Raw genomic sequence first — 121,577 nt, forward strand, 5'->3', positions numbered from 1 at the left:
ATACTTACTTTCAGCGTGCTACTAGTGAGAACTCCAGTTCAAACTTTCCACAACATACGCAAGACCTTTAGCAATTTCACCCTGGCTACCAAGTAGGCGGGAATTCCACACCAAATCAGGACACAATTATCTCTGGGTTGATTGAATATTAAACCTTATTATCTTTCTTACCACACAAGATACATTACAAAGTGCTTGATAAACATTCAGAGTAATTGTTGCTCACATTGGTTGAATAAGACCTTCCTGCTGGAAATTGCAAACGCTCTATTATTCCTTATTAACTATTCCATCCTAAACTTTACTTGATGCAAGTAACTTCCATTAAGACCCATTTTACATGTGATTTTTTTCTCATAGCCACAAGTTGACCCACAAGTTTTAGAAACACAGCAACAAACAATGCTGTTATAGAAGGGGTAGGCAACCTATGGCTCATGTGCCGAAGGCGGCACGTGAGCTGATTTTCAGTGGCACTCCCACTGCCTGGGTCCTGGCCACCGGTCTAGAGGGCTCTGCATTTTAATTTAATTTTAAATGAAGCTCCTTAAACATTTTAAAAAATGTTATTTACTTTACATAAAACTATAGTTTAGTTATATATTATAGACTTATAGAAAGAGACCTTCTAAAAACGTTAAAATGTATTACTGGCACGTGAAACCTTAAATGAGAGTGAATAAATGAAGACCGGGCACACCACTTCTGAAAGGTTGCCAACCCCTATGTCATAGGATGGAAGGGATGCAGCTGCCCCTGCCACCTAGTGGATGCAAGCAGCATTAACATGCAGAAATACAGACAATTTTAATGCTAGTGATTGTTACAAAAACATACTCAAACACAGAAAGGAGGGGGGCTCAGGGCACAGCATTTGCATTTTTATGGAGGCTTATTTAAAAGGTCCAAAAACAGTTCTTCAAATTAAAATTTTAATATTTACTGCTGATAAAAGAGTAAAAAGCTCACAAAACATGCCTGTATTTTCCTGGTGTAACTGAAAAGCTGAATTTGACCCACTTGGCCAGATTCTTCTCTGTGACACACCAGTGTAATATTTTATTTCATCAGTTACATTGATGTAAAGCTACTGTTACAGGGCAGAGAATCGGTCCTGCAGTATATAAAGTCTTGTTTGCTAAATAGGTAGGTTAGATAAATGTCTATTAGGGATGATCTAGACAGTATTTGGTCCTGCCATGAGGGCAGGGGACTGGACTCGATGACCTCTCGAGGTCTCTTCCAGTCCTAGAGTCTATGAGTGAGTCTATAAATGTGTATGAGGGTCCCTTTGTAGATCACTGTGCAATGCAATGAGATGATGTCATTAAAACAAATAATCACATGATGTTTGGCCTGACTAATATTTCAGAATGGGTAAAATGATCCTAGAAGCACTGCTTATAGAAAGTGGGATCACCTCAGTAAAACTGCTGAGATGCTGCAGAGTTGAGGATGAGTGGCAAATGGCAACCCTCAGTGAGCATGTGCACTGGAGAAAGTGCGTTTAAAGTCAGTCAAACTACCTTCTGAGGTGTTTAGAGTACTGCATGCATACCTCATTCAACAGTGTTTAAAACATCATCAAGGCAAATTAAATGGAATATTAAAAGCATCACTAGAAAGGGGGTTCCTATCAAAGGTAGAAAATGATTTGAACAGGAAACACCGTGAAAAAGTAGTGGCATTAGAACTTTTATTTATATTTTTCAAGTGAAGAGGATTAGTCTGAGGCAGATGTGCCAAGGGTGGTTTCTACCATCAAACAATCTTCAGGATATCACATAGAATGACGGAGAGACACACAATTAACATTCTTACGCGGGTGCATGAACACACACGAGACTACAGGAAAGCAATTATTTTTGTCTTGAATCCGTAAGGAAATTAGTTAATTAACATCTGAAGGCCGCTTTGGAGGCAGAGACAAAGCTCGGTGCAAATGTGAAGCATTAATACTAATTACTATTTCCTTATGTTGTAAGATATTAGCATAGATAGAGCGTGTCTTTAAAAGCCTGTTTAAAATTAACTGTAGAGAAAGGGAAGGTGGGTAGGGTAATATCTTTTATTGAACCAACTTCTGCTGATGGAAGAGAGAAGTTTTCAAGCTGAACAGAGCTCTTCTTCAGGTCTGGGAAAAGTACTCAGTGTCCCAGCTAAATACTAGGGGGAACAGATTGTTTAGCTTAAGTAGTTAACACATATTGTAACAAACTATTCAAGGTGAAGTGGTCTGTTAATACCTCTGAAATCATGAGACAAACAGGAATCTAGGAAAGTTATGAATTTAAGCTCCCAGGCTTGTCTTTTGAAGCTGTTATGCAGGTTTTGAGAGCATAGTGATTGTCTGGTTTCTCCCACGCAGTTGCTGTTGGGCTACGTCATCCAGTGCATCAAATGCCCCAACAACAACTACGTGGGAGAAACCAGACAATCACTATGCTCTCAAATTAACACTCAGAGAAAAATTATAAAAGACGAAAACACCATATTACCCATGAGTGCACACTTTTCACAAAACAGTCAATCTGTACTTGACCTGAGTCCTTGTCCTCAAAGATATTGCCTCAACCACCTGGTCTCTTTTATAGATCATTCAGATCATTCATCCAAATCATATAGAGTCAGATAGTGACACACTTACCTACATTCAGGGATTTAGATAACATGAGTAAAATATAGTCACCTTAGGCTGGAACTTGGTCTCTGAGACTCAGCGCCATGGGTCTTTTATTGCAGTGTAGATATACTCCAAAACAAGAAATTTTGGCTCAGCTGAATAGGGATTTGTTCCCGTCAAGCTTCCAATTTGCCCAAAACTCTCATGCAGGTTCACAGTTCAACACTAGCAAAATATCTGCATAGTAGTCACAAAAGTACAGCATACTGTAGAAAAGTATTAAGAGCTCATCTACACTGTACATAATACTGTACCAATGACAATATGTAATATATCAGATAATATGCAAGTCCCCAGACACAACTAAAACATACTTTCAGTCTTGCAGCGTACGAGAGACTGAACTGTATTTTAAACACATTGAGGGACTAGTGTTGAAAATGGCACTTAATACCCTCTAATTCTACACTATAGAAGGATTTACCTTTCACTTGGCAAAATCCATGAACCTAATAGTTTTCTGGTCTGAAATTTCATAATTGAGCTCATAAGCAGGAAGGATAAGGATTGAATACAGGAACATCAAATATGTACACATAAGAAGAGTGCTAGAGAAAAATCAGATTCATATACGATTCATATTCTGGCTCAAACACAAATGTGAATCCTCTGGGCTTGTCTTTACAGCAACAACTAGCTCAAGTTAGTACAAAACTCAAGTTCTTCCTCAAGCGCTGGTCCCTAGATGTATTCCACTGTGGGTGTGTGCAAGTGTTCCATGTGCCCAGAGTTGGAGAATTCTTGCAAGCAGTGTCTGTTGATCTGCACATATTCCATTGCCGCCTTCATACTTTCAACCAAAGGCATAAAGGGCAGAGCAGACCAACCACCTCTTCAGTTTCTTCTTACCGCTGCATGGCCTGGGTTGGAACTGCCAGTGTCTGGAGCTTTCCTTCCATTTCTTCAATCTGTAAATATTTCCAACTTTGCTTAGTGCCCTTTGTATACAGTTCTTTGTAGTTACTAAGTTTTTAGTAGTTGTATAGCTTTTAGTAGAATTTTCTAGTTTGATAGATTCCCCATCTCGGAGACTCCCTGCTCCTCGTACTCCATTATGAGTATTGGACTATGCTCAGAACTCTGGGCTTCAAAAACTGTGCATCCTGCCTCCATTCTCACTTGGTCAGTGACAACCTCCAGCACTGTTTGTACTGTCTCAGAGAGGCACACACTGCAGCTAGGTGTAATATCTGCTGTTCTTTCCCTAGCTGTTGCCATGAGGCAAGGGAACTCCAGTTTAGAAAACATCTCATGGAGAAGACATGAGAGTGTAGCTGGATCCAGGTTGATGGACTTCCCCATGCATCAGCTTGAACTGACACAAAGTCCAACTCCGTTTCAGAGAAATCCATAACTAGAGACCCTCCCATCAGTGTCTTGTCAGGAACACAGAGAATGCTCACACAGGCATGAGCAGGTCTTTCTCTAAGGCTGCTTCGAAGACGTTCAACACAACTCTGCATAAATTGAGCAAATCTGCATGTTCAACCCCTAAAGACTTAGGCCTGGTCTACACTGTGTGTGTGGGGGGGAATTGATCTAAGTTACGCAACTTCAGCTACATGAATAGCTGAAGTCAACATACTTAGAACTACTCACCATGGTGTCTTCACTGCCGTGAGTCAACTGCTGCTGCTCCCCCATCGACTCTGCCTGCGCCTCTCACGGAGGTGGAATACAGGAGTCGATGGGAGAGTGTTCAGGGGTCAATTTATTGTGTCTAGACTAGATGCGATAAATTGACCCCTGCTGGATCGATCGCTGCCTGCTGATCCGGCGGGTAGTATAGACATACTCTTAGTAAGTCTTAAGTCCCAGGGCCATGATTATAAAGCCCATAAACCTAGGACTCTGCCTGTTCCAGACCCTGTATCAGTGACATCCACTTCACTGGAACCATTCAAGTCACAAAGTCAGGATCCATTGGTTCTGGAATGATCAGAGTTTCTACAACTGACAGTACCATCACTGTCCCACACTCTGGCCACATGAAGCCTCCTTCCTCTGATCCCATCATCACAAATGAATTGGACCCCTTACATTCCAGGGAGGTGAGACTTATACTGCACCGAAGGACATTTTTGCTCTTCCTGAGCCTCAGTTTACCCTCTCATTGGGACCTTCTCTCACTAGGGAGACTGTGACTCCATCAGGGATGGTGTTGACAGAAACCTGTTCCTTATTTCATCTATGCCTTTCCTCCTTCAGAGCCATCAGTACTGCTGCTGGATCTGGATCCTTACTTCTCTTCCTTGGGAGAATCTGAACGTCCAGAGGAGCCATCACTTCCTCCTCCAAAAAATATAGACTGGCAATCTAGAGAATTCTGATACCAATCTCCACCTCAACATTTACCTCAGGAACACTGGTTATTCCTCATACATACTATACATATAAAACGATGGGTCTAAATTAGCTGTTGCCACTCAAGAAGGAGAGATCTTGGAGTCATTGTAGATAGTTCTATGAAAACATCTGCTCAATGTGCAGCAGCAGTTAAAAAAGCTAACAGAATGTTGGGAATCATTAGGGAAGGGATAGATAATAACGCAGAAAATATCATATTGCCTCTATATAAATCCATGGTACGCCCACAACTTGAATATGGTGTGCAGATCTAATTACCTCATCTCAAAAAAGATATATTGGAATTGGAAAAGGCACAGAGAAGACAATGAAAATGATTAGGGGTACGGAACAGCTTCCATATGAGGAGAGATATAAAACTGGGACTTTTCAGCTTAGAAAAGAGATGACTAAGGGGGATGATAGAGATCTATAAAATCATGACTGATGTGGAAAAAGTAAATAAGTAAGTGTTATTTACTCTTCATAATACAAGAACTAGGGGGAACCAAATGAAATTAATAGCCAGCAGGTTTAAAACAAACAAAAGGAAATATTTCTTCCCACACAGCACAGTAAACCTGTAGAACTCATTGCCAGAGGATGTTGTGAAGGCCAAGACTATAACAGGGTTAAAAAAAGAACTAGGTAAGTTCATGGAAGATAGGTCCAACTATTAGCCAGGATGGGCAGGGATGGTGTCCCTAGCCTCTGTTCATCAGAACCTGAGAATGGACAACAGGGGATGTATCACTTGATAACTTGTTCTGTTCATTCACTCTGAAGCACTGGACATGGTCCACTATTGGAAGACAGGATACTGGGCTAGATGAACCATTGGTCTTACCTGGTATGGCTGTTCTTATGTTCACTGGGATTTAAACCTCGTACTTTTTTCACTCACTAAGCCTTCCTTTGAACCATTAGCTACATATTCCATGCCTCACTTATCAACAAAAGTTGCATTCCTTGTGGCCATCACCTCAGCCAGAAGGGTGGGTGATCTGGGAGTCGTGATGGCGGATTCTCCAGACACTATATTGTGTAAGGACAAAGTCTCCTTACAACTATCTCTGAAATTCACCCCAAGTAGTTTTGGATTTTCACATAAATCAGTCAATTCACTTACCCGTGTTTTTCCTGAAACCTCATGCATATGAAGAGAAGAGCCGAGACTTCACTCCCTTGATGTATGATGTGCTCTGCAAAGGACAAACCCAATCAGAGAAAATCTCCTAGACTGTTTCTTTCTATAGTAGAATGAGCCCAAGGTCAAACTATATCCTCCAAGAGGATTTCTAACTGGATTTTGAGCTGTATCCTACTCTGTCACCAATGACTGCATCTTTCTCTCCCTTATGGGGTGAGAACTCATTTTTCAAGAGCACAAGCAACTTCAGTGGCATCGCTTCAAGAAATATCCTTACTTGACATTTACAGAGTAGCTATGTGGAATTTCATCCACACATTCGCTAGACATTATGCTCTAGTGCAGAACTCCCTTGCCGATACATCCTTTCGGACAGTGATTATCAAAAAGACTCTCACTGACTCATAGACTAAGACTAGAAGGGACCATTGTGATAATCTATTCTGACTTCCTGCACATTGCAGGCGACAGAACCTCACCCACCCTTTCCTGTAATAGGCCCATAACCTCTGGCTGATTTACTAAAATCCTCAAATCATGATTTAAAGACTTAAAGTTTCAGAAAATCCACCGTTTACTCTGATTTAAACCAGCAAGCGATCCATGCCCCAGGGTGCAGAGGAAGATGAAAAAATCCTAGGGCCTCTGCCAATCTGACCTGGAGAAAAATTCCTTCCCGATCTGAAATATGGCAGTCAGTTAGACCTTGAGCATGTCATTAAGATCCACCAGCCAGATATGTGAGAAAGAACACACTGTAGTAACTCAGGTCTTGTCTACACCGGCAAGTTTCTGTGCAGTAAAGCAGCTTTCTGTGTTGTAAGTTCTGAGGTGTACACACTCCCAAGCCACTTACTGTGCAGAAACTATGCAGTTGCAACGCTGTAAAAAAAACCCACCTCGATGAGAGGCATACAGCTTTCTGCGCTGGGGCTACAATGCCATGGTGCCAGTGCAGACACCCTGGTCGATTACAGCTCCGTGATTGACCTCCAGGAGGTGTTCTGCAATGCCTGTTCTTGCCTCTCTGGTCATTGGTTTGAACTCTACTGCCTGGGCCTCAGGTGACCAACCGTCATCCCCACTCTTTAAATTCCTCTGGAATTTTGAAAGCCCTCTTCCTATTTGCTCAGTGATGCATGCAGTGGTCTCAGTGCATCTTTACAGTTGGCCATACCTGCTCCATTCACCAGCAATCCCCCCTTGAAGCAATGCAGAGTTGCTGGACCTCATCTGCATTTGGGGAGAGGACGCTATCCAGTCCCAGCTGTGCTCCAGCTGTAGGAAATATGATAACTACGGGCAGATTTCATGATGCATGACAAAAAGGGGCCGTGACTGGCACACACTACAGTGCAGGGTCAAAGTGAAGGAGCTGTGGAATGCCTACCACAAGATGCTGGAGGCAAATCACCACTCCAGTGCTGCTGGTTCTATGAAGAGCTGGACATGATTCTCGGTGGCAACCCTACCTCCACTGTGAAGGCCACTGTGGATACTTCGGTGGCTCACATGCCAGTTGCAAGTGGACTGAGCCAAGAGGAGGAAATCTTGGATGAGGATGTGGAGGGGAACCCAGAGGCAAAGAATGTCTTGGAGGTTAGAGATGCATGCAGCCAGTAACTCTTCTCTACCCTCCAGGAGAGTAGCCAGTCATAGCTGTCAGATCTTGTCAAAGTGCAAACAGGAGAGGATTTGGTAAGTGGCTTTGATTTTGGGAACCGCTGGGGTGAGTTGTTGGGGGCAAGAGTGTTGCAGAAAGCAGGTTTGTGTCTGTATGATGCATATACCACCGCTTGCCTAGTCTGAGTGGCGGAACAGGCTGTTGATTGACTTCCTCACTTCACAGGAATCTACCTCAAAGATCTCCAGGAAACTCTCATGGAGATACCGGGCAATCCACTTCTGCAGGTTCTTTGGAAGAGCTGCTTTTTTTCTTGCCCCATTAAGGATGACTTTCCCAGGCCACTCTGCCATCAAAGGGGGCGGGGGGAACCATTGCCCCACACAGGAAAGATGCTTAAGGGCCAGGGTGGAAGTCGCAGTCTTGGAGAAGACCATCCCTTGATTCCATGCTCACCCTCAGCAACGAGGTATCTTCCATAATGAACACAGCCTGTGGAAAATGTGGGGACAGGAATGACTATCAGCTCCCTCCCGCCCTACATTGCTGACTCAATCCAAGAGCCAAGTGCCCAGTGTACACTAGGGTCTGGGAACACTGATTTACCCTGCCCTGCGGCTATTCACCATTTTGGGGGTCTTGTGGCTCATGTGTGCTTGCCTGGGGTCTGCCAGTTAGTGACAGGTATGTGAATAGTGGCTGTGTTTTAAATCACTGAATCAGTGTTCTCTGTGTTGCAAACAATACTGCTTCTGAAAAATACTGTGTTTTGGCTTCACAGAGATGACCTTGGGAGCCCAGCCTCCCTCTTTGTTATCGACGGCTGAATGGCTGCGCAGAATTAGAAAGCAGCCACGAAGAACTAAGGAGGACTTCCTGAGTGACCTTATGATGCACTCTGCGGACAAAAAACAGGAAACAAAGGAGTGGCGGGACAATGAGAAGAGGGACTGAAAGGAGAACATGGCACGCCAGAATGAAGCCACAGAGTGGCTCTTAAACGTTACGGAGCGCCAAGCGAACATCCTCCAGGCGATACTAGCACTGCAAACTGAGTAGCTCTGTGCCCGCCCTCCCCTGCAGCTGCTGTCGCAAAACTCTTTCCCATGCGCCCCACACACACCACCAACACACTTTTATCAACCTCCTGGCTCCACTCTGTACCCGCTGCATTCCACTCCTGCCCCATCACAGTCCAGCACTGCGAACTCCCAGTACTCACTGCACTCAACGCTTATCCCTCTGTAGTTTAGCCCTGCTGAAGTACAGTAACCACTGCACTGTACTCCAAAGGAGAAGGCTGGATATGATCCCTGGACATACACAAATCTTTAACTGTCTCGGGACCCCACCTCCTCCTGGGACCTTCCTTTCCCTCATCCCCCTCAGTGCTGATGGGGTTTTTTGTTTGACTCTCTCCAGTTGTTTAATAAAAGAATTGTGTTGGTTTGAAAGCAATCTTTATTCTATTAATTGAAAGTGAACAGAGCCCTGCAAAGCAACAATTATCTTAAACCTTCATATTGCATTGTCTACACCAATCACAATCACCTCCTAGCATTACAAGCACTGCATTCCAGGGCATAGCAACAAATATTAGTGGCTTTCAGCTTCAAATTGCTACCTCAAGGCATCCCTGATCCTTATGGCCCCATGCTGCACCCACTAATAGCCCTGGTCTCTGGCTGTTCAAATTCAGCCTCCAGCAGTCCAGCCCTGAGTGAAGCTTTCACCCTTCCCTTCACAAATATTATGGAACATACAGTACGTGGCTATAAGCATAGGAATATTGTCATTGGCCAGGTCCAGCTTTCCATATGGGCAGCACCAGGGGACCTTTAAATGGCCCAAAGCAAACTCAATAGTCATTCTGCACTTGCTCAACCTGTTGTTGAACTGCTCTGTGCTGCTGCCAAGGTGCCCTGTGTATGGCTTCATAAGCCATCGCATTAAGTGGTAGGCAGGGTCTCCCAGGATCACAATGGGCATTTTGACTTCCCCTACATTGATCTTCTGGTCGGGGAAGAAAGTCCCTATTTGCAGCTTCCTGAACAGGTCAGTGTTCCGAAAGATGTGTGCGTCATACACCTTTCCGGACCAGCCTGCGTTGTCTGTGAAATGCCCACAGTGATCCACAAGGGCCTGAGGAACCATTGAGAAATACCCCTTCCAATTAATGTACTCGGTGGCTAGGTGGTCAGTTACCAGAACTGGAATATGCATGCCATCTATCACCCTTCTGCAGTTAGGGAAGCCCATTTGTGCAAAGCCATCCACAATGTCACGCACATTGTCCAGAGTCATGGTCTTTTGGAGCAGGATGTGATTAATGGCCCTGCACACTTCCGTCAACATGAGTCCAACAGTCAACTTTCCCACTCAGAATTGGTTAGCAACCACTCAGTAGCAGTCTGGAGTAGCCAGCTTCCACAGTGCAATTGCTATGTACTTCTCCAATGACAAGGCAGCTCTCATTCTCATGTCGTTGCACTGCAGGGCTGGGGCAAACTCATCACACAGTCCCATGAATGTGGCTTTCCTCATCTGAAAGTTCTGCAGCTGCTGCTTGTCATCCCAGATGTGCATGATAATGTGATCCCACCACTCAGTGCTTGTTTCCCAAGGCCAAAAGCGGCGTTCCATTGTGATCAGGACCTCCATGAATGCCACAAGCAATCTCATGTCGTAGCTAGTATGCGTGGCGAGATCAATGTTGCACTTCTCTTGCCTTTGTAGTTTAAGGAATAACTCCACTGCCACTTGTGATGTGTTGGTCAGAACAAGCAGCATACTGGTCAACAGTTCAGGATGCATTCCTGCAGCCCGAAGAGGCAGAGCACACAGTATATATACCGTTGAAATATGGCACCAAATGCGGACAGAAGCACAGGGGTTTCTGGGATGCGAAGCAATGCATCACGGGGCATTGGGACAGCACCCAGGGTGCCCTGCGACCCCCTCCGCCTGCCCACAACTCTTAGCAGCAGAAGAGGAAGAGGTGCTCTGTGGGATAGCTGCCCAGAGTGCACTGCTCCAAATACTGCTGCAAGTGCCGCAAGTGTGAACATGCTATTGCGCAGGCAGCTGACAGTGTGAGCACACAACAGTGGTTTCCCTTCAGCGCTCTCTGAACAGCACTGTAACTGCCAGTGCAGTAACTCTGCCAGTGTAGACATACCCTTAGAGCCCTCCCCATCTAGTGTCTCACCTCCGGCTGTTGGGAATATTTGCTACTAGCAGTCACAGCTTGATCACATGCCATTGTAGGCGATCTCATCATACCATCTCCTCCATAAACATCTCAAGCTCAGTCTTGACACCACTTAGGTTTTTTGCCCCCACTGCTTCCCTTGAAGGCTGTTTTAGAAGATCATTCCTTTGATGGTTAGAAACATTCATCTAATTTCACACCTAAACCTGCTAATGACCAGTTTATATCCACCAACACTGGTGCTTAACTTAAATAATTCCTCTCCATCCCTAGTATTTATCCCTTTGGTATATTTACAGGGCACAATCTGCATCCTTGTATCCTCCTCCTACTTGCGTACTGCTTGCCAAACACCCACAATAGAATTCTTATTAGGACCAGCACTCGAAGAAGAAAGAGATAGTTACTTAGCTTAGAGTAACGGGAGGTTGCTATAAGGTAAAAAACTTCCTCTTACTGCACTCCAGCTAGCTTGAGGGAAAGCAATCACACTTCAAAGCAACATTGCAGTAACAGAATGATTGGGTTAGCAGCACAGAGTGATTGGAGAGTTTCAAAAATTTATCAGCAACTTAGAGTTGCTTCTATCACCATTAAATGGCTAGCTTGAGCATCAACAGCTCTTCAGCTTCAGTCCCCACTCTTCTCCCCCTGCAACTATAGGCCAGCTATCTTGAGTTTAAAGCACCAGTTAACTCAATCTAGAGATTGTCTGTGTGGACTGGAGTCAAGTTAGGGGGTAATAACTGAGTTATAACTCAAGATAACTGTTTCGTGAAGACACATCCATTGTGTCAGGTAGAATGTGAAATAGTGACATGTGAGTTGTCTAAAAGGATGCTCTCAATTACTGTATATCCTGCAGGGATTTTGCAAGTCTCCCAGTTCAGAGCCAGCCCTCTCTACATGGTATTGCCGAGAACTAGGGAGTATGTATGTGGACTACTGCTCTGTACTGGGTAGAATCAGACCTGTTTCTCACAGGCACTATGCTGCTAACAGAGATGTTCCTTAAGCTCAAGTGACAGGAACCTATGTTTTTGGAGCAAGAGAATTGGGATTTTATGCCTGCTGTTACAGTGAAATTTCAAGTGTCCTTGGTGGCCACTGCATTGTCACCACGTGCAACCTCCCCATCCCCTCACTGATTACACAGAAAAAGCCTTCTAGAACTATCCATATGGTACACTGTTCTCTGAAAGCAGTCTTTGTATTCTCTTCACAACCTTTGGGCAAAAGTGTCATTAAATCAACAAATAGAACAGAAAATTTTTTAAAAAGCACCGATCAGTTACCAGGTTCAGAAAACAAGAAAAATGGATTAAATACATAAAACATACCAGGTAAGTTCTCATTCTGTAATAATATATTACATGTAGGACAGGGTCAGTATTTTTTATTTCTACCACATGAACATGTTTGTTACCTTATAATGGTAGGCAGCCATCACGGGAAGGGGAAATCCTGCCCCCAAATTTGGTGTACTCTGCAATTTCTGAAGGTGCCTAGAGCTGCAGAGAGCCACTCAAATTATAAGTCAAAATAAAACTTAATGAAAACTAAATTTACATTTATATGCCACCTTTCATCATGGGAGCTCTCAACATACTTTACAAAGCATGTCCTCAGTCCTGCTATTGGATCCATACAGCCAGACCTTTGCGCCCCTGCAAAGCCCCACTGACTTTTGGACTGGGTGTTAAGGTCTAAACAGGCAGATCAGTTTGCAGGATTGGGGCCTAAATAACGGTAGCATCTCTGACATGCAGCCATTCCTAAGGTGGAGGATTGCAACCAAGTAATACAGAATGCAAAGGAGGAGAAATGTTGGTCGAGTACAATCAGGCATATTTTGTCTCATGAAAAAGTGTCATGGGATCTTTAATGTTCACGCAGAGCAATCTGGGTCTCAATTTGTAAAGTCTGACCCAAAAATCTGCATACAATGAGGCTAACCATGCACTTACTGAAATCAATTGAAAGATCCCCACTGGTTATAATGGGCACTGGACTGGGTCTAGTACACATATTCAGCTTCCAAAGCTGAAGAGCTGAGTCTAGTCTGCTTGGATATGAACACAGTTTCAGAGTCTGGATATTTCCAACCCAGTGCTTAGACCATTAAGCTATGAACTAACAAACCAGACTCTTCATTTAGCCTGCCAACGTTACACATGCGGAACTCTCATTTACTTCAGTGGGAATGCTTTGTATAGAACAATGGCAACTTGTGGTGCAGAGAACAAAGAGCTCTTTTCTAGTAAGGCATTAAATTGTATATTAAAGGGGTTCATTGTTGCCTGGATGAGAGTAAAAGCAGATAATACTAATAAACATAATACTTGTACATTGAGAGCACTAAAGAAAGAGAAATGGCCAAATTCTTCCCTTGTTTATACTCTGTTGACTTCAGTGGAGCTATGACAATTAACAGCAGCAGAGAATCTGCCCCAAGAATTTTTATTTAAAAACAAAACCCGTTTTTATTTTTTGCAGTTAATTTCACTATGTTATGGTGGAGATTTTAATTGCATGAATGGCTGAAAATTTGTTAAGTCTATGGATTTGAAATCTAACATTACCAGCAGTTTTCACACATTCCTAGAGGGCTGCTAATTCTAAGAAATGTACATTTAACGGAATGTAATTTTTAAACAGCAATTTCAGTGCATGGTTTGCCAGATATACTCACATCCATAATGGACTTGGGTGCATTGTTAAAACATTACTTATAAAATGACATGGTTATCTGTGAATTACATTGCCCTAATTGTATCATAGTCCTAGTTTTCACAGGGCAGTAGCATGGTTCTGTAACATGGGATAACACCACCACTATTTGGACCTTGCTACACAGATAAAAATCAAATTATGTTATAACACATTCCCCTGATGTAGTGAGTTTTTACTGGCCCTTTAAGTGGAAATCTGGGGTGAAATGTAAATGCTGAACTGATAAAAATCTAAATGTCCACAGAAATTATTAAAAAGGACAGTTTTTTTTTTTAAATTAACTAAGGAGATACCAGTCTGAGTTTACAGAAATTTTAAGACATTCATGTGGAGCCTCACTGAGTTTTGGGCTGGACAAAGTCTAAATGTGCAAAAGGTAAGCTTGTTTTACAGAAACTTCCTGGAAAAGGTGAGGTCAATTTGTCTTGGATGCACAAGGAGATGGGAAGAAGGAAAGAGCAGAGACTCTAGAAAGTAATGATATGGTTATATGAGCAAGAGAGGAAGAAGAGATTCACAGTAACACAATAACTAGGCTGGGGGGAGGTGAGGAGAAAAACAGGGAGGCTGGAATCAAGACTTTTAGACTATAAACCTCTGGAACAGGAATTCCCTCTTACCTATGACTGTACAAAGCCCAGCAATATGGGACCCCAAATATTTACTACTACTATCAATCAGAAGGCAACAGATGAAGAAGGCATGGACAAAGGAATAGGAAAAGGTGGAGAGACAGAATAGGATAGATTTAGGAGATTACAATAAGAACTGACAGGATTTAGTGACAAATCTCGATGTAAGAAATTAAGGGTAGAACAGTTGATCAACAGTCATCGTGAGTTTAAGGCCTGGAAAGGACAGGAGCAAGGAAGAGTTTAGTGGAAAATGGAGAAATCCAGTTTTTGGCAAGTTGAGCTTGGGCATGCAGTTGGACTTTAAGAATGAGAGATAGACAGTAAAGAAGTGATCAGTGAGTGAAGAGCAAAACCAGGAGAATATGGATGCCTGGAAGCCAAAAGGAGGAGAGATCATTCAGTATGTGATCAAATATATTGCAAGTGAGAGAAAGGCTGAGGAAGAGATTGGAAAGCAGGCCTCCAGACTTAGCCAGAAGGTCTTTAATGAGCTTACTCTAGTGCTTGCAGTAGTATAGCTGTAAGCCAGAGTGCACCACCCATGTAGAAAATGCACAGACAGGGATTCAATTTATGCAAGGGGAATTCCCAGGTAAACAGATAAGCAGGCTGACGGCTTTGCACTCTCTGCAACACCACAAGGGAGTCAGAGCAGGGACCAGAATCTCTATCACATAACATGATATATATGTATTTAAACCACCTACAATGGGTAGCACTGCAAAACCTTTGCTTCTCTCTGAAGAAATGTTGGCAACCAAGTTATTTTCAAGATTGAAAAGAGACAAATCCAAAAAATCAGAACACATCAAAGGTAAATCTAATAAATATTCTTCCATTTTATCCTGAAGCTCACTGCACTCTCACAGAACACTGAGGGAATAAAATAGGGGGGTGGAGGGAAAGAGGAGAAGGTCCTTAATTGTGAATGTCCACCAGCTACCAGATCATGAAGGTAAGTCTATGCTACCTTATGGTCATAAATTGCTGATATAGCTAATTAAATTAGTACAAACACCCTAGGAGAAGATCGGTGAATATTGATATGATCTCCATTTTACACTAATCACTAAAATGAGACTGGTATGCAAGAGTTAATTTTTGTATTTTTCAAAGGTATTGAAATTTATTACAAATTTGTTTTTTCAATTCTGTATTTTCTTAGACTGATCTATTTACACTGTATTCTCCTGTAATTTTTGCAACTCACACTTCAAAACCAATAAATCCTTAGTTGTCAAGTATGAAAAGCACCCCCATCATTCAAAGTAATGATCTAACCCACCCTAATATCCACATCAAAAAAAATAAATCCTGCTTCTCATAGTAGGTTGTTTTTCAAAAAGTTGTATGGTTTAGATTTTTCCTTAAGGTTTTTGATGGTTATGAGAAGTCTGCGTTTGTTGTTCTTCCTGACTCATCTTTTATTTTTCTTCTGTCTTAGTTGCTTGCTCTCTGTATTTATCATTTTGCTGTTCCAAGAAATCAAACTATATAAGAAGCCTTAAGAAATTTTGTTCTGCTCTTTTGTTCTCCAGAAAGGAATAAAAGAGCTGTTATGATACCCAAGTGAGGGAGAATCCCCAGTGGAAAATAAGTTCTTTGAAAGCTTGAATTATTCACCTATTCTTCACAACTATTGATAGTGAGAGCTGCATCCCTGTTGTTCTTTTCCCTTACGAGGGTTGTACACATTTGGCTTCGTACACCTTCTTTCTTAAAAGTTCCTTCGTAAAATATAGCTTCATTGCATTTGAATGCAGAATTAAAATATTTGCATCCCTCCTTTGCAATATGAAGCCCTCCTCACCCACTGGCTCCCCAAGGGGGTTTGGAGGACAACAGCTGTTGAGGCCTCCATGGAAGTATGGGTCTTGCAGGACTTGTGCTGCACAGGGGTTGGGAAGCAGTGCAGATGCATATGGCCTTCACAAAGATGTCCCAGGCCTCCAGTAGCTCTCTCAAGAGCCACCCATTTCTGCTCACAGGGAGTTGGGAGAAGGGCAGACCATGGTTCCTGACCAAAGATTCAAAACTTGTGGGCCTTTCAGTCCCCTGTATGGAAATAATATGAATGGTAGATGATTTGGGTTTAAAATATGATGTTTTACCGTAACTAGACAAGCAAATCCCTAGCAATATCTTTCTGTAGGCATGACATATTTGTAAAACTTTATACAGTTATCCACTCTGTACAAAGAGGATATATTTTTCCTGTTTTATCAATGTCCAAAATCTTTTATCTCCTTATTTTACATCTGTTCAGGGCCTGCCTTGCTGGTAGTTCTACAGTGGAAGTAGATTTAAAACATTTGGAAACCAGACACAAGTTAAACAAAATTACAGAGTTAAACATGATAGCATGTGTCTGAACTAAAAGAGTATGATGAAACACACTAGATCAGTTATAGAGACTTATTCATATTAAGTGAGAGATCAGAAAGCATTATGCCTCAAACATGCCAATTTTCTCGGCAGTCTAGCTTTTCAAGTTTTGATGTTTTAATAATAAATCACTGAACATTATGACTTTTTGTTTAAAAAGTGTTTTCATTTTAATGGATTTAGTTAATAACATCAAATGAATGGTACAAAATTGTGTCCTTATTCACATTTCCATACATTGTATTATGGACCACCTGAAAATCTGGACTAAAAATGCATAAGGTGTTTTAGTCCTAACGTAATTTTTGCTATATGTAGAGGAGATATACAGAAACATGCATTTGTTAACAATGACATGTTAACATTAACTTAAACAGTAAGATATGTTCAGGTGCGCATTGTATAATAATGCACAGGTATGTGACACGATGTGAAACCAAATGTCAAGTGCTACCAACAAAAATCAGAAGTGATTGCACACTGACATCTTGGGATGATATTTTTAGTTTGTTTTTTTAAAATTTGCTTTAAATATTTAATATTTAAAATATATTTTCCCTACAGAAAGCATTTATTGGAAGACAGACTGGAAGATTTTCCTTTTCTAAAAGTATATCATTTAAACAATATATTAAATATGACACAGGTGATAAGACTCTAGAGGCCCTAAAGCCATTAGAGGTTTTCAGAGACAATTTTTCAACCCAATGGTTTTACTGATTTTTACTAGCAAAACTTTGGAAGTAGCAGCTTGGAGAGCACCCTGCCTTTATTGAAATACTATGCTTTAATTAAAACAAAAACAAGAGAGAGAGGGATACCATACTGGTTGGGGGAGGAATGGGAACAATTAAAACCTGAATAATTTACCATGGATTTGATTTAATTAGTTTCTCTACTTGTTAATGAAATGTCTATATTGGAGTTTGTTCTTTCCTAGTGCATCTTCTCTTCCAATTTGTTCCTGCAGTCAAGTAAATGCTTGAATTTTCATTGGCAACAGAGCTTAAAGGACTTGGACCCTACTGCAGGATCAAGGAGGAAAGAACATTGGGGTGTGGGTGCAGAATTAACTCTTACCTACCAGTTATCTGAAATTGCAACACAACAAAACAAAGCGAGATATTTGTGCAAAAAAAGTAATTTGTACATTGACATTACTTCTAAATTTGCTTCAGTATAAAAATCCCTCTTCAATTTCCATTGACTAAGTTTTATTCCGCCTGAATGGTCCTTCACTTTCCTAAGATTCTCATATTTTTAAATTCATCTAGTTTAATGGCCTAAGTAACCCAACCACCATCTTTCTAGCCAAGGGCAGGATGACATGGAGTTCCTTTATATTGCTCTTTAACAGTTTGAAGTGGTTGCTTTTGAGCAAAGCAGGGTGCTTCCTATCTTCTATAGGCAGAGTGCTCTGTCTGCTGGCCTTGGGAATGCAACAGAGCTGGAATTGAAGCCAGGTCTCCCTCCATGGCAGTGCAGAGCACTGCGAATTACTGGCCATCCCTTTTTCTTTTCAATGTACCTGCTTTTATGAAAAGACCAGCTTCTCCATAAGCCACTGCTTAGTTTCCAATAGTCTGAGGGCTTAGTCTGGGGCTTGGGCTGAAATGACTGGTTTCTTAAAACTTCCATTCAGGCTCCTACAGGAAGCATAAAGTAGAAACATATAAAATTAAAAATGTAGAAACGTCTTCCATTTGTTTTTTTCATGGGTGTATTAGGAAGGCACCTGTGGCTAACAAGTTCTGACTTTGTTGTACAACCAAAGAGCCAACCATATTGTTTGCTCGATCATGTCATCATGCTTTTATTTTTAAATGAGAGATTAATGAATATTCTAGATAAACGTCTATATACTTTAGTGTTCATATTTAAATTAACAGATTTTAAATGAATACTATTAATGTTTGTAACATTGCTGATTGGTACCACCTCTTTAGTTTAATTACAAAATCAGGAGGGGAGAGGGGGGAGATGAAGCAGTTCATTCCAGATTCAGTACTGCATGAGAGAAATATAGCAGATCTCCTACCCCATCATACCTCAACTCCCTCCTTTTCACTGAAAGAGCAAATTACCTGCATGATGCTTCTTAACATTCTACACTTCCTAAGTCAAAATCCATACTGCTCCCCTTGATTACGGTACGCATAGCAGTAACACAACGGACCTCCTGTCATGGTAATAAACTGCCTTTTTAAAGCAGGTACAGCATGAAGAAGCTTTACAGTAAACAAGGGGCATTTACTAACTTCCATTGTTCAGTCTGTCTGTTCATAGTAATGTGGGTACAAATCTTAAAAGGAGAATTATTGCTTTTAACAAGATGAAAACCTTTGGAAACATGGCAAACATCCAACTTAACAAGGATCTAACTACCAGTTAAAATGACATACATTTTGATTTTCGAAACCCTAATTTGATTACTCAAGATGGTATCACTTCATTTTCACATCTCTTCATTATATTCTTTACAATTCTAAGGTCAAATGAATATATTAGCAGCTAAATAGGATCAAAACAGATAACTGGAAAACAAACCACACTGTATACAAGCATGTCCTATTTGGCCAATCAGTGGTGCACCCTGCTTTCCTGGTTGAAATTAAGGCACTGAGTGGCAGTTAAAGGATAAAAGAATTTAAAAAACCAAAACAAGACATTATCTGAGGAAAGAATGACATGTCTATTTCTTTTGGGCCCCAGCACGTACACAGTTTGAATGACTGAAAGTAAGGCATTTTGTTGGCAAACTTAAAGAACATGTTCTACTGTTTTGAGCCTATTACATTCGTTGTCTGAGTGGGACTAGTGGCACTATTAACTGTTAAGAAACTGGATGGGAGGGATGCTACAGAAGTATGTCTGAAGATCTAAAAGGCACCAAACAGAGAATAGCTCTGCCACTGCCAGTTCTAAAAATAACTATGTAAGCTGTGTTTAACACTGCATATAGTCTATTCACAATCATAAATCTTTGTTGACCAGAAGATAAAGTATAGTAGCTTTTCATTTAAACTCTCAGTTAATCAGGGGCCAGTTTAGTAAGAAATTTATTTTCACGTATGAGAAAATAACTGCAGTGTCTAACACAACTACACTTAAAGCAAAACTCGTCTATTATGCATTATTCTGGTTAACACTGAAGAAAACCTGTATAAACAAAAAGGGTTACCTCAAGATATATAGTTTACAATATGAAATCAACATATAAATGAATAAGATTTACTGAAAACAATGTAAAGTGTATTACAAAGATACATGAAACAACTTTAACCACAATATTTTCTCTGTGAAAAATACAACTATTAGTGAGATAAAATGTACAATTGAATTTTTTTTCCAAAAGAACAAACAAAAAACACAGTATAAAGGAAAATATTTTTCTTCAAAACAGGGAAAATAGTTAAGGTCATTGTCTTTCATTACAATATAATTTGACACAAAAAGCAGTCATCGGATTGCACCAACTCCATGTTCAGTCTCCTGAACATGATAATAGTAAAAGGAGTCCATAAAGCATAATTACATTTCTGAAATTTATGATGGCAATATTTGTATACAGAATTTGATGTCACACCAGCTCTGTTTACAAAATGCATAATACTCTAAATTTCATGGCCAGACAGAAATGCAAATATTAGTTTACTCCAGCCCTGACTCTTTTTGGTGTTCACCAGAGTCGGAAACAGCCATAGTATTTTAAGTGTTATCTCTATAGCAATAAAGAAAAAATTATACTTAGTGCATGCTTTATCATTTGTCAAAAACATTTCTGAAAATAAAACTAAGTTACCCAATAGTTTACAAAATACAAAAATCATTATTCAGGTTAAAATGTGGTGATGTTTATGTTTACTTCCATCTCTAAAAGACTCATTTCCTTGGCAGCATCACTTTTCCTTAGCAGGTGCCAAAGTACAAAGATCCATAAGAGAAATAAAATGCCTATGAATAAGAACATAGTCTGGTATTGTACGAGAATCAGAGTCTCTCTCTGAGCTTTCTTTTCCATCAGGTTAGTGCTGTAGAAAAATGTCAGATTCTGAAGAAAGTTTGTTATGAACACTTCTGCTGTACATGATTCAAAAGTTCACCAAACTTTTCAAAAAGATCCTCCACCCATTTTATATTTTTCATGCACAGCTGAACAATCTCCTCCTGTCCTAGATCTGCACTCTTTTTCTGAACAGAAGAAATCTATTTGAGAGAAAGAGAGAAAAAAACATATTAGCCTGCTCTGTTACTCATTTAAAATGTAGCATGAAGCTCATAAATACTTCCTTGATCCATATGCTAATATCTGCAAAGTGCTAGGAATTCTTAGCCAAGTTTTATTTGTCCAGGGCCGTTTCTTCTGCAGACATGGCTAGCTAAGGTCCAGGTCTATTATTCATTACTGAAGTGATCTAGTTAAAAAATATCAATCTAGGGTCTGATTTTCCAAGGTGCTAAACACCTTCAACTCCTGGTATCTTAAGAAATGTGTAGGAAAGGTCATAAGAAATGCCATAAATGTGAACAATGCCGTGTTAAAATATAAGATTCAATAATATAAATAAATGCTAAGATATTTTAAAATATATATATAAAAACATGCACAATTAAAAGGCAATACTATCTTATTTGCTAGAGTTTGATAACTAGTCTATAGTTTATGACAGAACTGTAACAATGCAATGCTGGCAGGAATAAAGACAGAACTTGTCAACTGATTTTCAGACTTGGCTTTAGGACACTTAAAGAGAAAGTATACAAATAATTAAAGATCTTAGTCTAAAAGAAAGTTCAAGCAATGAAGTACACTATTAAAAAACCTTGAATTTTTCTCCACAAACACAGCATGAAAAAATGTAAAAATAAAAAACAGTTGTGCCTTCTTTAGCAACATTAGGAAGAATGAACTTAAAAATGAATCATTATGAATACACAAATACGATTTTTTTAATATTAAGTCTAAACTATAATATATTCCCCCAGGAAAAATTTGTTAAAAACCATTTAAAAATGCTCTAGTGTACATAACATCAATACATCTATAAAAGAGGCAGGATATCAATAGTTAAGTCCTCACCAACCCTTGCAACCTTATTGTCCAGGGTTTCATGAACCATCAGAATTGAACTCCACTTCTCCTGCTGCAGATCCAATCTAGGGAAAACCCGACTTCCTTCCATGCTCCCTTCACACCATGTTTTTTCCCTCCCTCTCTCCCTTTTACCTTGTTACAAGATAGCCTAATGCTCATAGTATTTGTGCTACTCTCAGAGGTCCCCACAGTGCTGTGAACACTGGGCTTGCAGAACTGAGTGGTGATTTATTAGTCTGTTTGGAGGTGGAACCAAGGCTGTACATGGCCTAGGCATCTCTGAGAATGTGTGCATGTGTGTAAGGAACTCAATGCATTTGCATCCAGGCACTGGCACCAAAGGGATCTATTGGTAGTTGTGGCCTCTGTTCACCAAGGAAGATAAATCACAGGGAAACCTTGATATGCCATTGCCTTATGTAGAGGCAATGGGCTACCTCTTCTCTTATCCCTGACTCTCTGCACAGCCACAAACACCCCAATCTCAGGCTCTCCTTCCCCCACCTCAAAGCCACTTCCCTCCAGATCACCTACATGTCGGCTAAAATACCGCGTCTCCCAAAGTCCCATTCAGTCTATCCTTCAGCATCCCTATTCAAACCTTATGGGTCTCTGAAGGTGCCTCTAACCAACAGAGCACAATCGCATGCCTCTGGCTACCTAGCCTGCCTCACCAAGGGTTTGTGCAAAGCACAGGTGGTGAGACATGTCTTAAAACAGAAACAACTGCTGGTCTGAGCAGTTTTGTTAGTTCATCTTGATGGAACTCAATTAGGTCAATAAGCATATGTGTTTAATTAAAAAAAAAAAAGCCTTATGTCCAAAATGTTATCAGAATGTGTGTATGTGAGGATGCAATGTGTGTATGTTGGAGAGAAAGAGTGAGAGAGAAATTTGGAGTCTGTGGGGACTGTTTAGTCAGAGGAATTGAAGAACTGGTAGAAAAACAGAATATTTTTAAAAATTGGTGTTTTTACATGCTTCTTCTATTAAAGTTAATATTCTGCTAAAGAAGTTATATAGAAAATCCAGTTGTCCTAGGAAGAGTTACTGTCCCAAATATACAGATTAATTTCAATTACTAAAATACAAAGAGAAAATTTTAATCAAGTTATATGCTAATGCCAACACAGGCTTAACTGTGGAGTCACTTACAATACTTCCATAATATTCCCTTTTTTAACATATCACATTATGCAGAATAGAAAATCATCACCCACTAATGTCAGCTGTTGATCACCTTGACTTGGCTGTAATAGAATCATTACTTTGGTTGGGTTAAAAATCAGAAACACATTTAGCTGCCTCCTACTCATGTTTTGATAATGCTGTTATATAGAGATAATTTAACTTTCTGCACTACTTCTTAATTAATCTAAAAATAATGCCACATATAAGAAGCAGAACAAATACTCACCTCCTCTTTACATGTCAGATATATGTGGTATTTGTAATGATGGAGTGAGTGATACAAAGAGTACAACTGTATTTTTTCTGGATCTACAGTAAACTCCTGCAGAGAAAATAGTTATTTTTAAGCAAATTAATGATATTTGTTCTGAGATAGGCTTCTTATTACCAAATGTCAATTTTAGCAATTCAGAAACAAAAGGTAACTATCATCATGTCTGAAACTGCATCAAGAGATATGTGACACCAAAATTAGTATACCCTTACCCACTTTGTTTCTCATGTAAATTTAATGTCTTCTTTAAAGCTGGGTTTAATAGTTCTTTCAACCACTCTGAATACATGGAAGGTGTGTTAGCTTGCCATTTTTCAAGTATTACTGACATCTCTAAAAATAGCAAAAGATATAGCTATTTCTTGGTGTTCACTTAATCTACCAAATTCTGTATAGATTTTTGGAGAAGGGAAGATCTTTGTCTGAGGAACTGTGGAAAGAGCTTGCATATATTGCTGTGATAGTTTTTTCTTTCCAAAATTTACAAAAATATGTGGATATTCACTGGTTGGTGGCATCTCCTGATGTTAGCTAAAAGTGCTTTAGGTATGTCTTCCAGTATCCTGTCAAATCTAGTTCAGACTGTCCTGAAAAAGCCACAAAGATGAGTTATATGAATTTCTCTAATATTTCTTTTCAATATTCTTTTTAACAATAAGATATGAAACAACTTCTGTCACTGGAGATAAATGAGAAGCTACAACAAAGAATTAATTTATTTATATGCCTGGCCTATGACATGCCTTATGATCAAATTAAAGTTTCTCCAGTGGAAACATTTATTTTTCCATGTACTGTCTAGCAGCTATTGTACAGTTTACAGTAGAAATCTACATCAACTTTAAGTAAATGTTAATATTAAAGGCTAAACTGCCACCAGCTGCATGTAGGGGCAATATGGTGTTGTGCTCTGCCAGAAGCTGTCCTGTATTCCCCCTTGGCTCTGGTGGGAGAGTGATGGAGGGGGGAATGTACCCTGAACCAGACCTAGACCTGGTCTAACATTTTCCGGCTAGCACAGCTGTGCTGCCCGTTACACTACGGAGATGGGAGGGCCACCATCTAAGGCTGAGTCCATTCCCTCCTCTTGCCTGTGCAAGAGGGGGAGCAGCTGCTCCAAGGAGACTGTTTCATCCTGCTACCTGTGATGAGAGTAAATTGCACCGGGGAGTCAGAGGTTGCCTTATACCTCCTTAATTCTTTGCTTTGGCATACAGGACAGGCCATGATGGATATGTCTACATAGGAATAAAAGATCAGTGGCAACAGCTGTAGCTGGTCCAGGTCAGCTGACTTTGGCTTGTGGAACACAAGCTGTGGGGCTAAAAATTGCAGGCTCTCAGAGCTTGAGGTCCAGCCCAAGCTTGGAACATCTACATAGCCAACTTTTCAGCCCCAAAGCCAAGCCCTATTTCAGCTGACCTGGGCCAACTGTGGGTTTTTTTATCCCTGTGTAGATGTACTCAATGTGGCCCTACATACATTATTTACATATGCACATGATTGCCTTCAAGAATTGTGTGGAATATTATTTTAATACATGCACCATATTTTGCTTACCCATTTGGAATAAATTATGCAGAGTTGCCAAGTTTCTAGCTGCAGAAACTGAACATCCTTGCCCTGAGGCCCCACTCCTTCTCCAAGGCCCTGTCCCCACTCTCTCCGTCCCCCCTCTCTGTGTTGCTCACACTCCCTCACCCTCACTCACTCGCTCATTTTCACTGAGCTGGGGCAGGGGGTTCAGGAGCAGGAGGAGGTGATGGCTCTGGGCTGGGGCTGGGGATGAGGGGTTTGGGGTGTGGGAGGGGACTCCAGGCTGAGGCAAGGGATTGGACTGTGAGAGTACAGTCACTGGGCTGAGGGTGCAGGCTCCAGGGTGGAACCAGAAATGAGGGATTCAGGGTGTGTGAGGGGGCTCCAGGCTAGGGCAGGGGGGTTGGGTGCGGGAGGGGGTGAGGGCTCTGCCTGGGGATGTGGGCTTTGGGGTGGGGTGGGGCCGGGGATGAGGGATATGAGGTGCAGGAAGGGGGCTCGGGCTGGGGCAGGGGTGCAGGCTCTGGATGGTGCTTACCTCAGGTGGCTACCGGGAAGAGGCAACATGTCCGTCCAACTCCTAGGTGGAGGTGCGGCCTGGGGGCTCCGCACTGCTCCCACCCACAGGCACTGCCCCCGCAGCTCCCATTGGCTGGGAACTACAGCCAATGGAAGCTGCGGAGCCATTGCTTCGGGCGGGGGCAGTGTGCGGAACCCCTGTGGCCGCCCCTACGCCTAGGAGCTGGAGGGACATGCTGTCCGATTCCTGGGAGCCACCCAGAGTCGGGTAGGGAGCTTGTCAGCCCTGTGCCAACTGGACCTTTAATGGCCCTGTCAGCAGTGCTCACTGGAGCCGCCAGGGTCCCTTTTTGACCAGCTGTTCCAGTTGAAACTGGACATCCGGCAACCCAATATCTAATTTAATAATAAAAGGAATAATAATAAGGTTTAATAATAAAAGGAAACAGGTCACCAAGACAAGTGATTTAATATGCTGTAGATTTCAAACTAATCATTATTTTCAAAATTACTTAATTATTAAATATGTTTACAATTTTATCTTTTTTATACATTTGCAAAAAAAATAATTACCAACAAAATGCAATCCAATCTGTCATGCTAGAAATAAGATGGCAGCAGCGATGAATCTTCTAAACACTTACGTGTGCTAACTTAGTGGTTGATTTAGAAGTCCTCAGTGTTTTCTTGTTGTAAGCTTTACCATTCATTCTGATTTTAGAAAGAGCAGCTCCTCCACTTTTTGTTTTAGAATCGCGAGTGATTACTGTCAGTTCAGGAAAGTTTTCCAAAGCACTCTTAAACAGAGCATAAAAGCAAAAAGGATTCTGAATCATGCAAAAATTCCACCAAAAGAGAATTTCTCAATCAATCAGACTGCTGAAAACTTGACCATTATTTTCAGAGAAGTTAAAAAAGTGAAAGCAATCAATCATAAAATATTTTACATACAAATCTAAAAGCCTCACTCAGTCAATCAGCTATAAGACAGCAACATAAAAAATACAGACACACACACAAAAGTGACTTTTTTTGACTGGCTTTAAAAGTAATGTCTCAAGGGAATCAGGCCCTTTCTCATATCACAGTTGTCACCTTTGTGTTCATTCATTAAAAAAAACAAACTAGCAAGAAATCCAGCAGGCAATTTTGATTGCTTACAATTCTCTATTTGACTTTGCATTCTATCGCTCCTTCCATCCAAGAATCTGTAAGCGTTTTTAAAATATCAATAAATTAGGCCTCAATACACCTATGAAGTAGGGAAGCATTATCATCTTCATTTTACAGATGGGGAAATTGAGTCACAGAGAAGTTTTACAGCAATGCACCTCAGTGTCACACAGCCAGTCTATCAGATCCAAGAATAAAACCCAGACTTCTGACTGTTAGTCCTGTACTTAAGCTATCAGACTACTCACTATTTTCTCTACGCTGCTCAGAAAGGAAAACACACCCAATCTCATTAACAAATTTGTTATCCAACAATAGTTGGGAATATTTCAAAAATAAACTTTCCTGTTTTAGACAACAGTGTACACCATTGCAGGAGGATAAATTTGCATTGTAATTAAAGTTACTGTAATATAGGTCCTCTGAATTAACAGAGTTAAATTCTCAATTTGCCCCCAAAATGCGAGGTAGTCTTTTGACAGGACTTAATCTCACTGAAAGAACAGTTTGAATACTGCAAATGGTTTAAGATGTGGGAACTCTATTTATTTTAAATTGAAAACCTCATCAAGGGCTGTCTTTGTTTAACTCCCCTCCACATCTGCACACAAAAATCTGAACTTTGACATCAGTTCAAAAATTTAATACAATTTTGAGAACTGACAATTAAGAAAGTTTTAAATGAATACATTGGTTAGTCAGAGGGTGCACGTGAATGAAAAATAAGTCAGAGGGAGACAAACACAAAGCACTGTCTGTTACTAGAAAATTGGAATGGGGGAGGGGGAGGTCAGTAAAGAGCAAGCCCTTACAAACTTTAAGATTAAAGAAGGAAATAGTAGTAGCTAGATAGCCAAAGGGGTCTGAGATATCCTCTAAAGTGTCAAAAACAAAAACAAAAAAACACCCAATCCCTTCACATAGGTCCATTCCTTGACCTAAACTTCTTTAAATGAAAACAACCCCCCCCCCGAAAATCCTAATTAAGATTTAGAATGCCTTCTTCTTTCCCCTCCTTCCCAAGTCTATTAGCAGCATCTGAAGCCGCCCTAATTGCTGACACCCAACTAATTCCATATGTCCCACATTTTTTTCACATGGATTTTATTAATCATAACATTTGATTTCCAGGTGAAGCAGTGAGGTACATCCATCATAAAAAAACCCTGAACTCTCTACAGGGTATAGAAATAATGTATTGCTGTGGCATGCTATTTTGTTTTGATTCCCTTTTTAAATGAGGATCTGTCCATCCCATTTTATACAGGGGCACCAAAAAGCTGTAAAACAGTAGCGACTTTTGGGCACTCTTGATCTGAGTTAGTCAAACTACTGACTCAGAGGTGAATGGCAATTATATGTAGCAGTTCCCCACCCTTCAGTTCCCCTTTTTGTAACATGCTTTAGAAGGTCTCTGTATCCAATTCCCAAAACAAACAGTACAAAAGAGACAATTAATTAATTCCCTTGATAGTGGAATGCAAAGGACTGTATGAGTAGAGACACTCAACTGTCCTTTAAGTTCAGATAATGGGAGCTCTAGAACAAAACCTAAAGTGAAACACAGTAACTATCCTTAGCTGCACGTGTTCTCGTTAATTAAGAAAGCTTTTGAAAGTATCCTTCAGGCCCCTGTTGTAGTAGTACTGCCAATACCACATGTTCAAAAACCATGAGGCCCAAAAAAATATATGCAATTGGCATTAAATTCCACACCATTTAAAAAAATACCATTTAATTTTTTTTAGTTGCCTTCTGATATATTTTAGGATTCATGTTTTCAAACTTTTCTCTGCAAACACAAGGGTTAGAAACTTTTTTGAAGTGAAAGCTGAGATTCTCATGTAATCACATGAATCCAAGAGCTGGAGCTTTAAGAAAAGTATCAAATATTGCAAGACTTGCGATGAAATCATGACTGCTGGTAACACTGCAGCTGGCTCCAAAAAATGCAAGCTCCCTCCCCGAAATGTTGCTGCTGCTGCTTTACTTAGAGCATGTGACAGTGATACTTTGGATTCTTGAAACAACTACCCTAACACAGAATCTTCATCTAGAAGATGGAATCACTGCAGTGTTAAATTAACATTTAAGCCTTATCTATACCAGAAAATTATACCGATTTTAATAGTAAACTGGTTTATAATTAAATTGGTGCACCCCCTAATGCAGATATTCTTACTTGGTTTAAGAGAGCCTTAAGGTCAGTAAGGAGAGGTATTAATAGTCTCATTTTAAAGACAGAGAAACTAAGTTAAGAGAGGTTAAGTAACTTGGCCAAGGACATGCAGTTAAGTGAAGAGGCAGGATTAGAATTTAGAGGTCCCAGCTCCCAACCCAGTACTCGTTCCTCTGTATCACTTGCTGGTATAGCTATATGCTGGCAGAACCCCTTAGTGGAGACACAACATAAACCAACAAAAGGAGTTCAGCTGGCATATAGCTACATTACCTCCCTGAATGACATTAGCTATGCCAAAAGAAGCACTTTTCCGCTGGCACAGTTGCATCTACACTGGGAGTTTTGTCAGTATATCTATGTCTGCAAGAGTATGTAATTTTCTCACACCCCTAGCTGACATAGCTATGCTGGCAAAGCTTTGTAGAACAGGCTAAGCCTTAAGCCTTAGTTAATTTCATGGGGAAAGGGTACCTATAGTTCATCTTCAGAGAAGGGTTTGGATGTATAGAATTTCACATGAAAGATGTGTTGTCACTATATTTGCAACAAATGGCACTAGATGTCATCATTCTGCTATAGATACATCTATAGATCTCCAGCAAAGCATGAGAACATTTCTGAGACACACACTAACTAAATCGTGGTGTATTTTATTTTTACTAACTTCAGTTTTGCATTATGTGTTAAATGAATAACACCTTTTGCAAAAATGTATAATTATTTTAACAAATAATTTTTTAAAAAGTTCCATTGTATTATGTAATATCTTACTTTCATCCAGAGACAATATATTCATTTAACTGAATATGTTTCTTTACTTGCATAAATTACTACATTGCTCAGGGAAATGTGACTATAACAAATTACAGGAAAGAATCTGGCATACAGTTGGACTTACTGCTACCAGAAATTAAGGGGTTAAAATGTTCAAATTAAAACTAATGGTGCCTTATATAGTCTACAGATGATAAGATGAACTTTTTAATGAACAGTTACAGAATTCAAGGACTCTCCTATCAAGACTCCTACAGTTTCCAGGCACCTGGTACTGTGTCCCTGAAAACAAAATGTGCTTAATTAGTGTTTTAACAGATTAGTTACTTTTCCCTTAGTAACAATCTCAGGAGGAAACTAAAAATCCATGTGCAAAAGAGACAGTTGTATTCTGGTACTAGTCAGCTCAAGCGACCAAAATGTAGACTAGTCATAGCAGCAGCCTTCAAGTTAAGAAAAATGACTCCACCAGATTGTTTTTCCCTCCGTGAGTCTAATTTTCTACCTGTTATAGAATTCTCTGTAGAGTTTCATGGCATTCTCTGAATTTCAGTCTTATGCCAGGAAGCCCTGCCTCATCCGTCACTGGCTCAACGCTATTGTCTATTAATATGGAGTAGAACAGACTTCAAACAGGAGCACTGACCCAAAACAGGACTAGTTTTGAATTGGAAGGAGGAGGAGGAAAATACTAGTCATTTCCATGTTCTGGTGGGTCAAGAGGACAAGCTATAAATCGGACTTGCTCAGTGGAAAGAGCCAGATGACTTTGAATGGTGAGTATTTTATAGAAAATGAAACTTCCAAGAAATGAAGCACAATTGATGTTAACTAACAATGCTATTCTGAACAACATTTGTAATAAGTCTAATAAATTACCAAACACGTACATTGTTGAGTTGTATCTAAAAGACAGAGTTAACTTACAGAGATGAAACTAACAAAGAAAGTATAGTTTAATTTTGTTTACTGAAATAAGATAATAACCCGACAGAGTGGGATTTTATAGCTGTTAGAACTGTGAAGAAAAGTGTATAGACAAAGCTGCTGATTTGATTATTGATTGGTGATTTTACTGTATGATTTGGTTTGCAATTCTAAACTCAAATATCCCATATTGTCCATTTCCATTTTAATTAATATATAATTACTATACACAGTTATCAGTACAGAGTATTAAAAAGTATGCAGAAATGATGGTGCTCCTGAGTAACCAATGCATTTCCATCTTTTACTTGTTGTTTGCCTAGTCTGAATCTCCAACACTTGAACTACTCATTTTTATCAACATTATTATAAAAACAGGCTTTCTTGTTCTAAATAATGGATTAAACTGGATTTTAAAAGTATGTAACCTATGTGGTATCAAACCAATAGAGATGTTCATGGTAGGAAATTAGCCTTTCATTACTACAAAATTGCTAACACAGACGTGATACAGGCTTGTACTTCTGTACTAGAAATATAGACATACCAAACAAAATGAGCCATTTTACAAACATAAGCCCTGATCCTGCAATCTGATCCATGTGGGCAGATCCTTCCATACAGATCAAGCTGTAGGACTGGGCCTACATTATCTGATTTAAGAGACATAATTTATTTTCTTTTATTGGGTGAACAGAAAGCAAAAGCTTCTTTATACAGCTGGAATTTGTAACACGATCTAGGGAGTAAGTGGATATAATATTATATAACTGTGACAATCTTGTGCATGCTAAAGATGCTTTTCTTCTAACTGGGTGTAATGATTAGCTACAGAAGTATTAGCACAGTGGGAATCAAACTGGCATTATGTCCCTAACTCTCACTGTAAAAACAACAACAACAAAATAAAAATGGAGGCTCAGAGTCAGTTAAACAGACCATTTGTATTTATTATGAAAAGTATCAGAGAGATTTAGACACCCTCCAGGAGCTTTGCTGTTGCCATGAGGGAGCCACAGAGGGCTACTGGGAAGATAGGAGCAGGAACTACTGCTTCTGCAGGGAATAGCTTTTCAGTAGTGATGAGATGGGGAGGTAATTAACCCTCTTGTCCCAAAGTCCTAGATTAACAAAGAGAGGAAAACAGGACTGGTGCCTACAACAGGGTGGATAAAAATTAATTAAAAATACCTATTTTTAAAAATTTTTAATTAAATACATTTATCTTTTAAAATATAAACCTATTTAAATTAAATCTGAAAATTATTACAGCCCATGTTAAGGTTTAAATTTAGTAGAATCTATTAAAATAATCTAAATTAAACTAAAAACTATACTAAGCAGCATATGTTTGCTGCGAAAGTTTTGAAGAAAGTCAAACCACTGAACAGGCAGAAGTCACTGGCTAACACCTGGAAACGGAGTTTGATGATGGGGACAGGGAGAGCTCAGTGGTTTGCGCATTGGTTGCTAAACCCAGGGTCATGAGTTCAATCAGAGGGGGCCATTTAGGGATGGGGCAAAAATCTGTCTGGGGATTGGTCCTGCTTTGAGCAGGGGGTTGGACTAGATGACCTCCTGAGGTCCCTTCCAACCCTGACATTCTATGTTGAATCTATGATGCGCCGCTAAATCAGCGTTTGCCAGCAGTAGCCTCTTTTGCACATGCAGAGTGTATATTTACTTATTTTCACTTTAACTAGTTCAGTTTAATGACTGTTCTTCAAAGTTAAGAAACACATTGGGAGATGAAAAGGCTAAAAGCTTGTCTTCCTCTTCCAATTGATGAATAAAACTGTGTGAGAGAAGATGAGATCTCTTAGTTCTAAAGTCTTGATGGACACGTGACCAGAAACAATTAGTTCAATTCACTAATTACAGATAATAGTATTTTTGATAAATCAGTTTTAATTTTCTGCATGTTATAGGGATAGTTTGACAAGATCTTTTTTTCTTATGCAGCCAGCAAATTTATGTTAAAGTATTTTAACTAATAAAAGAACAATTTGAACTCTTGTGTTTGTACATTTGTAAAAATTCCAATTTCTCCAAATAAAACTTGACAAAAACCAAGAGTAAAAAACAACTCCAAACACTCCATCATCTAGTAAATAAGAAATGCGTCATTCTAACATAATAAAAAAGTGAAAAAGAAGAATCTAAATAAATGTATGTAAAGCTATATAACAGCTTAAATAAAGGTGTATAGATATCCTCTTGGTTAGCAAAAAGGACATACACAGATGTAAATCAACATGTTTTAATGGCTACCTACCAATGCAAATAAACCCTTCTTTAGGAAACTGACTGGAAAGTGAAACTACAAAACAAGATTAAAAGTGATGATTTAAATCAATCCACCCTAGTCAACAATGCCTTCATCCCTGGAACAGAAAGCCATGATGACACCCACAAAATAGGCAGGGAAAATGTTAGGAAATAAACATCCCTTATGAGGGCTGTCAAGTGATCAAAAAAATTAAGTGTGATTAATTGCACTGTTAAACAATTTACATAAATATTTGTGGATGTTTTCCGCATTTTCAAATATATTGATTTCAGTTACAACACAGAACACAAAGTGTACACTGCTCAGTTTATATTTATTTTTTATTACAAATATTTGCACTGTAAAAATAAAAATACTACTTCTTCAGCCACTCAGACAAACAAGTTTGTTTACATTTGCAGGAGATAACACTGCCCGCTTCTTGTTTACAACGTCACCTGAAAGCAAGAATAGGCATTCGCATGGCACAGTTGTAGCCAGCGTTGCACGGTATTTAAGTGCCAGATGCGCTAAAGATTCACATGTCCCTTCATGCTTCAACCACCATTCCAGAGAATGTGCTTCCATGCTGATGATGAGTTCTGCTAGATAACGATCCAAAGCAATGCAGACCAACTCATGTTCATTTTCATCATCTGAGTCAGACGCCACCAGCAGAAAGTTGATTTTCTTTTTGGGTGGTTTGGGTTCTGTCGTTTCTGCATGGGAGCGTTGCTCTTTGAAGACTTCTGAAAGCATGCTCCACACCTCATCCCTCTCAGATTTTGGAAGGCACTTCAGATTCTTAAAATCTTAGGTCGAGTGCTGTAGCTACCTTTAGAAATCTCACATTGGTACCTTCTTTGCGTTTTGTCAAATCTGCAGTGAAAGTGTTCTTAAAACGAACAACATGGTGGGGTCATCATCCGAGACTGCTATAACATGAAATATATGGCAGAATACGGGTAAAACACAGAGCAGGAGACATACAATTCTCCCCCAAGGAGTTCAGTCACAAGTTTAATTAATGCATTTTTTTTTAACGAGCATCATCAGCACGGAAGCATGTCCTCTGAAATGGTAGCCAAAGCATGAAGGGACATACAAATGTTTAGCATATCTGGCACGTAAATACACCTCTACCCTGATAAAACGCTGTCCTTGGGAGTCAAAAAACTTTACTGTGTTATAGGTGAAACGGCATTATATCGAACTTGCTTTGATCCACCAGAGCATGCAGCCCTGCCCCCAGAGCGCTGCTTTACCGTGTTATATCCGAATTCATGTTATATCGGGTCGTGTTATATCAGGGCAGAGGTGTATCTTGCAATATTGACTACAAATGTGCCACACAAATGTCTGTTCTCACTTTCAAGTGACATTATAAACAAAAAGCAGGCAGCATTATCTCCTGTAAATGTAAATATATTTGTTTGTCTTAGCAATTGGCTGAACAAGAAATAGGACTGAGTGGACCTATTGGCTCTAAAGTTCTAGGTTGCTTTGTTTCTGAGTGCAGTTATGTAACAACAACAAAAATCTACATTTGTAAGCTGCCCTTTCACAATAAAGCATTTTTACAGTGCAAATATTTGTAATAAAAAATAATATACAGTGACCACTGTACACTTTATATTCTGTGTTGTAACGGAAATCAATATATTTGAAAATGTAGAAAAATATCCAAAAATATTTAATAAATTTCAATTGGTATTCTATTGTTTAACAGTGTATTTAAAACGGAGATTAATCAACAGCCCTATCCCTTATTATTTTTAGCATAAGGGGGAAAAAATGACACTGATATTTACCCTTGCTCTCTTCCTCATACAGACACGTATGCACTCAGCCCCAGAGATAGGCAGGTGGTAGGGATGGAATAAAAAACTCTCCAAAAAAGTGCCCCAGTCCTGTGGGCAGGAGCAGATTCAAGAAGGTAGGGCAGGACAGCTGCAGCCAGTTTCACTGATGCTGGAAACTGCCTGCAGGATGCAGGAAACAGGATTTTATCTCCCGGACTTTGTCTGCTGTCTACAGATAGGGCTGATATAGTGCTTCTTTCTTCATAGATTTTGGGGCCAAAAGAGATCATTATGATCATCTAGTCTTAGCCCATCCATAACGCAGGTCACCGGATTTGACCCAGTGATGCTCTGTTCTGCTGAAGCACCAAGTGTAAGAAAAGAAGTGGGACTGTGTCTTACCAGCTCCATTTTAAACCCCTGTTGTGATTGAGCTGGGAAAGGAGAGAGAGAGGGGCAAGAGACAAACCTACATCCGATGCTTTACCCACAGTGTTTCAAGGAGCTGTTTTGGTAGAAAAGTGAAGCAGCATTGGGACAGTCCTGCTTATAAATAACCAGGAGATCAGAGCCTGGGTAGCCAGTTTCCAGAAGCAGTAAAATTAGCCTCTTTTCTCTTTGCCGCTCCTTCAAAACCTACTCCATCCCTCTTGTCTATTTTGGATGGGTTATGCATAGCTGTTTGGGATAGGGAGAAGAGTAGGTGGCACTATAGCCTGTCTTTCCCATCAATACACAAGTTGTGGGGTGGTAGTGCTGGTGCTTCTTGACCCTGACCAGCCCACAACAATTTATTGTCCACTGTTTCAAAGGATGAGACACACTGCGGTTGTCTGACCTATGGTGCTCCCACCCCTTAACTCGGGACTGTGGGTATGAAAGGGTGCTTGACTGTTTCATCTTCCTTGATCCCTCACCTCTGGCCTAGGGAGCCCTGGTGCCGCCCTCTGCACCTCACCACAGCTGAAGAGCTGGGATGCACGATGGGGCAGCATCATGGGGCAGAAATACAGGTATCCTTAAAAAAAAAAAAAAAAAAAAAAAAAAAAAAAAAGCAGCTCCAGAGGGACAAGAGTTTGATTTTCTGACAAGAAACTTGAGAAGCATAGAAGAGAAAAGGCTTTAAAATGAACATTAAAGCTTAGGAAGTTCAACTGAACTTTTAAGCTCTACAGCAGAAACATCTCTACCACAAAATGTTAATATATTCCACTTAGCAAACATTTAATTCAAAGTATCTTTCGAACCTCATATTCCATTCCCAGTACAAATTTTGCCATCTCAGTATACTTGTATATAATTAGTGATTTGTTTAGGACTTTGTTTTAAAATAATCTGAAATTTTAAAAGGAAATACCTTGAACGTATGCTCCAAACGTAATTTGGAAAGCAGTCTTTTCCTGTTGTCATTCAGCATGCCATCAATTTTTCTCATATGAGGCAAAAGAAGCTCATCTGAAAGACATGAACAAATACATAATAGTTAAGTATAGATGTAAGGCAATTATTTACATAAAACCCTTATGTCAGGTGGGCCACTTTACCATATTTATTAGCATAAAATAATCAAAGTCCAAAATAATACATTTTGCTCATATACCCTTGGTTTAAATAGGAAAGGGAAATTACATACTGAGATCTACATGTCAAGATACAGAACTCAGTACTTGACTCTAAAACTTGGCAAATATGCAAAGGCCACATACATTATAATATCCAGGCCAACAGCTAAATGTAAATCTAACTGTTATTCTGTTCTTTGATTTGTGATGAAAAGTTCAGAAAGGAGACGGACAGGGCAGTGCAGAGAATTAACCTTACAGACAACTTTAAATTGTTCTCTAAATCCCTCCCTGTTATGCAAGACAATTTTCAGTTCAGAGACAGGCTCCTCTCAGCTGAAGAGTTTGTGTGTGTTTCAAACTGCCTGTCATATATTACACATATACACGGCTTAGCTTGGATTTATTATAGGTAGGGGTAGTAGCACTGCCTATTAGTAAGGCTTCCCAACACTTACCATTATATATAGTTACACAATTGCATAAGAGATGTTAGAACTTAGGTAGCAAGGTAGGTGGCCACTGGTGCTTGAGAAGATTGTTCATTAGCTTTTAATTTGCGGCTCAATCCTGCAGTTTTTACTCACATCAGCAGTCCTATTGCCTTCATTGGGACTGCTGACATAACAGCTGCAGGACTGTGCCCTTTATGTATAGAGAGAGAGGGTAGAGTCTCAAACAGCAAATAGCTTTCGAAATATGGATAAACTGAAATTAGCAACACAGGGCCCCATGTTGTAGCAGCTGTATACTATGTGAAACCCACACTTTCTATCAGTGTCTCAAGTCTAATGCTTTCTGTGTTAAATTTCCAAGACACAGAACAGACATTTGTATGCTACAGTCCACTATAGTGCATAGTTCTAACAAGTTGAAATTCCAATGACACGCCCACCAAACAGCAGTTCTCTTGAAGACAACCTGGACATGTGTGTTCAAACATTAATCTTAAACCCAAACAGCTCAGAAATCAGAACTTCATAAAGTAATGAGTATGTCTCTGCATGAAAAACTAGGCACACAACTGAAATGGTTTTTAAATAAAATTAGCATTTGTAGATCTATTATTGGCAATGGTGATCTTGATTTAAAAAAAAAAAAAGTGAGGTTCATTAGTGATGCTAACAGGAGAGGGGCCCAATATAACCAGATGACAAGTCCCTCTGGAGTAGTTTAAAGCAATCGGAATAATACAGTAATATTTTAAACAAAACATAAAGTTAAAAAATTCCTCCATTAAATCCTGATCTGGATTTAAACAATACAGTAATTTTAGGGCAGTATGGTAAACTCATTCAGATATATTAGTATTTCACTCACTCATTTATATTGGTGTCCACTTCTCATGAAAGTCATGATGTGATGAAACTGAAATTTGGAGCTAAGTGGTCACAGACGCTATCACGGCAATACTACTACTCTGGTTGCTCTACTGGGGCAAAAAATACTGTTTGCTCTGAACATCTCCCTGTTTAGAACTTTTAGATACAGAGCAAGTACAAACTCAAAACAGTGTCTCATGTGTTTTCCCAGATTCCAGTATGTGGAATCTGGGAAAACAGGAATTTGCGGCAACCTGAAACCAATACAAATTACACATAGTACATTACTTGCATAAAAAAGTGTAGGTTAAGGTACAGCTGTGAAACAAGAAGAGTTTTCATATTTGCTTTATTAATAAAAAAAGGTACGTAAAATAAAAATAAATGAAAATCATGGGACAAAACAAAGCAGAGCACAAAGAAATTAATGTAAAACACACCGTACCATTGCTCTTTTCCAAGGCTTGCATTGTATCTGGATCTAAGGCAATGCTAACAAGCAGCTCCATATAACTCTTAAAGGTCTCCTTCATAGCTCTTGTGTTCAAAAAGCGGGTGAAAAAAGGAGATGGAGGGACAAGTTCTGAAAAGTAATTAGAATACAATTAATGTTTTCTTCCTCAGATATTCTGAAAACATTTGTATATTAGCATATGTTCCTATTTTGAAATAAAAGGCTTTAATTGTTAAACACAAGCAACCTCTAGTGGTATCCCAAGAGACTACAACACATGTATTTACAGAAATAATGTCAAACTTTACATTTGTCAAAACAAGGGAGGTTTATAATGTATCAGAGAAGCAGGACAATATTTCTCAGAAAGATGCAGAATTAGCTGCATTATCAGCATTTAGATACTCTGGTTGTAGGAGCCTTCTAAAACTGAGGCAGACAAATATCTGGAGAAAAGGGAGGACAAAATATTCCCATCAAGCAAACTAGACTAAACACCAATAGCCAGTGGCAACTTAGACATTCTCTGAGACCAACTGATGCAGCTGAGTCAATGGGTAAAACCTTCAAAAACACTGAAGTCACTAAGCATCATAAGTACCACTGAAAGTCAATGTCATGTTTTCATGAGCTCATGAAAATACATATAACCAATTATATTAGCAAACAGATATATGTATAGCTACTGTCACTTTCCAAGATGTTTCAAAAGTTTTGTAGTCAGCCATTTCAATCACGCATGTGTTATACGAAGTCATTAACGCTTCTAAACTGTTTGCTCAGCTTCTTGAGGCACTTTACTGATTCCAGCATGCAATGTTAGAATTTGCAACAAACTAGGTAGTGAGACTGTTCCATTCTGTCAGGTTTCCAAGTTGCCATAGGTGACTGTCCTCACCAGAATAGTCCTTACTCTAATAAACTGACAGCTGTATGTGTTAGAGAGATTGGTACCATGATAAATTAGATCAAAAATTAAAATTATTTTTAGTTGTGACCTTCAGCACGGGGGCTCTAGACCAGGGGTCGGCAACCTTTCAGAAGTGGTGTGCCTAGTCTTCATTTATTCACTCTCATTTAAGGTTTCACATGCCAGTAATACATTTTAACGTTTTTAGAAGGTCTCTTTCTATAAGTATATAATATATAACTAAACTATTGCTGTATGTAAAGTAAATAAGGTTTTTTAAATGTTTAAGAAGCTTTATTTAAAAATTAAATTAAAATGCAGAGCCCCCTGGGCCAGTGGCCAGGACTCGGGCAATGTGGCATAGGTCGGCACGCGTGGCATAGGTTGTTTACCCCTGCTCTAGATTATCTGCAGTAACTCATCTTTAGTCTAAGTCAGTGGTTCTCAAGCAGGGGTACGTAGAAGTAGGGGGTATGCAGAAGTCTTCCAGGGGGTACATCAACTCATCTAGATATTTGCCTAGTTTTACAACAGGCTACATAAAAAACACTAGCGAAGTCAGTACAAACTAAAATTTCATACAATGAGTTGTTTATACTGCTCTACATACTATACACTGAAACGTAAGTACAATATTTATATTACAATTGATTTATTTTATAACTATATGGTAAAAATGAGAACATAAGCCATTTTCAGTACTAGTGTGCTGTGACACTTTTGTATTTTTATGTCTGATTTTGTAAGCAAGTAGAGTTTAAATGAGATGTAACTTGGGGGTATGCAAGACAAATCAGACTGCTGAAAGAGGTACAGTAGTCTCAATTCCAGTGGCGAATGTGCCTTGGAAATCCAGCAGTACAGGGTCAGGGTGCGGCCAAGTTTATCTTCATATGCATGTGACATTTAAACAACAAACTGAGAAAAACAAAACTATGGAAACTCTCTCAAAGTAATATAAATATAGTACAAACAACCTTTGAAAGGGTTGGTCTACCCAGAAAAATGGCTGCAAAAATGGCATCTCAAGGTTCCATGATTATTGTGTGAATGACTCCAGATCAAATTTGGTTGATTTTTCTATCAAAAGATTTTTTTTTCTAACTGCCAGTTGTTCAAACTTAACATGAACCTGAAAATCAAGCTCCTTTTTGTTCTGGTTTATGCATCACCACCAGTAATAAAGATTCTGTGCCTCCAAATTCTGCCCACTTTTACATCCATGCAACATCAGTGCAAACAGTGGGTGTCACAGATGTGGTTGAGGACATAATAAGGAAATTGGTAAGCAATTCTGTTAAGGAGGCATGATCCAGAATTGAATCAATTTCTTCTGCAATAGATGTCCTGGCTCTGTGGGACTAAAAGGAGCTACGTATTAAAAATGTATTCCTCTCACTTAACTAAGCAAATATGACTCTGAATACACACAAAGAACAGATCTGGTAAGATTAAGATGTGTCATTCTTACATTATTGCTCTTTAAAGCAGAATTGCATTCTGAAGCAATCTTGTAAAATCTGCCCACTCTCAAAGGGAGAGTAAAATATTACATTTTTAATAATGTTAATCATTAAGGTAAAGGGCTGGAAGAACAAACTTTATGTGGAGGGTGTTAAATTTTCATGACAAATTCCCTGCCTTCTAAAGGAATTTTGCATATGACACAACATTTATAGACTATATGTTATAATGTACTTATGATTTCAGTTTAAATTCAGTTAAAAACAAATATAAAAACTGACAGAGCACCACTGACCATCCTCATCACTCTGGGCTTCAGGAGAAGAATCAGACTGGGAAGATGAAAACTCTTCTTTCCATTTTTTCCGTTTCTTTGGTGGTGGTTCAGCCTTTATCTTTGGCTGTTTAGCTTTGGGTTTCACAGAAGAGACTTTTGTTGTTGTAGTTTTTGGTGCTGGAGGATCAGGACCTTTGCTGGTGCTGTTACTTGGTTTGTAATGAATGGGCCTGCAATATTATAATGAATAGTTTTATAAGTCATCAAAATAAATTCACACATGATCTAATTTTAATAAAAAGAATCATGGTACTTTTTGTGAGTCATGTAAGTTTACTCCACTGCACTCTAGTATGATCATTTTCATTAACACTTAGCACTTAGTTTTACATCTTTGAAGTGCTGTTACACATTAATTAAGCCTCAAAGCTGGCGATTAAGTAGTAGTATTCCCATTTTGCACATGGTAAACTCTCTTGTGCAAGGTTACAGCGAGTCATGGAAGTATCTGGGAGCTACAGGTGTATTCCAATCACTGTTTTACTAAGATATTGGTGCTCTTACTAACTTTGAATATCTGATGGAAATTCTATAACCCCTTTTGGTAGACTATGAATCAAGAGTTTGTGGTTGAAATATAATACAGATGAACATATGAATAACCATACTGGGTTAGACCAAAGGTCCATCCAGCCCAGTATTCTGTCTACTGACAATGGCTAATGCCAGGTGCCCCAGAGGGAGTGAACCTAACAGGTAACGATCAAGTGATGTCTCTCTTGCTATCCATCCCCACCCTCGGACAAACAGAGGCTAGGGACATGATTCCTTACCCATCCTGGCTAGTAGCCATTAATGGACTTAACCTTCATGAATTTATCCAGTTCTCTTTTAAATGCTGTTATAGTCCTAGCCTTCACAACCTCCTCAGGCAAGGAGTTCCACGGGTTGACTGTGCTCTGTGTGAAGAAGAACTTCCTTTTATTTGTTTTAAACCTGCTGCCCATTAATTTCATTTGGTGGCCCCTAGTTCTTATATTATGGGAACAAGTAAATAACTTTTCCTTATTCACTTTCTCCACATCACTTATGATTTTATATACCTCTACCATATCCCCCCTTAGTCTCCTAGCCTCATCTCTCTCCTGAATAGTCCTAGCCTCTTTAATCTCTCCTCATATGGGACCCGTTCCAAACCCCTAATCATTTTAGTTTCCCTTCTCTGAACCTTTTCTAATGCCAGTATATCTTTTCTGAGGTGAACAGTCCACATCCGTAAGCAGTATTCAAGATGTGGGCATACCACGGATTTATATAAGGGCAAAAAGATACTCTCCGTCTTATTCTCTATCTCCTTTTTAATGATTCCTTACATCCTGTTTGCTTTTTTGACTGCCACTGCACACTGCGTGGACGTCTTCATAGAACTATCCACAATAACTCCAAACTCTTTCCTGATTAGCTAAATTAGCCCCCATCATATTGTATATATAATTGGGGTTATTTTTCCCAATGTGCATTACTTTACATTTATCCACATTAAATTTCATTTGCCAGTTTGTTGCCCAATCACTTAGTTTTGTGAGCTCTTTCTGAAGTTCTTCACAGTCTGCTTTGGTCTTAACTATCTTGAGCAGTTTAGCATCATTTGCAAAGTTTGTCACCTCACCGTTTACCGCTTTCTCCAGATCATTTATGAATAAGTTGATTAGGATTGGTCCTAGGACTGACCCTTGGGGAACACCACTAGTTATCCCTCTCCATTCTGAAAATTTATCATTTATTCCTATCCATTGTTCCCTGTCTTTTAACCAGTTCTCAATCTATGAAAGGATCTTCCCTCTTATCGAAGACAACTTAATTTACGTAAGAAATTACGTAAAAAAAAAAGACTTTCTGAAATCTAAGTACATTATGTCCACTGGATCCCCTTCGTCCACATATTTGTTGACCCCTTCAAAGAACTCTAATAGATTAGTAAGACATCATTTCCCTTTACAGAAACCATGTTGACTTTTGCCCAACAATTTATGTTCTTCTATGTGTCTGACAATTTTATTCTTTACGATTGTTTCAACTAATTTGCCCGGTACTGACTTTAGACTTCCCGGGCTGTAATTGTCATTATCACCTCTAGAGCCTTTTTTAAATATTGGCGTTACATTAGCTATCTTCCAGTCACTGGGTACAGAAGCCGATTTAAAGGACCGATTACAAACCATAGTTAGTAGTTCTGCAATTTCACATTTGAATTCTTTCAGAACTCCTGGGTGAATGCCATCTGGTCCCGGTGACTTGTTACTGGCATGTTACTGTTATCAATTAATTCCCAAACCTCCTCTAGTGACACCTCAATCTGTGACAACTCCTCAGATTTATCACCTACAAAAGCGGGCTCAGGTTTGAGAATCATCCCTTCATCCTCAGCCGTGAAGACTGAAGCAAAGAATTCATTTAGTTTCTCCGCAATGACTTTATCGTCTTTAAGTGCTCCTTTTGTATCTCGATCGTGCAGGAGCCCCATTGGTTGTTTAGCAGGCATCCTGCTTCTGATGTACTTAAAAAACATTTTGCTATTACCTTTTGAGTTTTTGGCTGGTTGTTCTTCAAAATCCTTTTTGGCTTTTCTTATTACATTTTTACACTTAATTTGGCAGTGTTTATCCTCCTTTTTATTTACCTCACTAGGATCTGACTTCCACTTTTTAAAAGATGCCTTTTTATCTCCCACTGCTTCCTTTACATGGTTGTTAAGCCACGGTGGCTCTTTTTTAGTTCTTTTATTGTGTTTTTTAATTTGGGGGTATACATTTAAATTGGACCTCTATTGTGGTGTCTTTGAAAAGTGCCCATGCAGCTTGCAGGGATTTCACTCTAATCACTGTGCCTTTTAATTTCTGTTTAACTAACCCCCTCATTTTTGCACAGTTCTCCTTTCTGAAATTAAATGCCACAGTGTTGGGCTGTTGAGGTGTTCTTCCCACCACAGGAATGTTAAAAGTTATTATATTATGGTCACTATTTCCAAGCAGTCCTGTTATAGTTACCTCTTGGACCAGATCCTGCGCTCCACTCAGGACTAAATCAAGAATTGCCTCTCCCCCTGTGGGTTCCTGTACCAGCTGCTCCAAGAAGCAGTCATTTAAAATATCGAGAAATTTTGTCTCTGCATTTCATCCTGAGGTGACGTGTTCCCAGTCAATGTGGGGATAATTGCAATCCCCCACTATTATTGAGTTCTTTATTCTGAGAGCCTCTCCAATCTCCCTTAGCATTTCATGGTCACTATCCCTGTCCTGGTCAGGTGGTCGATAATAGATCCCTAATGTTATATTCTTATTAGAGCATGAAATTACTATCCACAGAGATTCTGTGGAACATGTGGATTCACTCAAGATTTTTACTTCATTTGATTCTACATTTTCTTTTACATATAGTGCCACTCCTCTCCCTCCCCCCTCCCAGGACCTGTTCTGTCCTTCTGATATATTTTGTACCCCCGAATGATTGTGTCTCATTGATTGTCCTCACTCCACCAGGTTTCTGTGTTGCCTATTATATCAATATCCTCCTTTAACACGAGGCACTCTAGTTCACTCATCTTATTATTTAGACTTCTAGCATTTGTGTACAAGCACTTTAAAAACTTGTCCCTGTTTATTTGTCTGCCCTTTTCTGGTGTGTCAGATTCTTTTTTATGTGAATGTTTCTTGTCTGATCTGGCCCCTACTTTATCCTCTTCCATTCTCTCCTCCTGACTAAAAGCTAGAGAATCTCTATCAATAGACTCTCCCGTACTTTAATTTTCACAACCATATATGAATGTGTGACATTTCATATTCCTGCATAAATACTGGGTGAGGTTTAATGTAATGAATGAGAATTTTATTTTGTATCCTCTCATCGCTACCCCGGTGGCTCTGCAGAACAATTTATTGCAGTATTTAAAACTATTTAAATATAAAAAATAAAATAAAACAAAACCACATTTCTAAACACTATAAAACAAAAATAAGAGGAATTAAACTGAATACAAAGGAGAAAATATATAAATATAGTCATCATACTCCAACATTGGAGAGGGAAAGTTTTAGACTTAGAACTGTCCACAAAGGCACAGTCACCTGATGACCTAAAATGCAATGGTGTAATCCCTCAGGGGCAGATGAATCACAGTTAAAACTCCATCAGAAGAAAGTTCAAGAAGGAAATCTCAGATATAGAATGACAGAAATGTAGGGATGAAAAGGACCTCAGAAGGTCATCTAATCCAGCCCTCTGTGGTGAGGCAGGACCAAGTATAGCTAGACCATCCCTGACAGGTGTCTGTCCAACCTGTACTTAAAAATCTATAGTGATGATTATTCCACAACCTCCCTTGGAAGTCTGTTCCAGAGCCTAACTAACCTTATAGTTAGAAAGTGTATCCTAATAGCTAACCTACATTTCTATTGCTGCAGATAAAGTCCATTACTTCTTTTCCTACCTTCAGTGCACATGGACTATTGATCACCGTTCTCTTTGTACCAGCCCTTAACATATCAGGTCCTCACTCAGTCTTCTTTTCTCAAGACTAAACAAGCCCAGTTTAATTTTTTCCTCATTGGTCTTTTATGATTTTTGTTGCTGTCCACTGGACTCTCCAATTTGTCTACATCTTAAAAGTGTGGTGCGCAGACTTGGACACAGTATTCCAGCTGAGGCCTCACCAGTGCAGAGTAGAGTGGCACAATTATCTCCTGTGTCTTACATATGGCACTCCTGTTAATACATTCCAGAATGATATTCGCCTTTTTCACAACTGCATTGCATTGATGACTCCTATTCAATTCGTGATCCGCTATAACCCCCAGATCTTTTTCAGCGGTACTACTGCTGAGTAGGGTGACCAGATAGCAAGTATGAAAAATCATGATGGGGGTGGGTGGTGATAGGAGCCTATACAAGACAAAGCCCTGAATATCAGGACTGTCCCTATAAAAGCAGGACATCTGGTCACCCTACCGCGAAGTCAGTTATTCCCCATTATATAGTTGTGCATTTGATTTTTCCTTACTAAGCGTAGTACTTTGCACTTGTCTTTACTGAATTTCATCCTGTTGATTTCAGATTAATTCTCCAATTTGTCAAGGCCTCTTTGAAATCAAATTCTGTCTTCAAAGCACTTGTAATCCCTCTAAGATTGGTATCATCCATAAATTGTATAAGCATACTCTCTACCCCATTATCTAAGTCATTAATGAAAATATTGAATAGTGTTAGACCCAGGACAGACTCCTGTAGGACTCCACTAGATAAACAGCAAACCTTTGATAACTCTCTGAGTACAGTCTTTCAACCAGTTTTCCATCTACCTTATAGTAATTTCATCTAGATCACATTTGTCTAGTTTTCTTATCAGAATGTCACGTGGGACTCATGTCAAAAGCCTTACTAAAATCAAGATATGTCATGTCCACCACTTCCTCCCTATCCAGTAGGCTAGTAACCCTCTCAAAGAAGGAACTTAGATTGTTTTGGCATGATTTGTTCTCGGCAAATCCATGTTGGCTATTACTTATAACCCTATTATCTCCTAGGTGCTCACAAACTGATTAATAATTGGTTCCAGTATCTTTCTAGATATCAAAGTTAGGCTGACTGGTCTACAATTCCTCAGATCTTCTTTTTTCCTCTTTTAAAAAAAGTAATATATTTGCCTTTTTCCAGTTCTCTGCGACCTCAGCTGTCCTCTCTGAGTTTTTGAAGATAATCACTAATGATTCTGGGATTACTTCTGTTGTTTCCTTAGGTACCCTAAGGGGAATTTTGTCAGGCCCTGCCAACTTGAGTACAACTAACTTATCTAAATATTCTTTAACCTGTTCTTTCCTTATTTTGGCTTGTGTTCCTTCCCCTTTGTTGTTAATAAAAGGTGTGTAAAGTATCTAGCCACAATTATACTTTTTAGAGAATACTGAAGCAAAACAGGCATTAAATAACTCAGCATTCCTCTTGTCATCCATTATCAGCTCTCCTTCCCTGCTAAGGAGTGGACCTATACCTTACTTCATCTTTCTCTTGCTTCTAATGTATTTATGGAACCTCTTCTTTCCTTTTATGTCGCTTGCTATGTGTAACTCACTTTGTCCTGCAGCCTTTCTGATTTTGTCCCTACATATTTGTGCTATTCTTTTGTATTCATGATGGGAGCTATAACGGCCTCTTACTATTTTATGAGGATTGCTGTTGTGCCTTAAAACAAAGCCAAGGCCAACATGATAAAAGGCTTTACCAATAGGATGGTCGCTTTATGGACAGCCATTGTAAAGAATAATGTAAAGAGGAGGCATAATGTGACCATGATTACTCAAATCAGTAAGTAAACATACTGTCGTATTCATAACAAGTTATGAGCCAATGAGCAACACAGTGTAGTTCTACTAAGAGAGAAATACAATAACTGAACTTCTTGGCATTAGGAGATGTATTGCTGTTGCAAGGTTGGCATGCAATATATAAGGGAGCAGTCTGTGAAAATGTACAAATGAAATACTTTCAGACTAAGTATGATATATGGCTTTCTTTGGTAAGAACATGACTTACAGTGTTGACAAAATTATTTAGTTTGCTATTTACTGCCAAACAAGCCCCCTCTATGAGCAGTGATATAATAGAAGGAAGAACATCTTTCTGACAACAATCTCTACTACCCAAGAGCCAAACTTTTGTCTTCCCAGAGTTGAGAATAACGTATGCTACTTCTGAGGCATCCAGACAGCATTATCAGCCAAGCAATCTGGAAATACAGACTTAACTTGCAAAGTCCACAAGGGAAGAGATATGTAATTGTGTACCAACAGCATATGTATATATTACTAATTCTCTCACCTGGAGGCCTTCATTTATGTTGAGTAAGAAGTAAGGCAAGATAGACATTTGAGTCATGTGGCATTCCAAATTCTTCATAGCTGCAATGGAAAACTACACCTCTACCCCGATATAACGCGGTCCTCGGGAGCCAAAAAATCTCAGCGTGTTACAGGTGGGGCCGTGTTATATCAGAGTAGGGAGAGGAACCACTCCCCGCCCCAGCTCACCTCTGCTCTGTCTCTGCCTCCTCCCTAAGCGTGCCGCCGCCGCTCCGCTTCTCCCTCCCTCCCTCCATCCCTTTCAGGCTTGCCGCACCAATCAGCTGTTTGGCCTGGCAAGCCTGGAAGGGGGTGGGAGAAGTGGAGTGGTGGCAGTGCGCTCAGAGGAGGAGGCACAGATGAGATGGAGCAGGGAGCGAACTTCAGGAACAAACTTTTGTAACAAAGCCTTTTGTACTTTCCAGATTGCTGGAGGCTCTTTTCCTGTTTGTAAAGCCATCTATAAGAACGAAAAAATTATTAGCTAAAAATTGTGCTTATTTTCCTTCCAAAATTTATTCATTTTTTTCTTTAGAGATAAACTGGATATAAATTCTCCAGATTCCAACTACATCACTATTATGTGCTGATGGCACCAGGATATTAACTATGAGGTATATTCAGCACAGATCTACAGACTAAACCTCAAAATTTATTTCTTTAAGATCTTTGAAGCTGACCTAGCCAGCTACATCTATGCTGTGATGCCACAGCTACTGTACCATGCAATCAAACCATAAAAACCTGACAAATTTCATTTCAGCAATTTGTCACTTTTTTCAAAGTTTCATTTATCATCATGCCTTTGGTAGTATGAAAATAATTTTTAAAAACAAAACCACCAAATACCAGAAAAATGACTTCCCATAGTCCCTAGTGCTAGCTCTCTGAGACAGTAGAGTTCCCAGAGTACCTGACATTACAGCACGATACTTGCAGTTATGTGAAAACAAAAAGTTCAGTAGTAACTAGTGAACTGGACAAAGATTACATTTTCCCCTGACCTGCCCGTTACTTGCTGCGGCCTTACCTGGGGCCTCCCTGCTCCAGCTCACCTCCATTCCGCCTCCTCCCACGAGTGTGCCGCAGCTCCACTTCTCTCCCCTCCCTCCCAGGCTTGCTGCACCAATCAGCTGTTTGGTGTGGCCAGCCATGGAGGGGGCAGAAGTGGAGCTGAGCGGCGTGCTCGTGGGAGGAGGAGGCGGAGCAGAGGTGAGCTGGTGCAGGGACCGATTCCTTTGCACACACCCCCGCCCCTCACCTCTGCTCGTTTCCTCCCATGAGCATGTCGCTGCTCCGCTTCCCCCCCCCACCCCCCAGGCTTGCCACACCAAACAGCTGATTGGTGCAGCAAGCCTGGGAGGGAGGAGAAGTGGAGCTGCGGCATGCTCATGGGAGGAGGCGGAGCGGAGGTGAGCTGGGGTGTGGGGGCCCCAGGAAGGGCGGCAGCAAGTAACGGGCAGAAGCAGAAGAACTGCTTGCGGTAACACGAATTCGGATATAACGAGGTAAAGCAGCTCTGTTCCCTGGAGTGCTGCTTTACTGCGTTATAGCCGAATTCGTATTATATCCGGGTACAGGTGTACTGTAATCCATAGAAGCAAAGGGGAAGAGTTACTAGCTGCTGTAGAAACTTTAACTAATTGCTCAAAGCAAGTAATTCAAAGTTTCTACTTAATGCTGCATTAATGTCATTTTTGAGTAAGATATTCTGAAATATTAGCACGTGTGTATGGCTCATGCCAAACCAATACAATAAAATAAAAAGTGATCTGAAAATAAATACCTTGCAGACTGTACAGGTTTACTTTGTGGTTTTTTTGAACAGACTCTGACATACTCCTTTTTGTTTGCATTTTCAATGAACTTCACATACACCCGTTTGTATTTCATTTTTGCATCCCCAAAATATCCAAGATACTGTGAAAAGCAAAACAAAAACATATAAACACACAGATTTTCCAATTAAAGTTATTTTGCTAAGCAAAGGTATTCAATTTATCATGTACACATGTAAATACTAAGACCATCTATTTGGATACAAAAGAAATCTACTCTAAAACTGCTGTAATTTAGGAGGGAACTGCGTCTGGATTTTAAATATCCTTAAAATATAAATGAGTAAATAAGACAATATAGACACTGGTCTTGGTTTTCTCCTGCATCTGAGCTCTGCTAGGCACAGGGTGAGGGGCACCATCAGGGAGTGGGTTACTTTGCTGGTCTGCACTTACACTTGCATGGATGAGCAACGGGGGGGAAATCCTACTTTATACTGTCAATGTAGATCCATAAAGGGTCCTACACTAGCTGATCTTCAGAGTGGAGCTCCACTCCACCCTACCTCCTCTCTACCTCTTTGTCCCACAAACACTGCCAGGATGCAAGTATGGGGAAAGAGCACAGGACCCAGCTTTATCCCAGCTAAGAACTCCTCCTCACTAGGGGAATGCTAAACTGAGCAGTTGAGACCAGAATCTGGTTCTTTTGCATGATATGCATGGCACAAAGAAACCAGAATGAAAATGAGAACTGGCCCTGAACATATGACAGCAATTCTTATTGTTGTTCTGCTGAAAGTATCAGATGGACCCACTAACCATTCATTTCTAGCCCTAGAGTTAGGGAGATCTTTGCAGAAATGCTAGTGCAGAGAGTAAACAGAAATGTCATGTTCCTTTAATGCTCCAGGGTCAGACATTTTCTTCTGTGCGAGTAGGGGCCCAACCAAAAGTCACTGTGGTTTTACAAGGAATCTTCATACTTACACTATTAGTAGCAGCAAACTCTCTCTGTCCATCTCGAACTTCAGGAACAAACTTTTGTAACAAAGCCTTTTGTACTTTCCAGATTGCTGGAGGCTCTTTTCCCGTTTGTAAAGCCATCTATAAGAACAAAAAAATTATCAGCTAAAAAATGTGCTTATTTTCCTTCCAAAATGTATTCATTTTTTTCTTTAGAGATAAACTGGATATAAATTCTCCAGGTTCCAACTACACCACTATTATGTGCTGATGGCACCAGGATATTAACTATGAGGTATATTCAGCACAGATCTATAGACTAAACCTCAAAATTTATTTCTTCAAGATCTTTGAAGCTGACCTAGCCAGCTACATCTATGCTGTGATGCCACAGCTACTGTACCATGCAATCAAACCATAAAAACCTGACAAATTTCATTTCAGCAGTTTGTCACTTTTTTCAACGTTTCTTATATCGTCATGCCTTTGGTAGTATGAAAATAGTTTTTAAAAAACAAAACCACCAAATACCAGAAAAATGACTTCCCATAGTCCCTAGTGCTAGCTCTCTGTGACTGTAGAGTTCCCAGAGTACCTGACATTATAGCACGATATTTGCAGTTGTGTGAAAACAAAAAGTTCAGTAGTAACTAGTGAACTGGATGAAGATTACATTTACAGTTCAACTTTTAGTTCAATAACAATTAGCTCAAATAGATTATCTTCTTAAAACATTTGTGTCTTAAATATTTTAAACATATCTATAATTACCACTGCCCAGCCACTAGAAATCCATCATTTAAATATTAATCTATAAAGATTCTCATATTTTAAAGGGAATATTTTAAGTGTAGAAAAAACTTTAAAGTGTATTTTCAAATGGTTATAAAATGAGAAAAACCCTACAAGATTAGGATCCAACACTGCAAAGTGAGAATATTTTAAAACTAGTTATTCCTTAAACTTACCTGACAAACCTAGCAAATAATTAACACAACTTTTATTTTAAAAATTTCACTTCAACAGAGTCCATAGGAAGGCAAAGAAAACAGATATTTAGGAATGATTTTTAAAGTGACATGCAAAAGTAATAATCAAATCTGTGAGCTAGAACAATAGCAGAGGAGTGGACATGAGGAAGACAAAACAGAAGAAGAATCAGAAATGGAGAAAACAAATAAGGTTTCCTTAAACTCTGCAGACCTTATGAAGGGTTTTAGTGGATCCACATGGAAGCCATTCCTTGTTAGAGTAGCAAAGAAAGCCTCCACAAAAATAAAAAAATGAAAATCCTGAAACAAAAAGCTAAGGCACGTCTATACGAACAGTGCTGCAGCTGTAATAATGCAGCTGCGCTGCTGCAGCATGTCTGGTGAAGACACTCTATGCTGACGGAAGAGAGCTCTCCTGTTGGTATAATAAAACCACCTCTGTGAGCAGCAGAAACTATGTCGGTGGGAGAAGCTCTCCCACCAACATAGCGCTGCGCACACGAGTGGTTATGTCATTGTAACTTATGTAGCTCGGTGGGGTGGTTTATTCACACCCCTGAGCGACATAAATTATGCTGACATAGGCTATATCTACACTACAGCCTAAGACACATATTTCTTCACACCACACTCCTGAAAGCTTATCAAAGTCTTCAATAAGAATGTATTCTGGTGAGGTCAAGAATCCTTGAAAACTTAAGCTCTTTTGGAAAAAGTTAAAAGACATACACCAAATCTGGAAGACATCTATCAACTAACGTATGTATGTCTATTGACAATTTTGAGATCTAATTGAGATTATCTGCTACAGTTATTTACCTTTATCACTGAACTAGTATGAATGCTTGACACATAATTAAAGTGATGCATATTCCCTACCCAAAACTAGAACCACACCTGTATGCCATCTTGGCAGCATCACAAATATGTTGAGTTATGCAGTAGAATATTAGCCTCTGCCCTTTGGTAGTTTGATTGTTGATGTCTGCTTCAGGGTGTGTGTTGGTAATTACTCAGAACAAACATTTGGATTACCTTTAGCATATCTATATCTTCAATCTTCACTACAAATTCATCACGTTCTCTGTACATGCCCTCTCCTCCACTGTCCGTATTCTCCTCATCAGTACATCCTTCTATTGCAACAGCTGCCTGTATTTTTGCTAACTGGTCTGAAGTCACACCATCCTGGTCAGCTATCTTTAGGAGTTCTGCTGAACTTGTTTTCTCCTGAACATTTACCACAGGAGCAGTAGTGTTTGGAGATTCCTGCTTTACAAGAGCAGTGGTGTTGGCAGTAGTAGCAACTGCCATTTTTTCAGTTTCTGAAACAAAAAACAAGCAAGCATCGGTTATATGAATCATCAAGGATCAGCAACATAAAAAGGAAATTATGTTTATTTTATTTACTTTCCCAAACAATACATACAAAAAGCCTCCATTCTATAAGTTAAAATAGTAAAGTTAACTAGACCTAAGTTAAGCCTGTATCTAAAAAATTAAAATAATTAGTATTAACTCTGTATGTTTGCAGGAAACTGATTTTGTTATAGCTATAGCGCATAGACACTATGGTGATACGTGCCTTAGAACACATTGTTATTACACAGAGGACCAACAGGAAAACTCTGTGTTACTCTGTGGAACAAAGCAAATGGCAGACTCTAACCGATTACTATTTTGGATTTTGTTGGCTTCTGCTGATACGCAACTACATCTTCATCATTTTCATCAAATAAAGAAAAAGGAAAGTGGCTGTCATGTATAACACAAAACCTAAATCAAACATGAAAAAGTATTTTCTTGGTGGCACTTCTGGGTCACTCTCATTTTGCATCTTCCAATAAATTAACTGGTGGTTTCAGATTAGATTTTAACATTCTTAACAATCCTATAATACAATTTAGCACAAAGTAGTGCTTTGCAATGAGAATTAATGGTACAAAGTGAAGGAATGAAAAGCACTCCACTTCAGTATGCCACACTTAGTAGAAATTCCCAATTCCTCAAATGATTATTATTCCCTTTCCCCCTCAAGAAAGAAGACCTCTTTAGATATTGTATTACCATCTGCCCTCAAGACATACTTGCTTTAACTCCGTTTTGCTAATCTAACAAAACAATGCAAGCCACAATTTTATTGCTAATATCACACTTAGTGAACTAGCGTCAAAGGTTGGGACGTATCCTTTAAAAACACAAAAAATAAATGTATCATTTCCATGATAAATTTCAAACAATGAGGTACAGGAAAAAGAATATTCTATATAAATCATCATTATAAAATAATCCCAAAACAAGTTAACTGGATATTTAAATTATTGTATCTATATTACAAAAGTGCATATTTAGAAATAGGAGTCATTAAAATAATCACTATTGCCAAATTTGAATAATGTATATGAAAAGAGGTTACAGTGCATGCAGAATAAAATATTTCCTGTCACATGACTGCAAGCATAGTAAATGCACTGGTCCAGTGAAAGCTGCAACACTTATTTAATACAAAAGTTGGTATACAATTATTTTCCAAGTACATCTAGAACTTTTCCAAGAGCAGTAAAATATGAATGAGGTACACTAGTGTTACCATGGTAGAAAGGTATACATATTAATTGTGAATATTTTTACATTTTTATATTGTTGAGTCTAAAAATAAACACATGTACAATTGCACATATATAAGGGAATCAGTACTGACTCTGCATGACCAGCATGTTGCAGAATGTCAATTATTGTTATTTTGGATAAGGTACAAATACTTCTCCTTATAACAGAAGAGGAATTTGGTGGCATACATACGTATTATAATTTTATACAAAATAGTGAAAAGATAGTACAACTATATTTTTAAAACAAAGTATGAAGAAAAAAAGGTTAAAATAAAGCTTCACTTACTTTTCTCAGAACAATGTTCTGAATGTTCAACAAAAGGGAAACTCCTTTTCCACATATGCTCTGTAAAAAGTTCTTAAATGCAATTTTTGATTTAAAAAGATGTACACATTATCTTTGGCTAGAAGTACTAACTGGGAGACTGTCCACACTGCTTTAACATTCAGAAAAAATACTGGCTATTTAAACATTTTAAAAATTCAGTATTTTGCACTGAGAGAAATGAACAAAGCTTTATTTTAAGATGTTTCCTTCCTCTGCTCAAAAACTGAAGTTATAAACTAATCAGTTTAATTAAATATACCCACAAAAGCAAACAAGACAGTTATTCAATCAAAATTGTTTCCTTTGTACTAAATACACAGTACAATAAATCCTTTTGTATTAGGTTGTTATGCCAAATTATTATTTTCTAAATTAAAAATATACTTTTGGGTCACATTAGCTACAGCACATCAATTTACACTTATTTCATTTCAGTAAAAACATCCAGGAATTATTTATAGTGAAAGAATTAAAATAAAATCTTATTTATATTGGCCCTGGTCAGAGTTAATTCGAGCATATGTAAATTTGCACAGAGAAATGCTTTTACTAAGTACATATATTCATCTTCAACAAGATTACTTTTGATAAATACGAACTGTGGAGCAGACTGCTTTAAAATCGTTAAGTAATTTTTCCAATGGCTGGAAGAAGAAGATGGATGATATTTGTAACAGAGTCTCTCTGGAGTGCCAACTTTGCTGGGTGGGGGCTGCTTGCCACACAGAGTTACCACCACAAAGTTAGGCCAGTCCAGGCTCTAGCCCTTTAGGGTATGTCTACATAGCAAAGAACAATCTGTGGCTGGCCCGTGCCGGCTGACTTGGCCTCAAGAGGCTTGGGCTACAGGGCTGTTTCATTGCTGTGTACACTTCCAGGCTAGGACCCTGCAGGGTATTAGGGTCCCAGAGCACCCGAGCCCAGAAGCCTACCCAGCAATGAAACTGCCCCGCAGCCTGAGCCCTGCAAGACCAAGTAGGTTGGCACAGGCCAGTCACCGGTTTTTCTTTGCTGTGTAGACATACCCTTAGTCCTTGCAGTGGGCTGCATCCTTGTAGTCCTGCTTACTTTGTGATGGGCGCGGAAAAGCAAAAGTCCAAATTCAGGAAAGAACAAGCCCCTTCTGGGGTCAACAGAAAGTAAAAAGTTCAGCAGCACCACCTTACTTCAGGAGGGCCTAAGTAGCAACTTTACTGGAGTTCTTACGGCCAGATAGCTGCGTCAGTGTCTCTGTAGCAGGCTTGCCCCGGTGTTTGCTAGACTCCTTGCAGAGCTGGCAGGGTCTCTCTCATGGGGGGTTCCTCCCGCTGCTTCAGGACCACTCCAGACGTTACCTTCTCAGGGCTTCCCCCGGCCGACTGCAGTTTCCTCCTTTTAAAGCCCTCCTCCCTACCATGCATGATTGGCAGGGCTGAGGCTACCTTTGCACACACTGCCTCCCTAGTCCCTTTGCTGTCAGTGCAGGACTTACACACCCTATCATAGTATTACAGAGCAAAAGAGACAAATATTTCACAGCTAGCGAGAAGGAAAGAAGTACTGCTCAAAGTCTGGAGGATAGAGCTGAAATTCAGAGGGATCTTACTGGAGAACTGGGCTATAGGCAACAAAATGAAATTTAACAAAGACAAACGTAAGGTACACTTAGGGGAAAAAAACAAATGCACAAATATAGAATGGAGGATAACTGGTTTGGCAGTAGCACTGCTAAAAAGGATCTGGGAGTTGTGGTGGGTGACAACCTGAACATGCCTCAGCAACGTGATGCTGTTGCAAAAAAAAAAAAAAAAAAAAAAATGCAATTTTAGGTTGCATTAACAGAGGCATAGCCTGTAAGTCCCGGGAGGTGAAAGTATCGCTCCACTTGGTGTTGATTAGGCCTCAGCTGGAGTACTGTGTCCAATTTTGGTAACCAATGTGTAGGAAGGATGTAGAAACTGGAAAGGATCCAGAAGCAAGCAACAATGATCCAAAGGATGGAATGCAAGCCGTATAAGCAAAGGCTGAAGGAACTGGGTATGTTTAGTTTGGAAAAGAGAAGATTAAGCGGGGGGATACATGATAGTGGTCTTCAAATACCTGAAAGGCTGCCATAAAAAAGATGGAGAAAAGTTGTTCTCTCTTGCCTCAGAGGACAGGAAAGGAGGCAATGGGTTCAAACTACAGCATAGCAGATTTAGATTAAATCTCAGGAAAAACTTCCTAAGTGTAAGAACAGTAGGACAATGGAACCTAGGGAGGTTGTGGAAGCTCCTTCACTGGAGATTTTCAAAAGGAGGCTGGAGAGCCATCCATCTTGGATGGTCTAGACCCAACAAATCCTGCATCTTGGCAGAGGGTTAGATTTCATGGCCCTTACGGCCCCTTCCAACCTATGATTCTATGACTCCCAAGACTAGCTATAAGAGATTCTTCAGAGATGCCACATGCGGGCAGAGGTACATTCCAAACACACTGTATTTGAGATATGAAGGTAGCTTATGTGAACAGCAACAAAGAATTTACTGAACTTAACAGATATATGGAAACCCTGGCCCATATTCTTCTAGGAAGCATCCCGGTTAACACAGGGATCTTTATGGATATATTTTTAGCATGGAGCTCCAGGACAACACCCTATTCTAATTCTGTGCACTTAAAGTATCAATACCTTCTTATACAAAGTAATCATCAATATGCTCTAAGCATGTTCTATGTATAAAAAGTTGTTATAAGAGACAAAGTGGCACTGAACTCTAGGTGTCAAAATTCTTTCTGAGATGCATACATTTTTAGTGATAATTAGGTCTCCTAAGCGGTATCCAGTAATTTACAAACTTAATGGATCCACCATTTTCCCTAGTCCCCAAAGATTCATGGCTTGGACATTGTTTTGGGGAAGGTGGTCTGGATACAGTTCCTCTGTGAATAATAAATGCCTCTACTCTTGACTTGGCTAGAGACACTGCTGTTAGATTACTTGAGGCATTCCTTTTCCCAAGGGTCTGTGAGCCAGCTACAGAGAGTTGCCACCAAACTAATGGACGGGTCTGAAAGTTCTACAAATTTGTCTCTGGAGAGCCACAATTGTAGCTGACTGTAAAGTGTGTGGCAGCATTAAATCTCATTTAATATGCATGTAATATTAAAGGGCAGAAGAAACACAAACTGGACAAGCATTCAAAAAGATTGCTTACAGGAAATCAAAAGGAGCCAGAACCACTAAAGTAACTGGGTATTCTTTATGCTGTTATCCTTTAAAGCATTTGGGCAAATGATGATGAAGCGAAGCCTGCTGAGGCAGACCCTGACCTCTGTTAGTAGAATCTGCCCTTTTTGCTTTTTGGAGTCTGATGAGTTCTTCATTGTGAACTTCTGGCCAAGTGTTGCCTGGAAACCCTGTGACTGGCATTTGAAGGTGAAAGCGTGTTTCTCTCCAGATGTTGCAGAGACCCTGAGACCTGAAAGTGATCATGGTGTGCATTGTCTTGCCACTGAACAAATTATGCCCCTCAAAAGGGTAGATCTAGACTTCCGTTGGAAAGTGAGAGAAATCTAGTCACAAAGACCAGCAATATAGTGACTGCAGTCACTGTCTTTGCTAAAACATTAGCAGCATCACAGTCTGCAGGGCAGGTCCAGCACTTGTCAAATCCCAGTTACCACGGTTTTTGCCTCCTATTTATCAATTGCATCACGAAAACATCAAAGTATTTTAAAATGTAGATAAGAAAAGAAAACAGTTTGCTGAAAATACTTTCAGAGGAAGCACTAGTAATTAAAATGTATGATTGCTGACAAGAATTCTACGATATACAGAATAGACACATTAATATTAGCAGAAGAACTATATATAAAATATAAATAGTGCCATCACTGCCATCCCACGTTGCATTAGTTAGGACATTTACCTTTCAAAAATTCTATTTCTCTAAAGTCATCTACTTTGTGCTTAATAGTATAAAGTCTGAACTCCTCCTATTTAGAAAAATATAGATAAAACACATTCTCAGCTGGCGACTGTAAAAATAAATGTTTTTATAAATAACTCTCTTTTATGTAACTCAATCATCACTGAAAGAACATACTCAGTTCCACCAAGGTAAAAACAATATTTTCTGGAAGTAACTCAATTATGTAATCATGATGAAATTTCTTTAAAGACACTGTTGCATTTTTACACTCTTTACTGTCCATGTGATGAAACATTTGGTACTAGACTGTTGAGTTTTACAGGCAAAACCTTATCTACCATTTTGAGTTAGAAAATAATAGAGTTGACATCAGTTTACTAAAATACAAGTTTCTCCATTCCAAGCCAAAATCATCTTTTATACTGAAAAAGAAATATTTAAGGATATATTTTCAAAACATTGTACACGGATTTAGCCACATAACTTCCACTATTGTGGAAAACACTAACTTAGTTAAATCTCAGTTCAATAATTTTAATATTACTCCTAAATTTTAGTGTGACCTAACAAAGCTCTTTTGAAAGACATGTTTATCTAAAACTAAAGATATCTAAATTAAAAAGTAAAGTATATGCAAAATCTACAGAATTATGTCTTTAAAAGTAAACAACTATTTTACCTGATTTGTTTTTTTTGTCAGCAGTATCATCCAAAGCTGATAATGCTGTAGAAATGCTCTTCTGAAGATCGTGGTTACCCCCTACAGAATCATCTTCATCAGAAGAAAATGAAGGCAATGTTTCCAAATTTTTCTTAAGTTCATCATCAACTTTTTTGGTTGGACTTTCACAGGCACCCTCAACAGACAAAGGAGCTGCTGCTGGCTGTGGCTTTGAAGGTGGCTGGGGAACTGGGGCACGGACTATCTGGGTAACTGGCCGCCTAGTCCTGTTAGGCATTCGTACAGCAGGTGCTGAAAACTGTTGCCTGGGCCCAGATTTTAGAAAGTCTAAAAAAGATGCAAGGAATCCGGTTTTGACTTCTGGTTGCTTTTCTTCCACTTCTTTAATTTTTTGCCTCATTCTTTCTTGGTGTTGATAAATATCATAACTTTCAGAAACAGGAGAAGAATATGGTAAACATATGTCAGTTCCTCTTACATTCTGACGTTTGCATTGTCCACTTCGTTTCAGTTGTTTCTGGCTTGCATTGTCATCTTCTGTAGCATTTTTTATTTGGCTTTTTCCTTTACTTTTTTTCTTTTGAAAGTTCCCTTGACTTAAATCTTGGTTCTCTTCTTCAGCTTTGCTACCACTTCCATCTCCTGGTTGTAGCACAGATATTGGTTGCAATGGACCTTTAATCTTGTTACCTACTACAATGCCATCATCACAACCCATATTAAAATCATTATCTGATGTAACGCTCTCTTCACTTAGACTCCGACCACTTGAAACAAATTCTGAGTCTCTAGCATTCAGTGTATCATCAATGGGAACATCATTGTCTTCTTCAGATTCATGACTAATGCTAGGCTGTTTCTTAACTTTGCCAGAACCTTGTTCTTGCTCCTCCTGACTAGGTCCGAGGCCTGAAGAAGTCATTCTAGCTGATATGTTTTGATCAGAAGTTTCCATACGTTGATCAAGGATCACATGTTTTGATTGTATTGTAGACACTGTTGTAAGGTTTATAGTAACTTGGCTTCCATTTAGAGAAATATTATTTATGCTGTGTGGTTTTCCAACTACAGTGGGTGAGGAACTGAAACTAGGAGATATGTGACGTACACCTATTGACTGGAACTGAGATTTGGAATCATCACCATTTTCAACAGATTGAATTTCTTCTTCATGAGATGTGGATTTGGCAAATTCTGATGGTGTGACCCCACATGCTGCTGCTGTTGCTGCTAAGATGTCATCTACATTAGACAATATATTCCTCTCATCACTGAGAAGCATAGACTCTGGAAAACATATCGAACCAAGAGAAACAAACTGATTCTTTGATTCATGTTGATTTGGTTGAGTAAAATGGTCTTTTGATGTCATATGTTGCTGTAGTGGTTTTGAGGACTCAGAAATGTCCATTTTAATAACTTCTGCATTTTGAGGATGAAGCTGTTGCTGAGAATGACCCCCATTACTTTGAATAATGTGATTATCCATTTGAAGGAACTGATGTGCTACCTGCTGAGGACTCTGTATTCGTCGCACATGTGGAGATGCCTTTGCTTGTCCTAAGCCTGACTGCAGTATTGACTGCTGAAGAATTTGTAAGTCACAGGCAGATTCCAGAAGTACTTGTGCATTAGGCAAACATAGTTGATTGCCATGCCTCAAGGCATGAGCTTGAATCTGTGATGATGTGCTAATGACTTGGCCCTGCTGTTCTTGGGCCTTAGTTTCATGTACCTTATGCATAAGAGAATGCTGCTGGTTTAGTTCTTTAGCATTTACACTTACTTGTGTTGTCTGCATTAAATTAGCTGCCTTTTTAATATCATGGCTTATTACATTAGTGATATGGCCAATCTGCTGAGTAAGCTGTGCCATAGAACCAACCATCCTCTCGTCTTTTTTTGACCCTTGAAGAGTAAGCCCAACGACTTGATCTTCAAGACGAGAATTACTTCTGATTACACTTTGAGAATATCTGTCATCTGCCTTTGAGACCCTATAGGCAGCGTCCTGAGCATTAATTTCACTATCAGTTAGCCTTTGGGTAGAGGATTCAAGAGAAGCTTGCTGTTGTAATGCCTGTAAATCTTGCATTGACAATTCATCTTCCTGTTTTGATGAAGCATACAAGTTAGAGTCAGATTTCCTTTTAACATATGTTTTTGTATCTGAGGAAGATCTATTGTTCTGCAGTGTCTGTGAATGAGCTGGGGATGCAAAAGTAGGAGACTGAACAGCTGTCAAAAACTTTTGAGACTGTGGAGAAGATGATTCTTGTGTCTGAGAATTCTGAGAAGAACGTAAAGAAATATAGTTCTGGTTTGGGCTTGAGGCTGACAAATTTTGAATACGAGGGGAGGAAGAAAATGGAAGAGAAGGTGAAGTTAATGTTAAAGATTGCCCTGATGTATAACTTTCTGAAGGACTAACAGCTGACAAAACCTGTGATTGAGATGAATAACTAACCTGTGATTGGTTAACGGGAGATAAACCCTGAGAGTGATTAGAAGAATAACTCTGAGATTGGCTAACTGAAGAAAGATCCCTTGTCTGACCAGAGTAGTTCTCATTTGGAACTGAAGTTAATACCTGTTGATCTGCAGAGTAACTTAGTGTTGTCTGACTATCAGAAGTTATAGTTTGCGACTGCCCAGAAAAAGTCAGTGTTTTATATAATGAGGGCAGTTTCTCAACCTTGCTAGATGAGAAAACTTGTGAATGACTGACAGATGGCATATTCTGTGACTGTGTGGAAACATAGTTTTGGGATTGGCTGACTGACAACAGACTTGGCAGCTGTGCTGTAGAATAGATTTGTGCTTGGCCTGCTATTACTGAACTCTGGTTTTGTGCAGTTTTGGAATAGCTTTGTGTCTGCACAGGAGAGACTACATTTTGAGGTTTGGGTGTCTTTGTTGACCTTGATAGCTGCTTTGTAGAACAGTTTTTTGCTTTTGCTGTAGAAGTAGATGGGAAACCAGGTGATGGAATTGCAGATGTATAGGACTGAGCAAGTTCCACTGAGACTTGAGAGGTCTTCTGTTGTGATCCTCCATTGCTCACCTGAGTAGCATCTCCAACTGGACTGCAGGGCAGTGCTGACTGCCTGGATGTATCCTGAAAATTAACTCCACTTGTACTTGATAAATAACTGTGTAAGGAATGCTGTGAACCAGTCAGTTGTGCCTGAACAGACTGTGTACTTGAAGGCCGCTGATGGTGTTTAATAACACTACATTCTCGCTGAAGTGCTCTATCAATGGAGGCAGTAGAACCAGAAAAGACAGATGTGCTATATGCCTGAGAAGCCTGCTGAGCTCCTCCAAGTGTTGAAGGCAACAAACTAAACTGAGGTTGCAAGAGATGGGGTGCGGACTCTTGAGCAGAACGGTACGTTGATGACTGAGGTGGTATGCTGGTACTTAAAACAGAGCTGCCTAAGCGCTCAAATGTCAAAGCAGTTGGAACTGTGCCTTGTGATGTCTTGATTTGCAATAAAGGGTCATGAGCAGTTAAAAGACCATTTGATGTAGCACTGAATGTTGCATCTTGAAGTGTGAGAGATGGAGTAGTAGCAAAGTTTCTACTACTGAAAGAATTGGGATGCTGATAAGCTGATAATGCAGATGTTGGTGGAAATGTTCCAGAGGTTGGCAATGCTCCAGTAACAAATAGTTCTGTTGCTGCTGAGGAATGCATACCTGGGGAGGAAAAAAAAAGTGTAAAGAAACTTTATAAGTAATAATATTTTGAACTTCCATGGCTCATTTTATTGTACAATCTCAAAGCCCTTTACAAGTGTAAATACAGACTCAACACTGCTGTGAAGGAAATAAGTAGTGTTATTCTTCGATTTAAGCAAAAATACATCACAAAATGTTTACTTGCACACCTATGAATATAAAAGGACACATTTTTGGAGTCTGTTTTTCAAACTGGGCCTCCATTTTTGCAGGCATAATGAACTCTACACTGCAGTTAATTGCCAAGAATAAGCACAAACTGAAATTATGTATTGTTGGTGCAAAATGTGCCAAAAAAAAAATAGAAAAAAAAAAAAGAGAGCCCTGTTTGAAACCTCAGGCACCTTTATATTTATTTTTATCTATTTAGTTGCTTTGATTTTAATCTATATGAAACGTCACATATCCACAACTCTTAATATACATTAAAATACACCATAGGAGTTAAAAAACACGTATCAAAGCAGTAGCACTTTTCTTACTCTTTCTCTCCCCAGCCTAACACACCTCATATAATTATCAGACAACAGAACACAACGGCTTAAGGAAGCTATAGAACACTTCTTTCAGTAATGTACAGATTTCATTAAGTGATGGTCACTCATGAATGCCTGGGCTAAAAGGAAAAAAATGTCTGTTACTGTGAAAAAAATTTACATTGCACTCCTAAAAGATGCAATTTTATAAATCTATATCAAAACATTTATTGAATTGGAGTTCTGTCAACAGTTTTTACAACTTATTTTCTGAGAAACTGCATTTATTTTGCTGCATGTATACTTTTAAAAGGAGGTTTTGCTCTGAGGGGTGGAAAAGAAATGCATTTATATTACAATTGTATGTATAAAATGGAATAAAAGCATCCATGACATCCACACTATGAGTATCAGATCAAAATGTCTGACATTCACTACTTGCAGCCTTGCTTTGCTGCACCATCCTTAGCTGATAAAAAAAAAAAAAAAAAAAAATCAATGGAATATAAATTCTGTATTACTTGAATTATAATACAAGAATTATCTTATTAGATTTAAGCCTAGATACAATCATATTATTCAATGACTTCTTGCACTTCAATAGCATTTCCCATCCCAGCTCAAAGAGCTTTACCAACAGTGGATATTAAGATTCACAACGTCCCAGAGTAAGAAATTATTATGATCCCTATTTTAGAGATGGTAAACAGAAGCATTGAATAGTTAAGTGATTTGCCCAAAGTCTTACACGAAGCTAAGGAAAAGCTAGAGAACCTTGGTTCTATTCCTCACTTCCAGTCCATATCCACAAAACTATCCTTCCATTAACAAATAATGAAAGCCCTCAAATAGATTTATATAATCTTACATTTAAAAATATATGCAATTAGTCAATTAATCTCTGGAGCCCTACCCTGCTGCTATTGAAAGTTAAATGCAGTGTTCTTACTGACTTTCATGGGAACCAGATTGGGCATAGGGCAGTGATTCATATAGTTCAACTTTCAGTTCAGTGGCTGAGGGGAAAAAAAATAGCTTTTTAGCTTTGAACTACTATTTGAGAATAAGTAAAATCCTCACAAAGAAGAATTTCAGTTTTGACACAATTACCTCAGCAAATAAATTCCATTAAAATAATTTAAAATATTTCAGTTGTTTCATGTTTTATAGCTGCAGCAGGGCACCATTACAGTTTAATCGCAAAACTGCTTAGACAGCATCAACTGAGGCAGCTCAAGAGGGCATTTCGATGGCCTTTCAGTTCAACAGAAATTAAACCCTTATAATAAAAAGAGAAGCATTTTAGCACCAATTTAAAATTTGCAAGCTGTACAAACAAATATTTTATATACTATTGGTAAATATATCTATATGGATGCAGTAAATAGAAATTTTAAGTAACATTCAAACACCAGTCAGATTCTCCCAAGCACAGAAATATTTATTGCCATAGAGGCAGAAGGACTACTGTATTAAAAAACAAAACAAACAAACAAAACCAAAAAAAACCCCACGGTTACCTACCTTCTTGTAACACTTCTTCAGGATGTGTTGTTCACGTCCATTCCAAGTAGGTGTGCACGTGCCACGTGCAGTTGTCAGAAGGTTTTTCCCCTAGTGGTACCCATTGGGTCAGCTGTGGAGGCCCCTGACGTGGCACCTTCACACCGGTATATATAGGTCCCTGCCACCAGCCACCTCTTCAGTTCCTTCTTGCCAGATACTCCGACAGAGGGGAGGCAGGTGGGTCTTGGAATGGACATGAGCAGCACATCTAGAAAAACAATAGTTACAAGAAGGTAAGTAACCGTTTTTTCTTCTTCAAGTGCTTGCTCACGTCGATTCCAAGTAGGTGACTCCCAAGTATTTCCTAGGAGGAGGGGTCAGAGTTCATGGAATTGCTGATTGAAGCACCACGCTGCTGACTGCTGCATCTTCCCTGGCATGCTGGGTAATGAGAGGTGAAAATGTGAATTGATGATCACGTCGCTGCCCTGCAGCTCTCCTGGATCGGGACCTGGGCCAGGTATGCCACCAAAGACGTCTGCGCCCTTGTAGAATGTGCTGTTAGTGCTAGGGCAGGTATCTTTGCCAAATCATAACATGCCCTGATACAGGACAAGATCCACGATGAAATTCTTTGAGAAGACATCCTATCAGCTACTGCCACAAACAACTGAATTGACTTATGAAACGGCTTTGGGTGCTCGATATAAAAGGCCAATGCTCGCCTATGTCCAAGGACTGGAGTCTTTGCTCCTGACTGTTAGCGTGTGGCTTAGGGTAAAAGACTGGGAGAAAAATGTCCTGATTGGCACAAAACAGAAACAACCTTTGGGAGAAAGGCTGGGTGAGGCCTAAGCTGCACCTTGTCTTTATAAAAAATGGTGTAAGGAGGGTCAGAAGTTAAGGTCTTAAGCTCAGACACTCTCCTAGTTAATGTTATTGCGACCAGGAATGCCACTTTCCATGACAGATAGAATAACAAGCAAGTCACTAGGGGCTTGAAGGGGGGCCCTATTAGTCTTGAAAGAACCAGACTGAAGTCCCAAACCAGGATCAGCTGCCTAACTTGTGGGTATAATCTGTCAAGACCTTTAAGAAACTGACCCAACATCAGGTTGGAGAAGACTGATTGGCCAGCCACTCCTGGGTCGAATGCTGAAATGGCAGCTAGGTCAATCCTTATTGATGAGACCGACAGGCCCTGCTTCTTTAAATGCAGCAGACAGTCTAAGATGAGAGGTATCAATGTCTGCAATGAAAGGGTACGGGCCTGCAAACACCAGACTGAGAATCTTTCCCACTTGGCCAGGTAGGCGGCCCTGGTGGAGGGTTTCCTGCTGCTAAGGAGAACCTCCTTAATGGGATCGGAGCACATTAGTTCTACTTGGTTTAACCAGGAAGCTTCCAAGCTGTAATGTGGAGAGACTCAAGGCTGGAACACTGGAGACGGTTGTGGTCTTGAGTGATCAGGTCCGGAAGGGCAATGAGATTGGGGTATCCACCGACAGCTCCAGGAGCATGGTATACCAGTCCTGGAGAGGCCTAGCTGGCGCTATCAGTATGACTGTGGCCCTCTCCCTGCTGAACTTGAGCAGAATCTTGTGGATGAGCGGGAAAGGCAGGAGCACATACAGCAGGTGGTCCATCCAAGGAAGGAGGAATGCGTCCACGAGGGAGCCCAGGTTGTGATTCTGGAAGGAACAGAACTGCAGGCAGTGCCTGTTGGTTTTTGTAGTGAACAGGTCAATCTGGGGAACTCCCTGCTTTTGGAAAATGCTATTCACCATATCTGGGTGAATGGACCACTTGTGGTTGTGGAATGATCTGCTGAATTGGAGAGAATATCCCACTTCGATTTGAGGTTATCTGGGTTGAAGCATGACAGACGATTCACAAAACAGGGCGAAAGGTCCAGTGAGTGGACTGGTGTGTTGCCCCAGGTGCGCCATCAAAAGGCTTGCTTAAAGCCTTATGACTGCCTCGCCGAGCCCTGGCCTTGATTGGGCAGTGGATGGTGATGAGCTTACGCCTACCATGCCTGCCCCACTTCCCGGAAAAGTCCTGCCTAGGCTGGGGAAGGTAGAAGTGCTGAGGGGGTTGGGGCTTAATGTGTTTCTTCTGGGTGGCAGGGGTATGCAGACCCAACAATTTCAATGTTTCCGATGAATCCTTTAGGCTATGGAGCCTGGAATCTGTCTACTCAGAAAACAGCCCCATGCCGTCAAAGGGCAAGTCTTCAATTGTTTGTTGGACCTCTGGGGGAAAGCCCAACATCTGGAGCCATAAGCTCTTCCTCATGGCTATGGCGGAGGATATGGTTCGTGTGGCAGAGTCTGCAGCATCCGTAGTCAAGAGGGACAGGAAAGTAGTTGGGTAAGTACAAGGAGGAGCTAATGAGGAACAGTTAAACCATACTTTTTAGGTGACAAATCTGAGGAACTGTCCCAGATTGAGGAGTCGGTAGAGGAGGTTTTGGCAAAAATTGATAAATTAAACAATAGTAAGTCACCAGACCAGATGGTATTCACCAATACTTCTGAAGGAACTCAAATATGAAATTGCAGAATTACTAACTATGGCATGTAAGCTATTGCTTAAATCAGCCTCTTTACTAGATGACTGGAAGATAGCTAATGTAATGCCAATTTTTAAAAAAGGTTCCAGGGGTGATCCTAGCAATTATAAGCCGGTAAGCCTAACTTCAGTACCAGGAAAACTGGTTGAAACTATAGTAGAGAACAGAATTATCAGACACACAGGTGGACACAATATGGTGGGGAAGCATCTACATGGCTTTTGTAAAGGGAAATGATGCCTCACCAACCTATTAGAATTGTTTGTGGGGGTCAACAAGCACGTGGACAAGGATGATTCAGTGAATATAGCTGAACAAGGTCCCTTACCAAAGACTCTTTGGCAAAATAAGCAGTCATGGGATAAGAGGAAAGATCCTCTCATGGATCAGTAGCTGGTTAAAATATAGGAAACAAGGGCTAGGAATAAATGGTCAGTTTTCACAGTGGAGAAAGGTAAATAATGGGTCCCCCAAGGATCTGTACTAGATCACTGCTGTTCAACATATTCATAAATGATCTAGAAAAAGGAGTAAATGGTGAGGAGGCAAAGTTTGCAGAGGATACAAAATTACACAAGATAGTTAAAGTCCAATGCTGACAGCGAAGAGTTACAAAGAGAACTCACTAAAGGCAGTAACTGGCAACAAAATGACAGATGGCATTCAGGGTTGAACAGTGCAAAATAATGCACCTTGGAAAACATAATCCCAACTATGTCTAATGATGCGGACTAAATTAGTTGTTACCACTCAAGAAAGAGACCTGGGTGTCATCATGGAGATTCTCTGAAAACATCCATTCAGTGTGCAACGGCAGTCAAATGAGCTAACAAAATGTCAGCAACCACTAGGAAAGGGATAGATCAGGGGTTGGCAACCTTTCAGAAGTGGTGTGCCGAGTCTTCATTTATTCACTCTAATTTAAGGTTTCGCGTGCCGCTAATACATTTTAATGTTTTTTAGAAGGTCTCTCTCTACAAGTCTATATATTATATAACTAAACTAGTGTTGTATTGTAAAATAAACAAGGTTTTCAAAATGTTTAAGAAGCTTCATTTAAAATTAAATTAAAATGTTGATCTTACGCCACCGACCCACTCAGCCCGCTGCTGGTCTAGGGTTCTGTTCACCTAGGCCGGCAGTGGGCTAAGTGGGGCCTGCGGCCGGAACCCCAGCTGGGAAGGGTCTGGCAGCCAGAACCCCAGACCGGCAACGGGCTGTGTGGGGCTGGTGGCCGGGACCCCAGATCGGCAGTGGGCTGAGCGGCTCAGCTCACTGCCGCTCAGGGGTTCCATCCTCCGGCTCCTGCCAGCCGGGATCCCAGCTGCCAGACCCCTCAGCCGGGTGCCGGTCTGGGGTCCCAGCCCTGCCCATATACAGTGGGTACCTACCTTCTCCCTGGTTCTGGCCCATTCTCTTCCTCTCTCTGCACTGAGCTGAGAGTTGGAGTGGACCGAGCACAGGGCTGGCGGTGAAGGGTTTGGCCAGGAGCTAAAATGAAGGAGGGGGCTCAGGGTTGGGGTAGGAGGTTTGGGTGTGGGGGCACTTACCTGGGCAGCTCCCATGTGGTGTGAGGGGTGCAGGTGGGAATATGAGTGAGGGTGCAGGGGCTCCCGTTTGGTGCTCAGAGTGGGGGTGGGGATGTGCAGGGTGCATAGGATGTGGGGGGGGTGGGGATGTGGGGGTGCAAGAGTCAGAGCAGAGGGCTAGGGGCATGTGAGGGGGGTGCAGGTGTCAGGGTAGGGGGGGCTGGGTATGTGTGGGGGTGCCAGTCAGGGCTGGGGTCATGGGGGGAGTCAAGGAGTCAACAGAGGGCTGGGTGGTACAGGGCTCAGGGCAGGGGCCTGGGGGTGTGTGGGGGTGCAGGTCTCAGGGCAGAGGGCTGAGTGTGTCGGGGGGGGAAGGGGATCAGGGCTCAGGGCAGAGGGTGGAGTGACTGCACCCCCCAGAACACCCAACCCCCCCTGCTCCTTGTCCCGACTACTCCCTCCTGGGACCCCACCCCCTATCTAAGCCTCCCTGGCCCTTATCTCCTGACTGCCCCCCTTAGGGCCCTACCCCCTACCTGTCCCCTGACTGCCCCAACCCTTATCCACATCCCTACACCCAGACAGACCCCCTGGACTCCCATGCCTAATCGCTCCCTGCCCCCTGACAGGATCCCCAGAACTCTGGACCCATACAACCACCCCACCCGCTCCCTGCCTGCCCCAACCCCTCTCCACACCCCTACCTCCTGGCAATCCCCCCAGAACTCCCAACTCATCCAACTCCCCCAGCTAATTGTCTCCTGACCACCCTCTCCAGAGACCCCCCCATCCTAACTGCTCCCCCAGAACCCTCTTTGCTCCCTGTCCCCTGACTGCCCTGACCCCATCCACCCCCTAAACAGACCCCGGGACTCATATGCCCCATCTAACCCCCCTGCTCCCTGACTGCCCCCTGCAGAGACCCTCACCCCTAACCACCCCCCAGTATACCAGCCCCCCATCCTGCTCCCTGTCCCTTGACTGCCCGGAGCCGGCCTCCTTACCATGAGGCTCCTCGCTCATCCGGAGCCCTGCCGCCGCCACCACCACCACTGCTGCCACCCCCCCGCGTGCAGCCCTGCTCCACCCCGCCCCTCAGAGCTCTGTGCGCGCGGCAGGAGGGCTCTGGGTGAGCGGGGAGCATCTTTCCCTCCCCACGGAGCCAAACGCTGCCCCACGGGAGCGCGCAGCCCCAGCCCCCCAGAGCTCTGCATGGGCAGCGGCAGGGCTCTGGAGGAAGGCGGGGGAGGGGCCAGCGGCTTGCTGCGCTAGGCCAGCGCTCCGGCGCGGGACCGTGGACCCCGCGGCTTGCCATGTTGGCAAGATTTTTAACAACACGTGGAGTTCCAGCAGGCAGCCGTGTGCCATTAAAAATTGGCTCGTGTGCCATCTTTGGCACGCATGCCATAGGTTGCCGACCCCTGGGATAGATAATAAGACAGATAATATCATCTTCGTGTCACTATATAAATTCATGATATGCCAATGTCTTTAATACTGCATGAAATTCTGGGGCATCCCATCTGGAAAGAGATATACTAGAACTGGAAAAGGTACAGAGAAAAGCAACAAAAATTATTAGGGGTATGGAAGCTGTTCCATATGAGAAAAACTTAAAGGCTGGGACTGTTCAGTTTAGAAAAGAGATGACTAAAGGGGGCTATGAGTGGTATGGAGAAAGTAAATAAGGAACTAGGAACTGTTATTTGCCCCTTCACATAACACAGCACAGGAACTAGTGGGTCACCCACTGAAATTAACAGGCAGCAGGTATCAAACAAAAAGAACAACTTCACACAACGCACAGTCAACCTCTGAAACTTGTTGCCAGGGGATGTTGTGAAGGCCAATAGTATAAACTGGATTTAAATAAGAATTAGATAAATTCAAAGAGAATATAGGGCCATCAATGGCTATTAACCAAGATGGTCACAGATGCAATTCCATGCTTCGGGTTTCCCTCAATCTCCAACTGCCAGAATCTGGGAATGGACAACATGGAATGCATCACTCAAAACTGCCCTGTTCAGCTCATTCCTTCTGAAACTTCTGGGGTTGGCCACAATCAGAATACAGGATACTGGACTAGGTGGACTGTTGGTCTGACCATACTTGTTTTGCCAATTTTGAAAATTTGAATGAAAAGGTTGGCTTGGGTTATAATAGTGCAAAATAAAATGGAGGTGGAAGATGTGCATTTTTTCATAATTGCAAAATTCAGAAGTGGCTGAGAAGCCTTTTTTTTTTAACTCAGGAAATATTCACTACTGGGCTAACACCAATATGAAAAAAATTGTTTCAAGAGGCAATTTTTTCACAAAAGTTAAGAATAATGAAGAGGGGAGTTTAAGAAAGAATTCTCATCTCAGTCTTATTTATTACATCACCACAACTCTCTTTTAAATACATACACACATATATAATAATTTACAAATGTGCTAAAGATTAAGAAAACATCACCTGTCTGCCATGATGGAGCCCTGAATTGTGGTAAAAGGGTAGCTCCTGAAGCAGCAGCCTGAGCAGTGCGAGACTCAATTGCAGAGAGAAAGTTCATAACTGAAGTTTCTTTAGTGTTACTTCCAGCACTGTGCATACTAGTATCAAATATTCCAGAAAGACCTTGGAAAAAAACAAATATCCAAATCACAATGAATTCCTATTACAAATTTAAGAGCAAGCCACAGTCAGAGATATCACTGCTACCCAAACACTACAAAGCCTTTTACTTTGTTTAAAAAAACACATTTGTGTATGAAATGTTAACACTTGCTGTTAAAAAACTACAATAAATTTGTTCAAAATTTTAATTTACTAGTAGTCAGCCATATATTAAAACACTATACTATAACTCAATCTATGCCAGTAAGAAGAAAAGTTAACCAGTTTTAAGTTTGATACACATTTCCCTCTCCTCCAGGTTTTGGCCCACTGTTCTTTTTGTGAAGTCTTCTTCTTTCATATGCAACACAAGTTGATATCTAGATTGCAGAACACAGGCTCACATTTTTATGACGTGATGACCAATGAGGTTTCATCATTTACTTATAAGTCATTCACTATTACCACATTTTAAAGCTACATTTTTAGCTAGCATTTAATACTACACCATAAGGTTGCACAAACTAGTAAGAACAATTGTGTGTCCAAACTTGCATGAATTAGGCTTCTAAGTATCTGATTTGCACAAAAATTGTTGGCACAATTTCAGCAGCTGGCTTTGGAGACCAACTGAATATTTGACTCTTACGTGTAGAATAGGTTAACACTTGTATACTTATTGAACTTACAGTCATTGAAAATTTGATGCTCAATATCTGAAAGAAAAAAACTCAGCACTTTTTTCTTTTTAATTTAACTCTCATAGAACTAGTAAGTCAGATAGTGAACTTCCTAGTTACCTTCCCTATTGTGCACTCATGACAAACTCATGGTTGAAGGCTCAGTAAATTGCTGAAATAGTAAATTCACTCTTGAAATAGCCTTTGCCACACCTTGCATTACAGGCTCCTTAGAACCATATAATTAATCAGTATAAAGATGTAGTATTTAACAGAGCAGTTATTTAAATTGATTTTCATACAATAGACATTTACCAGTAGGATGGTGGGTGGTAGCATATCCTGGAAGCTGATGAGAAGCTGCATATGTCTGTCTGTGAAGAAGATCCGTTTCCGAGTGTGATGGATGTCCTCCTCCATAGCTTAAGCTAAACGAAGAAATTAAATGTGGGAAACAAAACACACAACCAAAGAAACAAATTGATGAAACTCTGACAAGAAGCCAAAGAAGTTATATAAAGGAAAAATATCAAGGCTCGATATTTGTGTTTGAGCAAAGACTTGACAAGAAGTGTAGGGTAATTAAAAATTGGTATTACATGAACCAGCTGGCCACATGAAAGCTTGGATTCACAACAACAAAAAACCTACATTGCATTAACTTGAGAAAAAAGTGATATTTGCTTAGTTTAGTGATGGCAAGGAGTATACATTTTTTGAAATTTACTGCTTCGTTATCTGCATTAGTGGGCCACTACCTATACGTGAGTCATTACATCATAATATGTCAATTTCTTGCTCAATTTAAACTCATTTGTGTAAGTTGAATATTATTTTAAATACAAATATGTTAAAATGGCTAAACTGTAGCAAGAAGGAAAGAACATTTAAAAGGTTTTGTTTATTACTAGAATAAAACAGAAAAAGACAAAACTGATAGCAATAGCAAGTGGCAATATGGCCCCAAAAACCTCATTATTTTGGGCCTCCTTAAATATAATTAAATAAAAATTGTAGATCATGTTTAACTTTTATAATGTCATTTGAATTATCAAGCAGTTTTATCATTTTTATTGCCAGCAAAAGTGCATAAGTGATACAAACAGTTAAAATACACTATGTCTAGATCTTTGCCAATATCAATAATGCCAATACATAAAATAAACTAAGAAAAGCAACAAACTAATGATAACCAATCAGAAAAGCAGATAATTGGTGGGGGGCCGAAATTACTTTCAAGCTTCTAGAGGCTCAGTTCTGCAGGAGCAACAGGAACACTGAGTCATCAATGGACTTCTGACCATGGTGCAATATGATCAGGTTCAAGCATTCAGAAGTTATGAGTCAGAACCAAAAAACCCATGAGATTATTTTAAAATATATCATGATTTTTAAGCCAATAAATTATAGCTTTTTCATTTGCCTTCTAGATGTTGAGCCTTTAGGGGACAACTGCCTGAACCTGTGTATGTCTGATTATTTCAAGCATAAAATTCAATGTTAAACTCATGCCCCCCCGTCCCCTCAAAAAAAAAAAAAGGCAGGCCTCCCTGGAGGCTGCTGAAAAAGGGACTCCACTAACCCTCTGCTATCCCCTGGAATGTGAAGGCAGCCACTTTGTATAAGGGAAAAACTGAGCGTTTGATGCAGCAATCATGACATCATGGGAAACTTTCAAAAAGTTACCAAATATTGCAAGAATTGGCAACTCTGTGAGCTTTGTTCCTTTGTTTTCACTAAAGACAAGAGCAAACAGTGTATAGATTTGGTAGGTCAGCAACAACACTGTGCCCACTACACAACATGAGGCACTGAGCACCTTCCTGTGAGGGATATTGTTTTATTAGAATTTCCAGGCACACTTCTGTCATACCTGGCCCTTGTGATTGTGTCAGTTCTCAGTTTTTCTTCCAAATGCAGTGCTTAAGCACTCTCTTGTAGCCACCATTCCAGGCTGCCAAAAAGAGTAACTAGGGAATCATGGTGGGTGAGGTAATATCTTTTATTGGACCAGCTTCTGTTTGTGAGAGAGACCACAACACAGAGCTCTTCAGATCTGGGAAATGTATTCAGAGGGTCACAACTAAATAAAAGGTGTAACAGATTGTTTAGCATAAATAGTTAACACATATTTCAAGGAACTATTCAAGGTGAAATGTGTGTCGATTACTTATGCTAAATAATTTGTTCCACCTTGTATTTAGCTGTGACACTCTAAATACATTTCCCAGACCTGAAGAAGAGCTCTGTGTTGTGTAAGCTCAAAAGTTTGTGTCTCTCACCACCAGAAGCGGTCCAATAACAGCTACTACCTCACCCAAACTGTTTCACTAATATCCTGGGACCAACATAGCTACAACAACACTGCACGCAAAAAGATTAAATTAAAATCCTAAAACTGGCTACTGTGCACATCATTTGGTCTCACTACATAGCACATCATCACCTATGTGCAGGTGATAATTATTTTCCCCTAATCATCAATGCTCAATTTGGCACCAGCCCAGAGAGTTCTTCACACTGTTGAGCGCTGTGCAAATTTCTTCATATTGCTCAGTGGGAAGAATACATTAAGTGCTCTACCCCTACCACTTTGGCAATATTTCTTTCGGAAATATATAGGATTCTATCCTGGCATCTTATTATAAATTATTAAGGAAAAAGTATTAAAATTGAAAATATTTAAAATTATTTCTTTATAGTTCCACCTTTAGCTGTGACAATACTAAGAAATCACTTGAGTCTGGCTCTTGTGCAGTGACACAAGAAATGTTTACTGATTTGTATCCTTGTTAAGAATAGTTGGCAGACATAACTGTATTTCATTATGGGTGAAGTTATTTTCTGTTCTCTCATTCTAAAAACTGTTATATTTCCAGCCCAACAGATAATTTTATAATACACACACAGCCCGTGTAAACATATGTTTAACTTTTACATTTATATATCAAGACTGGACTGTAATGGAAAAAACAATTCTAAACTGATCATCAATTCAAATTACACAAGTATTGTTAGCAAGAATGATATTCAGCGATACAAATTCTAACCTTGTACGATCTTCTGATCTAGAAGACGGCATTTTCAACTTTGGTTACAATAAGTACAATTTTCAGTAACATCCATAAAAACACATAATTGATTCTTTTCCTTGTTTTTGAAAGTTGAGCTATAAATTCTCACTACATAAATTACTTCTAAGGCAGAATATCTTGTTTTTCCTTCTATAAGCAGTTACAAGTGCTGAAGTATCCTTGATTTTGCAGAAATTCTCTGGGGCAAAAGGACCCTCACTGCATGGCAGACAACCTTCTAAGGGAGGCCTCAGGCACAATGTTTAATGTGGTCTGAAAAAAGTGGGGGTTTCTAAGATCGACTTCCACATTTGCCCATCTCCCTGACAGCAATTAATTCCATCCTCAAATCAATCCTGCTCCCTCCAGCCCTCCATGAATTCGGTCCCAACCACTGTTCCACCCCACCTAACCCCCATCAATTCTGCTCGCCCCCAACTTCACCTCTGCTCCTCCTACAATTCTTCACACCCTATCCCAGGCTTGAGGGAGACTGCAGTGGGGCCCCCTCTTCCTCGTCTCAGGCCAGGGAGAAGGGATGGAGGAGGAGCAGAGAGCAGGCTGACCTGTTGCTCACAGAAGAGAAAGGGAAGGAAGTAGAGAGGAGCCTCCTTGAACTGCTGTGCATCCGAAGAAGTGAGCTGTAGCTAATGAAAGCTCATGCTGAAATAAATTTGTTAGTCTCTAAGGTGCCACAAGTGCTCCTGTTCTTTTCGTGCTCTTTCTGTTCCCTTTTTTCCCTTGCCTCTTGGGAGAATAATGTCACATTGCTGAGTGGAGAGGGAGGAGAGCTCTGCCTCCTTCTTGGTGCATCCATGATTGGCTGCTTTTCCCAAAAATGCAGGTAAGTGAGGAAAGAGCCAGCCAATCAAAAGGGTTTCCCATGAGGTTTGCTTTTTAAGAAATTTTATAAAAACAATAAGAAGTCCGGTGGCACCTTAAAGACTAACAGATTTATTTGGGTATAAGCTTTCATGGGTAAAAAACCTCAAATTTTATGTCCTGCATCTGCAATGTGTTTTGACCTGGCGCACTAGAAGCAATGCAAGCCCTGGAAAAGTTGCGGGGCATACTGCCTCAAATATTTTCCCTATGCAACAGACAATTCCTTCCATACTGTGAAAAATCCACACTGGCATAATGGGTAACTTTCTGTTCAAAGTGGTCTGTTGGAATATTTTGAAATGTTAAACAATATTTGGTTATTCTGATCCTTGGTGCAGCCTGTTTTTAGAAGTAGTAATTGCTTCTCTTATCCATCCTTCCTTTTTCGTAATGGAAATGTAACATTACATCCAAACACAGCAAGACAACCTCCTATGGTAGTTTGGTGAGGTAGAAGTCTCTGAATGACAAAAACTACTTGAACAGGAGGTATAATGACAAGCTATCCCAAAATGGCACACTTCATAACAAAAAGCACAACGGAACTTATACCATTATCTCAAGTATGTCCACTATCTAAAATGCATTATTATCGGAATGTCAAAATTCTAACAATAATAATAAAAGTTTCATATTTATGTATGTCATGGAAGATATCTGAAGAACTCAACACTTCTGTTATGCTTTCTCAACCACCCATGTGAGGAGTTAATGCAGCCTCAATCTCAAAAATGAATTTGTCTTTCAACACAAATATCGTATTTAATAAAAATAATTAGCTAGCAATTATTGTGCAATAAAGTGTTAACAGTGTAGATTCTTATCTCAGAAAACTACACATATCCCAACAGATCATGTAACTCATGTACTGTGCCTGAACACACGCACCAACAATCTGAAATAAGATTATGGCCTCGGGTATCTTTATGAAATACGTTTTTTAAGCACATGGATGCATGATATATTTAATGTACAAAGCAAAATTATAAACATCAAGTTTGAATGATACCATGGACATCTAGTCCATTGCATACTCAGTTTGATCACTTATTTTAAACAATTTCATGAAAGTTCTCACTTTTGTTGAATAATCCTTCATATGCCAGCTTCTATATTAGCTAATTTTACTTGATATAGTGGTTATAAACATCTCTAATAATATCTCATGACTAGCCTCAATTGCTATTTAATGTTCCAAAAATATTTAACACTCAACTTAAGTAAGCCATGCTCACTTTCTCATTTCTATTATAAGGAATTTAATACCACACAATTAAGTGGTTACCATGTTAGAAGGGGCTGCTGTAGGTTTGTTTGTTTTTTAAAAGAGGATAGCAACATCTCTAGACAATGGTAGGGTAATAATTCTAATAGTTTTTTTAAATAAATCTATACAGAATCAAAAGAAAAGAAAAGAAACAAAAAGGAGAAACAAAAAGAAATAAAAAGAAAAGGAAAAACGAAAGAAAAAAGAAAAGAAACAAAAAGAGAAACTATTTTAAATTAGTCCCTTTCCAGACATTTTATATCAAGTACTATTATTAACTTTTTATTGCCATAACAAGGCTAACAACAAAAACTCTTCAGCACTAATGAAAGTGCAATTCATGTATTTACTTTTACCTCTACTAAAATACCTCAATCCTGATGTACAACAGCCAATCATGCTGTTGTGGTACTAAGCCTCTTTTCCACGAAGAATGCTAACGATCTCAAATCGAAAGGATTAGCCTAATTTACAAGAAAAATTTTTAGATGCAATTTAAATACTAGTGTTTATTTATTTATTTAAAGGCACTTCTATAGTACTCATCAAGTACTTATAGCACTCATCAATCTATTATCTCTCTGTCTTGAATGAATTTAGTCTCCAGAGGCAAAAGCTAGCAAATTGAATCACAATAGCCGCCACTCCAGAGTTTCCCTGCAGTCTCATTTGTGGCAGATTTTGTATGTCTCCTAATTTCAGGAGCAAGTGCAGGGGACTTTATACTTACAAGACAACAAGATTTTGTTGCAATAAACACTGTCTAGACATGGAGCTTTTTTCAGTATTGCTTTTCAGACTATAGCATTTTCTCCCAAGAAATGTTACTTTCTTACAGTTCATACAGCAAAGCATTCACAAGCAAAAAATATTTTAATATTTTATTTTCGACAAGTTTTTAGAGATTACCTTTAAAGGGTGTAAAAGAGAGTGCTAGCATATGGAGAGAGGATAGTTCTGATTAGCTACCTACTGTTCTTTCAACATCCAGCGAATTTAGCAGGTCTTAAGCAAACCTCATCAAAAAGTTAAGTGATTGAACTACAGATCAAACTTTAGGCAAGCTAAGATTAAAAAAGAACTTTCAGAACTTTTAGAGAGCAAAAGAGCCTTTTGTGGGTCAAATGAACCTGCCACCTTGCTCTGAAGCAGCAACAGTTCCTGCTTCTGTTGATGGAAAAATTAGATCCTTTAAAATCAAAGGACATTTTCTAAGTCCTAATATTGCACAAGCGGCTCGAGATAGGAAATTGTATACTATCAGCCTAGGTAACAACACTGGACACTCTTGTAGACCCCACTAAAACTAAAACTTCTAATGCTGATGCCTCTACTCAGACACACAAGCAGAAAATTGATTTTATTTTTTTTCCCAGGCTCCATACATGTCTACAAAAGATTAAAAAGCTCTCTGACCAACAAGCTTGAACTCTAGAAGAATCAAATCAAAGAAAAAATAAATGGTTTGACTCCCAGGGGGAGAGGAAAGAGGTGATTTGACCTCCTTTCTTGAGCAGCTGATTCCTGACTTACTGAAAGCAGGAACAGTTCACACTGAACAGGCCTGATGCATTGCAAGAAGATCGCTATTCAAGGACCATGAACAAATTCACACAAAAGCAATTAATTTTAAGTCGCTGAAACAGATATAAACATAATCATATCAGCAGCTAGACAGGCAGAGGAAGTGCTCTTAAAGTCACTTGGTATTTTGTTCTTAACCAGACTGGTGGTACACGGAGCGCAGGAAAGCAAAAATTATCATTATTACTCTCAAAAAGGATATCAATGGGGCGGGGGAGGGGGGGAGGAAGAAGGGGGACACTGATGCTGTGATTCTTCCCCAGGCTGTGAGGCACCTCAGGACCACTTGCCCTTAGCATGAGGAAGCCTTGTCTGGGCCTCCAGGGCTCAGCTCCCCAAATGCATCCATCCCAGGCAAAACAAGCACTCGCCTTTGGGCCTCCCAGACCCAGCTGTGACTCTACAGTACAGTGATTGGCACACTCCAACCTCCAAGTCCTCTAAGCCTTCCTCTGAAGTGTCCAGCCCCTGGTCCACTCGACGCTTGCAATATTCATAGATTCACTGCTTCCAGTGAAACAGTACATCCAGCTTACCAGTTCCACCTCAGATCACTGCTCCAGGTAACACAAAACGCAGATATGTTTATTGTGAAATCAAATATAAGTTTATTTAACAAAACACAGAGATTCAAGTAGTAGCAAACAGAAGTATCAGGGACAAATGGGTAAATATATAAAATAAAATCAAAGCAGGCATCCTAGAGCTGAGATTAATTAACAAGATACTCATGTGTTTTAGAGCAGTGGTTTTCAAACTTTTCTTCTGGCGACCCATGTGAAGAAAATTGTTAATGTCAATGACCCAACGGAGCTGCGGGATGAAGGGTTTGGGGTGTGGGAGAGGCTCAGGACTGAGGCAAAGGGTTGGAGTGCGGGGGTGAGGGCCGCAGGGTGGGGCTGAGAATGAGTGGTTGAGGGTGTGGGAGGGGGCTTTGGGGTGAAGAGGGTTGGGTACAGGAGGAGGATCAGGGCTCTGGGCTGGGGGTGCAGGCTCTAGGGTGGGGACGGGGATGGAGGGTTTGGGGTGCAGGAAGGAGTTCTGAGTTGGGGGGCTCAGGGCTGGGGAAGGGGATTGAAGCACAGGGTTGGGGCACAGGCTTACCTGGGGCAGCTCCCAGTCAGCAGCACAGCAGGGGTGCTAAGGCAGGCTTCCTGCCCGTCCTGGCACTGCGGACCATGCTGCACCCCGGAAGTGGCCAGCAGCAGGTCCAGCTCCTAAGCAGAGGCATGCAAGCAGCTCGGTGTGGCTCTCGCCAGCAGGCATGGACACTGCCCCCCTACACACACCCCCAAGCTCCCCTTGGCTGGTTCCAGCAGGCACAGACACTTCCCCCTCTAACCCAGGTCCTCCGGCTGGACATGCAGTTTGAAAACCACTGTTTTAGAGTACTGCTCACCATAAATCCTTGCAGCTCTTTACAGCCAGCCTTGACTGTGACCCTCCTTTCATGACACAAGCACACTGTCAGCTTGTCTCCTAGGTGAAGGACTCAGTGTGTTCCTTTGCACTCCAAGATATATCACGACAATCCTTAGCTTTTATTCATAAACAGGACACCACGTTATTTATTTCATTCTGCAGATTTCCTTTCTTGTAGATTTCACAATATCTTAGTTTGCACCTGGCTCAGTATACAGTGAGGCATACAATAAACAATACACAAATGGCCAGACAACGAGATAGGTGCTTGTTACGTCCTGTCTCAAAGGGACATTTTTAAGGTGTATCATCACCTGGTAACTTGCCTAAACTTCAAAACCTTAAGAACATAACTTTTAGAATAGCTACATTTTGCAGTGATGACGACGACCAGTGGGCTACTGGCTCTTGGTTGAGATCTCACATCATCCTTCAGTGACATATTATGCCAAGGTCGGCAACCTTTCAGAAGTGGTGTGCTGAGTCTTCATTTATTCACTTCAATTTAAGGTTTTGCATGCCGGTAATACATTTTAACGTTTTTTAGAAAGTCTCTCTCTATAAGTCTATATATTAAATAACTAAACTACTGTTGTTTGTAAAGTAAACAAGGTTTTCAAAATGTTTAAAAAGCTTCATTTAAAATTAAATTAAAATGCTGATCTTACGCCGCTGGCCTGCTCAGCCTGCTGCTGGCCTGGGGTTCTGTTCACCTAGGCCAGCAGCAGGCTGAGAGGGGCCTGGGGACAGGACCCCGGCTGGCAATGGGCCGGCAGCCAGAACCCCAGACCAGCAGCGGGCTGAGCTGGTTCTGCCCGCTGGCTCCTGCCAGCCAAGGTCCCGGCTGCCAGCCCCACTCAGCCCGCCACCGGTCTGGGGTCCCGGCCCTGCCCACATAGAGTGGGTACCTACCTTCTCCCTGGTTCTGGCCCATTCTCTTCCTCTCTCTCTGCACTGAGCTGAGGGTGGGGGTGAAGGAGCAGGCTGGAGGTTGAGGTGCAGTGCCTGGCCAGGAGCTAGAATGACGGAGGGGGCTCAGGGTTGGGACAGGAAGTTTGGGTGTGAAATGCTTCCTGGGTAGCTCCCATTTGGTGAGGGGTGCAGGTGGAAATGTGGGGGGGGGGTGTGCAAGAGCTCCTGTTTGGTGCTCAGGGTGGGGATGTGGGGGGTGTAGGAGTCAGGGCATGGAGTGTGGGGGGGCTGGGTATGTGTGGGGAGTGCAGGAGTCAGGGCAGGGTGTGTGTGAGGGGGGTGCAGGAGTCATGGCAGAGGGCTAGAAGGGCTGTAAGGGGGGTGCAGGAGTCAGGGCATGTGGGGGCTGGGTATGTGTGGGGGATGCCAGAGCCAGGGCTGGAGTCATAGGGGGGGATGCAGGGTTTGGAGTGTGAGGGGGGTGTAAGGGGCAGTGCAGAGGGCTGGGACTGGGTGGGGTGCTCCCAGCCCCCTGCCCTGAGCAGCTCAAGGCAGGGGGCTGGAGGGATACACCGATTCCACCCGCCTTCCCCAAGGCCCCGCTCCTGCCTCTTCTCCGCCTCCTTCCCGGTCTGAGCAGTGAGGGCGCTGGGGCTCCTCTTCTCCACTCCCTTGCGAGGGCCATTGGTGGCAGGGAAGGAGAGGAAGCAGGGCACGAGCCAGCACGCTGGGGGAAGAGGCAAGGGACGGGGAAGCTTGGCTGCCGGCAGAGCCTGCCATACAGCAGCAGTCGGCAGGACCAAGCTTGATTCTGTCCCCTACCCTGCCAGAGAGAGCGGTAGGCAGGGGGGCAGAGAAGAGCGGGTTGGGCCGGGCAGGATTTTTAATGGCAAGCTGCTGCCTGCTAGGGTCCCGGCCATTGGCCCCGCTCAGCCCGCTGCTGGGATTCTGCAGCGGGCTGAGCAGGGCCAGCGGCAGCCACAGCGTGCCATTAAAAATCAGCTCGCATGCCATCTTTGGCACGCGTGCCATAGGTTGCTGACCCCTGTATTATGCATATATCTGACCCAGGGATCCCTATAAAACCTTATGCACCGTTGGGCCCTTTGCCAGTTGGCACCAAGGGGTTCCTGTATTATAGATGCCTCTATCCTCGTCCCTGAAAAATGAAGGCATTCTAAAATAGAATCTCTTCTGGGCAACAATTAGATGCGAGACTGCTAACAAAATTTACTAAAGACTCTCAATCTCTAGGAAACATATTGAGAAACTTGATTCTGACTAATCTAATTAGTAATACTGTTCTCTCTAAATTATAGCAGATATGTAAGCTATTTGTAAATTGAGGTGTACTTTACAACTCATTTTGCTTTAGCCAATATATCTGCCTTTATTTTAATCTCTATGCATATAAATTCAGCTTGTTTGTATTTACTATTGATATTTAATGCCTAGAATGAAAATATGCTAATAATGATATCTGTCCTTATCTATAACCTGTGTTTATTCAGTGTCCCTGAGAATATTACTTGAGGACATTACTCAAACATAATATAGATGATGCTTAGGACGGAAGGAAGATCACATGACTATTTAACCAGTATGAACTTGAACTGTTTACTGTAATAGTAACACAATTCAGCATCATTTGCTATGCTCTGGGTACTGATTTTAATGTTACTGAATTTTAATTTATCTGCATCAATGCAATGCTCCATCTAGCTCAGTATCCTGCCTGCTAACAGTGGCCAGTGCCAGATGCTCCAGAGGGAATGAACAAAACAGGGCAATTAGCGAGTGATTCATCCTCAGCAGTCACAGGTTTAGGGACCCTCAGAGCATGCGGCTGCATCCCTGAACATCTTGGTTACCAGGCATCAATGGACCCATCCTCCATGAACTCAATTCTTTTTTTAAACCCAGTTATATTTTTGGCCTTCACATCATCCCCTGATAAGAAGTTCCACAGGTTGATTATGTTTTGACTGAAGAACTACTTCCTATTGCTTGTTTTAAATATATTGCCTATTAATTTAATTGGGTGACTCCTGGTTCTTGTGTTATGTGAACTATAAATAACACTTCCTTATTCACTTTCTCCACTCCATTCAAGATTCTACAGACCTGTATCAAATCCCCCACTTAGTTGTCTATCTTCTAAATTGAACAGTCCCAGTAGTCTTAATCTCTCCTCATATGGAAGCTGTTCCATACCACTAATCATTTCTGTTGCCCTTCTCTGTCATTTTTTTTTTTTTTTAAAAGATGGAGTGACCACAACTGCACACAGTATTCAAGTGTGGGTTTACCATGGATTTATAAAGTGGCATGATGATATTTTCTGTCTTATTATCTAGCCCTTTCCTAATGGTTCCTAACAATCTGTTGGGGGTTTTTTTGTTTTGTTTTTTTGACTACTATTGCACACTGAGCACATGTTTTTAGAGAACTATCCACAAAGATTCCCAGATCTTTTTCTTGAATGGTAACAGCTAATTTAAACCCTATCATTTTGTATGTATAGTTGGGATGTTTTCCAAGGTGCATTTCTTTGAACTTTTCAACCCTGAATTTCATCTGCCATTTTGTTGCCAGTCACTGCCTTTATTGAGTTCCCTTTGTAACTCTTTACAGTCAGCTTTGGACTTCAACTATCTTGTGTAATTGTGTGTCCTCTACAAACTTTTTCCAGTTTTATGAATATGTTGAACAGCACTGGTCCCACAGTGCAGATCCATGGCGGTCCCACTATTTACCTCTCTCCACTGTGAAAACTGAACATTTATTCCTAGCCTATTTTTCCTATCTTTTAGCCAGCTATTGATCCATGAGAGGACTTTCCCTCCTATCCCATGACCGCTTACTTTGCTTAAGAGCCTTTGGTGAGGGACCCTGTCAAAAGTCCAAGTACATTATATCCACTGGATCACCCTTATCCGTGTGCTTGCTGACACCCTCAAAGAATTCTAATAGATTGATGAGGCATGATTTCCCTTTACAAAAGCCATGCTGATTCTTCCCCAACATATCGTGTCCATCTATGTGTCCCATAATTTTGTTCATTACTATAGTTTCAACCAATTTGCCTAGTACTGAAGTTACGCTTACCAGCTTGTAATTGCCAGGATTGCCTCTAGAACCTTTTTTTAAAATTGGCATTACATTTGCTACCCTCCAGCTAACTGGTATAGAGGCTGATTTAAGCAATGGACTACATACCACCAATGGTAGTTCTGCAATTTCATATTTGAGTTCCTTCAGAAAACTTGGATCAACACCATCTGGTCTTGGTGACTTATTACTGTTAAATTTATCAATGTGCCAAAACCTCCTTTATTGATTCTGCAATCCAGGACAGTTCTTCCAATTTGTCACCTAAAAAGAATGATTTGAGTGTAGGGATCTCCTCCACATCTTCTGCAGTGACAACCATTTCAAAGAATTCATTTAGCTCAGTGATACTCAGATTAAGGTTCAGGAGCCATAAGTTGCTGTTTAATATGTCTCCTGTGACTCTCTGCAGCACATGATATTAAAACACTGTGTGATTTCATTATTAACTGATCAGTAAATGTAGAATAATTAGGCTGTCATTTTGATGTGAGGAAAAAATATAATTAAGTCTCACAGCAAAATGACCACAGTAGTGTGAATTCGTTATTTAATTTACTATATCTCTGTATAGAAATGTATATACAATTTTGCAGTCATTTTGTTGTGAGAATTATATACATTACTTTCACAGTAAAATGACTGCAAAATTTATATATATATTTCAATATAGAGATAGATAGACATAGTAAATTAAATAATGAATTCACACTACTGTGGATCTTTTGGGTAATCTTGATTGCTAACTTGGCTCCTAAGCCACTGAGGTCTGAGTATCACTGATTTAGCTTCTCCACGGCGGCCTTGTCTGAATGCTCCTTTACCAGTTTATTTAATGTCCCCACTGATTGTTTGGCAGGCTTTCTGCTTCTGATTTCTTTTTTTTTAATTGCTGTTGGTTTTTGTGACTCTTGCTAATTGCTCTTCACAGCCTTTTTAGGCCTAATTATACTTTTACACTTGACTCGCCAGAGTTTATGATCCTTTCTATTTTCCTCAGTAGGATCTGACTTCCGATTTTTAAAGGATGTCTTTGTGTATCTCACCATCTCCTTTACTGTTTGAGGTATGTTGGCATTTTTTCATCCTCTTGCTGTTATAATTAATTTATTTATTTGGCTAGGTATGCATTCAGTGATCTATTAAAGCATAACTCATAATCATTGTCTCCTGGGCTAATACACCTCTCCTTTCAACTTTAGAGTTTATTAGCCCAGGCAATGTTATAACCTCAAATAGTCCCCACTTTCAATTATCCTGCACAACTATGGAGAGTATGTTTGAGCTGCCTGTGAGTTGGATGGAACACTGCTCAAGATATTTTTGTGAAATTTTCATCATTTCCTAGCTCTCAATCACTCAGATGTGAACCTCCAATAAAAAGAAGTTCAGTGGTACAGCTTGTCTACGTATGCATGGATTGAGTGAATACAGAGCCAAATTCCATAATTTATGTGGGTCTGTTTTGTTTTATAGTGAATATATTTTGTATTTTAAAAAGCAAAACAACACTTTCAAAGCTAAAAGGAAACAGTTTTCCTTTTATTTTGTTTTTCTTATGGCTGAATTCTTTGACTTTAAAAAAAAAGTCCATGGTAACTGAAGGCCAAGGTATTCTAACAGCTACTAAGTATTTTAATACTTGAATGCAAGTGCTGGCTTGTCTGCTTAAGATGAAAACCACCTACAGAGTTCTTAATAGCAAAGACAATTACAATGCCATTTCCATGAAATTAGTTCAAATACATTTTGAAATATATATTTGAAAATAATTGATATCTATATGACTAATTTTAAACTTCAATATTAGTGATCTCGAAAGCTGAGTTTGAACTTTTGACCTTATTGGCTTCTTTTTGGTGTATAAAAACAGTTTGAATTATTTTTTGTTGTTGTTAAACACACACATTCAAAATTCAGTAAAGCTGGTCAAAATTTTCCAAATTTCAACAGAAAAAAAAGGGACACATTTTCCACAATTCTTGTTGCTGTTTTTCAATCAGCTCTAAAATTCAGGACTATCTACCCAGGAAGCAACTGGAAAAGTGGTGGGATTATAACATCAGAGAAACACTGAAAATTTATTAATTGAAAGAGAAGTAGTCATTTTTATCCAAGATTAAAATTCTGATTTCATTAAATCCTATTTAACAAACACCCAGACCCATTCACTTAGAGCTGAGAAATCTCCCAAAGTTACAATCTTCAAGGTAAACAAACAAAAACAGGCAAAAGAAGACTTTACTCTCTTGATATTTTCAAGTTAAAAAATAAGCATTATTTTATTTGGCTGGGATGTTGGAAAGAAGGCGATTGTCAGGCTTTTTTATATATCATTAATGAACAAACAAGTGCACAAATCTAGTTTGCTTTTATTTTGTAGTTCTCCTTTAAAGGTCACAGTTTATTTTAAAAAAAAGTTAAATTACAGTGTATCTCCCTCTTCCACACCATCACCAACCACTGCAAGGGGAGAACTTCCAGTCTCTTCCCTTCCCATCCTCACTGCTGGAAAAGAACAGAAAGCTTCCAAGTAACTTCCTTTCATCTCTTCCAATTTTTGCAACCTCTCCTTCAGATCATATTGGTACCTCTGCTGCTGTTCACAGCTTTCCTAAGTGGCAGGTGATGGCAAGATCTCACTTGTGTCACTGCTACCAATAGCCATTCTGAATATTAGTTGTGACACTGACCAGAATATCATATATCTTACTCGGCGGCCGTCTGGAACCTTGAGAGCCCCACTGACAATTACTGTTGGGGAAGAATGACTACTCTCTTCTTTCCCCACCCAAAACTAGCATTCTAGTATTGCAACACAGTGAAACAAGATTCCAGCCAGTTTAATTGTTGCTGTTCAAAACCCCATTGGGCAGCTGTGAAATTGATGAGATCATGGCAATTCCTGTTTACTGCTAATTTAGTTTAGAAAGTTGCATATTCAGTCTGATCCACATTGGGGCATTAGTTCTCAAAGGAGAACAATGTCATATAATGAATCATGGACATCACTTCCTGAAGCATCTAGGCTTGAGAAATCTCCCAAGAAAATTTATGAAATCAAAGCCCAATATGTTGGTTCAGGTCATATAGCTGGCCATCTGATATTTGGGATAGGATTGGAGGTTAAATATTTGGAAATTTTCCCCAAGTCATCATCAGACTATTCACTCATGCAATTTAAGGTTGTGGCACACCTCTCCTGACAGAGTCAGGGACTTGTTTTGATCATCTGACCAGGCCTTGAGGTTGATGGTACCAGAGCATTTCCAGGGAAGTTTGAGGAAGAATATTGTCCTTGTAACAGAACACTGAATTGTTTGGTTAGAGTTTACGATGATTTTTTTGGCCTCAAATATCCATAGAATAGTCCCAAGGCACCTTCCTCCCAAAGTCTGTCTTTCCAAATCACTCTGGTTTATGAATGAACTATGCAAACTGAGGCAGGAGGAAAGAAAGCTTGAGCACCAGTAGCAGAAGCTGCAATTTGAATCTGACTGACCAACTGCAAAGATTTTTGAAGTCCAATGGTGTGGCTGTACAGAAGTCAAAATAGAGGGGTTTTGCCTCCATGATAATATCTGCAAAGTTTCAATCAGTGGATCTGTTTTCAGTGGTAGATAGTTTGGTTTATCTACATTGCATTTACTCAGTGGCTGTTTCAAGTGTCTTCAAGTATAAGGAAATTCTGTATTACTTTTCCAAATAAAATCAGGCAGAGTCAGACTGAACTGTCTGCATTCACAAGGACAACACAATCTCTCAGAAGGAAAAAAATTGGCTCTGACCTGTTTTCCCCAAATTATTCTTAAAGTAAGGGTATTTAGCAATACTTCTAAACAGTTAATAACCATCAAGAATACTAGCACTCGATTCTGCAGTGGCACAGAAGTCACTATTTGTACTGTTCGTAATATAGGACAAAACATATCAGTTGATTGTCATTGGTATTAGGTACACCACCAAAGGAAGATGGTTATAAGTACATAGTTTACTATTTTATTAGAGTGTAAGTTTCTTCTGGCGGGGACCATTTCTATGTTTGTGCAGCACCTAACACGAGGGTCTGGATTCTGATGTAGGTGTGTTGCAATAAAATCACACATCTCTCCTCCAAATACATGCTCTTATAAACTTCAATTTAAATTAAAAAACCCCACAAACAACAATTTAAGCAATTTCATTTTCAAATTTCATGTTTGGGGCTCATACAGTTCTCTTGATGACTGGCCTGCTGCCCTTCCCTAAAATCTTGGGGAAAGCCATGGATAAATTATATTAGTGTGGTTTACTTCATATAAAGAATTCCCACTTTTCTTGTATTGTTTTGATTTTCTGGGGCTCTTTCCTCATGAGGGGTCAACTTTTTTATTTTATTATAGGGCTGTCAAACGATTAAAAAATGTGATTAATCGTGCTGTTAAACAACAATACCATTTATTTAAAATATTTTTGGATATTTACTACATTTTTTAAAATATTAATTTCAATTACAACAAAATACAAAGTGTACAGTGATCATTTTAAATTTATTTTTTATTACAAATATTTGCACTGTAAAAAAAATTATATTTTTCAATTCACCTCATACAAGAACTGTAATACAATCTCTTTGTCATGAAATCAAACTTATAAATGTAGAATTATGTACAAAAAACGGCATTCAAAAATAAAACAATGTAAAATTTTAGACCTTACAAGTCCGCTCAGTCCTACTTCTTGGTGAGCCAATCACTCAGACAAACAAGGTTGGTTCCAATTTGCAGGAGATAATGCTGCCTGCTTCTTGTTTACAATGTCACCTGAAAGTGAGAACAGGCGTTCACATGGCACTGCTGTAGCTAGCGTTGCACTAAAGATTCATATGTCCCTTCATGCTTCAACCACCATTACAGAGGACATGCTTCCATGCTGATGATGAGTTCAGCTTGACAATTATCCAAATCAGCGTGGAACAATGCATGTTTATTTTCATCATCTGAGTAAGATGCCACCAGCAGAAGGTTCAGTTTCTTTTTTGGTAGTTTGGGTTCTGCAGTTTCCATATCGGAGTATTGCTCTTTTAAGACTTCTAAAAGCATGCTCCATACCTCATCTCTCAGATTTTTGATGGTACTTCAGATTCTTAAACCTTGGGTCGAGTGCTTAGCAATCCTTAGAAATCTCACATCAGTACTTTCTTCGCGTTTTGTCAAATCTGCTGTGAAAGTGTTCTTAAAACAAACAAGTGCTGGGTCATCACCCGAGACCGCTATAACATGAAATATACGCAGAATGCAGGTAAAACAGAGCAGGAGACATACAATTCTCCCCCCAAGGAGTACAGTCATAAGTTTAATTGACACTTTTTTTTTAATGAGCATCATCAGCATTGAAGCATGTCATCTGGAATGGTGGCTGAAGCATGGAAGGGGCATATGAATGTTTAGCTTATGTGGAATGTAAATACCTTGCAACACTGGTTACAAAAGGGCCATGCAAATGCCTGTTCTCTCTTTTAGGTGACATTGTAAATAAGAAGCAGACAGCAGTATCTCCTGTCAATGTAAATAAACTTGTTTGTCTTAGCAATTGGCAGAATAAGATGTTGAACTGAGTGGACTTGTAGGCTCTAAAGTTTTACACAGTTTTGGTTTTGAGTGCAGTTATGTAACCAAAAAAATAATCTGCATTTGTAAGTTATACTTTCACGATAAAGAGATTGTACTTCAGTACTTGTATGAGATGAATTGAAAAATACTATTTCTTTTATCATTTTTACAGTGCATATATCTGTAATCAAAAATAATATAAAGTGAGCACTGTGCTCTTTGTATTCTGCGTTTTAATTGAAATCAATATTGAAAATGTAGAAAAACATCCAAAATTTTTTAATAAATTTCAGTTGGTATTCTATTGTTATAAGTACAATTAATCGCAATTAATTTTTTTAATTGTGATTAATTTTTCTTAGTTAATCGCATGAGTTACCTGCGATTGACAGCCCTATTTTATTACCATGTCATTTTATTATCTTCTGCCCTTCCCTCCTCAATTATCTCTTCTTCCCACCCCTAGGATAACGACTATGATGTCATTAATAAATAATACTTAGCCCTTATACAGAACTTTTTACTCAGATCGCCAAGCGCTGCACAAGGGAGGGTAAAAAGACCAGTTACCCCAAAAGTCATTAATAATGTGTTCATTGTTAAAAGTATGCTTTCTGATATTTGGAATTGTGCTCTATGGAAAATAGCATAATGGTTGAGGCCTATTTTACTATGGCTGACGTGATATGCTTGCATAAAATTATATTAGTGAAATATATCAGTAAAAATTTAAAATTATACTTTAAAAGCATACCATTAGCTCATGAATTGGATTAATTCCATTAGCATTTTATTAAAAATAAAATGAATTTCAGCAATTGAGATTGTGCCAGCTCAGGTCACAACCCCAGGCCAATTCGGTTGGGTGTTCGTATAGATCAAAGTGCGTTTAGATGTTTAAACTTCATGAAAACTAGTGGAATGATACTTGTATTGTTTTCACTTATTTGTTCCTGTCATAATGTAACAGCAAACATTACCCTGTAACTAAATAACCCGTCAAAGAAATCTTGTGAAATGCTTATGAAGGACCTAAAGACTTAACAGAAAATGCTAATTTCAAAGTAAATGGCCATTATGTATAATGGTCGGAGGTCAAAATACTAAGTGCGTTCCTCATACACCATCATCAAAAGAAAATCCCAGGTGGGTAGAGACACTGTCAGCTTGCTTACTGAGTGAGATACTATAAATATGGGTTCAAGAAAAGATTCTCTCTCTCTGAAAAATCTGGACTCTTACAGAGACGTGTGCCAGATGCAAAGTCGAGATTTCCCAGAAACAATCTGCGTACTATGAAAAGACTTTTGAGAAACAGGCAGTTTATTACATTACTGCCACCATTTGGAGTTACAAACTGTGATTCACCTTTACATGTATTTTACCTGCCACTGCCTTTCAATAACGCTCATTCTTTTTCCTTAGCTAATAAACCTGTAGTTAGTTTACTATATAATTGGCTGTCAGTGTTGTCTTTGGTGAAAGATCTGAAGTACTAATTGATCTGGTAAATGACTAGTCTCTTGGGACTCAGATAAACCTGATGTAGTGTGATTTTTAAGTGTTTAAGTGATCTTTTTATCAGAAAGTTCAGTTTGCCTGGGTGGCAAGACAGACTGGAGAGTCTACGGGGACGACTGTCTGTGACTCCATAACAAGACTGGTATAGTGATCCAGAAGCTTACATTTGTTACTGGCTTGATGAAATCTAATTATAGAACATACCACCAGTGTGGGACTGCCCTTGTTTTCTGACAGTCTGCCCCAACGTAGGCACTCAGTCATGAGCCACTCCAGATAGCATGACAGCATGAGATACTTTAAAAAAAAAAAAAAAAATAGTATCATGCTGCCGTAACTTGTCTTGAGCGGACACAACTGAACACTAACGTCAAAATACCAATCCATAGGAAAGTTTTGCATTTTATTTCTTAATGTACACTTTGTATTCTAATTATATGGAAATACTGTGTTAATGCAACTTAACCACAGAAGAGTCAGGATGTTCACATTTATGTTTCCTGGAACAACTGTAACTAAGTCACTTTGAGCATAAACACTTTGCATTTAATAATTCCTTTCATCATAAAGCAGAATCTCAAAGCATTTTTCAAACAATTACTTAATCTTCATAACACCCTGTGAAGTATTACATGGGGAAACCAAGACAGTCACAAAAAGCTAGATTTTCAGAAGAGGTCAGCACCCACAATTGGGATCAGATTTTCAAGGGCTTAGATCCTATATAGGCACCTAAATAAGGGTCAGATTTTCAAGATTTTATGTAGCAGCTCCCATTGTGATACTCGTGGCTAGATTTTCAAAAGAGCTCAGAACGTAACATGCTGAGCTTTTTTGAAAATCTGGCCCTTAGTGACTCAGTCAACACCCTACTACACATCAGGAGCAAAGCCAGGAGCAGAACCAGTACTTACTTCTGACCGCAAGGCAATATGCTCCCATATATCCAGTTGGAGAATCTCCCCCTCAATTTTTTTTTTCTCCTTAAATCTACATCTCAAACTTAATGTGGCATTAACAGGATGAGTTCGTTTGATTTTTGCAATTCGTGGTCCTTAAACGAAAAAACATCCTAGGACATTCATATAAGACTATGTAGCATTTAGTTGAGTATATAATAATTTCAATAAAATCAGTTGTGGTTGTTTCACTATAGTTCTATCAGAAAGCTGTGCACAGCTCAAAAGCTACAGAAAAATGATGGCACCCCATTTTAAGAAAAAAATAACTTTACTATTTAAAACAAATTCTTTAAATATGCCAGAAGCATTAGTCTTCATTTAGGATTTAATGCGTCTTAAATTGATGTCTAAAACAAAAACAATTAGCATTTTAAGCATTTTAAGCATATTTACAAAAATAAAATGTAAAAAATTGCCTTAACTGGTATAAAATTTTGAATCTCTTAAAGAAAAAAATCACAATGGGAGCTTTAGGAAAAAAGATCAGAGGAAAACGCTGGCACTCTGGGGGGACTGACTGGCTCAGATGATTGGTAACTTCCAGGTCACTAGTTTCAGTAAGGACTAAAGGTGGTTGACAAATAATGGCTATTTGAAAGCCTATGAGAAGCAGGAAGCCTCAGAAGCTCACAGGGAGAGTCAGGGGCAGTGGGGCAATGTCAAGATGTCAGGGATAGGATGGGGAGTGGTTCCTACCTGCTCCCCAGACGAATCTCAAGCACTGAGGTGGTCATTCCAGCACTTCAGAGTCCTGCTCTCACTACCCCCTCTCCTTGCACACAGCTTACAATGAACAACAAGCACTGAAGCAGAAATATAGATCAGCCTCCACAATATTTCCATTGCAGGGGTGCTTACCCCCAAAACCTCATGGTTCTACTGCCCTGATCAGAAGTCAATTTGGTAGTATCATTATTCCTGTTGCCAGTAGACAAGTGACCACAAACCTAAAGAGCCCCACTTCTAAATGGTGCCCATGGCAGTCGCAACAGAGAGTCCAATAACTGGATGGATATAGAAAACAAATTATCATCCAATTCCTAGCAGTGGTCTTTTCAGATCAGGAATGAGCCACACTGGTGAGTCTGCACTGAGAAGCTTGCATTGCTGTGAGCTATGCTGTATCTGTTCTCTAGATAAAAACAGAAGCCCTCAATTTCCAGAGTTGTCAAGTCAACACTACAGGCACACACACATAAATTCAGCCATAAAAGTTAATCTTCCCCCCCCACGAGAAAGTTCATAAAGACCTGGACATGGTTTATAATGGAAGAACACTCTCAACCACAACTAGTATTCAACTTTAGGGAACACAATCTCAAATGCCTGAGAAGGGGCGAAGGGTGCCACATGATCCTGAAGTTCAGAGAACACACCTGATTTTCATGGCCTGGCCCATATCGTTGAAACCTTTCAGGATAGCTAAGGAAACCCCACAGCTATTTTGAATTTCTCAGCACTGTATCTGTAACAAATTACACAAGACGTGATATTCTTTTCCACTCACTGACTACTGAAACAGCAAATAAACCTGGAGTCAGAAGATTCCATGGAAGACGTGGAGATGTGGAGAGGATAAGTCTAAAGTAAGGAACGTAGATGAGAAATTGTACATTCTTTGTACGAACTTTCACATCATTTAAAATTCAATAGTTGTAGGTGTTTTTACCTAATGAGAGCAGTGATCTTTCTAAATCCACCCTCCTTCCTAATAGCCCATCCTGCCAGTTTCATCAGAATGCTCCAATACAAACAAAGGCTAGGCAAAAAAGGCAGAAGAAACAAAGAAAGTGAAAGGGCTGCTGCTCTGGCTTGTAATACAGAAAGGGATTAATTTTTCAAAGCAGGAGGAAGGAAGAAGAAAAAAGACCCAAAAACATTTAGGAACTGAATATCTTTTTGCACTAGTAAAAGGATATCTAGCCTGTCTCCTCTAGAAGCATTTGTTTCAGGAACCTATTCAGTGGCCTATGTGAATTGTTCTTATGGACAAAGGCCCACACCAGAAATAAAAACAACCAAAACTGGCATCTTTGTAGGTACTCTAAAGAGGTCAAGGACTGAACTAGCATGGAGACTGAGGCTATGTCTACACTGCACGTTCGACAGTAAAATTATTGTCTGTCACGGCTGTGAAAAAAAAAATCCCCCTGACCAACAAAAGATTTACCCACAAAAAGCACTTGTGTGGACAGCGCTTTGTCAGTGGGAGATGCTCTCGTTGGGGGTGGTTTTATTTTGTTAGCAGGAGAGAGCTCAGAAAGAGCAGCTACACTGCATACCTTACAACAGCACTGCTATAGCAGCACAGCTGTGTGGCTGGAAGGTGCACAGTATAGACCAGGGGTTGGCAACCTTTCAGAAGTGGTGTGCCGAATCTTCATTTATTCACTCTGATTTAAGGTTTTGCATGCCAGTAATACATTTTAACATTTTTAGAAGGTCTCCTTCTATAAATCTATAATATATAACTAAACTATTGTTGTATATAAAGTAAATAAGGTTTTTAAAATGTTTAAGAAGCTTCATTTAAAATTAAATTAAAAGGCAGAGCCTCCCAGAACGGTGGCCAGGACCCAGGCAGTGTGCATGCCACTGAAAATCAGCTTGCGTGCCACCTCTGGCACGTGTGCCATAGACTGCCTACCCCTGATCTAGGCATAACCTGAAATACTGTCTCACATTTAGAAGTTCTCCCTGCAATTCAGGACCTGGTAGGGCACAACGAGGTATATCACTCCTCTTTTACATCTACACTGCATTCTTCTTTCAGCAGTGTGTAGAGTAGGTATTTGTTAGCCGCTCTAGCACGGGTTTAAGTAGCAGTGTAGAACAGCTTAATAAGTGGGGTACAGACACTCCTGAAAGCTGTGGGTATGTACTCAAGTACATATCCTACACAGCTCTTTGCTTGCCCAAGTCATGCCTTCCTGTCTACACTGCTGTTTTTAACTGTGTAGTATCCGGCTAACTCCCAGCTGCTGGAGCTTTTCCACATCACAGGAAAAGACTTCAGCAGTGAGCAAAGGCTCTGGCAGCTCCTGCTGGATCCCTTCCCCGCTGCAGGTAAAGACTGACCACTCTGTTGCAGGGAAAGGCTCCAGCAGTGGGGATCAGTTTTTCCCCTCTACTTTCTTTCACCAGAGCCTTTCCTCATGGCAATGAAAGTCTCTGGCAGCAGTAAGTTGCTGAAACCTTTCCCCGCTGCCTCCCCACTGCCAGAGCTTTTCACTGACATGTGTAGCTAGCTGCATATACCATACATGCTGCAAAAAGTGGTGTGCAATGTAGACGTAGCCTTAGGCTTACTTTTAACCTATCCTCTAAATAGTTTTATTTCAGTTTGCCACTGAAAATTGACATTAAATGTTGATTCATAAGAGAATTGGTATTGAAAGCTTTGGCTAGATGAATCCAAAGTAATATCAAGATTCCTTTTTTGTTGTATAGTTCATTTTGAATTTCTAGCAAGCCCATCACACATCAGGATCTGTAGATAATTGAAGGCTATGGGGTGAGAGTGCAGTTCAGTCTCTTTGCTACTTCAATCTTTGACCTTCTTGCTCACCCTTAGAAGCAGGCCTTCAAAAATAGTGGACACACACCAGCAGGGCACTGTGGGGATTCTTACACTGTCTCTACCTATGTTGAAATTGCAACATGAATAAGTGTTAGACTTTAGTTTTAAGTGCTGTCAATAAGTTTGGCCAATATGACCTATTTTTAATGTGCTTACAATGTTTATGTAATCATTAGTTTGTGTTTTTCTCTTAAGTGTTTAAAATATTCAGTAAAGAAAAAGGCTTTAGTTTCAGGCCTCTAAAATATCATTACACTATAGACAGCACTTAAAACAAAAATATTATTAACTGACAAATACCTCATTTGTTTATACCTTTCACAATAATTAAAATTGGTTAAATATATATTTTTATATTTGTGCTTATTTTAACATGTATTATTTATCTAGAGTTTGTATAATCTATAATACAAAATAATATTTGCAAACCAATGAGTCTAGACTGTGACCTACAGCTACATAGAGTTGTTACAATATGGTTTCAGTCTTCATAGGAGAAAAAATGTGCAGATTAAAAATCCTTAGAGATTATTTGTTGTTTTCAAATTTACTGTATATGCCAACAGGAAAGTGCTAAACCTCCATTTTGGTGAGTTCCAATATTCATTGTCACTGTATGTAATCTGAATAACTGAAGAGTTGCTATATAAACACAGAATGCATTAAATATGAGACTCTTGCAGGGAGAATGTATGTAGACAGAGCAAGCTGTATTTTAAACCACTTAACAAGGGTGAGGTGAACCCTAAACTCCTCAGTACAGGAAAACCCACTTTCAGAACCCAGGGAAAACCCACCCCATTACAGCAGGGGGAGGAGGAGAGGAAAAGGGGGATTTTAAGTTTAAGTGGCCAAATATTAGCACAGCAACAAGAGATTCCATTTTTATGTTATGCTTACAATAACACTGTATTTTGCCTTTATATACTACAGTAATTTGGAGCTGCACATATACCTAAGATAAACAGATAATATAATTAATAATAAAATAAAAATAAAATAATAATAAGCCAAAACAGAGACTGACCACTTGGACATTTTTAGGATTTGTATATTTTGAAGTTAACAAAATTAACCTGAGTTATACAATATATAAGCAAACCTGACCCTACAAAATCTTTTGTAAATAATATTTTTACTTTTAATTTTTTTCTCCTAGCTTTTTAAAAAAGGGGCTGAATCCTCTTGGACAAGTTTCTGCACAGAAGGAGCACTGCCCTTCTGAAAATAGACATTTATAAGGAAAAGGAGACCCTGAACAACAGGAGAGTAATAAGAAGATGCTATAATCCAAAATAAAGGGTGAAACAAAGCTGCGAGTATAGCGAAGAGGTTTGGGGTGAGATCATAAACGCAGGAGCTTCCCCGTGGTGGTTTAGAATGAGGTCACCAGAAGCTCTCAATGTCCCAGCATTTGTAGCCTCGCAGTCCAGGGGCTGCACCTACAAGACAGTATTGTTCTTGACACCGCATCTCTCATTAGTCCATGCCGTTAACAAATTGGACCACGCCTTCCACTGGGCCGCTTTTAATGTTGCCGTTTCGCAGTTTAATGCACTGGGAGACTGTTACTCCTTTGTACAGATCGCGAAACACGTTCGCTATATTGAGCTTCCCTAGGAATCGCTGGAGGGAAACATGAACTCTTGAACCCTAGTTGCAGATTTAACACAGACCTTTGGAGAACTTTCCCTGCTCAGATTAACCTCCCTCACTGACTGCTCAGAACCCGGTACAAACTCCAGCCCTGGGGCCGCAGATTAGAGGAAAGGCGCCTTCTGCCAGCCTGCATCCACCCCCCGGGGCCCACTGCTGCGGGGGGAGAGAAAGAAAAGCTGCCCTGGCCATTGCGAACGTGCGTGGGCTGGGCCGCTGGGACGCCAGCTCGCCCCCGCCAGCAGCGCGCCGTGGCCCAGTTACTGCCCCGCGGCCTTGCTCCTTACCGCCGGCCCCAGCTGCGCCCAGAGCCCGGCTCCGTGCCCCGCGGCTCCCTGCTGCAGCCCCCGCTCCCTGGAGGGCCCAGCCCCGGGGGACGCCCCTCGGGCCCTCCCCACCCGCGGGAAGTTCTTCTCCGCCCCGCTTGGCTCGCATCGCGCGGAGCAGGGCCCCCCCCCAGAGAGGGCGCCGCGGCCGGTGAGTCCCACGCCCCCATGCGGGGAAGGCCCCGTCTCAGTCCCCGGCCTTTCCTAGCGCAGCCCCCCGGCGGACCCTCCTTACCTGGGCTTGAGGCTGCCCGCGCCTCGCTCGTAGGCCCAGGCGGCGGCGGCGGCTGGCTGCGCGGCGGCGGCTGGAGCCAGCGGGTCGGCGAAGCTGGGAGTCGGCGGGTAGTTCCTGTCCATCATCGGGGCAGCGAGCGGGGCGCGGGGGCTGCGCTCGGGCGCTGTGTGCGGGGCGGCGGCAGCGGGCACCGAGCAGGGCGGGTGGGAGCGGCCCCCCCTTCCCTCATGCGGGGCGGGCAGCGCCGCGTCCCCCCGCCGCTCCGGGCCAGGCCGCCGAGCGCCTCCTCCCCCCCACCCCCGGCTCAGCTCCGGGCGGCGGCCGCCAGGCGGCTCAGGGGAGCTGCACACGGAGGAGGCGGTGGCAGGGGCTGCGAGCCGCCCAGGCAGAGACCCATGTCGGGCTGCTCCTTCCCAGGATGCACCTCCCCCTCCGCAGCTCACTGGGACTGATGGGCTTCGGCTCCCGCGGCCAGGGGGCAAGGGAGGCCGGGGGGGTGGAGATTGCCTGGCGGGGCAAACACCACAGGGCAGCGCAGGATGGGTTGAGGCAGGGCGTGGCTGTAATCTGGCCTCGGAGAAAGGGGGCGGCTTTAATCCTGGTTGAAAGGGGGTCGCAGCCTACCTGTAGGGGTGGGTTGAAAATATGGTGGGGAGATGTAATCCGGATGGGGAGGAGTGGTAACCAGCCCCAGAGAGGGGCTTTAATCCAGACCCTGAATGCGAGGGGGGTATTTAATCCAGTGTCTGAGGGGTGATAATCTGGAGTCCCTTTGTGTGAGAGAGGGAGAGGAGTGCTAATCCCAAGGATTCCCAAATCTCAGGCAGAATAGTGTGCGGAGATGGGTGTCCCTCGGTGGCAGCCCAGTCGAGGGAAGATTGAGGGCTTGGCTACACTGGAGAGTTGCAGCACTGGTGGTGGGTTTACAGCGCTGCAACTCACTCGCTGTCCATACTTGCAAGGCACATACAGCGCTATATCTGCCTGGCTACAGCACTGGCTGTACTCCACCTTGGCCTGGGGAATAACGACTGCAGCGCTGCATCCACCAGTGTGGCCACCAAAAGCGCTGTTATTGGCCTCCAGAGGTATTCGGAGGTATCCCAGAATGCCTGCTCAGCCACTCTGCTCATCAATTCGAACTCTACTGCCCTGGCCGCAGGTGACCCGCCCTTTAAATGCCCCAGGAATTTTAAAAATCCCCTTCCTGTTTGCTCAGCCAGGTGTGGAGTGCAATCAGTGAATCTTTCTAGGTGACCATGCCTCCACACGCCAAATGCGCCCCAGCATGGAGCAATGGCGAGTTGCTGGACCTCATCAATGTTTGGAGGGAGGAAGCTGTGCAGTCCCAGCTGTGCTCCAGCCATAGGAATTACGATACCTTTAGGCAGGTATCAAAGGCCATGCTGGAAAGGGGCCATGACCGGGACGTGCTGCAGTGCAGGGTTAAAGTGAAGGAGCTGCGGAGTGTCTATTGCAAAGCCCACGAGGGAAACCGCTGCTCCAGCGCTGCTCCCGTGACCTGCCGATTTTTACAAAGAGCTGGACACGATAGTTGGGGGTGACCCCACCACCAATCCAAGGACCATGATGGACACTTCAGAGCCGAGGGGGGGGAGGAGGAGGAGAGGGGGAGGACGAAACCGAGAGTACGGGTACTGGGGTGGGGGGAGACACCCAAGAGTCCCTGGAGGCATGCAGCCAGGAGCTCTTCTCAAGCCAAGAGGAAGGTAGCCAGTTGCAGCAGCCGGTACTTGGTGGAGGACAAACAGAGAAGCGGCTTTTATTTTCCCAGTAAGCGGCTTTTATTTTCAGGATGGAAATTTTTCAGGAGAGGAGGGAGGATTCTGCATGCATGCATGCCTAGATGTGGAATAGCGAGGGGCGGTGGACCATTGCTGCACACAGGCAAGCTGCATAGGGGCCAGGGTGGAATCCGCATTGCTGTAGAAGACCCTCCCGCTCTTCCCAGGTAACCCACAGCAGCGAGATATCTTTGACGATCAACTCCTGTGGAAAATGTTGGGAGAGTGTTCAGTGTAGGTGCCCCCTGCAGCTGTTTGCTTTCCCTAACGCACAGAAACCCCGAGGACAGTACAGCCCTGAAGCAATCAGTCCCCCTTACCATTTCGGGGCTCCTGTGGGTTATGTGCGCTCTCTTTGGGATGGGAAAACTATGCTATTATGAAGAATGTTACTCCTTCACTGTGTGGAAATAACTGTCTGAGATATAAACAATGCTGCCTCTGTTAAATGTTGCCTTTTTTGCCTTTCCACAAGCAACCTTGAGTTCTTGGCTGCCTGTGTTATCAACAGCTCAAAGACTCCAAAACCTCCGGAAGAAGCCACGAAAAAGCAAAGAAGACCTGCTGCAAGCAGTTATGGATCACTCTGCCACAGAGAATCAAAAAGTGCAGGATTGGAGGGAAATAGAAAGCAGGATCCACCAGAAAAATGCAGCGGACAGGAAGAAAAGCACAGAGTAGCTGATAAGCATCCTGGCGCACCAAGCGGACTCTATCCAGGCCCTCGTAGCCATGCAGGCAGAGCTCTACTGCGCCGCCATCCCAAAGCTCTTTCCCTTGTGCCCCAATGTCAGCTCAAAACCCCCTTCCCCCCAGCATCCAGGTTCTTACCACCACCAGCTGCCTCCAACACCTGTAAGTTCACCAACCAGCCCTGAGAACTATGACCCTTACCCTCTGCACTCAACCCCCATCACCATGCAGTATAGGCATCCTGAAGTGCAGCAGTCATTGCACAGCACTCCAGACAGGACATATTCAAACCTGTGACTGTACAGTTCCCCAACCCACGCCGCTGCCCTTTTAGGTTCCCAAAATGTTGTGTGTCTGTCAATAAAGTTATTTTCTTTTCAATAAATGAATTCTTGGCTTTGAAAACAGTCTTTATTATTGCAGAAAGTCAAAGATACCTTAGCCCAGGAAAGAAACAGGCACGGCAAATCAGCTTAGGAAAAACAGATTCCTACTAACATTGTAACCGCTGCATATCACTCCCGTGCAAGGCACCAAACCTTACTGTTGGTTTTCAGCCTCAAATTCCTCTCTCAAGACATCCCTAATCCTTGAAGTCCTGTACTGGGCCTCTCTAGTAACCCTGCTCTCTGGCTATGCAAATTCAGCCTCCAGGTGTTGAACCTCGGAGGTCCATGCCTGACTGAATCTTTCACTCTTCCCTTCACAAATATTATGGAGGGTACAGCACGCGGCTATAACCGCGGGGATGCTGCTTTCCCCCAAGTCTAGCTTCCCATACAGAGATTGCCAGTGCCCCTTTAAACGGCCAAAAGCACACTCCACAGTCATTCAGCACTGGCTCTGCCTGTAGTTGAACCGCTCCTTGCTCCTGTCAAGCTTCCCTGTATACAGTTTCATGAGCCAAGGCATTAACGGGTAAGCGGGGTCTCCAAGGATCACAATGGGCATTTCAACATCCCCTAATGTGATCTTCCGGTCTGGGAAAAAAGTCCCTGCCTGCAGCTTCCTGAGCAGGCCAGTGTTCCGAAAGATGCGTGCATCATGCACCTTTCCAGGCCAGCCTGTGTTAATGTCAATGAAACGCCTATGGTGATCCACAAGCGCCAGGAGAACCATAGAGAAATACCCCTTCCGATTAATGTATTTGGATGCTAGGAGGTGTGGTGCCAGAATAGGAATATGCATCCCATCTATCGCCCCTCCACAATTAGGGAAACCCATTTGTGCAAAGCCATCCACAATGTCCTGCACGTTCCCCAGAGTCACAGTTCTTCTTAGCAGGATGCGATTAATGGCCCTGCAAACTTGCATCAACATGATTCCAACGGTCGACTTTCCCACTCCAAACTGGTCCCCAACCAATCGGTAGCTGTCTGGAGCTGCCAGCTTCCAGATTGCAATAGCCACCCACTTCTCCACCGGCAGGGCAGCTCTCAATCTCGTGTCCTTGTACCGCAAAGCGGGGACAAGCTCAGCACACAGTCCCATGAAAGTGGCTTTTCTCATCCGAAAGTTCTGCAGCCACTGCTCTTCATCCCAAACTTCCATGACGATGTGACCCCACCACTCAGTGCTTGTTTCCCGAGCCCAAAAGTGGCGTTCTGCGGTGCTGAGCATTTCCATGAATGCCAGAAGCAATTTAGTGTCATACGTGTCAGGCGACTCGCTGTCATCCTCAGACTCCTCATCACTTTGGATCTTAAGGAATAGCTCAACTGCCAAACGTGATGTGCTGGCGAGACTCGTCAGCATACTCCAAAGCAGTTCGGGCTCCATTTCCCACAGAAATCGCACTGCACAGAAACCGTTGAGAGAGTCAAGATGGCGCCAAATATGGATGGAAAAACAGGGATTGCTGGGATGTGAAGCGATGCATCACGGGGCGTTGGGACAGGAAGCAGAATGACCTGCACCTTCTGCCCTCTTCCCACAACCCACGGCACCAAAATGGCGCCAAAATGGGACGAGGTGCTCTGTGGGATAGCTGCCCATAATGTACCACTCCCAACATTGCTGCAAATGCTGCAAATGTGGCCACACTGCAGCGCTGGTAGCTGTCAGTGTGGCCACACTCCAGTGCTTTCCCTACACAGCTAGGAGTTCAGTTTTTGCCATGTTCAGTTTAAGGAAGCAGCAAGTCACCCATAAGGAGACAAGAAGAAATGAGGCCCTGGACGAAAGGGGAGAGGTAGATGTGAGAGTTATCAGTACAGAGGTTGTAAGAATCCATGAGAGTTCATAAAGTCACACAAGGGCAAGGGTAAAGAGGAAAAGGCAGGGGACCAAAGACAGTGAGTTTTCCTTGTTTTTCCATATGACAGCACCTGTATTGCTGGAGCCACCTTGGAAGAGAGTGGGTGAGATGAGTCACCCACTGGAGAAGATATAGGTTGCTATTTACATATGAATTAAATGTGATGACAAAAAGTAACTGTCAGTTTTATGCTAATGCCCAAGTAAATATACATAGAGGCTATTGAAAGTAGCATTTCCAGCAGGAAAGGATTTACATATTGTCTTGATTTCCCTGCAGGATCTCAAGTAATCTCCATTACAATATTACAATTACAATACATTGTTTCCTTCAAAAGTGTGCGGCGGGGGGGGGGGGGGAGGTGGAGGAATTGCAGACACCCATACCACACACAGTGCCTTGCCAACCTTTAGTGTTTGCTATAAAGAAACTATGCTAATACAGGGCTTCTGTTCAAGTTTTATAACCACAAGTATAGATCAGCAACATACTAATAAATGGCAGAGCTACCAGTGAATTACGTAGGTCATCTCAAATTAATGACAATAGAAACTGTAGTATCCTAGCCCACTGTATATTTTGTTTATACTATATTGATTAGAAAACAGGTAATAAAGAGAAAATGTACATATTAATATTATGGTGTGTGACTCTCCATGTAAAGTCATGGTAAATAAGATCACATGACTTTACAGTTAAGAAAAACAGTCCAACACACATACTAGTATACCACATTAATTAAATATCAGACTGCTACAAACACAACATTTCCCAAACTATTGCTGAGGTAGATCAGGTATCATTTATAAGGGAAGCTGAGTGACATCTGCTGATATTTTTAATTTCTTTGAAGTAATTGCAGCTGAGACTGATGAATAAACAGGGTGTAATTTGCATCACCGAGGTCCATAAGTGCAGAATAAAGCCAATTTATTTAATAGTTTGCACTTTATGCACACAGTATAAATCCACTTGCTCTGATGAAAGCCCTGAGACCTTTGCAGCTTTTTAACACACTAACTTGGGTTGCTTGCTGCTGTTCTATAGCTGGGAAATCCATATTGAAGTGTGTTTGTCTCAGTGTTTTACATTTTTGTGATTTATTTGAAGGATATAATTTTCTCAGTCTTTTAACACAAATGGGCTCAGAAAAGATCCCACTTAAAAATAATCAGCTCTTTATAGTGCCTGATCTTGATATTTTATCTCTCAGGGTTTCACTGAAAGGTCTTTCAGTGATCTCTCTAATGATTCTTTGATTGTCCTAATCTCTATTTTATGTTCAGTACTTAAGTTTATTTAAATATATATAGTGAAATGTACATATTAAGACAAGGAGTATGTGTTGTGATTTAAGCTAGTGTGTTTAGGGTTTAACTTTGTGTGTTTAGGGTTTAACTTTTATACTAGTGTAAAGTATTTAGATTATTTTGTTTCTTGTGTTAACAAATAACACTTTAGTTTCAAATACAAAAATTATCTTCCTTTTCATGAGCCAAGCTTTAGTTGGCTTTATATAGCAGGGACTTGATTTTCAGAGAAATTGAACACTTGCAACCCAAACTGAAGACAGTAGGAGCTGCAAGTGCTATTGTTTCTTGTAATATTAAATACTTGGAGTTGATTTCAAAGATACTTTTCTGAGATATGTGCCAAAGACATTTCTGAATCTATGGAGATAAGTTTATTTTTTTTTCTTTTATACATTAGAAAACTAGATGGAGTTAAGAGATTTAACAGCTGAAATTCATAGTTTGGCCTGCTGAGATCTCTTTTGTAGCTCATTGGTTGCCACTTAGTTTCTATAGAATTTAAGATCTTATTTAAAAAAAAAATATTACTGTTTAGAATGTCTTTTCCAGGGGGAAACCCTGTGTGAGGAAAGGAAGTGGAGTTCTGACTCTGATTTTCCTAAGAATTGTCCTATGCAGGAGGAGACAGAATTTACTTTTTCAGAGAATTGGTTGGGTTCAGTTCTCTAAACCTGCAGATCGTGGGAGTGCTATTTGAGGCAACTACATCAATATGGAGGCCTTTTGTCCCTCTGCACTCTACTGGTGCTGTCCAGGAATGCTGCCCCTAGATATTGATGGTTGTGGGTCACTGTTGGTCACTACCTGAGGTGGTATTATTGGCTCAACATTGTCTTTATCAGTGATACCCCATCAGGTTTGAAGAGATTGTGCCACAGATGCTTCATCCATTCTACTCATGCTAGAAAGCTCTCTCCCCTTCTATGGCCCCATAAGGAAGATACCCTGGAAATGGGTCCCCTCTGCTTTTGAAGGTGGAGGTGACTCTCCAGCCCAAAGTTTCTAGTCCTTACAAATATGAATCCCCTCTGCTTTTGAAGGTGGAGGTGACTCTCCAGCCCAAAGTTTCTAGTCCTTACAAATATGAAACTGTGCAATGCTGCCTTTCTGAGCCTACAGAGAGGGAGCTTGAAACTGTAGCTCTGAATGGTAGAGAAACAAATAAAACCAAACATTTGGAAAATGTTGTGGATATACTGAAAACAACAATATTCTGATTCTTATAGAACTATACTTCATACCTTGAAGACAGTGAATGTCCAGAATTCTTTTCCAGGTCAGAACACCAATTATTAACCCTTTTATTGCTGAACTGTATTACTACTTACCATTTTCACAAAATAATCTAGATATTGTATTTATTCAATAGGGTTGCAAATCATAGAAGTTACATATGGAAAGGACATACTGGGTCTGTGGAGCACAATCCATGGTCCTCTTTTTCAGTAAATTTATTGCATGAGTGGATTGTGGGATTAGGAGAGGAGAGATGGATGCATGTGCTGGATAGGGCAAGCTGATCCAGAGTCTTCAGTTGTGGTTGGTCAAGGAAGTTGGTGGAAGGCACATTGTGTGGCTAACTGCAATATTTATCACTATATCCAAGCATGAAACCACAGCTTGACTTTCAACAACTGAGAAAATATATTCTGGTACACCTCTACCTCAATATAACGCTATCCTCAGGAGCCAAAAAATCTTACCGTGTTATAGGTGAAACTGTGTTATATTGAACTTGCTTTGATCCACCGGAGTGTGCAACTCCCCCGCTCCCGAGCACTGCTTTACTGCATTATATCCAAATTTGTGTTATATCGGGTTGCATTATATCAAGGTAGAGATGTATTAGTAATACGTAACTTTGTAACTGCTAGGGGTCAAAAGAGCTTTACTAACAAATGCAAGAATTTTAATGGTTAGCTCCACTGGAATAACCTTTTCCACTTGTGAACAAAAACTCCAGAACTGTAGACTCTTGGCCTTATGCTGAATGGATCAAGAAGTTTCAAGACTCATAGACCTTAAGGTCAGAAGGGACCATCATAATTATCTAGTCTGACCCACTGCACATTGCAGGCCACAGAACCTCACCCACCCACTCACTCCTGTAATAGATCCCTAACCTCTGGCTGAGTCACTGAAGTCCTCAAAACATGACTTCAAGTTATAGAAAATCCACTATTTACACTAGTTTAATTTCCAAGTGACCCATGCTTCAGAAGAAGGTGAAACCTCCCCCCCAGCAGAGTTTCTGCCAATCTGAGCCAGGGGAAATTCCTTCCCAACCCTAAATATGGTGTTCAGTTAGACCCTGAGGATGTGGGCAAGACCCACCAGACCCTGGGAAAGAATATTCTGTAGTAACTCAGAACCCTCTCCCATCTTTGGCCATTGGAGACATTTGCTGTTAACAGTTGCAAATTGGCTACATGCCATTATAGGCAGTCTCATCATACCACCCCCTCCATAAACTTATCAAACTCAGTCTTGAAGCCAGTTGGGTTTTGTGCTCCCATTGCTCCCCTTGGAATAATTCAGAGACTTTCAAGGTGATACAAATATTCAGATTATTTACAGACCTACGTTCAGTTGAACCTCCAAAAAACTGAGGTCAAAGCTGAGCTAGGACTGATTGTCTTATAATGATCTGATCCAAGTTTAGTGAAGGAAATTTATTGCAGCTTTACTAATGCCCAGTGGCTGGCAGATATCCACTTATATGAGGGCTGCTATTGTGCAGGCTTCCTTTAAGTGTATAAATGCCAGAGTATGATATCCTCTCAGAGTAGAGGCTTAGAGTGAGATTAATGAAGGAACTTAGGTATTGTAATGCTGAGCATCGCAGCACCTAATTTTTGGATGCCTATTAAAAACACAGTCCAACAAAACTGCAAGCCAAAAAGTCGAGGCTCCTGGCACAATGAATAGGGAGAGTGAGGTGCCTAAGAATGTGATCCTCAAAAGCCTGCACTCTAGGTGTGGTGCCTCCTAAAATAGTCAATGGGAAATGTGGATGAGAGGGGTATGAGCTAATCCCTGCTTTTCTTTTGGATTTAAGCACCTTATCTGGGCTGCATGGAAGCGTCTACCTTTGTTTAGTGATCCATTAATAAGAACCTGACACCTGGAGTCTTTCTTCCAAGGAGCAGATTTTGTCTTTCTGTGTATTTTGTAAAATGTACACTTACACACATTCAGCTGATTAAACAGATTAGGTAGATCCTTGTGAATCCTCCCAGGTTAGCAATGGTGGCCCTCAGAGCAAAAGATTATGCACAGTTGCTGAAATATGTCATTTCTCCAAAAGCAGTTAGCTCACTGTTCAACAAGGAAAATATTTTTTTAAAACTTATCAGCTGTTACGCTTTGTATAATATCCAAATACTAGATATGTAATAATAAATCGCCGTTTAAAAGTAAGATTTATAGATCTTTAGGGCTTTTAAACTAGATCTGCTAGTAAGGTTTTCTGTTACCAAGTTATGTTTAGTAGTCTCAGTTGTTACTTCCCAAATGAAGTTCAGAGATATTGTTCCAAGAATTTGGGACCTTATTTTTCTATGATGCCATTTTAAAACTGTAATTGAAACAGACTGATATCCAGAAGAAAACACTTTTCCTGATCTTTTAAAACGTCTTTGTTATCTCTAAAATTAGGATTTGTTTTCTAGAGGTTTTTAAGTTGGGGACTGCAGACAGCTGGTGGTCACATGGTGCTGGCTCCTCCTCCTTGTTTCAGCTGCTTCTACAGAAATCAAGGTGCCCCACAAAGAAGAGCCTGGAAGCCTATAAAAGTAGCTGAAAATAAGTAAAAAGAGCTACTTTAGCTGCCTCTTCTAGGTCAAGCTGCTTTCAGGGACCAAAGTCAGCAGTAGCACAGGATCTGCTATCAGAAAAGATGTGTCCATTGGTGCAATGGGAGGAGACCTGGTGGCTGGGCTGCATGTTTAGGAAATAATGAAATTAAGCAAGAGGGAAGCATGTGTAATAGGTGGTTCTGATCAAGCAGCAAGGAAGGAGAGAGGAAGAAAAGGGAGCAAAGTAACAGAGAGCATGTGCAGAACTTTAGGGAAAAGAGGGAGAGGGTGGGTGGTGCATAAAAACATCCTCTCTATAAAAGTGTCCACACATTGAAAATGTTTCAGAATGCCTCTGCTATGTTTTGACCTAAATTTCTTGGGCCTACTTTATCTGAGATTAATAGTCAAACACCAGCTCACTTCAATGGGAACAGGATTGGGTCCACTGTTCATACATTATAAGAACTGCCATTCCCAGGATGGAAGTTAGTCTCATGTTGACTTTTCAGTTTTTGTCAAATTGTTCAGGCCAATTCTATTGATGATAGTGAAGGCTATAAAACTGTATTTACAGTTTGAACTAAAATAAATTGGATGTGTAATGAACCAGCACAAAAGTTATGAATTGCATGGAAGACGTTAATCTGAGTTCTCGCTAACTTTTCCTTTTAGGCTTTTACTCCATGCCGATTAGAGGGTGTTCTAAATTGTAGTAGCGTCCACGCTAGGATAGGATTTTGTTGTTAAACACAGACAATAGTGAAGGCTTTGGTACATACGTTACTTTCTGTGTCAAATAGACTGCAATAGGGCTGTTGGGTTCCATGTTTAATGTCTCTGCGATTTGAAATCATATCCACTCCCTTTACTATTAATATTTTTTTCCACACTGGCCCTGAACACAATGCCTGGGATTTCAAAATTAAACTGGGTTCTTTCTGCAAGCCAAATTTTGCCATTAGTTACATTAATGCTATTTCTCATTTTCCACAAATTCTGCACTTGGTTTTCTAGCCCTGAGGTCAGAATTTGTCTGTAGAATCTTTACCATATATTGATATCTTCATTTGAAATTAATTTGAACCTGTTTATGCCAGTAGCAAATTTGAGTATCATAAACAGATTATATTATTGTTTTAATTCCTTTGTTCATCATCATGTGCAGAGGACAGGGCAGTATATTACTGTGTAATGACTCCAACAGATCTAGGACTTTAAAAACAAAGCTGGGCAAAACCTTTGGAATAAAGCAGATTAAACTTTTCTAGTTATAAAGTCAAATTGATGCCCACATGTTCATAGTCCTTCATAAGACAAAGCAGGGAGTGGGTTTATTCTAGGAAGGAATTTATGGTTTTATTCAAACCATGCAGAACGCTAAGGTTTCATATAGTTGTAACCCAAAACCAAGCAAAATGTGTCAGATTCTGCAGGGTTTCACTTTGAGTTTTCTGATTTGTTTGAACTTGAAACACTGAATATTAAAGGTTGCGTGGGGACCAAAATGCAAAGAATTGACAAATTACAAGCAAAGTGGATTTTGCATGGTTTGTGTGGTAACCCTCAGGTTAGAAAGCAGGGCTATGAATAGCTGAAGCAAAGCTGAATTAAACACATTACCTGGAATAGGCATAGGAAATAGTATTTTTCTTTTTTTAATTTTGTCTCCCTGAGAGTGGTGAAAAATACATTGCTAAGAGGAGGCCTGAGCAACAGTGGTGCTGAGCTTTTCATAGCATGGATCTTGTTCCCGCCCACTTTTCCATCCCATTCATAACTATATCAGGGAAGTCACAAATACAGCAATACCTACATGGAAATTAATATAAAGAAAATATATTTTAATGTGTTGAACTTTTCTCATGGTATGCTTGTGTTAGGAAGGAGATACATTTTTCTCATCCATCTTCGTTAAATTTCCACCTGATCTGCTCTGTTTTTCAGCCTGGCTACACGCCCTACTTCCCAAATGCTAGCAGTGGTCCTGTCTTATCTTCTACTCTCTTTTGCTCCTGGACATCCTTTTCTTTTTCCTCTACATGTTACCTCAACTGCTTTGTTCATTTTTCTCAAATGGGCTACCTAATTGTCATATGTAGATGTTTCTCTGCTGCTTCTGGCTCCCATCTGTGATAGCTCCTGGTGTTGGCTAGCAGCCTCTGTTTTGCTGTTCCCTGTGTTCCCTTCGTTGGTGCAATACCTGACCCCTATTGAAGGTAGCAAGGATGGTCTAGTCTAGACGCAATAAATCAACTCCCGAGTGTTCTCCCATCAACTCCTGTACTCCAGCGCCACGAGAGGCGCAGACAGAGTCAAGAGGGGAGCAGCAGCAGTCGACTCACTGCGAAGACACCAAGGTAAGTCGATCTAAGAACGTCGACTTCAGCTATGTTATTCATGTAGCTGAAGTTGCGTAATTTAAATTGGTCCCCTCTCTCTCCCACCCCCAGCCCCTGTGTAGACCAGGGCTATATAAACTTCTTGACTAAGGAAATGGAACTTGCAACCTGTGACCTATCAGCTTTCTGCAGATCACCCCTGAGGGAGAGCTGTTGTGTTAGGCAGTCACAGAATAATCCCTTGAGTGACTAGATTAGGTAGTTAACACACTAGAACACTCTTTATAATTAACAGCAATTTTTGGCCCTAAGATCTTTTATGTGTATTTGTTTTCAGTTGAGCTTAAAGTTTCTGTTGCAGGGTGAATAAGTATTTCTCCCTTCTGCTGTGGTTGGGTTTTGAAAGCATTTACTTTGAGAGATTACTTTTCATGTTAACATAGAAACTGGCACATCTTCAGTATTATATGAGGGGCAAAAAAAGCAAGCACTCAGTGTCAAATATGCGGTACAGTTTCCTATTATGGCAGAGGGTTTGAGGGCAGAACGAAATGCTCTAGTAAGATTAGGCAATAAAAACATATTAGAGTAACACTGTTTTGGAAACAGATTTATTATACATATTACAAAGCAGTCAGGAGTTACAGTTAAAATTACAGGTAGAATAGCCAGTACATTTGGGGAATGTCTGCAGGTTCTGAAGACAAGTTAATAAATGGATTTTCTTGCTATGAAAATTTTATAGCTGAAAAATCTGTTACAGACATGAATACAGAAATAACTTCAAATGAGGCAGAATGTTTTAAAGCATAGGTTCTCATCATCAGGTTCACAACTCACCCATCCATTTTTTATGGCTAGATGGAGGGGCCCCAAAACTTTTCTGTTGTAATATGGGATCACAATATGAAAAAGGTTGATAATCATAGTTTTAAAAGAACTACTGACCACAATAATCTAGTGGTTTAATTATTTGCTTACAGGTGTTCCCTCTTTTCCCCCAAGACTGGTGGTACTAATCTAACCAAAGGTAAAATTCTTCTATGCTGCACTAGCTAGGGCTGGGCTTTGTTTCAAGAAAGAGCTATCCCATTAAAATAAACTCTAGTTAATTTTACATGCACAGTTAGTTATTAAAACATGCAATCTTCCCTACACAATTTTGATAGCAGCATGGTTGTAGGCATATTCAAAGTACCCACTAAATTTTGATTAGTCATTTCATTTTGCATCCAAACCTACTCTCCTTGAAGTCAATGAGAAATTTGCCATTGACTTCAATGGGAGCAGGATCTTACCCCTCAAGCCCCTCATGAGTCAGGGGGTATTTCTCTGACTCACTTTTCACACAGTACTTACGGTTTTGCTCCTTCACTATGGCCATAAAAAAGTGAATATATATTTATATTTATAGGACCTTTCATTAGATCTCAAAATGCATTATGAAAAGGTAGATATCCTCACCTTACCCAACTAAAGAGCAGTCAAGGGATTTGTCCAACATATTCAGTTGGCAGAACTGGAAAAAGAACCTGGAAACAGTAATATACAGCCATTTGTGTGACAGATATGGCCTCTAGATATTATCTTTGGGAAATCATGGGAGATGGGGGAGATTCCAGAAGACTGGAAAAGGGCAAATACAGTGCCCATCTATAAAAAGGGAAATAAAAACAACCCAGGAAACTACAGACCAGTTAGTTTAACTTCTGTGCCAGGGAAGATAATGGAGCAAGTAATTAAAGAAATCATCTGCAAACACTTGGAAGGTGGTAAGGTGATAGGGAATAGCCAGCATGGATTTGTAAAGAACAAATCGTGTCAAACCAATCTGATAGCATTCTTTGATAGGATAACAAGCCTTGTGGATAAGGGAGAAGTGGTGGATGTGATATACCTAGACTTTAGTAAGGCATTTGATACGGTCTCGCATTATATTCTTATAGATAAACTAGGAAAGTACAATTTAGATGGGGCTACTATAAGGTGGGTGCATAACTGGCTGGATAACCGTACTCAGAGATTAGTTATTAATGGCTCCTAATCCTGCTGGAAAGGTATAACAAGTGGAGTTCCGCAGGGGTCTGTTTTGGGACCGGCTCTATTCAATATCTTCATCAATGATTTAGATGTTGGCATAGAAAGTACGCTTATTAAGTTTGCGGACGATACCAAACTGGGAGGGATTGCAACTGCTTTGGAGGACAGGGTCAAAATTCAAAATGATCTGGACAAATTGGAGAAATGATCTGAGGTAAACAGGATGAAGTTCAATAAAGATAAATGCAAAGTGCTCCACTTAGGAAGGAACAATCAGTTTCACACATACAGAATGGGAAGAGACTGTCTAGGAAGGAGTATGGCAGAAAGAGATCTAGGGATCATAGTGGACCACAAGCTTCATATGAGTCAACAGTGTGATACTGTTGCAAAAAAAGCATACGTGATTCTGGGATGCATTAACAGGTGTGTTGTAAGCAAGACACGAGAAGTCATTCTTCCGCTTTACTCTGCACTGGTTAGGCCTCAACTGGAGTATTGTGTCCAGTTCTGGGCACCGCATTTCAAGAAAGATGTGGAGAAATTGGAGAGGGTCCAGAGAAGAGCAACAAGAATGATTAAAGGTCTTGAGAACATGACCTATGAAGGAAGGCTGAAACAATTGGGTTTGTTTAGTTTGGAAAAGAGAAGACTGAGAGGGGACATGATAGCAGTTTTCAGGTATCTAAAAGGATGTCATCAGGAGGAGGGAGAAAACTTGTTCACCTTAGCCTCCAATGACAGAACAAGAAGCAATGGGCTTAAACTGCAGCAAGGGAGATTTAGGTTGGACATTAGGAAAAAGTTCCTAACTGTCAGGGTAGTTAAACACTGGAATAGATTGCCTAGGGAAGTTGTGGAATCTCCATCTCTGGAGATATTTAAGAGTAGGTTAGATAAATGTCTATTAGGGATGGTCTAGACAGTATTTGGTCCTGCCATGAGGGCAGGGGACTGGACTCAATGACCTCTCGAGGTCCCTTCCAGTCCTAGAGTCTATGAGTCTATATTCTTCAATGTCCTTAAAATACCTTATAGTATTAAGTTTATGTATTATTGTGTACTGTGATTGTATGTAATTTCTTCATGGGGGAAGTATGACAGAGATTGATTGTAACATCAAGCAGTATCTTTGGGATCCATTGTTTAAAATGAATGTGTTATTCCAGATGGGAGGGCTACCAAAGCTCATCCAGGAACTAAAAAAAGTGGGTGGTGATTAAGGCAAATCAGAAAGTTTGTAACCACTTGAGAGAGGTATCACCTCCTGTGGAGGCTCACATATATTAAATCAAACCAGATTCTCTAGAGACCAACAGACAAAGAAAGGACTTTTGGATAGTCTGAAATTAAACTGACTTAAGGCTTTCTTTCTGTTCCAGCAAACATACAGAATCTTTCTATCCAATGGAGGGGGACCCCAATCCTTAGGGAAGGGTTGGAAGAACTTGACCTTACTAAGGTGTCCGTAGGATTAATGGGTGACCTCTGATAAGCTTATTAGCATGTGTATAGGTTTTTACTCTTAACATGTTTTTCTGTAATTTCACCTTAAGTGTGCGTGCTTATCTAAAGAACTGAGTGGTAACTTGTGAAGCTGTTCCTAGCTTTCAAAGAGAAAGCAACACTCAAGACGGTGGCCTGTTTAGGCAGTCTGCTTTGCTGGGAATATTAGAGTGTAGGCAGGGAACTATGCAGCTTGGAAAAATGCCAGTGAGAAGGGTAAAGACATGTCTTTCACAAGAGAAGAGATGGCTGAGGAGCCTAGAGCAGGTGCCCTTGAGGGACCACAGAAAGGGAACACAGGTGTACTTTCCCTGAACTGAGAGAACTTGCTCCAACTAATATTCCATACAGCATAGCAATACAATTTTACAAAATCACTCTCCAGGGATGGGTGAAGGATTTTGAAGTTGGGTTGGTTTAAAGCCTTACAATTGAAATATTAAAGAGAAATTAAAGGCAACGGGTACAGAAGTGATGTATCATTTCATCTGAGATCTGTTCTGTGAAAACAGAAGTAAAAGCACAGTATCAACAAATACATTTTAAATGTAAGAAATTGGGACTTGAGTTTATAGCTCTTAACAAACCCTCACTTTGTTCATTTTTAAAATATCACCCCCTCCACTCCACATATGCCCTTTCCAAAAGACACAAATCAGATGCACTTATTATATTGAATATCAACAATGCATTTTATTTCTCCTGCTCCTCCAAACCCCATTTAAAAATGCTCTCCAATAAATATTTAGTCTCTCACCCTCTAATAATAATTGTACTTCTGAAGAGCAAAGCAGGTAAAATGATAGTTCTGAATACGAGTCCCCCCACCCCCTTAGTGTATCAGTTATATTTGAAAATGTTTCCCATAGCATCTATGTTTAAATGAATATCCCTTAACAGAAGATCAAAGGGGATAGGAATGAAGGTAAGGAAGGCTTGGGGTATGAGAGAATCAACTTTGAAAAATTCTTTTTATAGAGGAACTTTTCCCATCCACTTCTTACTTTAAAAAGTTTAATTTCACAATAGTTTGATTACATTGTCTACAACTATGCAAACATTTAAAGAATGAGAATAGTTTAGTATTTTGTAAACTGACAAATTCTAAATGAAAGATCAACAGCTATCAATTGAAATATCTAGTGACTAATTCAAAAATTAGCATTAGTAAAAGACGGTTGTTCTTCTAGATGTGTTGCTCATATCCATTCCAATTAGGTGTGCGCGCGCCGCGAGCACATTCGTCGGAAGATTTTTACCCTAGCAAAACTCGGTGGGTCGGCTGGGTGCCCCCTGGAGTGGCACTGCTATGGCGCTGGATATATACCTCTGCCAACCCAACAGCCCTTCAGTTCCTTCTTGCTGGCTACTCTGACAGAGGGGAAGGAGGGTGGGTTTGGAATGGATATGAGCAACACATCTCGAAGAACAACAGTTACAAAGGTGAGTAACTATCTTTTCTTCTTCGAGTGCTTGCTCATATCGATTCCAGTTAGGTGATTCCCAAGCCTTACCTACGCGGTGAGATCGGAGTGAGATTTTGCAGAATGCAAAACTGCTGAGCCAAAGGCTGCATCATCTCTGGACTGTTGAACCAGAGCGTAATGAGAGGCAAAGGTGTGGACCGAGGACCAGGTAGCTGTGTGACATATCTCCTGGATGGGTACATGAGCCAGGAAAGCGGCAGATGAAGCCTGAGCTCTGGTAGAATGAGCGATGAGGTGGCTCAAGGGAACATGAGCCAAGTCATAACAGGTACGGATGCACGCCATCACCCAAGATGAGATCCTCTGGGAGGAGACTGGTAGGCCCTTCATTCAGTCTGCCACCGCAATGAAGAGTTGGGGCATTTTACGAAAGGGTTTTGTGCGCTTGATACAAAATGAGAGCGCTCTACGGACGTCTAGGGAATGCAATTTTTGCTCCCGTCGTGATGAGTGTAGCTTCGGGAAGAAGACTGGAAGGAAGATATCCTGGTTGTCATGAAAGGCCGAAACCACTTTAGGAAGGAACGTCGGGTGTGGTCGCAACTGCACCTTGTCCTTGTGAAACACAATATACAGTGGGTCCATCGTGAGAGCCCGAAGTTCGGAGACTCATCTGGCCGATGTAATGGCTACGAGGAAAGCTGTCTTCCAGGACAGGTATAGTAGCGAGCAGGTTGCTAACGGCTCGAATGGGGCAGACATGAGTATGGTTAGAACCAGGTTGAGGTCCCAGGTTGGGGCGGGGCGTCGTACTTAGGGGTATAGGCGCTCCAAGCCCTTGAGGAACCTAGAGACCATAGGGTGCGAGAACACGGAGTGGCCACTCTCCCCTGGGTGGAAGGTAGAGATGGCCGCCAAGTGCACCCTCAATGATGATATCGCTAGGCCCTGCTGTTTGAGATACCAGAGGTAGTCCAAGATGGTGGGGATTGAGACCTCGGTGGGAATGACATTATGCGTTTCACACCAGCAGGAGAAACGCTTCCACTTGGCCAGATACGTCGACCGAGTGGAAGGTTTCCTGCTACCCAGGAGTACTTCTTGTACTGAGGCAGAGCAACGTAACTCTGACTGGCTTAACCACGCAGCAACCATGCTGTGAGGTGAAGGGACTGCAGGTCTGGGTGGTGAAGTGTGCCATGGTCCTGAGTTATGAGGTCTGGGTGAAGAGGCAGGGTAATTGGGTTGTCTATTGAGAGGTCGAGCAACATGGTGTACCAGTGCTGCCTGGGCCACGCCAGAGCGATCATGATCAAGCGAGCTCCGTCCCTGCGGAGCTTTAGGAGGACCCTGTGAACCAGCGGGAACGGTGGGAAGGCGTAAAGCAGTTGGCTCATCCACGGCATCAGGAAAGTGTCTGAGATCGAGCCCTGGGAGAGACCTTGGAAGGAGCAGAACATCTGGCATTTCCTGTTCTCGCGGGAAGCGAAGAGGTCTATGCGGGGAAATCCCCACTTCTGGAAAACAGAATAAATAACGTCCGGACGAATCGACCACTTGTGAGATAGGAAGGATCTGCTGAGTCGATCCGCCAGAGTGTTCCGAACCCTTGGAAGAAAGGATGCTACCAGGTCTATCGAGTGGGCTATACAAAAGACCCAGAGTTGGATGGCCTCTTGACAAAGGGGGGAGGACCATGCCCCTCAATGCTTGTTTATGTAATACATGGCCGTTGTGTTGTCTGTGAACACTGAGACACAACGACCTTGTAAGTGCTGTTGAAACGCCTGGCACGCAAGGCGGACCGCTCTCAGCTCTCGGACACTGATGTGCAAGGCCAGCTCCTGAGATGACCAAAGGCCTTGAGTGCGAAGATTTCCGAGGTGAGCACCCCAGCCGAGAGATGATGCATCCGTCATCAGGGACATAGAAGGCTGGGGTGGATGGAACGGCATTCCTGCACACACCAGGGAAGGCGTCAGCCACCAGTCGAGGGAGCCTGGGATGCTTGGGGGAATGGTGACTATCATGTCTATGGCGTCTCTGCCCGGGTGGTCTACCGAGTTGAGCCAAGATTGGAGGGGACAGAGGCGTAGCCTGGCGTGTTTGGTCACGAACGTGCAGGCAGCCATGTGACCCAAGAGACTGAGACAAATGCAAGCCAAAGTCATTGGGAAGTTCTGTAGGCTTTGGATAATTGTTACCATCGCCTGAAACCGACTCGGTGGTAAGCAGGCTCTGGCGAGACTGGAGTACAGGATGGCCCCAATGAAGTCTATCCTCTGTGTGGGAACCAGAGTGGATTTCTCTGTATTGATCATCAGGCCTAAACATGTGAATGTTTGACGATGCCTACATGATGGGTGACTTGTGTCTCGGAGGTCCCTCGGATGAGCCAATCGTCCAGATACGGAAAGACATGTATCCGGTGGCGGTGGAGGGTGGCGGCAACTACAGCCATGCGCTTTGTGAATACTCTCGGTGCTGTAGAGAGTAGGACCGTAAACTGGAAATGCTGATGGCTGGCTACAAAGCGGAGGTACCGCCTGTGTGGAGCATAATTGGTGATGTGAAAATACGTGTCCTTCATGTTGAGGGATCCAAGGATGGGATGATGTCCCCAGGGATACCATGCGGAACTTCAACTTTATCATGAATTTGTTGAGTTCTCTCAGGTCTAGGATAGGTCTGAGACCTCCCTTCACCTTGGGGATTAGAAAATAGTGGGAGTAGAACCCCTTCCCCCTTTCATCTTCTGGTACTTCCTCTATGGCTTCCATGGTAAGGAGCGTCCGCACCTCTTGTAAGAGGAATTGCTCGTGAGAGGGGTCCCTGAAGAGGGACGAGGGTGGGGGGTTGAAGGGGGGGTGAAATAAACTTGAGGTGGTACCCAAGTTCCACCGTGAGTAGGACCCAATGATCTGAAGTTAGCTGGGACCACGCAGGGAGGAAAAAGGAGAGGTGGTTGGAAAAAGGAGGGAAAGGATCCTGGAAAGGAACTGTTATACCATCCTCAGGCACCCCTTCAAAAGTTTGGCTTTGGCCCCATAGGCGGTTTGGAGGGACCCTGATTCCGGCCCCCTTGGGGTCCAGACCGCTGTCTACGATTGCCTTGGCCGTGCCCTCTGCCGAAGTCCTGTCTTGGTCTAGGCGGAGGATAAGGGCAGTGAGGCTGGGGACGGAAGGACCTGCGCTGAGTCACCGGGGTGTGCATCCCGAGGGAGCGCATGATGACCCTGTTGTCCTTAAGGCTCTGCAGCCTGGGGTCAGTCTTTTCAGAGAACAGGCCTTGACTGTCAAAGGGCAGGTCCTGTATGGTGGTTTGTAACTCAGGTGGAAGGCCTTACACCTGAAGCCATGATATCCGCCTCATGGCGACACCTGAAGCCAGGTTCCTGGCTGCGGAGTCAGCTGCGTCCAGGGAGGCCTGCAGAGAAGTTCTCGCCACCTTCTTCCCTTCCTCCAAAAGGGCAGCAAACTCTGGGCAGGAGTCTTGGAGAATGAACTCCTTGAATTTCTCAACCGCCGTCCAGGTGTTATAATTGTACCGGCTGAGCAGGGCTTGCTGGTTTGCCACCCTAGAGTTGGAGACCCCCAGTAGAGTATACCTTGCAGCCCAGTAAGTCCATGCGCCTAGCCTCCTTTGATTTTGGAGCAGGAGCTTGCTGGCCATGGCGTTCCCTTTCACTGACTGATTGCACCACAAGGGAGCAGGGAGGAGGGTGCACGTACAGGTACTCATACTCCTTAGAGGGTACCATGTACTTCCGCTCAACTCCCCTGGCCGTGGATGTAATAGATGCTGGAGATTGCCAGATGGTATCGGCGTTTGCTTGTATCATACGGATAAACGGCAAAGCCACTCTTGTGGAGGTGTCAGAGGATCCGGTGGTGGATATCCTGTCAGCTATCTCCAGGACCTCCTCTACCTGAAGATTCATATTCAGGGCCACCCGCCTCAGGAGGTCCTGATGTGCCCGCAGGTCAATTGGAGGAGGGCCCGAGGAGGATGTCCCCGCCAGCGCTTCATCTGGAGAGGAGGAAAAGGAAAGGCCAGGGACAAGAGGGTCCTGCGTGGCCTCCTGTTCTTGAGTAATGTCAGTCTCAGGTGGAACTTGAGACACTGCCAGCTGAATGAGAGCCTCCTCTGTACCCACGGGAGGGGGGCAGCTGACCGTTGCCTCCGGCACCTGGTGTTCCGATGGTGCGGAGCGGGAGGCACACCTTGGGCTTGATGGTATGCCCAAGGTGTCCAGAATGACCACTGATGGAGATCCTGTTCCTGGGCTTGGGTCCCCTGGAAGACACGGCCGGGCACATCTGAGTCACGGTCCTGTGCACAGGAAGCACTGTCCGCGTGAGATGACACAGATGTGTGATGAGATGATCAAGGAGGAGCCGAAAAACCCTGGGAAGGGTCTCCATCTCTAAACGACCTCTCTCTGTATGGCACCGGAGAGCAGTACCGGTTGCCATACCGGTACTGGGAATGAGACCGGGACCTGCGACCGGAGCGGTGCCAGGAGGTCAACCGGGATCTGGAGGCTCGACGTCTGGAGCGGCTGCGAGAGGCGTGGTGCCGGGAACGGTACTGGGAGCTGGATTGGTGCCGAGAGTATCTGGCCAGCGAACGGGACGCTGAGCGGTGCTGCAAGTGCAACTGGTACCGAGATGGAGAGTGGTGCCGGGACTGCAAGTGGTGTTGGGACCGTGATCGGCAACAGGACCGAGAGCGCCGGTGGGACCGTGATCGTGATTGGTGCCTCTCGACAGTGCCGACAGAGGGTGGCCTCAGCAGGGCAGGCTTGCCTATTGATTGAATGACCCTCACCGGCAGTGCCAGGGGTTGAGGCAGCGCGGACTCCGTCAGCGCGATCAGCTCCCTCGCCGTAGAAAAAGTCTCCGGCGTCGAGGGAATTGTGAGCTCAACCATGGCGTGCGCCGGGGAGCTTTCAGGCACCGGACTCGATGGCCCTTGCGGGACCGGAATCGATGGTGCCGAAGCTGTCGGTGCCGCAGCAGGTATCGGTGCCGGGCGGTCCGGCTTAGGCGGGTGCTCCAACTGCAGTGCAGGTGGCATGGAAGCCACAGGAGTCTTATGCTTCTTAACCCGCGGAGAGAGGGAATGGTGCCGAGCAGACGACGGTGCCGGCGACGGTCAGTGCCGAGGGGCCTTAGCGGTACCAGCTCAATCCGGTGCCGAAGTGACACTTCTGCTTGATGTGGACTGTCCAGCGCTCGGTGCCGAGGGAGGAGGAGTAAGAGCTGCCTCCATCAGGAGCTGTTTCAGACGAAAATCCCACTCCCTTCTTCGTCCTGGGCTTAAAGGCCTTACAGATCCGGCACTTATTCGAGAGGTGGGATTCCCCAAGGCACGTAAGGCAAGAGTCGTGGGGATTTCCCATTGGCATCGGCCTGTGGCAGGTCGAGCACGGTTTGAAGCCCAGTGAACCGGCCATGGGGCCCGGTACCGGGTGCAGGAAAGGGGCTAATTCCCGAACCCCTCTCAACTATATACACTAACTATAACAAAGAATGAATAAAACTAACTATAACTATAGAATTTATAACTATATACACAAGAATTAATAAAAGAACTACGAGTAGCTAGGGAGGTGGAGATCAGCTAAGCCACGCTCCACTGTTCCAACGACTGACACGGGCGGTAAGAAGGAACTGAAGGGCCGTTGGGTCGGCAGGGGTATATATCCGGCGCCATAGCGGCGCCACTCCAGGGAGTGCCCAGCCAACCCACCGAGTGTTGCTAGGGTAAAAATCTTCCGACGAATGTGCACGCGGCGTGCGCACACCTAATTGGAATCGATATGAGCAAGCACTCGAAGAAGAACTAGTGGCTTCATATTTCGTAGTCCAAGTAAGTGTGGATCCTTTAAACAAACTGTAAAATTACACAAGCTGCTTAGTCCAAAATAACCTATAAAAGTATTTTCAACAAGGTTATACTACCCTAAATATTTTATTTTAAAGAAGTAATCTGTAAAATGTTTTAATCAATTTTAAAAACTAGTTTGGCTTTACAAAGTTTAGACAAATTGTGTTTAACGAGGCAGTGCACATCTTAAACTTTTAACGAGGGCTGTTGATTAATAACAGTTAACTCATACGATTAACTCAAATTAATCACGATTAATCTCACTGTTAAACAATAGAATACCAATTGAAATTTATTAAATATTTGGATGTTTTTTCTACATTTTCAAATATACTGATTTCTATTACAACACAGAATATAAAGTGCACAGTGCTCCCTTTATTATTTTTATTACAAATATTTGCACTGTAAAAATTACAAACAAGAATAATTTTCAATTCACCTCATGCATATACTGTAGTGCAAGCTCTTTATTGTGAAAGTGTAACTTACAAATATAGATTTTTTTTTGTTACATAACTGCACTCAAAAACAAAACAATGTAAAACTTTAGAGCCTACAAGTCCACTCAGTCCTACTTGTTCAGTCAATTGCGAAGAGAAACAAGTTTGCTTATATTATGGGAGAT

At 41.3% G+C, this 121,577-nt stretch overlaps 1 protein-coding gene and 1 long non-coding RNA gene across 9 annotated transcripts; one reads left to right on the plus strand and one right to left on the minus strand.

Annotated features, from left to right (window-relative positions):
* Positions 1-19,809: 19,809 nt before the first annotated feature.
* Positions 19,810-98,016, minus strand: QSER1 (glutamine and serine rich 1). Of its 7 annotated transcripts, none has more exons than XM_050954992.1 (13): positions 97,877-98,016; positions 72,066-72,178; positions 70,930-71,091; positions 58,637-62,341; positions 52,160-52,449; positions 50,157-50,273; positions 49,175-49,308; positions 40,517-40,728; positions 37,839-37,976; positions 35,867-35,964; positions 26,027-26,179; positions 23,280-23,375; positions 19,810-20,973 (listed from the first exon to the last, which is right to left on the minus strand). In XM_050954992.1, exons 1-13 carry the CDS (start codon positions 97,999-98,001, stop codon positions 20,833-20,835), a joined length of 5,484 nt encoding a protein of 1,827 aa, XP_050810949.1. In that variant the 5' UTR covers positions 98,002-98,016; the 3' UTR covers positions 19,810-20,832. The 7 variants fall into 7 exon arrangements, with proteins under 7 accessions (XP_050810949.1, XP_050810954.1, XP_050810950.1 ...); XM_050954997.1 differs by having other exon boundaries at positions 26,027-26,209; positions 97,877-97,966; XM_050954993.1 differs by lacking the exon at positions 97,877-98,016 and adding an exon at positions 73,624-73,721 and having other exon boundaries at positions 26,027-26,209.
* On the plus strand, positions 97,924-100,763 carry LOC127052033 (uncharacterized). Of its 2 annotated transcripts, none has more exons than XR_007774667.1 (2): positions 97,924-97,983; positions 100,157-100,763. It is a non-coding gene; the product is annotated as an uncharacterized LOC127052033 (long non-coding RNA). The 2 variants fall into 2 exon arrangements; XR_007774666.1 differs by lacking the exon at positions 97,924-97,983 and adding an exon at positions 98,064-98,508.
* The last annotated feature ends 20,814 nt before the right edge of the window (positions 100,764-121,577 follow it).

This window comes from Gopherus flavomarginatus, chromosome 5, assembly GCF_025201925.1.
Source record: "Gopherus flavomarginatus isolate rGopFla2 chromosome 5, rGopFla2.mat.asm, whole genome shotgun sequence".
In the NCBI taxonomy this organism is placed as follows: domain Eukaryota; kingdom Metazoa; phylum Chordata; order Testudines; family Testudinidae; genus Gopherus; species Gopherus flavomarginatus.

Bases quoted from the DNA above. Each gene is read 5' to 3' on its own strand.
- QSER1 (XM_050954992.1), bottom strand. From the start codon at position 98,001: ATGATGGACAGGAACTACCCGCCGACTCCCAGCTTCGCCGACCCGCTG. The intron at 71,092-72,065 runs GTAAATGTCTAT...TTTTTTTCCAAG, and splicing joins TACCACCCACCATCCTACTG to GTCTTTCTGGAATATTTGAT. The intron at 35,965-37,838 runs GTACGGTGTGTT...CATGTCTTTCAG, and splicing joins AGCCTTGGAAAAGAGCAATG to ATGAGCTTCTTTTGCCTCAT.